The following is a 121,896-nucleotide window of genomic DNA, read 5'->3' on the forward strand; positions in this document are numbered from 1 at the left end:
GCACTAAGTGGCAACAGAAAATTATAAAACTCCAAAAAAGGAATAAAAGAATTTCACGGCTCATTAGCCATTGATTTTTGTCAGTGCAGACTCCAATCTTTTGTCATCGCCGAAGTGCAACATCAGTGTGAGAACATGAGTGAGAAAGTACTCGAGGTTAAAGACACAGAGGGGCTGCAGCACAGCCAGCAGAGAGAGAGGAGACACCTAACAGCATGCAAAAAAAAAATATATCCACGGAGCAATTAGCAACACTTAAACTTCTGCATATTGTTGTCATGACAACACTAGGACAATGTCGGTCATGGTTCAAGTGGTTACAAGACAACAGAAGGCGATGATAGAGAAAATAGAAAAAGGAGACGAGGAGTCGCAGAGGATGTCAGGAGCTGGGAGGAGAGGAGACAGATGGAGCCGAGAGAGAGAGAGAGAGAGAGGAGTCATCGGATTTGTTTGGAGGAAATGTGTTTTGAATTTATTGTAAAATTGCAGAAAATTCATGTTGGTGGCATAGCAGCAGTACAAAATAACATGTCACTGAGTGGGTAAAATTAGGCAGAGCTATAGGTTATGAGCGATGGTTAATTATAAATACACTTATAAATAATTTAGAGAAATTATACATTCGCTCAGTAATTATTTTAGCATGGCGTACAGCATACTAAAGCGGGGGATCTATAGTGAGAGTCCAGTGTACGGGGAGAACTGGAATACTGCACAGACTGACTGAAGCTCTGTCCGGTTTTGAATACCGCTGATGAAAGCAGAAAGTTGCATAAACTTCTCAAGTAAGTCATAAGAGTTACAGAGCATTATGCATAAGTCCTGAGGCTGTAAAATGGCACAGTGAGCAAATGCAGGGGTAATATAAGGTTGTGCACACAGTGTAAAGCTTTGTAAAGAGATTGTGCAATTACTGCCTCAATAGTGCGGAACAGCAGGGAAGCACTGCTACAGGGGGGGTGGACACAATAATATGAATACCCGTTCAGTCTAATGTATAATGCAACAGTACAACAGCTGTGCAGCAAATGCTAATACTGCAAGCCTGTAATATTCAGGTTCGGTCGAGACGGTGTCACAGAGGTGCTGGTGACTCACACATATTGGTTTGTTATATTCTAATATCTGTGTTAAATTATAAACTTCCACACCAAGAACCTGTTCGGCAAACCTTTATAGATTCAAGCAGGAGTGTGGTTTGAGTCATGTATATTAGATTAATGGAATAAATTCATTGCCTTTAAGGTCTGGTTAAAAAAAAGCAGAAAGCAGACGTGGGACCAAGTCGCTGTTTTTAAAGTCACAAGTAAGTCTCAAGTCTTTGCACTCAAGTCCCAAGACCTAAACTTTGAGTTTCGCCAAATGTGATGCCATAACAACAGAGTAATAATATATTAAATTTATGCAAACCATGAATGCTTTTTAAAAAATTCTATTTATTAGTTAAAACAAGTTAAAAAGAAGAAGGGACACTGTCTTCACTTGCTCAATAAAGATACTTTAATATATACAATGTTTTGGTCAATGACTTTCTTCAGGTATATGCTGACAAATGGAAATAAATTTCTTTACAAAAGGCAGGGTTCACACTGACCAATTATCACAAACATTTTATTAGTGGCATCAGGCTACACCTTGTGGCTCAGAGTATAATTCACAGGGCCTCATTTGACCTCAATCAGATAAACAAGTTCGTTAAAACAAGTGTGACTGAACTTAATCATAAAAAAGTAGTGCTGACATTGTACTTTCATAGCATATAGCACTACTAACCAGTACCACAACAGTATGGATTTTGTTGTATTTAACTTATCTCATATTGGAACAATGTCTATAACTTTCTCTTCCCAAATTTTTAAGACGTTTGTCACACGTTTTATGTTTTTTTGTCTAAATGAGAGAGGGAGAAACATAACAGATGCATAAACAGTTTCATTCACCCACAGGGTTGTGCTTTTTCTGTCATCTCAAGGCCCTATGATGTATTGCCTTTGCAATAGACCAAATTGGCCAAAAGTCTGTCAGTCATTTGTGCACGATGAGGCCGCAGTATGATGCCACCATTGCTAAAAACTTGCTCCGCTGGAGCACTGAATGCAGGCACGGCCAAGACCCTGACGGCCAATCAGAACAGTGAAGGAAAAGCCTTCATGTTCATTGCCCAGAACAAAAGGGCGTTTTGTCCTTTGGATATGTAAAGGTAGTGACTCAGCTGTAGTGCTGGAGTGGTCCCAACATCCTTCATCTGACTCTTATGGTATGCGGCAAACAGCCCTTCCCCTGGTCCAAAGTCCTCTCAACAAGAGGCACAGGTTGCTCAGTCTCTGCAGCATTTTGCAGGATCAGTGCTGACAAAACATGTAAAAAAAAAACCCAACAAAAATTACATTAAACTCAATAATATTTACCTTTAACATTTACCTCATGATTAACTAGCACATGGTGGTCCACCCACATCAGAGAAACAGGTGGATCCAAGGCAGCTGCTTTGAGGTAGACTGGATCTGAAAAGGGTTTCAGTGATTCCATCTTACATCCTGGTTGTTTTCACAATGACAAAGATTCCAAGAAATCTTTGGTTCAGGAGACTTCTGACCAGGCTGCTCAAGAAACAAGGTGGTGATTCACGGACAGGACAGAGGGAACAACAGAACTGATTGTGAGTATCTTCTCCCCGTGTCAAATCTGTTGCTTCTCCAAACAGCTTCAAGATGTCCACCAACTCCTTTAACAGATTCCACTCCCGTGCTGTGAATGACAAGTCCGTGTGCCCAACCTTTTCTAGAACGTGACGGAGCTTTAGAAGATCACATTGAAGAACTGCCCTCACTCGCTGCAGTGTTGAGTTCTATCTTGTGTTGACAGCAGCAGGGATGCCTCTTTGTTCCCCAAATTTAGCATCAAAAACATCTTTGAACATCGCGCTCGTGTGCAGCAATGAGCTGAGTTTGGATAACTTTGAAAGAGATGGAGTTGTCACTTTCGTTTCTTTCGGTCTCCCGTCGACAGCTGGAGAGTGAACGCAAAATCCTGGTGTTTGCTGATCTTCCAGGGTTAGGTCATGCCAGAACTCTGGGTCATCAAAATGATCTTCGTCACATACTTGTTCAATGGGGAAGCACACCGTGAATGCTGTCTACATGTCCCTTATAGTCAAATTTATCTTTAATGTTGTACTCATCACATGTGGCTTCAAATTACTCACAGATTCTTTCGGCTGTGTGTAAGCCTTTGAAGCAGCCACAGGCTAAGAGATTGGACTTTAGCTGTATATTTTCTGCATCTCTCTCTATACGTTGCACAGTGACACCAAGGAGCCCCTTCATCTTTTGGTCAGACCGAATGTCCACGGTGACGAACAGGGTCTGTGTTGCTCAACTGAGTTTCCAATTTTGAAAGTATCTCTGCAGCGACGTTCTCTGCTTTTGATGTCAATGTTCTGTGACACACTCGGCTGTAACTTACTGTCAACTACTGTCAGAAAGTGCAGAAAACTCTACTGCCCTACACGGGCGTCCATGAACTGTGAGACTGAAGGCTGTTGTGGTTAATTTGTGATGCTTTTGTTCATTTGGTATTCTTCAGATCTGTAAGTGGTAAGCATATTAAATAGATGTCAAAAAATGCTTCATAGCCCTACACGAACTGCAGATTTATTACTCATATTCTTAATTTGATTATGAATTTGTAATTATCAACCTTGTATCTATAGTTACAGTAACATTGAGTTTATTGTCATGTTAATGACATGACAATAACAAGCTAACATTAGACATTTCTGATTGTTTATTGATTTTATAAGACAAGATTATGACTACCTACTGCCTAGCCAGCCATGTATCAATCTTGTATCCACTGACTGTGTCTAGTGCTCAGACTCAAAAGACTGGATCGCATACACAGAAATAAGGTGAAAATCATTAATTTTCAATGAAGGAAGTAACGTTACGTTACCTTGTGAATTCAATACAGTAACATTAGCAGATTGCAGTGTGTGCCCATCTAATTTAGAAGCTGATTTGTCATCTTGTTTCAACATCAAAATAGGAGTTGAGGAGGGAACCTGCAACACTCGTCTGTTTAAACAAATCATTGCTGTACAATGGCTGAAACAGCCTGTGGTACTTAAAAGCTAGGGGAGACGCTGTGGTGGACGCAAGGGATTGCTGTGTATGCAAACTGTGAGTTTCCAGCCTTATTGATTTAATTAGCTAGCTAGTAAAGTTACTTATCTGTTCAGGTAACGTTAGCTAAGCATTGGCTTGCTAGCTATATTAATATTAGCCTCGACTTACTGTTCTTGGTGCAACGTTAAATCCAAATAAAGTTGGAAGTCTCCATCTGTAATTTTCAACCCACTTGTTTTGCATACTTCAATTACTTCAATCAGTTTTCGGGTGACCACTGCATAGTTTTTGTACGCAAACGACATTATCTTTGGTATAATTTTTTTCAAACTGGCACTCAGTGGATGCTGTTGGATGCTGTTGGACTGGTTCAAACAAGGTGGATCTGAGTAATTAAGTGTCAGCTTGCTGGGAATGAATTAACATTAACATTAGTTTATTACGGAAATGAAGGGAAATTAATTGATTTGTGGCACACTTTTTAAATAACATACTTCCTCATCTTTGGGTTTTGGGAAAGGTATCAAGTATTTTCAAATCAAAAGGCTCAAGTCTAAGTGAAGTCAGGAAAGTCTAAGTTGAGTTGTAAGTTTTTTTTATTTTGACAAGTCAATCTGAAGTCATCAAATTTTGAATCTAGTCTGACTTGAGTCCAGGTCATGTGACTCGAGTCCACACCTCTGGCAGAAACTAAATGTTGACATGTTCTTTACATATTCTTTTATACTTGGTTTGCTATATGTAGCTACAAATCATGATGTAAATGACATAGACCTGAAACGATTAATCGATTAGTTGATCAACAGAAAATTAATTGGCAACTATTTCAGTAACCGAATAATTGTTCAGTCATCTTTTTCTTTTTTTTTTTTGCAAATATGCCATGTATTTGCTGGTCTCAACTGGATATATTTTGGTTTATATTTGGTTTTCTGACATTTTATAAACTAAACAATAAATCTGTTAATTGAGAAAATAATCACCAGATTAATTGATAATGAAAATAATCGTTAGTTGCAGCCCTAAAATTACAGTAAACATACTAAAAGAAACATGCCTGAGTAGATATTATGTATGTTTTGTCTTCTGTCATCCCGACACTGAAACAAAATCTTTGAAATAAGTTGACCTTGGAGATAGTAGTTTGACAAAAACCTCACCACAGTCTACATCAGGAGAGTTTTTCAACGTGACAACCCCCAAAACAATGAAAAAATGCCATAATGTTGACAGAGCGGAGGAGTGAACTGGCCCACTGTGTGTGGAGCAGATGACCATAAAAAGAAATCTGTCACAAGCCGTGGTTTACCTCATTATTTGACACTTTGGCCATGTTTGATATGAACATCTGACATTGTAACATTATATATATATATATATATATGACTGAAAATAAGGAAAAGCATAATAGGTGCCCTTCAAGAAGTATATATAGTAGATGGCCACCTCTAAAGGATGCTGCACACACATAATCCTCAAAGTAAAGGTCAAAATGGTACATAGAAAACACAAATCACCAGTCACAAGATAGTATTACAAAAGAGACCAATAATTTAATACCTGAGTCTATATTAAAAACAGATAACACAGAGCAAAAACTACAAAACTGGAGTTAAAGTGCAATTTACATTTTTAAAAAAATGAAATTTATACTTAATACTGTCTGAAAATGACCATTTGAAAAGTTAATGCAATATTACGTACGCATCATATTACGTAACAAAAGGGAGTCGGTCTCCTCGGCTCTGCCTCAGCTCAGTGTGCAGTAGTCGGTGGTAGTGAGTCTGAACAGTTGTGATATAGCGAGTCGGTCTTATTTCAGTAGTTTTATATTGCTTTTCAACATTTATCATCATGGTAAATTATTGTGGTTGTGCAGGTTGCACAATCTGATGAGTCATCTGAAGAGGAGCCATCAAAATAGCCACTGATGTCAAGTAAGACTTCTTTTTAATTTTAGATTATGTGTATCACCAAACTGTGTCATAGTCGGAAATAATAAGTGTTTTTTTCTTTTTTCAGTGCTGCTGATTGTGTGCCAAAGCCAGCTGATGTCCTTGTTTACCATTTGTCCTTCCTGTTGTGGGGAAACCCGGGGAAACGTGGAGCAGCAGGATGGAGGAGGGAGGGAACACGGAGGGAATTTATATAAAAATAAATCAGCTAAGAGGATATTTGTAAATTCTACTGATAGAAAAATAAAGTTGTATCATAACCTGTACGTTATTTTTTATTGATTTATTTGTTTTATTAATTTATATACTTTATTATTTTATGATATAGTTTATTTATGACTGTTAAGAGTTCTCTCAGGTCTGTGCAATATGTGTGTTTATGGGCGTTATTGGCAGAACCAGCCAATGCTGCACCGAAACACGACTGCCTGCAACTTCTTACTGAGTGGGGCCATCCGCTTTTACGGTTGCATGGCCACCCAGACCATAAGGATGCTGAATCTGTTTGGACTTAAGCGCATCAGTGCCGGCACCTTCTTCCGCATTAAACACCTGTATACAATCCCTACCGTTGTGCAGGTCTGGCAGAGTGAGCAGGTAAGAGAACTGAATGAGATGGGGTTGAGCTAATCCTCTCATGACTGCAGGTAGTACACTTCAACTTGTATCACTGATATAGAAAAGAGATCAAAACAATATTTGCATATATAGTATAATTTAATGTGTCAGTTTTTGTGCTTTAACATCTGAATTGAACTGTTTTTGACATTCATAGGTCAGACTCTCCTCGCCTTTGTGCCAAATATGACACCTACTCTTTGATCGAGGACAGAATTAACAAGGTTTCGGATCTCAACGTGTCCAGATATGTTAACGTTTTCAGACACACATATCAGTTGTCTGATGTAACACAGATAGTGATATGACCGGATGTTTCTAACGGAGCTCAAAGGTGTCGAGCAACACATGCAAGTGTCGGCCGTCATGACAGACAGAAATCGGCAGGTAAAGACAATCTTGGCACTGACAATATTTACGGCTAAAAGTAAATTTACTTATAATTTAATGTGTTGTGTTGCACACTTTAGGTTGCCAAGTGGGTGTGGGAGGAGTTGTGTCCAGAAGGAACAAGCTATTTCTTTGACCTCTGGCATATTGATAAAAATTCTTTAGAATTACATTTTCTTTCTTAACAATTTGTGTTTCTTTTCTGAGACAGGTCTAAAGAAAGCTTTGGATGCTGCTGCAAAGGAGAAACAGTGTGAGGACCTGAAGCTGTGGAGGCCAGCTGTTACCAACCACCTCTACTGGACTGCAGCTTCCACTCCTAATGGAGATCCAGATGTGATGGAGGTCAATTGGCAAAGCAAGGTCAACCATGTTCAGGACATTCATGAACACGGCACTCCTGTGTTTACCCGCTGTGCACATTCACCTCTGGAGGGAGAAGCAAGGATCAAAGAGCGGCTGGAACCTGGAACAACATACTGTGTACAGTGTGTGGCTGAAAATGTTTAGAGGTTCAATCTTCGGTGTGCTTGTTGGTGTTTGGTTTATTTTGGTCCTATCAATATATAACCCAGAATGTGCTAAAACACACCAAAATTTGTACTTAAATGAGTTAAATTCTCCAGCTCCATCATGTATGAATCATCATGTTTTATATCTGGTATTTCAGCCCAACAGCCTTCTTCAAGATAAAGAGTCAAAATGCATGAAAAAAGCTGTTATACAAATCACACCTGATAGTGATCATATAATCAGGCCTTGTCAGTCTATGTAATAAAAGCATATATAGACAGTTCTATTAACAAAATATGTGTTTATGCAGGATCAACTGTAGCAATTAAACCTGGAGAGTGTAGCTACTAGCATTACAGCTACAGCTCTTCCACTACACTACAGCTCCAGATGTTCAGCAGTCGTCCCAACAGCATCAGATCTTTTCAGTGGAGGCATTTCACTCCCTCTTCCTGCACTTTGCACCAAAGCCCACTGGGTTCTCCTTCCTTGGGATGTACAACAGGTAAATATTATGTGATGGTGAAAGAATGAGTATGATGGCTTAAACAAATGTAGTCTAACACAGCAGCCAAAACCTCAATGATAAAAATCGGACAGACAAAACATAAGAAACATCACTCAGTGTTACACATTACAACTCAACAGAATCAAATACTACACTCAAAAATGACCATAATGTTGAATCATCGCCTTTCAAAACAGTTTGAACAAAAAACATTATAATCTTTGTGAAGAATTTATTGCATGGCTGTTGTATTAGACTGCTTTAATTTTAGCTTGGTGTACCTAATAAACTGGGAACTAAGCATTTATTGAATTTATTATTAATAAATAATAAAATTTATTTGTACAGCACCTTTTATACATAAAATGCAGCTCAAAGTGCTTTACAGGAGGAAAATAAAATCAAAGACAGGTATTAAAAGAAGACATGAGGGGCAATTCAAATTCAAAATTCAATTCAAATAAAAAAGCAATAAAACAAAACAATTTTTAAAAAAAGAATAAAAAATGTTTAAAAGTTATAAAATAAGTATCAAATAAAAACAGTGATGTTAAAAAATAATTAAAAGCAAGATCATAAAAACAGATCTTCAGCTGTTTCTTAAATCTATCAATAGAAGTTGCTTGTTAAATTTGTGGTGGGAGTATGTTCCAAACTTTTGTTGCATAAACACAGACGGCTGCTTCATCAAACTTTTTATAGTTAATTTTTGAAATATTTAGCAAGTCTGCACTACACGACCTAAGGGGACAGTTTGGAACATACTCACATAAGCAATCAGAAATGTATGAAGGTGCTGAACCATTAAGAGCCATAAAAACAAGTAAAAGAATTTTAAAATCTATCCCCAGTGACAAAGGCAGCCAGTGTAACGATGCTAAAACTGGAGTAATGTGATCTCTTTTGCTGGTTCTTGTTAAAACTCTGGCTGCTGAATTTTGTAGGAGCTGCAGCCTATCAATGTTTTGTTTTTCTCAGTAATCTAGAATAAAGTGCATTACAGTCTAACTCTAACTAGGTGATAAAAGGGAATCTTTGTAACATTGTTTATGTGTGAATTAAAATCTAACTCAGAATCAACAATAACACCCAGGTTCTTTACTTCCAACTTGTTCTGTGGTGCCAGACTTACACATTTGCTAAAAATCTTTTGTCTCTGTTCATCTGTACCAATTATGAGTATTTCTGTTTTGCCTTCATTTAATTTAAGGAAATTGTTGCTCATTCACTGTTCCATGCTGGAGAGGCAATTTATAACGGGATTCAGTGCATCAGAGTCATCTGGCGCTACAGATAAATACAACTGAGTGTCATCAGCATAACAATGATAATTCACACCATGATAACCAATCATTTTACCAAGTGGTAGCATATATAAACAAAATAATAAAGAACCAAGAGTTGAACCCTGCGGAATACCAAAAAGGCTATCGTGTTTTCCAGAGACATGGTCGCCGAGGCAGTGAGGTATGTGTTAAACCAATTTAGAGCTGTACCTTTTAGACCAATCCATTGTTCAAGTCTGTCTAGATGAATCTTGTGATCTACTATGTTGAATGCTGCAGTTATGTCAAGAAGTATCAGAATAGATACATTTTTCTTATCTGCTTCACTCATCATTGGTCCTTTTTACCAATGCTGTTTTTGGTACCCTTCTAAAGCCAGACTGAAATTGATCATGAATGTTATTGCCAAGTAGGAACTCATCCAACCGTTAAAACACTGACTTTTCCAGTATTTTACTTAGGAAAAGCAGGTTGGAAATGGGTCTGTAGTTACTCAGCACAGAAGAGTCAAGGTTGTTTTTTTTTAAAGTAGGGGCTTTACTAGAGCTGTTTTAAGTGCATCTGGGAAAATGCCTGTCTCTAGAGAGTAATTAGTTATGTCTAATAGATCGGGAATATTTGAATGTTCTGTCCCGTCATGGCTGTCTATGACTAATGGCACTTTTTAGTTACAGGGTGGCAGCATTGCGTCAACAGTACACAAGAAAATTAGGTTTTGCAAATTTTCTATAAGTTGTCTTTACATCTGGGATTGTTCACATATGTACAACTTGTGACTGTGCATCCTTTTTCTACAGCTTCTCTTCTCCCTGCATTTCAACAGTAATGGCAGCAGAGAAGTTGCTCAAACCATGGTGATGATGGTGAGGTGTGTTATACGGTTTGCTACCCAAGGGTCCAGAAAGGTGGCTGAGTAGTCCGTCCTATCAAGGAGAAGCCATCATACAGCAGTTTAGCCGTTTCAGTCAGTCCCTATATAATATTTAGGCAAAATGCTATAACACCCTGGTGTCAGTAGCCAACAGTGCTATTTGTACCCAGGGTGGAATGGCCAATGTGGCTATTTACACCAATAAAAGTCCTGAGTTTAAGTGACAAGTAAAGTAAGTGGAAACATTTCATTTTTCCAGGCTTTCTATTTCTATTCTGGTTTTAAAACAGAGCTTCTAACAAACGGAGAGATCATTTACCACACTAAACACATAATGATGATTTTAGCTGCAATTTAATTGTGCAAAGTTAATTTTCTCCGCGGAGTGACAGCTGAGAGTGTGGATGATTTTACACTCTGATTCCATCACTGCAGCTCAGAATAACATGAGACAACTGTGTGATGATAACTGGAAATAAAAACGAAAGACTGTTTTATTAGAAAAATAATCCACACGCTGTTAATTGGCTCCCATTATTATAAATGCAAAATTTCAGTCAGATAGACCTCATCAGTCATTTACACTCTTTGCTTCTGTAGCAGAAACAGTTTGGCATTACTTTTTTTATGTGCATGACATTCAGAATGGTTTCTTCATCATCCAACTAAATAAAGAAAAATACTCTCTATACTTAAGTCATATATAATAATACCTACATGTCTTTTAGCCTACTTTTGTCAAAAAATGATCTTAAACTACTGCTATTGTTTTTAAAGCACTGAATGGTTTAGGGCCAAAATACATTTCTGATCTGTTGCTACATTACGAACCATCCAGACCTCTCAGGTCTGTTTTCTGTCTCTACATCTTCTTATTCTGTTGTATGATTACATGCTCATCTACATTTCACTTCGTTGAATGTCTTTTTGCTGTCCCTAAAACAGATTTTTTCCACAGGTACTTGGTTTCACCGTTTCATCTCATATCATATTCAGTACTTCATTCATGGTTCAGATGATGTCCCTCGTAATTAACAACCCAGTTTCTTTCACATACCTGCGCTCCTAGCTGGCAAACCCAGAGTTAAGTGAGCTGGTTGATAGCCAGCTTCATAGTGCTGGTTATCTGGACGGCCAGCGTTAGGCTCAGTGAAGCCAGCTAACAAAAAGATATGCTGGATATGTTGAACTTGCTTCGTAGTACAGGCTCTAAGTGTCCGTAGCCAACAATACTATTAGATACTATATGTGGATGTGTATATGTACTGTATGTATATTTGGTAACACTTTATAATAATGACCAGTAGTAACTCATTTATAAGACAATAGTTAATGATGAGCTAATCATGAACAAATCATTCATATACCTTTGTAAATGACTAATTAATATTATGTTGACATCACAAATATCTTGTAAGTCATCTATAAATGATTAGTTAATTATGAAATATTCATGAATAAATCATTAGTTTGTGGGTCTGTAGGGGTGGAATAAGGTGAACCTATGCACGTTGTGACCTGACGGTGTAGCTCCTCATGCAGGTGAACAGGGGCTGTGTTAGCTCTAGACCATCCCCAACTACTTTCTTTCTATCATCCTCATCACTTCTAAATGACATGTTAATTTACAACTAAATCATTTATAAGTCATTTACAAGTGCTTTTGCATCCCCCTAATCTAAAGTGTAAACAAGTAAGCTGAGTAAAGCCTAAGTGACACTTCAGTCACTTTAATCAACCAAAATTGCATGTAGTGTTTCATCATACTGATATAGCTTTAACTTTGACTTTCCTGGCTAACTTCACAATACTAACACACTAATACACTGTAATGTGGGGTGCTACCATGGATGTATAAAAAGAACTGGACTTTTCCCATGATTGTGTGCAGGACAAACACTTTCTGGGCCCGTTGGACCCGCCTGTTGCAATTCTACAGTTTGTCCACTACGTCAAATTGTCTTCAAAGCCCAGTGTTGTTCCTACGGGGCTTGGGTGCTACCCATAGACTGTAAAAAAATATGGACGTAGTGACTGTTACATCACCCATTAGTTAGTGGACTGCTGTTTTGAAGCTTTGAGTTTGACCATCGCCATCAGTCAGTCCATGAGTCAACTTTAATGTCACTGAATGTGATCTAAACATTTGTTTCCCTGCCCCAGCATGTACATCGGCCCTCATGGAGTCTCTAAGAGTGGGATACTTCCACTACACCTGCCCCCCTTTTCGAGATCCTGCTTGTATCTTACACAGCATTTAACACAAGACATTAGTGTGAAACCAGCACAGATGTTTGAGTGACTAATTTTTTGTTTTGTTTTTTAAGTTTTCTCAATGTTGCATAAGAGTCTTTTTTTTTTTACTATTTACCTTTGCTTATTATATATATAAAATACACGTCTCATGATATTCCGTGTGTATTTTCATGTAGAGCCAGATGCAAATTAAAATGTTTTCTATAAATAAAATATCTAATTGAGGATTGATTCAGCTTTAGTTGGAAGTATGCTTTCTAGTTTGAAATGGGTCAATTGGTATAGTTTTCTTTTGATCATATACTGTACATTTAGTACATCCACATACATGTTTTAAAAAGTTCCAATCTTGTGTTTTGAGTTTTGGTTTTAACTCTTAGTTTGTTTGTGGTACAGAATGAGCTTTATTGTCTTAACTGCAATTCATGAATGTAAGAATACATAAATAGTATATTTATATAGGACATGTTTGTTATTAGCCTTAGGCCTCTGCTGCTTCTAGGCCTAACCATTAATGCAGATCTGTTTGATATATATATCTGATCTAAACTTCATAAAAAGTATTTTTACACAGTAAAAAACTTTGTGATTAATTTTTATTGCCACCCAATTAAGGCCATTCAAATCCTTTGCAAATTCCTCCTTCTTCTGGAAACTGTCTTCTGATGGCAGACACAACACATGCAGGTAGCTAAGGGTTTCCTAATGTGCCGGCCCAGCGGACAACCTGCCTGTAAGCTGTGTAGAGGCATTGCCTGGGGATAGGAACACAATATCAATATTGATACTTATTATTAACATCATCAAGAAGTGTGGAGGTAGTGATGGTCTAAATATGGGCAACTTGTAACAGACAAACAGCAAAATATTTATGTTTTAATATTATCTCCAATTTGATATTTATCCACATATAAATACTGTACTATGTACTGTTATTCTATTTTAAAAAAAGATCAAGTATATGATTTAAAATCAATGCCTTCTAGGTTTAGAAACCTGCTGAACACTCAGCATCAATATGTACTTTATTATCTTGGTCCACAAGGCTTTTATTCTAATTGTACAGAAAATCAGACAATTGAAGGAACTCCACAGAGTAATAGATTATTTCTGCCCTACACATACTCATGTCTGCTGGCCTGGAGAGGGCCATGCTTCTGCCTGAAGTTCATGTAGGCTATCTGTTGCACAAAGGGATTCAGACAGCATGCTTCAAAGCGTGGGTGCAGTGTCAGGCACGGTGTATCAGGTCTGTAGGAGAGATTTTCCATCAGGGCCCAGAAGGCATCAACATCCCTGCAGCACATATTCTCTATAGCTGAGGCCATGGGCTGGTATTTCCTACACAAGCACCTATCAAACAAAATGTTTATCAGAAAACTGTTTACCTCTCTGCCCCCTCTCTCTCTCCCTCTCTCAATATGCCTCGCTCTCCCTCTCCTATGTTACACAATGTGAGATATGACTGATACAAGCTGATACCAGCGCATTAGTTCCTGTTATGGGTAAGTATTGATACTCCTGCCAGGATTAGACGACCAATCTAGTTTTGTTATAGCCTGATACATGATAGCAAACTTTATAATGTTGTGAGGTGAACACGGTGTTAGATATCGTTAGCTTATGTCCATAGCTATATATGTGTATGCAGTATATCTATAAGCTATAAGCTGGTCACTCACTAAGACAGCTGACCAGTTCTCCACTGGTTCTCCTCACACCACAACTTCAAATTTCTCTCCTCTGACTATTATTCCTTCTAACCCTGGTCTGTTCCTGGTCTCTTGGACGCCTAGCAGGCTCATAATTACAAGGCTGTGGTCTGACATATGCGTATGAATAAACATTTACAACCTCTTCAGTGTCAAAACGCGTTGAGATCCAATCATTTCTTATTGTTCTCCCTTCTGTTATGTCACTTCCAGTTTGGCTTTTTTAGATGCAGAAGTTAAAGTCTCCCACAAAAACGACTCCAGAAGTCACTGTAGTGTATATCCAATTATATTTTAAATTTTAAATTGCTTTGGAATGAAAATGACCCTTTAATGAGAGCATTAAGTTGACATGTCTGTCTGTTATAAAACCACAAGGCCACGTGTTTGAGATTCTGATCAGCAACGTTCACGTTTTCCATCTCCTGCAGCTCTAACTGTTGCTCAGCTCCACCTTCACCTGTTTTGGTAAATCTTCTTCTCCTCGCAGTAATAAAACTGCACAACTAGTCGAGTGGAGCCGCCACCTCACCCGAGTCATTACTGCAGCCATTTTATTCATTTTATTCATTGAGTTGTCATACAATATGTTCATGCTCGAGTGCGACTGCTTTACCCTGTGGGCCACTGTAGGTGAACTGTGGGAGCCTCGGTTTATGGCTGAGGTGATTCTTTCCTAGGTGGTCAGGGCGAAGGGTAAATGAAACAGTTTCCGTTAGCCAGGGCTTCAGCCTGCTCTGAACGCTTCGTTTACAAAGTGTACCTCTATTTCCCCATCAAACTGACGTCAGATTGTTCGTGCATGCTCACAAGTGGCTGTCCGTTGGTAGCCTTTGTTGCTAAGGTTGTTCCAAGGGTTGTTCGTGTTGTCCACTCGCATATTTCGGATTTGATTCAGGCTTGAACATGTACGGATGTATTTGAGATGTTGACATTTTTGAGTACAGAAGGAGCACAGGAGGTGAAATCCTACTACTACTGTTTGTTCACAGAGCTGATGGAAGTCTGCTGAAACCATAGGACTGTAAAGAAATATGGACATAGTCTCTGTGACGTCAGCCATTGGTTTGTGAACTGTCATTTTGAAGCCTCGAGTTTTGCGATTTGACCATCGCCATCTTGGATTTGACTGTCGCCATGTTTGATTTTTGGAGCCAGAAGTGACCATATTTGGATGAGAGGGTTGAGCTGACCATAGCACTAGCTGCTAGCTTGGTTAGCATTGTGCATTTACAATCTGTGGTTAACTGCAATAATGCTAATGCTAAAGTGTGTGAGTGAAAAACAGGCCTAAAACCATTAAAACAAAATGTACTTACCGGAAAAACGGAATATCCGACTCCTTAGAGGGTCTTTTATCACAACCAAAGCTGAACAAGACTTCTTATAGGAGACGAAAATGTTACGCTTAACTTCCATGAACTGAAAACACACTGTGAAGTAGCAGCAGCTATGCCTATACTCTAAGGTTACGCCATGGTTACATTATGTAATCAACGTTGTTGTCGTGGAAGCGACTTGTCAATCACAACGTAGCCACACCCTAAAGCATACTCTGCTTTATCATCTATTTTACTCTAAATGGGACCATAATTTACAAAATGAACACCATGCTGTATAGAAGAAGACTTGAAACTAGCGATTGAGACCATAAACTCACCAGGAAAGTGTTCTCATAGACTTCCAGACAATTGGACTTCTTTTTGCAACCAGTGGAGTCGGCCCCTGATGGCTATGAGAAAGAATGCAGGTTTACAGCACTTCCGCATTGGCTTCACTTTTCAGGCCGGGAGCTATCTTCTTGGCTGAGACGCAGCTTAGCCTGGCCAATCAGAACAGAGTGGGCTCACTGGGAGGCGGACCTTAAAGAGACAGGAGCTAAAACAGCCTGTTTCAGACAGAGGCTGAACTGAGGGGCTGAATAAAGGACCAGTAGAAGATAAACTTTTTTTAACTGTAAATCATGCAAAGATATTCTAGTAGAGCCCCAGAATATAAATATAGACCTTGAAATGTGCATGATAAGTCCTCTTTAAACATCAATAAATATGAATTTGCAATACTCAAAAAAACCTAATCAAGGAGAAAAGGTTCATAATGTCCTCCATAATACCTGACATAATCTTAAAGTAAAAGAAAATAAGTTTAAACAAATCTATGCAGTATATATTTTTGGAAAAATGTTCTCATATAACATACAATTGTACTATTTTGTATTCTACCCACGCACCATCTACACCCTTGTAGAAGACCCAGATCCCACTGAAAATCAGATTGAAGACACTCATTTAATTAATATCCTTGATTTTGTATAACACAATTAACAGTGTGAGTGTGAGGCTGTCAGCCAGTTGTATGGGAGGAATGAATGAGTCCAGATTCTGTGGAGGTGTGCTGCACTCCGGCGTTGGATGCAGGGCGGTTTGAGGAGGGTGACAGAAAAGAACAGCACATTCCCTCAGCTCTCCTCGCTATAGTTCCTACTCAAAGCAAAACAATGTTTCTTTCACTCTTCAATTGGCTGCTATTACCAACCTCCTGACAATGAAAACTCTGGCTGCCTGCTACAATAAATCACTCCCTGTTTGTGTTATGGGATGCCTGCGCTTGCGGGAGATAAATTCAGAAATGTACTGTAGACGCACTCGTAGAGTCAACACAAAGTCTGACTTCAATGAAAACACAACTTATTAAATGTGCAAATACAGGAGAGTGGAGTAACTACAGAGGGTTATTTAAGGACAAGTTGATGTTTGTGATTCAAATTAGAGCTGCACTGTTAATTAGAGCATAAATTATGATTTTATGTTTCCATGATTAATGTGATGCAATTTAGGATTTTTTTTAAAGTGTTTCTCGTGTTTTTTTTAACTGCCCTGAAAGTAACTTTGTGGTATATCAAGCACATTAATTGTTCACTCCATTTCCTCCCTCACCAGTTGTTGAAAACCAAAAGCCAAGTCAGAATATATAGCAACATCAAGTCAATAACAAAGTCTATGTACTATAATCTATACATAGAAAAAACATTAAGATTTATGGTCTTTAACATGTGTTTTTTAAGCAGGTTGGATTAACTTTTTTCCTCCCATCTCTCCTCCGAAAAGTCACAGGCAACTTCATCTGATTGAGATGTTACTGCTGCTCTCGGTTTGATAACTGTACCAAGAGTCCAAACTAGATATAAAGAAGTTACAGTGGTGTACAACACAGGAACAGTCTTCCAGAAAATACAAGACATGACTGATTCATGAAGTCTTTACTATCCAATTTACGCTTAATGCCTGCAACTTCTCAATCCATCATTTAGTTTATAGTCTGAAATGTTCACAGTTTCCCGGAGCAGAAATCATGTCCTCAGATTGCTTGTTTTGTTCAACCAACAGTCCAAAACTTTAACATATTCAATTAACGGTGATATGAAACAGCAAAAAGCAGCAAATCCTGCCAGAAGCAGAGAATGTTTGACATTTTACTCGACAAATGACTAAAACATTGAATCAATTAACAAAATTGTTGCAGATTAATTTTATGTCAGTCAACCAATCAATTAATTATTTTAGCTCAATTACACTTGGACCTTCAGACCAAATCTGTCTGATATCAGGAAAATTACACCAAGAATTGTCAGTTTTAATGCTTTTGACTTCCTAAATAACGTCTATCTTTTCAACCATCATATCAGTTCTAGTTATGTTATGTTTTTCTTTGTTTTATTTGAGTTTTGGATGTTTGGTTGGATAAAACAATCCAATTATCTGCGTGTGCTTCAGGAAACATGGAGACATAACAATTTAGCTAACATATATTTATTTAGGAAATCTCACTGAGATCAAAATCTTTCAAGAGAGACCAGAGAACAGGTTACATGTAGGCAACGCAGTATCACATTCACATCACCATCACAAAACAAGTAACACGCACCCCCAAGGACACGTGATTTAACGGAGAAAATAACCGGCAGATTAATCGATCGTGGAAATCATTGTTAGTAGCATCCCTTATGAACAGTATGTTGCAGAAAAACTACTTTTACATTTTCAGTCTACTCCAGAATTAATCAATTTTTGGCCAACTGGGTGAAGAAAAACTTTAAAAAACAATCTGACAGACACACACGCCTGAAATATCGAGTTTTTAAGTTATTATTGTTGACATTTCAGCAAACAACTGTGTATTTACATGTGCAGCAGATACAGAGCAACATCATCATGCCATTGGATTCATGTTTGTGTGTCCACCTGATGAATTTAAGTCTGTTATTAACTCTCCTTTTAGTCAGCATTTTTTCTCCACTTTCTTCACCAGCTAGTTTCTAACTTTGTCTGTCTGCTGTTTGATGCTGGGCAGGTAGAGTAGAGAGAGTTTATGAGAGCTAGTTTGAAGAAAACAGTGAGTAAATGTGCCGTAAAACCAAAACAATGAGCTCAAAGAGGCTGAAAAGTTCCATAAAGCTGCAGATCCTCACTCCGAGTGCTCCCGTTCACATCATACAGTCGTCGGATTCAACAATAATCTATAAAATATTGATTCCCGGAGCTTGAATTTCCACTCAACATGTGTTGATACAATATCTGCCATCACTTGACCTCCCGTCGGCCGATTCTTGGAAAATGATCACTGTCCTTGCCGCTGAAGGTGTGTGACAGTGTGTATCTGTCTAAAGTGGACGGCGGCCTTTGTCCCTCAGCACTCAGACTTCCTGATTGCTGTTATTTAGTCATCCATGGCACCCGCTCGCTGCAATTTACAAGACGCAAAAGGCTGTATGTGTGTGTGTGTGTGTGTGTGTGTATGTGTGTGTGAAGAGAAGAAGAAGAAGGAAAAAAAAGGAGAAGAAGAAGAGTGAGGGGAAGGAGAGGAGAAGAGTGTGGCAATTTGGAGTAAGCACAAGCGCATGTTTCCAAATGTGTGTGTGTGTGTGTGTGTGTGTGTGTGTAGACAGTTCAAGTAGCAATTTGGAGTACGCAAGTGTGTGCGTGCCCGTGTGTGTGTGTGTGTGTGTGTGTTTGTGTGTGTCGACAGCTCCAGCAGCTTTTCGAGTGGCTACTTTGATGTCTGACCCACTTTGGCTGTTGCTGAGTATAAAGCTATTTATTTAGTTTGGAGTGTGTGTGTGTGTGTGTGTGTGTGTGTGTGTGTGTGTGTGAAGCTATTTATCTGGCAGTGGACTGGGAGAGTTTTGCTGTGTGTGCTGTTGGACCCGCTGCTGGTGGAGACAGCAGAACATCTCACGCTCCGTCTCCTCCTCCTCCTCCTCCTCATCTTTCACTTTCCTCCTTCCATCCTCACCATTTTCTTCTTTCTCCAGCACCTTCTCCTCCTCCTCTTCCTCCTCCTCCTCCTCCTCCCCTACACTTAATATAATGTGTTCTCCTCTTCATGCCTCATAGTACTCCGTCCTTCCATCTTCCGCATGCCATTAACTCTCTCTGATATAGTGGTTAGTTGTGGCTCTCAGCTCTGATTGGCTGAATCGTGTTAGGAGCTGTTGCAAAGTACCACATAAATCTTTTCTCTCTCTCTCTCTCTCTTCCTGCCACACTTCACCACAAGGTTGGTTGTAACCAGAAATAAACACAGCACACTCCGGTTTAGAAGTGCTGTCATTGAAAGAAATGACAAGTACACAGGTTCCATTCAAAATAATCCAAGGCTTACTTGGACCAAAAAGAGCTAAAACTGTCCAGATTTCTATCCGCAGGATAATAACAAGCACTTTTAATTTAGTTTTAGTTCTACACTGGTCTCCTTATTAAATAATAACATCAGTGAAATCTCTACAAAGAAAACGGAACGTAACTTTTTCTTGTTTTACTGTTTTTTTTAACTGACTATCCAGAAGTGTTGACCGCAGATTAAATACCTGGAACTCCCCACAAGCAGTAACACATGTCATTACTTTTTTTCAGTAATTTGTAGTGTAAGGGATTATAATTTGATTATAAATTATTATTATATTACAGTCACCCAGTGCACTAACGCTCTTTTACACTTGAGAGTTGGTGTGTTTGCTGTTTTATCTGGATTAATAGAGGGTTGATATCAGTGCGGTCTCTGTGATCAGCTGACAGACGGCTCCAGAAGAGGAGAAACGGGGCTTGTTGTCTTCTTCACATGTGTGTTCTTAGCTTGCTGAGCTATTCAAGAGTCACCTGATGATAGTTGAGCTCAGAATCGGAGGATGTGTGAATCGTGCAGCTGAGGTCGGGACTTTCTGGAGTGTTGCTTGCAGTTAATGAGGCTACGCTGCTAACGCTAGCTGTTGGATGATCAGTAAATCATTCCAAACTGTATCCCACCTGCTTGTTAAACCACATCACTTACAACAAAAACATTACTTTTATAGCCCTTTTTTTTGTTGTGCAGAAGTTGCATCTCCCTCTCTCTTGTCTCCCTGTGACAATAGACTATGGGACTGCAGACTGATCAGGGCAAGATTTGGACTACTGTGCTGCTGTGGCTGGCGTGTGGGGAAGGTGGCGTCGCCTTTGCATGAGAGAAGTCACAAGGAACTCTCCTCCGTTTTTTCTAGGTTGTCCTCCTCCTCTAATACTTTCTCTTCAACTCACAGTCTCCTTTTTCATCTTGGGAGAACAGATCCACCAAATCACTCCTTCCACTCCACAAAATCAATAAAATAGGCACTCAGGTACTTTTTATAGTCCTATGAAAGCTGCCCTCCACTACAAGGAAGACTATGTCGGGCAATCACTATGTTGGTTGCCTGGGGATTAATGGGTTTGATTTGTTACTTTGGATAGGCTTGTTTGCAGGTGCAGATACACAACTAGCTGTTGCAATATCTCGGGAACACAGGCAGATCATGTGACAGTGTCAAGATCCTCTTTGAGCTCGGACTCAAAGGTCTGCCTGTTCTTTTCTGTTGGCCTGCGTCCACGTCATGTGACTGTCAAATTTCTGTCTGTGAAAAAAAATACAAACAACTGCCGTTCCTTTTATTCTCAATGGAAAATGCAATTCGGCATTAAAATGCATTTTGATAGCATTTCTAGTTAGAAATGTGCATTTTATTTTCATTATCTCAGTTCAGTGAATGTATATGATGCTTAGTTTTTTCAGGCTTTCTATCGTTGCTATGGTGGTTGCTACAGTCGCAGCTATCGCTGAAACCATGTAGTTGCATGTCGTTTGAATCATTGTCTTTGCATTGTGTAGTTATCTGAGCTGTTATCTTATTTATGCTGTTTTATGTAACTGATGATGTTCTTTCATTAAAAAAATGTAGATTTTAGAGCCTCAGGGATGAATTCAACTTGAAATGCAGAATTTGAAGCTTTGTGATTGGCTGGATGGAGGACCCGCAGCCCTGAAGTATTTTCCTCAGTGTCCTTGTATTACGGTTTCCTTTTTTTCCAGACAAAAACTTAACAGTCACATGACGTGGACGCAGAGAAGAACAGGCCAAAAAAAACGTAGGCGTCTCACAATTTTAGAGCCGTTATTGTGAAACTAATACATTTTGTTCTGTTGACCAAAGTAGCTATTACACATTTAGATGTGAGACTGTGTTGCAACAAATCCCATGAAAACACCAAAACTGACAGTTTGTTAGTCTGTCTCTTAACACCCTGCTCTGTGGCACTCAGCCCCAACCGTCGGTTCCTACTGAAGATGTAAATATTTGAAAACAACTCACAGATATAACACACATCATTTTATTTCTTTATAATAAGGCTCATAAATTTCCTGGGCATTATAGTTTTTATCAAACGTCACTCAAACATGAGTAAATAGTGTGTTTAATTGGGACTATTTTCAGCTGCGGATTAATACACATTTCGTGCTCTAGTGAGTGTTTCCGGCAGCAGGACAGCGTATGTGGGACTGACTCAAAATAAACTATATCTGTCATGTTCATGGTAATGAAGGAACATGTCAGCCAGTGGACCCAGAAATAAGATCTATCAGGCTTCGACCACACAGACGACACTTGTCAGGAGGATCGTTTCACTGTTGGTTTCTCTTTTCCTGAAAAATATAGAATATCACCAGTCTTGCCCTTTATAGTCTGTCATCGAGGAGAACAGTTTTCACTTGGTTACAGTATATTAGTGCAGGTTTCCTTGTTTCAGGATTTCTTTAATACAACATATTGTCTCTGTTGAACTGAACAAATGTATAAAATCAATCAATGTTTATTGGAAATAGAGGAAAGAATCCTACCAGACTAACTTAAAATTGTATCATACAAAAATGTTTAAAATGGCAAATAATATCAAATATTTTCTTAATTGGCAATCAGATGTTTTTTTCTGCTTTATCAATGTGTAATCAGAAACTTTACCAACCAGCCAGTGCAAATAAAACTGTTAATCTAATGATGTCATAGAAGCAGCAGCATAAACAACAAGACTGTTAACTTTGTTTGACATTTGACAAAAGAATCTCACCACAGCGTCCATTTAGTTGCTGTTCTGGAGCTTTCAGTCGTATCACATAAATGTCATCATTCTCCATTTTCTTCTTCTTCTTCTTCTTTTTTTTTCATGGTGACATTTACATTTCTCTTGTTCTTATTCTACTGTCTGTATATTTGGCAACATTTCTTATTGTCTGTTTGTGGACATAAATCATGTAGGTTTGCAACTGATTATCATTTTTATTATTGATTCATCTCTATCAGTTTTGTTTTCTAATCACTTCATATATAAAATGTCAGGAAATAGTGAAAATCACATTTCCCCAGAACTGAAGTTGTCTTCAAATAGCTTGTTTTGTCCGACTAAAACCAAAAGATTTTCAGTTTACTGTCATATAAAACAGAGAAAAGCAGCAAGTGACTTATCAATTATGAGAATAGTCGCTTGCTAGTTTAATTTTCTGTCAATCATCTAATCAATCACATTAAATCTCTCCATCACAAAAAGGATTAGACTGCAACAGCTTGAGTCAGACACAATATGCTCATTTATTTGGAACAATACGCGTCGAACTGACATGTCAAACATCCTGAGTTACAGTTAGACACCTAAATTCTTGGTTGAGGAGGAGGAAGAGACTGACTTTATGGATTCATATGAGTTTAACCTTTGATTTAAAATGAAAACTTCCCTGACAGTGGAAACCTTCTTGGCATGTGTTGGGATTTAAGGTCACTGGAGTTGGAGGTAAATAGACACTTTGATCCACCAGCTCAGCCTCCACACTCTGACTTTGCTCTTTGCAATTTCACTGCCAGACCTCTGACTTTATGTACTCACTGTGCTTCATGTAAGCTTTTCATGTCGGGCGAAACATATTTCTCTCATTTTTCATGCATTCAGTACCATGCTGCAGTTGGAGACTGTCCTTCCAAGCGAAAAAAAAAAGACTGTAGTTGTTTCAGCAAGTAACCCAAAATGACATATGTTCACGTTCCAAGACAAAGTGTGATTTAAGTGTCAGTATTATGATGGAAGCAGAGGAAATAGGATGATGTTAGAGTGACAAAGTCTCTGCACATGGAGGAGGTTTTCTGCCAGTTTGTCCCAGTGTCCACCCACAGAACAGCAACAAATCATCTTTTTCCCCAAAGATACGTCTGTATAACTTTCAACAGGACACCTCGGACCACAAACAAGGTTAATTATTATTCCTAGAAAAGTGATTTTAAAGTGTGCAGCGTCATCCCGATGTAATATCTATGGGAAGAGTAGGATGCAGCAAGCAGGAACAACACAAATGCACATGTGCAGTGGACTGCACGATGCAGAAGCAAACCTGAGAGCTAGAAAACGTCAACAAAACATCAGATTTTAATACTGTTCAGTTCCCGTTTCTAACTGCAAGTCAACGTTGCAATTGTCTCCTAACATTAACCACGTAGTTATTATTGTAACCATGACGACAAAGATCCCCAACTTCACCGAAGTAGTAATTTTAATCTAATGTTTTCCTAAACTTAAAGTACTTGAATCCAAACCATGATCCTTTCCTAAACCTAACAAAGCGTTTTTTGTGCCTAAACATAATCAGACCTTAAAGCAGCTATAATCAATATTTTATAATAACAAAATATGAAATGACAGTGTGTAAAGTGAGAGGCGTCACTCGTAGTGAAGAACCTACAGAGAATTATCAGCAACTCTGCAGCTCCGCTGGGCTTTACGGAGCTTTATAGTGAGTTTCAGCTCATTGTTTATCTGTCCGGCAGCAACTTTACTGTTTTGGTTCACTCTCAGTGCTCTCATAGCGTCGTTTTCTGCCACAGGAAGAAGTTGTTTTTCGACAAAAACCTTTAAAAAGCCACTGTTCACTACCTGCTCAGCACCAAACGGCAAACAGACACAGTTAGCTGTAGACTAGCTGGTGAACATAGTGGAGCATTTAGCAGCTAAAGAGACAGATATTTCCCTCAGGAGTTGGTAGAGAGAGTGAATATTGGACTTTACCAGGTGGACTGAAATCTCACTGGCCACCCCAGATCTAATAGGTCACTGGTCAACTTCATTAACACAATAAGGCGGGACAAACGCTGGTCAATCAATGAGCCAGTTTGTCATTTCCTCCTACTATAGTAACAGTATGACTGAAGCTGTGAGAGCTGATCTCTGGTCAGCAGACTTTTGATCATGAGTCAGAAAAAAAGCAGGTCTCAAAATCAAAAGTACGTGCTGGCCATCAGGACGCCGGTCACAGTGACTGCAAGCTGCACTAACGTCATGATGATATGAATAATATGCTGACAGCTGTTTTAAATGTGTTTTGCACAGGTGAGAAAAGTATAACGGGACTGTTATGGTGACAAAACTGATCTGGACACTGGTCTGGGGTCGCATACAATGTGAATTTGAATGTACAAGTGAGGCCAGGATGTGTGTATGTGCTGGAAGCATTAGTGTTTCCCACTAGTGATTAGCGTTAGCGATTAGCATATGTAATTCACAGTCTAATGTGTGTTAATAGATAGCATTAGTGGCCATTTTGAAAGCCTTTGAAATGTTTAGTTCATGTACACCCACCACAGTTGTTCAATTTTGTTTAAAAGCATTTTACTGTGTCATGAAGTTAATATTATTTTTGTTTAGAGTGTTTAAGTGTGAGATTATTGCTAGAATACAGTAAACAGTTAACCAGCCAAGTTAAACCTGCGAGTCTGTAGAGATGTAGGCTGGAAAGCGAGTTCATTGAATTTGCCAGACATTGTTAGACGGTCGAGGTCATTCAGTAAAGGTGTGACGTTAAACTGAGTAAGAGACATCTATGTATGTGTTTCCGTATTGTGTAGAAAATGTTCAGGTGCACTTTACACACGTAGGTATTTGTAGCATTGTGTTTAAAGTTCATGAAGTCCATTGAGAAGTTTAAAGCAGGATTGTAAGCTAAAGCTATTAGTTCACAGTTCAGAGATAGTAGAGCTGATGCAAGCCGAGTTAACGCCACAGCGATGTGAATAACATTGCTGACTAATGTTTTAAATATGTTTTGCACCAGTTTGGACCCAGAGCTTCATCCTGAACCTTTAACATATACAGTATTTACTTTACTACAGGGGAACTGTTCCTGACCAAGTCAACTCAAGTTTTATTTATCACATACACATTAACCCCCTCCCCACCGCCCACCCCTCCATTGTGCAAATAAATACATACATACAAGAATAGATACTTAATTAATTAAATAGACATGTTTAAATATCAGCTGCTTCCTATAAACTACAATAGGTGGAATGGAAAATGTAATCTACATGAAATAGAAAAGTGAATAGAAAGGTAGCTGCATGTTAGAGCTGTTCTGGGTTGTAATATTAGTTTTAGTTGTTGTGGTTCGTCAGCATGACACCTTTAGTTTAATGCTGTATTATTGAATGTAAAAACGAGTACAAACATTAATGGATGCTTTTGGAATTCAGTTATGACTCATCTGTGCATAGGTTGAAGCAATGCAATGCATTAAACATCTATATTTAAACATATTAATCACCTGCTGTTCATTAAGGTTCGCTATAGGCCACCTCCCACACACACACACTAGCTCTGTGTCCCATCTTGGCCACCCCGGTCAAAATGTCCTGGATACGCCGCCGACAGAAACACGACTCTAAATGAATGATAACGTTGCTCCGTAACTGCTGGATGTGTAAATAAGCAACAGTTTGCTAACAAGTTCGACGTAACTTAAAAGCCGATGTCAGTCTGTGATAACATGCGGCCAGTTAATGCAGGTTTAATCATTGCGTGTATACATCATAAATGCATTTATATTTTAACAGTGATGTGTAACAGTTTTTGAAAGGGCGTCAGATCAGAAAACGCTTGTATGTGTTGTTCATGGACCGACGACGCACTGTGTCGTTTAATTTGGAGGACTTATGGTGCAGTTCTTCACCTCAATCTGTCGCTGCTCTTACATTAGTTAACAGGAGGGATTAGAAAAAAACTTCACACTTATATGCATAAATGAAAATACTGCAGCTTTTAAGTTTGATCATTTATTATACTGCAGTCCCTTTTATGACACTGGCGTTACCACTATTTTATCAAAGCAATAAAAGAAGCAATAAGCTACTTGACAGCTTGCTTTACTCTGATCTTAAATCAGCTAGCAGGATTTTAAAAAGACAAAGACTTTTCTTCTTCAACCACTGTGGCCTCTCGTGGCTTATTCTTTAATTTTCTGCTCCTCCGGTCTCCCCTCTCCTTCTTCCTCCCCCACCCCTCCCCTACATCTCCTCTCCTGCTCTCCTCTTCGGCTCTATGTTTTGATGTAATTGAGGAGGAGGTGGTGCGCAGTTCTCCCCCTCAGCCAAGAGTCCAGAGACCGAAACCTCTAATCAGTGATGTCAACAGCCGACACTTTGCAGCGCTGCGCCACAGACGGTGAAAAGAAGACCCGACTTTGTGGATTCATGTAATGATTGTTTGAGCTTCTGACATCCAGATCACATTCATTTCAGCAAAGCAACAAAAGGCAGGAAGCCGTGAAATATAGCTCTATACCGACACTGGTCTTAATACATCCACAGTCCCCCCCTTTTTTCACTGTTAATGTGATGCTGCTTGAAGCAATGCAAAAGCTCGAGAGGCTGAGCTGGAGATGTGAATACTCACACCATCTCTTGGTTGTTATTTCTTTAACAAAACAAGGCTGAAGCAAATGCTCCATAAATGAAACCCCCCCCCCCCCCCCTCTTTCTTTCTTTCTTATCCGTCCGTAATAAGTGAACGCGGTGAATCTTCTTTTGGCGCATTAACATTTAAATTAACATTTATGCGGTCACAGGTGTGCATTTATTGGGTATTTAACAACGGCTCCAACTCAGCCAATCAGAGCCGGGGACAAGGAGTATCCGTTTTATAAGTCATCATTAACATTGCGGAGCTGCACAGATGTCACACTCGCTGATGTTTCTAGGGAGCAACTAGCCGCGTTCACAAATCTATTCCTGACTATCCTGACATCTCATCTCAATTATTTTTTCTTACACTTAAAGGACAGATGCATTTTCACCACAACTGCAGGCTCAGAATCACCTCCCCAATCTTTTCTTATTTTCTTTTTTTTTTTTTTTTTCTCTCTCTTTGTGGCTCGTCTGAAGGGGGGAAAAGCTGATGAATGAACAGCACTTAAATGAGAGACAGAGCTCAGCACTGTCATCTGTAAAGCTTTAGCTCAGATGTCACAGTTCAATCACTATGGATTACGGCTTTAAGAGGGGCTGACTGCCAAAATAGCCTCTGTGTGGATTTGTGTGTTTGTGTGTGTGTGTATCTCTAAATTTTATATATATATAAACAGAGAAGGTTTTCCTTCAATGTGGCGCCTTAATAGTTAAACCGATGGACCGTTAAGTAATTTTTAAGGCTGAAAAGAAATAACAAAATATGTTGTTTATATATACACAGATTAAAATGTATCATGCTTCATAGGTCAGGTATTTATTCTCCTGTTCAGATCAGCTGCATCAAGGAGATTTGAGCACATTAGTTAAAGTCCCCGCATCGCCCGAGAAGCTGAATTGAAGGCAGAAGCGTGTCTTTACCGAACACGTTGCTGTGAGTGTTGGCTGACCGCTGAGTCGAGTATGGAAAATCATTTTTATATGTGACCACCAGACAGAGAGGGAGAGTCTGAAAGGTTTGGGAGCCTGAAAAAAAAGAAAGAAAAAAAAAAAATACACACACACAGTGAAAGTGAAGATTTTCTGGCTTTTTTAGAAATGTAAAGCTGTTAAGACGGACGAAAGCTGCTTATTGTTTTCAGAATTGGTTGTTTTCACAGTTAATCTATTAATAATTCATAATTTGATTATATTTTGGTCTGGTTTATGTGGTTTTAGTGGCAGAAAATAATGAGTTTGCAATTGTTTTGTCCGACCAAAAGTCCAAAAACCAACAACATTCAGTTTACAATGAAGTAAAGCAAAGAAAACCAGCAAATACTCACATCGGAGAAGCTTTAAACAGAGAATTTTGGCATTTTTGCTTAAAAGTAACTTAATTCATTTTCCGTTGGTGAACTAATCAAAAAGCTATTGTTGGACTGAGGTCTTTGCTGAACTTGTTTCTTTTCTTTTGTTTGGGTTACTGAAATTATTTTTTACCAGGTATTCAGACCAAAAATGGTATTGCATTAAAAACATTAGTGCAGAAGTGCTGCAGGAGGTCCAGTTTGAGTAATAAATACAAAGATTTCAAAGTTTATCTAAACTCTGCAGAGGTTTCTGATGGTACAACTATGCTATTTTCATTATAAAGTAATCTACTGGGCATGTGCACTTACTGAAAATTACTATATTTTGGCTAACATGGTGCATCTTTTTGCCAGATCCTCATAAAAGTGAATGAAGGAGCTGTGTTTTCTCATCGAGTGCCTAAACACGGCCTTACTAACCATCCAAATTAGTAATTTCATGAATCATTACACTGATAGGTGTCATTACATTCCAGTCGGTCTCATATCAGGAAAAAATACTTCTCTGGGAGAATCAGGTGTTGTGCCATTAATCATTATGCTTGTTTACATCTGACAGTCATATGAACAGATGCAGGATTATTTCATTAGTGCAAATATCAAATACTGAAAGACTGTCTGTCATCCGATCAGCATCCATACCGTAAAACCTAAAGATGACAACTGATTTTCTCACGAAGGAAACTAAAGATTTTGTATTTTTACAGTCTTGGTATGTATTTATTTTTGTAGATACTTGCCTTGTTGGACTAACAGTGTTGCTGTATCACCAGATGCCAGCAACAAAAGTCAGCATAACTACAAAAACCAGGATCTGGGATGTTAAAGGAAAAAAAAACAACAATCTTTTTAAAAGGATGCTGTTAAAATAACAACATCCAGGTTTCACAGCTCCTTCATCTGCCAGTTTGTACAAACTAAATTGTCAGTGTGGCTGCAGTTTACTAAAAGTGACGGCGACAGCGTACAGTGCAGCGTTTGTGACAAGAAAATCACTTCCAGCACTTAAGAGCCACAACAGTAACTGAGCGACTTTGACTGCAAGATGAAGGCAGCGTGTTTGTTTCTTAAAACCATATTATAAAGTACTCAGGAAACATCAAGACCTGTCAACCTACCTGTGATGTAATTTAACAGTATGACAATCAGTATTATGGGGGAAAACCTTTCAGACCGATTGTCCGACTTGAAGCTTCACTGAACCAACATGCTGCTCTCCGTTCTGGGCGAGTTCATGCACTTCAGTTCCTGAACCGTAATCACTCCACTGCTGCTTCCTCTGCTGCTGGCCGGCGTGATCGCCACCTGTGCTGACAGCGCTGGCAGCCGCTCAGAAACCGCAGCCAGGAAGTGCATCAGCATTTCATCGCTGAAGTATGATTAAAACACACGCTTTTTACTTCAGTTTCATGGTGTGACAGTCTGTGATATCTTTCATTTCATGGCTGTGAGAAGCCGGCAAATACAATAAAGCAAAGATGTTACAGCTAAAACACGAGTGTGGACGTGGTTCTAGATGTTTAAGCTTGAGGGAGTTGAGTTTTAACAGTTGTAGAAACATCTGGGATGTGATTGAAGTGTGTTGCTACAAGTGTGGCTGTCTTTTTTTATTGTCAAATTGTGTTTAAACAAATCATTTGCTCCTGTTATTCTAAAAATACTTTAAAAGTGTTTCACAAAGAAGACATGAGGCTCTTTTTTTAGGCATTAAACAGTCGCAAGAAAATCAGCACTGTTGAAAATTTTGGGTCTAATGCAACTTGTATTTTAAGGCGCTCCTGTTCAAGAAATAGGTGCAATAACAAAAGGGGCTGCACCTGATTTATCACTGCAGACTGACCACTGCAGCAGAGTAAACTGAAATTGAATGTCTGGGAAAAGCAGCTGTAACGTCTGCGGCTGTTTTATCGGACAGACAAAAAAGAAAGAGAGAGACTATAACCAAATCAAAACTGTGAGTGAGAGAGAAATGCAAAAAAAAACCCCAAAAAGATGCATTACAAAGTGAAGTGATTATTTGTCATCTGTTTACAGAAATAATCGAGTAAAATTAGTTTTACCAAAAAATCAAACGTCATTCAATCACTGATGTTTTTGTTGAGCTGACATCAACTGTTATTTCTTCACATACAGTATAACGTTCCTCTTCCAGAATCAATATATGCTTGCATTTCCAAAAGTGTCTTCTTTTCAAGCAATATTTAAAGTTCAGCAGCAGAAAGTGCTTCCTTTGAACTCTCACTTACTTTCCAGATATGAGAAACACACAACAAAGCAGCCCAGCATCAGATCTTAGGGCTGTTTAGTCTTGTTGAATTTTCTCCTTTGGTACGATTCATTTGGGCAGATCTGAACACAGTAAATGTACGCAGGTGCGGTTCAAAACAGCCGTACTGAGACCCTTTGAGGAAGTGGTCCCGGTCTGGGCAGATATTAACTCTAGAGTGGTTCATTTGTGGTGGGAACGTGATCCAACCTCGATGTAAACAAACTATAGAGGTACTCTGCAAGTTTGAGCTAAATGGCTCCCGTAACTGGGTGCTGTTTCTCACAATGCTACAATCTTACAATTTCATTTGGTAGACGCTAGTCTGGAGAGAACAAGGTAAGTATGAGCCATGAAACTAAGTTCAGGTCTGAGAGGACGAAGGTGGAGCATAGAGGTAATGAACAGAGTGCATAGAAGCAGGTAATAGTTTTTTTGTTGTTGTTGTTTTATTTATAAGTCCATCAGGGTAGTACAGGGGTGTTCATGAAAGAGCTGAGGGTCATTAGCTTTTTCTTAAAGATTAAGAGGGACTTTGCAGATCGAACAGAGTTTGGCAACTCGTTCCATCACCATCGAACTACAACAGAGAAGAGTCTGGCTAGCGACGTCGGGCCCTGATGTGGTGGTGGCACCAGGTGCCTTTCATTGGCAGAGCGTAGCGATGCAGGAGGGAACGTAGACCTGGATGAGGAGTTCAGGTTGGCGGGAGTCGTTTTAGTTGCTGTTTTGTAAGCGAACGTCAAGGTGTTGAAGCCGGTGGAGGGACATGAACAGCGAAGTGATGTGCTGTTTTGGTCTGGTTGAAGATCAGACGTGCCGCCGCGTTCTGGATCATCTGCAGAGGTTTGAACATGTGGAAGCCCTGCCAGTAAGGAGTTGCAGTAGTTAATGCGTGATATTATGAGAGCCTGTGTGAGAAGTTGTGTTGCACGCTCAGACAGGAAGAGTCTGATCTTCCTGATGTTGTACAGAACAAATCGACACGACCGAGCAATCAAGGCCTCATGAGTCAGTCAATGCCAGATAGCGTAGCATAAGCTATCTGACATTGTAGCCTAGCATAGTTCCCTAAAGCTGTCGCAACTTTGGCTGACTATTGTAATGTTAACTAGCTAATGTTAGTGTTATGCTAAGCAGTGTGTGACCTAGGTCTTTATCATATCATAATATTATTAAAATGTAAGGGTTCCCTTGATAAATGTGTGAAAAGGCTGTAGAATAGATTACATTTGTAGCTCTACTGTGCTAAAATGTATGCCAGCTTATATATTAGGCTGGTACAGAGAAAAAAATAGATTTCATTTCCAACAACAGGCAACAAAGTTGTCCTATGTTTATTTTCAGGTATGTGGTAACTATTACAATATATATGATGATATGGATTATTGTTATTACTATCTGTTGGGTAACGTAGGTCTACATGTAGCCTTCTCCAGAACTTTCTCCACCTACAGTGTGTTCAAACTGCTTGGTGCTGCTGTCCAGTAATCATGCACATGATCACCTGTGTGCATTCGAGAAAGGAAACAAGCACACCCTTGATTTAATCGCCCTGTCATATACACAGATCTATTACTCCTCTCTGGACATTAATATAAAACAAACAGGTGATCTCTTAACTGTGTAAACACCTCATGGAATAGTCATCATCAATATTTGGATACTTGAAATCTGTATGAACTGAATAGTAAGTTAGTATCCAAACAGCTCCATGCATTAATTGAATAAACAACTATTTGGTATTGTTTAAACTGTACAGCTTTTTGCACATCTTTCTCAGGGAATTACAACAATTCTGGATCTGAATTTATAATCTATGTCAATACTCCACCCAATTAATTGTAATCATCTCTCACTCGCTCCTTATGTCATCGTCTAGTCAAGCCAGGTTGTTGAGGGATCAGTGGAGAAAGACAGGAAGGAACAAGAAGCTGTAGACTACTTGAGCCTGCCTGACAATTACTTGTACGTGTACTTGAGTATGAATATTGTGTACTCCACAGCCACCTCTAATCACCAGGGAGTCAGACAAGAGCAAACAGTACCACAAGGATGGTGTACTGGTGGGCGTTGTCAGACCAATTGTTGGGGGCCGGTCTGCCAGGGAACCAAACGTCAAGTTTACCAACTCATCCACTGATTTGGACCAGAGCGAACTAACTATAGGTTAGAAAATGCCCTTCTTTAGAAGCACTAACTGCAGCTGGTTCATTTACATCTTTAGTAAATACCTCGCTAAATTCAGAAATTGCCGTCTGTCTTTAATTTTATTCCATTCCTGTATCCTCTTAGGATGTCTCACCATCTCATCATCCTTTTCTCTAAAAAAAAAAAAACCCAAAAAAACATCAAATTACTGAAGAAAAACACCCTCTCACGCCTACCTGGTTTGTTTCAGACACATTTCCTCAGTCGAACGGTTTTAGTCGATCACGACCAAATCAAGATCCTCGTAGTGATTCCTCTTTTTGACCGCAGCTCAATGTCAAATCAATTGTACCCCCCGAAACTCTGAATTTGAATGCGAGGCAGACTTTGTGTAATTGGGGTTTAGGCTTCTTGTGGGGAAGAAAATAGGTGGTCAGGGTAGCTCAAAAACACTCGGTTATTGAGCACAGGAGCTGCTCAAGGCTGCTTTCTCTCTCTCTCTCTCTCTCCCCTCTCTGCTGTATTTTCTTCACACAATCGTTTGTGTATCCCAGGATTAGTCTGTAAAATTGTTTAAGCTCACAGAAGATGCCACAGTTGTTGGGCTGATTATAGATGATGAATCACTTTACATAGCGAGCGAGGAAAGCACCGTGGAGAGGTATTCAGTCGGAAATAACCTTTTGTTTCACCTAAACAGGGGCAGCAACAAAAAGGAAGAAAAAAAAAAAAACACTGACTCCAGGCGAGAAGTGAGACGCAATCAGTCATCATAAATGAGCAGAAAAGTGGAAAGGCTAAAAAACTTTTTAGTTCTTCAGCACTAAAACATTGTCAGCTTTGAAATCGGAGAACGATGTTGACAGCGTGGTGAAAAAGGCCCATCAGAGATTCCACTGACTCAGACGACTACAAGATGTTTGATGCGTCTCTGGCAGCCGTGACCCATTTCTGCACAAGTAGCAGGAGCGATCAAAAATGTTAGAACAAATGTTATTGCTTTCTGTTGCTTCCCTGCGGTTTTCGGGCTCTTTGAATCTCGACTTCCTGCGAGAGGAAATGTTCGCCCGTCCTGCACAGCCATTACCAACCATCCATAGTGTGTCGGTGCAACCGCACACAGGAAGACTGATGCCTCAAGGATCCACCATATATCCCTGAAGTTAATGTAATGATACCACAACAGTTTTTACAAGCAAAATTCCTGCATTTACAGTTTTATTTGGTAAAAGTGTGCAAATATTAGCAGTTACATGTAAATCTCCAAAGCTGGAAAAGGTCTAAGAACCAGCAAAAGAGGAATTACATGCTCCTTTACTAGCTTAGAAGATAGTAGATAATGTCTAACAGTCATTCTGTCTTTAATTTTATTCTCACCGTGCGATGCTGCCACCAAATCCTTCACTTGAGAGGAATTACATCAACTTCAGAGAAGCAAGTTGGAGCTCTTAAAATGCAGTATCACTGTGATTTTAACAGGTCAGTGATGATATTCAAAAATCACTTAATATGTCTGATTTTGTGTCTGCGTTTGTTATTTCTCGGTTGTTGCAGCAAAGAAAAAGGGACAGAAATGATGAGAGAAGATGCTGAACTGAACGCGCTGAATCGCTCCGGTAGCCGACACTCGTTGAGAATTGGTGATCTTAACACTAAATCCACAATTATTACGTGTAGGCACAAAACAGAAGCAGACCATGAGCCATGATGCATAAAAACAACCTGAACATGACCATCAATCAGGTGAGGAAATTAATAGGACTTTAATTTGATGTTATGTATCACTTATGTAACTTATTGCAGTAATAGAGGTGTTAATGGTTATATTTATCATACCATAAAGACGCTTCAGAACTTGCCTTTTCCCTCAGTATCAAAGTAATCCAGCGATAGTCATCTGTACGTCCATGGATATAGCTGATTCGGGATACTTTTAATGGCATCAATTTGCCAAAATGTAAAAATGTAAACAAATATAAGCTAAAAACAGGGCTCAAACCAGCTGACATTATGACAGCCCATTTGATGAGCTTTTTATGGGGTCTCGCTCCCTTGATGGATTTATGTTTCATCATACTGGTTTCCAGTTGGTTGGTGTTAGCACGTTTCCATCTACCAGACTGGAAAACATTATCTTTGTTGTGGAGGGAAAAAGCTCAGAGATCCACTTTAATATATAAGGACATCACTCTGGATAGGATTTAAATTACAGGAGGACCACAGAGTTTGTCAAAAAAAAAAACAACAGTAGGTGATTCCAGCAGTAATTATTACTGGGGAGGGGTAATAATTACTGGATTAGAATCACTGACCACAGCACATAATGTTAAAATCACTCCACCTCCCCTGGAGGAATAAATCCTGTCTGAATGAGGTTTAAGTTTTCCCAAAACATAGTTTAGTGAGCTCAGAGTTAATTCTAAAGCTCGCTGCCGCTGGTGATGTTGACCATGCTCACACACACACACACACACACACACACACACACACACACACAGAAAATAAGCAGCTTTGCAGTATAAATGGTAGAGCGGGTCGTCCGCTAATCACAGGGTCGGCTGTTTCCGGCTCCTCCTGTCCACATGTCTCAGTGTCCTTGGGAAAGACACTGAACTCCAAATTGCTCCTGATGTTGAGACCAGCACCTCGCATGTATATCGCCGCCATCGGCGTGCGAGCGGGAATGAGAGGCAAATTGTAAAGCGCTTTGGATAAGAGCGCTATATAAATGCAGTCTATTTACAGAAATGCCTTGGCATTATATACAAATATACATTTAAATAAGATGTTTGACACAAATTTCACATTTGACTGTCATCCAGAACTCACTGATTGACCAGAAATGAGTATTTCCTGTTTCTCTGGAGCTGCAGCATGACATCTACAAACCATTAAAATAATTACATGGCAGGTAGTGTTGCTGCATTCACATGCAAATGTGGTTTTATAGGTGAAACAAAACAATCTTTTTATCTAGTTCTTAACAAATGTGTCTATTTTTTCTCTCCTTTTCTTAAATATATTGCACATTAATATAATTTCACTCTATATCAGAATTTGTCTTCCTTCGTCGTCTCAGATTTTTGGGATTTTTGAACTTAAAAACTAGCAATATTCTTCAGATATTTCTCCTCCTGTCTACCCTGGAGCTCCTCTGCTACATAAATCATTTCATAGTTATTTTTGTAAGGAAATATCATCAATCTTTTAACGTATTTTGTTTCTCGTTAAGCCCGGGGAGAGTGACGGCAGCCACAATGGCTCATTAACGGACGTGTTTCTGAAGACCTTTTGTCTCTCTGGCCCTGATGAAGTACACAATAAGCCACTTCTGAGGTTTTTTTTTTTTTCTTAACACGTTGTTGAGTAATTTCTGCGGTTTGAAGCAAAGGAAAGCAAAACCATAATGCACCGCCGCCGATGCACCGAGGAGGACTATTAACTCGTTCACCGTAAAGTGCTTGCCTGAGTCGAGACATCCATCAACCTTTCCGGGAGAGAGCGTATATGAAGAAAAATAAAAAATAAAATAAAAATCACAAAGACCATAAGAAGCTTGAGTTCAGGGCACAAAGATCACACAGACACTTTTTTTGAAACTAATTCCACACAGTCAAGTTTTAATGTCAGAAGGTTTTTTTTTTTTTGTTGGTTTTTAAAGGTCACCGAAGCAAATTACTGAGAGCCATTGATTCGGTTATGAAGTGAACTTGACTTGTCACACTCACTGAGTCTGTTACTTAATTAGCCTAAACACACACACACACACACACACACACACACACACACTTATATTTATACTGATAGAAATAACGAACACATGTAAAACACACTCACACAGCCCCAGGTGTTGAACATGTTGAGTTTTGACGCTATTTTAGTCATTGAACATGATGGGCCCAGCTGTCTGTGGGCCTTCTGGAGACACACACACACACACACACATTTACAAATAACACACACAAGGTCTCAGTCCCAAAGCATCTGATCAGCCCGGGGAGTAGCGTCTGAGCTCTCTTGTATCTTTTTTTTTGTCCAGGTTTAAAATCCCCTTTTTCAGTCTGAAAAGTGACTAAAATATTCTCTGAATAAGCTCTGAACTCTTTTTTTGTCTTTGGCTTTATTATTTTACACACAGGGGAAATTACAGGAATGTGGCGGTAAGAGGTATCGATTCACAGATTTGTCTGCTCATAATGGAGGAGGGTTTTTTTTTTATTATGAAAGTCATTTTCAAGTGATTCTTTTCTTCTCTTTAAAAAGAAAAAAAAAACACTGACAACAAGACACTTTGATATCAAGTCTACTGATTTATTTCCATTTTCAGAGTAATTTGTTTTTCTCAATGGATTTACTAGATCTATTATATTAGCAGGGATAATATCTGTGGCTATGAGTGCTGAAATTAGATCACAAATATTAGTTTACCAGGATCTCAAGACATTTCTGTATAGAGCAGATGCTGACAAAACTGGGAGAAAACTGTGGCCTATGAAACCAATTAATTGATTACCAGAACATACGTATGTACAACAGCTTAACAAGAAGACAAATTAAGTGGGTTCATTTCCTAAATAGCATCGGAGTTACATGATACAAAACCTGTGCCTCATTCAACTGAGGTTTCTCTACAAAAATACATCTAATAATAGCTTCTTTTTTTTCTTCTTCTTCTTCTTCTCTAATTTACACAGATTTATCACAAGTGCTCGTAATAAATAAAACCTACGCTCGTATAGAACATATGGTTTCAAACCCCTCGTGGTCCGGAGCTACAGGGAGAGAAACATGTTGCCGTATGTGTCGTCACATCAGCTAAATATGATTCAGGTGTGTTCTAGCGCTCCGGCTGAACCGGAGCTGTAGAAGAAAAAGTAGTAGAAGAGAAGTCTCACATCATCTCTGTTCATAAACTCTTCCAAGGAAGCAAAAGCTGCAAGTATGTCACCATGGGCGTCATAGTGTCACCATGGCGACATGCCCAACATACTGGAGATCATCTGGTTTGGAATCAGCAGCTATTTACTGAAGACCTCTGGGAAAGCTAGCAGAGCTGGCAGGAGTGCGACTAGAAACTGTAACGATTGAGCAGTGTGTGTCCGGGCTTCAGGGATCAGTGCAAACCAAACCAAACCAAAATATTTGACAGCGAACGCTCACAAAAGCTGCTTCTTACAGTCTAATTTTTTATGCATTTTTTTTTTTTTTATTATTCATCTTTGTTTGTTTGTCATCGCTGCTGAGACCAGAATAATCTATAGTAGCTGAGACGGATAAGCGCTGCCAGTTATGCCCCGAAGCCATCGCAGCCAGATGTTCAACTTCAGAGGAATGTGAGAAAGCGTCTGAGTAAACAATGTGTTACTAAGTGTGGGAGTTACCCGGTGATACTCCCGCTATACACACCTCTGAAAGTGCGGAGTTGTCAGGAGTGGCTCTCCGGAGCTACGAAGGTGCAGCACAGTCACGTTCTGCTAATTGTGAGGTATTTCTGCTGCACTTGATGACACAAAGCGCTACTGAAAAGAGAACATTTGACAAAGAACAAAGAAGAAGGAGCTGATCCGCGCTTATTCACACCGTGGCTTTGACCTAACCCTTAGCTTTAAAAGGAAAAATCCACCCTGAGGGTCTGTTCAGATAGAAAAGTGCCGCGAGGAAGGAAACGCTTTGAACTTCCTGCATTTAAGTGGATGAATGCACGACTGCATTTGTGTGGGAAAATCACCTGTCAAACTGCAACAAGAAGCCATTGAGTGACTACATTTTTAATATATATATATAAAAAAAAAAGATTGTTTTCTGATTACCTGACAATCAAAACCCTCACATCCTCTCAGATTTCATCACAACTCATCATCCGCCTCCGTCGGGGGACACGGTCCCGTTACATGACATCACTTTCCATTTGTTTTGGATGAGTCACTGAATGTAAAGTTATCTGCCGTGCCGGGATATTTTTAGCACAGCTGCGATGGAGTAAGGATGGCAGAAAATCAACAGTCTAAAACGTCAAGAGTAAAGGTCAGGGCGTCGGTGTCAGAGCCTCAAAATCAAAGAGCAAAGGCTTATTTCTAAACTTAACATTTTGCACTGACTCTCAGCAGCCAAACAGGGATAAATACACTGCATCAGAGGCTGAGATACTACTTAATACTCTTTATGACAGCATCAGTACACATGTGTGGAGCAATAAGATCCAAGTCCATACTACAAACTCATAGTACACAGTATACGCTACGGTAATTTTCAGTAATTTGCTGTTTTTTTCAGTCGGTATACAAAAAAATCAATTTAGTAGAAAACGACACGAGATTTAGCCCATTGAACATCAATCAAACTGCCACTTTAAAATGTCAATGTCAATTAAACCTCACAAGTAGAAATCAAAATGTTCCTCCAAAGATTTTATACTCATTTTTTCTTATTTTGTGAGGCGTTCCTGGAGCAGTTTTGCCATTGAAATAGATTTTTTCCAGCTGGGAGCAGCTACTCGATTTCCTTTTGTGAGGCGCATTGTGGGACAATAGTGTCCATCAATGACACCCGGAAACCAAGCAGATGTAGTCTGACGTCTTTGTGTATCTCTGTGATACACTCAAAATATGCTTAGAATGAGTATGTGGTATGGACCGGGACACAGCTACACTTTGGATGCAGAAAGGGCTTCTCTTTTAAAGTTATGCTCATCGCTACAGAGAGCTTTCTTTCATTTAAATTCTCATTGAGGGCGTTTTTCTACATTCTAAGCTAAATGGATATTTATTGATGCACTGGGAAAGTAAAATCCAAACACTTCATAATTTTAACACACTGTAGAGACAATAACAAGTCTTTTGTTTGCATTCAGCTAACTACAGCTCCCTCGAGAGAGAGAGTCTGTAGCTGCTGCTGCATTCAGTCAGTGTGTAGCGTTTATACTAGCAATGGTGAGGCCAGTAGTTAGCCTTGTACTGTTAGTCCGTCCATCCATCACTGAGTGTGTTGACGTGTTAACGAGTATAACCTCTATCCAGGTTTTCTACCTGGATAGAGGTTAGAACAGGAATAATGTGTCGTGTTAAACATTATCCAGTTTTCTGATCACTCTGCCATGTGTACAGATTCATTATCAATTCATGTTACTTAATAGGTTGTCAGTAAAACAAGAAATATGACGGTAAATGATCTCATCATGTAATGAGATGAAAGGAAATGTCTGACTTCATATATACAGGAAAATAACTAAGTTTCTCCATGTAAAGGACAAATTTTGGGCTGTCTGAGCAGAAAGTTGACGATCGTAAAAGAAGTTGGGTGAAATCATTGGTCGTCAATCCAAAGCCTAAATCGCTCTGTGAGCCTCGGCTACCGACCGGAGCCTCGGCTACCGAAGTCATTCAATAAATGTCTGATATTTAGGACCGAAGTCTCACAGCATGATTGCTGCTATGACTCACGTCTACAGACAAATCAATCAGAATATGACATGAAATGACACAGAATACACTGTCCGGCGTGACATTTCATAAGTGCAGTCTTTGAATAAAGTTTAGGGGGCAAAACACACTCCTTAGTTTCTTAGTCTTTTTTTTTTGTGTGTGTGTGAATGTGTGTGTGTGTGCTTGATTTTTGGTTGTTGTATTTCTGTATTTTTAAACTTTAAAATGATTTTTATCATGTTGATAAATTGCTTTCACTCTGATATTTGGCACCTTGAACTGCCATTGTGTATGAAAGGTGCTTCACAAATCAAACTGACCTGACTTGACTTAATACATCCGTTTCTACTCGACTGCTTGTAATTACGGTCTCTGCAACTGGATGTGAACGCAGCTCTCATATTCTGTTATCAATATTTGTTTTGTTTTTGTTAAAATGATGATGTGTTTGAATTTTACTATTTATTTATTTCAATGTTTCAATGGATATCCCAGAAACATGCACTTCCTGACAGAGGCTATCTCTCAATAACAAGTTCTCATCTGTTTTGAAAGTCATTCTGGGAAATGTAGGAAATCACCAAGTAAAATATAATGAGGAAGTCCTGCATTTATGATCACAGACTGAAGATATCTGAGAGTCTACAAGGGTGGATTTGTCCTTTAAAGTCACAAAAAACCATAGTTTGAAATTCCCAACATGCCTTGCAAGCAAATCATCGGTTTAAAATGCAAAACAGGAGCAACGAATGATTTCTGCCAAGGGAAACGAGCCCAGCTGTGTATCCCCGCCATGATCCCGCTGGCTGCACACCTGAGGCTCATTTTGAGCAGGATTGCGACTGATGAAGATAATTCATTCAAAGCCATAATTTTTTCAGATGTGTGAATCAGTGCTTGGAGTGTTTGGACGGGGGGGGGGGTGGAGGGGAGGGGGGTGATGAGGTTGCCGGAGGTTGGCTTTAAGAAAGATTGGTTTTGTTTTTCTACTTTGTCTTCCTGAAACTGTTATCCCTCGCGTTTCGTCCTCGCCGTCGAATATGCGGGTAATGACACGTAAAAGCTGCTTTCGCCCACCCTGACAACTCTCTCTCTCTCTTTGGAAAATGTGAAGATGAGTCTATTTCTTTGCTTCATTCTAAAATAAATTTTCTAAAACAACACCTGTAAGGGCAAAACTGCAGGATGGGGCGGGGGATACAGAGACGGGTGGTGACTCTGCACTGGGTGAAATGGCGTTGCTAAGGGATACGGACCGGGTGCATCCAGGAGAGGGATGTGGGACGAAGCGTAGAAAGAGGGAGGGAGATGAGGGGGAGGAGGAGGAGGAGGTGGCGGCGGCGGTGGTGGAGGAGCGGGAGGTGGATTAAGAGCGAGAGGGGAGAGATGGGGGGAGAAAGAAGGGAGGAGGTGAGGGTAAGAGGGGACGGGGAGGTGAGACGGAGGCGGGAGGAGGGAGAGGTGGTGCTGGATGATGGTGTGATGGAAGGAGAAAGAAGAGGAGGAGGAGAGGGACGGCGGGAGGAGGAGAGGAGCGTGCAGGGGGATGCATTGTGGAGGGAGAGCGTGGGGGAAACAAGGCCTCTTTTCCGGGTAGAGATGCTCAAAATCTATCTCTCTCTCCTTCCTCCTCTCCCTCTCCTCCTTCTCTCTCTCTTTTCTCCTCACCCACTCCTTCTCCCACTCCTCTCGCTTCTCTTTCACCCTCTTCCTCTCCATCTGTCTCTCCTCCTCCTCCTGTCGCTCTTTCTCCGTATCTCTTTCCTCCTCCTTTTGCTCAGCTCGCATCAGCGGAGCGACGTCCGCTCCGTTTCTGCAGCTATAGTTATCAACAACATTACCACAGCGATCACAATCAGTGAGATGATTACTGTTAAAGTGATTACACCGAACACTGTCAATATCGTCACCGCCATTCCTGTCCGTCTGATCAATACCGCTGCAGGATTTGTAATCAATCGCTGAATCAGAGAGGCGGCTTTTGTGTCGAGTGTGACACTCGGGTTTGGTTTTATCATCCTCACTTTGGTTGTCTGTGTGGTTATAACCGTAATTGTGATTACACGTGTCATTTGTTTTACAGTTACAGCCGCCGCTGCACTTGTTTGTGATGTTACAGGCTGCCGTTTTCTCACAAAAAGCGGTTGTTTTGTCAGTGTTGTCAGCGTGCTTGTTTTTACATTGACAGTGATCAGCATGCGTGTCATTGATGCTACAAGTGAATGAGTCCACAGGTGAATCAGTGGTGTCACTGATAGGTTTATCACTCCTGTTAGCTGAGTAAAGTTTGTCCGTGTGACCGGGAGTCTGATCCCGGCCTTTGTAGCAAGGATCGTCATTAGTGTTGCTGATTGCAGCCGTGCAGACGCCGGATTCATCATGTTTATCGTCTCTTTTGCCGTTTTCACTCCGCTCGCTGTAGCTGCTGCTAGGTGTGTTACAGGTGTGACAGTCACTGACAGATTTCTCAGTCCGGCACTTCCTCTTTTCCTCGGCTCCGGAGCTGAGGCAGTCATTAGCGTTGCCGCCTTCGCTGTCATCACAGCGGCAACAGTTATTGAGTTTGTCAGAGGTGTTACAGCTAAATGTTTCCTCCCGGCTATTAGCGTCATGACACAGACAGTGTTTCATCCGGTGAAGTGAAAGGCAGTTAGTGTTGTCATCCTTTGGATTGCACTCTGCTATGTTGTCCAAAAGAGTCTCAGTCTTGTCGCTGTGGGGTTTAGGTGCCTCCATGTTTCTCTCCTGCGTACAACACGCTTCATCTGCGCCAAGGTCAGCAGAGATCAACTCGACACGAGCCCTCTGCTGTCTCTGTGCACAAGCCCTCCTCGTTTGTCTCCTTCCCCGTTTCCGTTTCTTCCTCGGTGTCACCCCGGCCTCCGGCGATTCCCTTTTCCTCTTGCCGGCTGTTACTGCTCTCTTTGACATCACTTCCTTTGAAATTGCATCGCCGGGGAGGGTCATGTCTGCGCAGGCCGATCTAATTCGCGGTTCTGTTTCTGTCTGTTGTGCAGAGCAGCGTGGGGCCGGGCCTAAAACGGGATTGCTGTGTCCTGCAGGTATTGTTTGTCTTTGACTACACGCTGTTTCACTAAAGGAAGCAGGGACAAGGCTAATCGCTGAATCACATGCTGTTTCCCTGTGAGGTGAAGGAACAAGACAAATTTCTGTCTCACGTGCTGCGTCTCGACAGGGAAAAGAAACGCCGCTAATCGTCAGGTTACACACGTTTTCCTTAGCATCCTGAGCAGCTCTTATCTCTGTCTTCCTCAGATTCCTTTGCTCCTCATCTCTCTGCCCTTCCTCTTCCCCTGTTTGTGTATTTTTGTGTATCTCTGCCGTCTCTCTGCCATTCTGAGCGGGGTCGGGCATAATTGCAGGACAGCATGGCGTCTCTATAACAGACCCAGGGACGGGGCTAATCACTGAGTTACATGCTGCACCCCTGCAGAGGAGCTTTCTGAGCCCCTGGCCCCACCCGGAGGCTGATTGCTGGGATTGATGCTGGCTGGCCTCCCTTTTCACCTGCAGACACAGCTGGTTACACCGATTACACCGATTCACAGGAAGATTACTTAATAGCTCTCGTCTCTTCACGTCATTTCTACCTGCCCTCTCTCGTTCCGTCTGATCTCCTCTTATCCTTCTCTCTTCTGCCCTCATCCTCTTTTCTCTGCCTCCTACCAGCCGATGCTCTGCGAGATTACTTAATAGCGCTTTTTCCCTCCTCTCCTCTTTTTCCGTGCCCTCTCTTTTCAACCCCTGCTCCGCTCTCCCTTCAAACATCTGATTCATAGAAAGACCACTTATCATCCTTCTCCCTCTTTCCGAATCCTTTCTGTCTGTCTCTTCTCCTCGTTTCCTCCTCGCCCTCTTCCTCATTCCTCTCCTCACCCCTCCCCGTCTCTTCCTCCTCCTCCTCCTCCTCTTCCCTGGTTTTTGAAGGCCTAGCGCAAGGTGGCATTCTGCAGTAACGGGAACGAATTTTAAAGCACTTTCATCACGGCAGCCAGAGCGATCCGGAACTGCGTCGCTGCCGCTACAATGGGCTACAGGTTCCATAGGATTTCCTGCCTGTCCTCCTTCATCCTCCTCTTCCCTTTCATCTATCTTCACCTCCCTTCCTCCCTCCATATCTTCCTGCCTCTGTTGGCAGTTGGGTTGTTTGATCACAGATGGCTTTATTCTCTCCCTCCCTTCCTCCAGCCCTCCCTTCTTTTCATCACCCCCTTCCTTGGCCCGGTTATGTGCTCTGAAGTCATACAGTAGAGGGTTGACGCTGTAGGAGATGGATGGTGAAGTTTTGGTGTAACTGACCATCTCCGACGGCCAGAGAAGAACCCTGCTGCCGTCTCGGCTCAGGACACGACAAAACGGTTCTTTGGGACGACCTGGAGGCAAAGAATTTGAATCTTTAGCCCAGTTTGATGAAGAGGACTTCAAGTCTTTGGCCTGAGGCTGAACCGAAGACTCTTTGGGCTCATTTAAAACACCAGGAATTGATTTTTGGAGCTCATTTGTAGCGGGACAAAGCAGTTCTCCGGTAGGGTCTAACTCTGTCTGATTGTCCAAATTTAAATCCAGATCTCGGGCCACAACTTCACTGACACTGTCAGAAATCTGTCCCGGTATCCCACTGTTTAAATAAAGATGAGCTCCAGTCCTACTTTCATTGCCGACTACTTGGGCTCCAGTGCTGTTGTCATTACATAAGGAGATCTGGGCTCCGTTCCCACTGATAACAGAGTCCTCAACCCTGATCACATTGCGATTACATAAAGAAAGCTGGGCTGCAGTCCCAGAGAGGCCTCCAGTTCCCCTCTCGGTAGACATACTGGCTGCAGCCTCGGAGTGCTGGATTGCAGTTTTACCATCCACACCGCACTGGTTTCCAGTGTCCCAGTGATCCACACTTACAACATCAGCATCTGCAGATACTGGAGATTTGAGCTGCTGATCTGTGATTTTGTCCCCCTGATCTTTCACAGCCGTCACACCTTCGTGCTTCCCCGACAAGCCCGAGCCCCGTCCGGCTTGGATGAAGACCGCAGCCGATTGGTGGAGAAGCACGCAGCTCCTCTTGGGCAGCGAGAAGGAAACGGGACGGACTCTGCCGGGGACGGACTGGGCGTCTGAAGCTCCACACATTGCTCTGTTCTCACTGGTGGTAGTGGTTTTCTTGAAAATAGAGCCATTAGCGGTGGTGTTGGTGGCAGTTATTGGGATGTTTTTGGGTGTAAAGGTGTTGCTTAAATAATTATGAGCCCAAGGGATCTTGTTAAAGTGTCTGGTTTTGGTAGAAGTGTTGATATCTGTGTTATCAGCGTTCGTGCTCATGATGTTGTTGGACGTAACAGCGGCGGCGGCGGCGGCAGTCAGGTCGTTGTAGTCCAGTTGGGTCTTGTTGAGGATGCAGGTTCCAGCAGCAGCAGCAGCAGCAGCAGCAGTATCAGCGTTGCTGTTGGAGTCTAACTGGTTGTATTCCCACTGTGTGTTATTCAGGAGTCTGGTTTCCAGTGCAGGGTCCAGAGGAAGGAAAGGCTGGATCAGCGGGGTTTGAGTCTCTAGATGGAGGGGAGAGAGAGGAGAGCAGAAAAGATTATAGCAGCTGGCACCGGTTTCATTTACATGTAAAACATAACAGAATTATCTGCCTAGCCTGGCAATAAAGAACAGAGTAGGATGGTACAGATGTAGAAGAATAGCATTAATTTTTATATAGTAAGCTCCTTATGCATTTATTCAGCATTTTGGCTTCTCTCCTGTGTTCTTTTGTGGCTTTCAACACATCTGAATGTGATTTATGGGTGTAGGATGGACTTAAGAAAAACATAAGCAGAGTGATGAATGTGTGGCTCACTCAAAAGGGGGGAAAAAAAATTAAGATTAAGGTTTTTTATTCCAACATGTAATATCCATTTTTTGCATATCCATTTTGGAAGCAAAACGTGCTGCCAGACATTCATCTGTCTGTGCGTCAGTGTGGCAGATGATTCAGACAATTCTTGAGTGGTGGAGGTCTTAAGATGACTTATAACTTTAAAAGAAATCCATAATGTGCCTTCCTCTCAAACCAGAAACCCCTTTCATTAAATATTGGGAGTTTTTTTTTTTTTTTTTGAAGGGAAGCCCTCAAATGAATTATTACTCTTCCAACACTAAATGTGAAATACATTTAGCACTCGGAGAAAGTCGACTTTAAATGGAGTTGTTGAACTTTTCCATCGGTCTCAACTTTAAAATGAGAAAATAAAACTTTACTGAGTACATATTCACAGAGGAGACAGGGTGACAATTGATTGTCTCTTTGAAACACCAGGAATGATGCTGCTAAATTTCAGATTATTCTTTCTTTTCTTTTTTTTCTTTTTTTTTTTTTTTTTAATTAAAATTTATCTTTCACCCTAAAATCCACTTGAGATAGAGCTGATATCACCTCCTGAATCAGAACAAATTCAAGCCGAATGACAAATTTAAGTGGAAAATATTATCCCAAAGCCATTCTTATACAGCTGCATATTCACAGACAGGCTTTTATATACTGTACATCTTTATTAGGTACACCTCGCTAAAAGTAAAGCGGTGTAATACAATGACTCTGCAGTAAATCCTCCCTTTATGAAGGTTATATTATTCCTTTTTACTCAAGACATTTATTGTTTATTGTTATGAGGATCCCCTTTAGCTTCTACTGACGCAGTTGCTGGTCTTCCAGGGGTCCGACATGATCTATTGTATACATTAACAATTATTAAAGGACAAAAGTTACCAGAGTAATATACAATTAAAAGACTGAACCACACACTCAATGCAAAAAAACACTGATATATAACCGAAAAGAGATTACATTACACCATTAGTATAAATCTGACTCGCAGTTTGAAACTTTTTGGATTAGAAACGTGGTTTTCATCTTCAGTCTGTCTTCACTGATATAAATGAGACAGAAAAAGTATTGACTGTAAATCTTGGGTGGGTGTACCGAATAAACTGGCAACTGTAATGTTATTTGGCATATATTGAAAAGTAATATATCACTAAAAGGATACAATCATTAGTGCAATTATTCGTAGAAGTAATAGGAGTGGTAGTTGTAGTATTTGCAGTGCTGCCACTGAAATAATTAAAGTACAGAAGTAAAAGTGGAGTTTGTGCAGTTTCCTCTCAGAGAAAGTGGCAAAGCTAAATTAATCTGTGTATTTTCATTAAATGGGGTTTGTGCTTGAAACTTGGTGACATATTGACTATGTGTCTCCACACTAACCGGGCGAGGAGTTAACACAGCGGTAAAACAAGCCGAAATTTCCTAACAATTTTGGAAAGCATTTACTGAGAAGAAAAAATTTAATTTGGTACTAATTATAGGTTGAATGGAAATGACCCTGAAAGATTAGCTGTGCTAAAATATCCATTCATAATTATACGCTTACCAGTAGACAAAATCACATTTTGCATGTCCACCTGACTAAAAGGCTCCTTCTCTAATTGTAATTATTATTATTATTATTAAATTATTATAATGAACTTTATTTATAAAGAAAGTTACAAAGTGCTTTACATGGAAGAGCTCAAATAAAACAATTCAGCACAGTAAAATTAAATAAAATCCACCCACTAAATGTACAGAGAATTGGTAAAATACCCGTTAATTAAGGTACAAAGGGTGAAATAATCATATAGAACAGATAAAACATATTGGAACTAAAGGTAGTAAAAAAGATATGTTATAAGAAGTGATTTAAAAGATGTTACTGACTCTACAAGCGTCTGATCTTCAGGCTGGGAGTGCCAATTACAGTAATTGGAAGTGGACCAACTGAATCCCTATTGATTCCCAATTAAATGACCATACATAGTAATTAGTAGTTGGTAACTAAATGGGAAATTATTAGGAAGTTACAGACCTATAAAAGAAAGCATTACCACCATGTATTTGTTCTGTTCCCTCCACTCCTGCCTCATGATTGACTACAAACCTCATGCTGCACCTCTTTTGTGAAGCACTTTGGCAGAGCAGCGTTATATAATACTGGAGTTACTGTAGTGTGTTGCAGCTAAAATGATAGCTTCTTCTATTTTGGACTCTCGATTCCCTAAAGGTCAGCACCGTCAACACGGTTTGTTATTGGTCAACAGCAGGACCTTGAGTCTCAAAGTTCACCAAAGTTTAAAACTCTGATTTATGACATAAAATTCAGTTTGTGGCGATTCCATTAAAACAAATCGATTCCGCTGCTGATGTAAATGTTTGTCCGATCGAGCCCTTAAAGCAGTTTTAATTGCCCGGGACTTGTTCCTGTTTTGATATGGCTTCCTCCCCTAAACCACAACGTCTCATCTGTGTGTGCGTTTTGCATCTCATGTACATAGATGTTCAGAGCGGCCTGAGTCTGCTGTCGATCAGGATATTTCAGCATCACTGCAGCAGACCACGCTCTGTTTAATCCCCGAATATCAAGAGTGATATCCTCGTCACCAAAACCAAACACATGCTCATAAAGTATTTAAGCGGCGCAGTACACGCCTTTTAAGAAGATAAGAGTTCTTACTTGCTCCCAGTGTGCTGCTTGTACGGATGTCGGCCCAGTTCTGCATGAAGTCTGGTCTGGTTTGACTGGCTGGGTCGACCGCCACGGTGGTGGACCTGAACATGGGACCGGAACCAGGAGCACTGAGGAGAGAAAGGAAGAGAGGATGAAATGAAGGGAATTAAGGAGGAGAGGATGAAAGAGAAGAGATGAAAAGAAGGACAAAAGAAGAAGGATTGAGAGGAAAAGGGAGCAGAGGAGGAAACAAGGGGGAACAGAGGACAAAAGAAAATAGATTAAGAGGAAGAGAAGAAGAAACAAATGAAGAGGGGGAGGAGGGAGTGAAAGGAGAGGAATGAAGGAGGAGAGGACAAAAAGGAAACATGAAAAGAGGAAGAGAGGAGAGTGGGAAGATGAGGGAACAAATGAAGAGGGGAGGAGAGGACAAAAGCATGAAAGGAATGATTGAGGAGAAAAGAGGAGAAAAGACAGTGAGAGGAGGAAATGAGGAGGAGAGTATGAAAGAAATGTAAAGAACAAAAGGAGAGGAGAGGGAAAATAAGAGGCAGAGCAGTAAGGAGGAATGAGGAGATGAACAAATGAAAAGAGAGGAGAAAAGAAGAAGAGGAAACAAAGATGGGAGGAGAGGATGAAAGGAGAGGAAGAAAGGAGCGAAAGGGGAGAGGAGAGGAGACAAGGGAGCAGCGGTGAGGAGGGCGAGAGGAGCTGAAATCCAGCTGAAAATCAATTTGGTCATGCTTTCCTCTCTCTCTCTGCCTTTTTGCCAGGAGCCAAACTGCATTGTTGCAAATCTAAAAAAATGGCAGTGACAGCCGATACCGATACACGACTTTCCATGCAGTGAGTGGGTTCAGCCGCTCGACGCGATTGGTCAGAGACACTTTATCGCCATGCTGATAATCCCCTTTAAGCACAGCAAGGAGCAATTTATTGGTTGCTGTGCCAACGCTCGCTGTAACCAGGGAGCTAGTTAGTGATCTGTCTTTTCTTTTTTTTTTTAGTTTTTTTTCATCTTGAACAATAACTGTGAAACAAACATGTCAGTCAGGACATGAGGTGTTTTTTTTTTTTAAAAAATAATAAAATCCTACATTTAAATTCTAACCTTCATGGATGGATATTTTAAAAAAAAGTCGTGAATGTTCTCATCTTGTCTCCAGGGACTATTTTCTGGCGGAGACCTACGTTTCTTTTTTTTTTTGCGTGGGCATCTTCATCAGGTTATGACTCGCAGCTCTGAGCTCAAATTGTGCATTCATGTGCTATATTTTGAGAAACCAAATTCTCTGTTTGGTAGCTCGCCAGATGAACTCTCATCATAACATGTTTTCAGCAAGAAGCAGCCAAAAAAACCACATCATCTGTTTCTAGACCTCAGTGTTTGTTTATCATTTGTATTACAGGGTGTTTTTTTTTGTTTTTTTTTTAATTTTATTCATTTATTTATTCATTTATTTTAAAGACAAACGGCACGTGAGTTCAACGCTATTTGGCAGCCCACTTGAAAGTCCCAGATGTCGACGCCTCCCACCAGCACATGAACACACAAGAGCGATATGTAGATTTTTCGGCACCATTAACACACAGCTGTAAAATAACTTTCACAAACATTAACACAGCAGGGCGTTCACTGTAATGGATCACCCGTCTCAAGCATGTTAATATTTTCTGCACAGAACACACTGTAATTAGACGGAGAGAGGACATGAAACAGCTAAAAAAAAAAAGCGTCTGTCTGTCTGTTTTGAATAAATAGACCCTTTTTCACAGCAGACATTCTTGACATGTCACAGTAGGAAAAGCTCAGGTGTAAATAAAATTAATGATGGCTAAATTCCATTTAGCTGCTTCAGTTTCAGGGGTCCTGCTGTCGTGCACGCTGGCTCGCTGTCGCACTGTCATGGCAACGGAGCCATTGTTAACGCCGTTAGTAACACCTGCGCTTCTCCTGCGATGATGACGGGTCGAAAAGTGTAAACACACACGAGGGGTGAGAGTGACGAACTTAGTCTGGGCGTTCGGAAAATCTGTGACATCAGTGAAGCTTTTAGTGAAACCTTTGAGATGTTATGAGAAGTTTGAGTAGATTAGGACACATGGCGGAAGAGATGTGAGGATCAGCACTAGATGCATTTTCATCCCATCTGTTTTTATTGTGAGGTAAGTTTAAGTAAGTTTTTTACATTTAGATGAGGAAGAAAAGTTGGTGTAAAATAAAATAATGTGACAAGTGCGATGGAAAAAGACTTAGTGAATAAATTATGACATGAAACCTGTGATTTAAACGTCCGCTGAAGAGACGAAAAAATAACACCTGCTTCTCCTGCGATGGTTTAATAGCCCCCAACTGGCAAATTAAGCAGCCACCAGCTGTTTATCTTCAACTCCAAATATTTGTCCAACAGCAGTTTCTGCATTTTCTGGATATTCGTTTAAACATTTAAATGGAAACCTGTAGCTACTGGTATCACACTCAGGGGTTCCTTGTAATCAGCCGCTGGTACGACACACCTTGGAGGTTGAGTTGTGTCACGTCAAGACAACCCTGAAAGGGTGACGGTTTGATTTGTTATTTTAAGATGTGTGACAATTAGGGAAATTTGCTGTCCACTCTTTTCCACATACAATGAAACCTAAATTGACAACATCAAGAGAAGAATGGGGTGAGCAGTGAATGTAAGTCCAATATTCACTCTTTTTTAGCTCTGTTTTCGGTCTCTACCACCTCCTGAGGGGTTTTATTCGTATTTATTTATTATTCTACCTGCTACACACAGACTTGGTTCCTTCCAGCTATAAGCGCTAACGTGTTAGCAGCGGAGCTCGTAGAGCCGCTTGGCTGCTGCTGTGGAAGTCGTGTTGAATCAGTGCAAACTGCAGGTTTGTTAATTACTTACTATAAACACACAAGTAATTAACATTAGTGTTAGCTTGTTGTCCTTTGCTATTAAATTGTTGGGGTTTTTTGGACAAAACAAATTTGCAGCACTGAAATGCGTCCTAAATAAACAGGGATGGACGTAAGAAGAGTCAAGAGCTAAATAATGTCAGTAAAAACAGCAGCTACATGTTTGTGAGCTTTCTTTACTTAAATAATTAACAGTGCCGGCTCGCTAGGCAGCTAACATTACCCCTGAGTTTAAAGCCTGTTCACTAACATTGTCTTGTTCAATATTGCATTTAAATGTAATATAGTGTTAATAAGAGTCAGTCAATTATAACTCTATAGTTACTGATAGGGAGGTGGTTTGATCAGAAACATAGTAGCCAAAGCAGGTAAATACTGGTAACAGTTTGGTTTAGTGTGAATATTAACATGTGCATTATGCCGCCTCAAAAAAAGCTGACTGCATGACGCCCCTGAGGACAGATATAATAGACAACAAATAAATATTAAATTACTGCGTAGAAGTGTGTTTTCCTCACCACTCTCCTGTCCTCCTCTCCTCATGTTGATGGAGTCTCCTCAGCGCTCTCTCCTCTCTCTTCTCCTCCCTGCGTCTCCTCTGCCTCCTGCAGGCCAGCGCTCTGTAAAACTCCCTCTGTTTCAGCTCCTTCAGGCGCTTCAGGAGGAGGACAAGCACGGTTATATTTTCATTCTTAAAAGTTAGTAGAAACAGTCAGGAAGAATTAGGAGGTCAAGAGAGAAGAAAAAACTGTAATATTATGTGTTTAAATTGATCATATAGCATTTAGTTTCTGTGTATAGTATGTGTGTGGGAGTTTATCTGTTCGCTCTGCAATTCTTTATCTGCTCTGTGTGTAAGTATAAAGTTGTGTGTGTATGTGTGTGTGTGTGTGTGTGTGTGTCCTTACTAAGCCAACCAGTGTCAGCTTTAGTAGAGTCCAGACCAGCTTAATTCACTTACTGAGCTCTGTCTGCGAGCTGTCTGCAAGCCGGAGATACTGATACTGTGTGTGTGTGTGTGTGTGTGTGTGTGTGTGTGTGCGTGCGTGTTTGTGTCTGAGTGTGTGTCACAAATAATAATAATAATAATAATATAGCGGTGGGTTCATATCGCAGACAGACAGATGACAACAGACAGACAGACAGCGAGGCCGGCAGAGAAACCGACAAATAGATAAACAGACCGAAATAGACAGACAGATAAAACACAGAGGCAGGAGGACAAAAAAGATACAAACACACAGAGGGACAAAGAGGCGGGCAGGAAGACAGATGCTGTATATTTTTTTGTAAGTCAAACCCGCCTCAGGAATTCTTAGAAGATACATACAGTATGACGGCCGGACAAAATGACAGGAAAACCTCACAGTAGACGACAACAAACCTCTCTGCAAAGCAACATCATAACAGTAGATTTACCTACTTTAAAGTTATAAGATGTGATTATTTGTACGTAGAACAAAAATAACATTGTTGACAATTAGATGAATACAAGATGTATGAAGGGATGTTTGGATTGATATGCAGCTTTGGTTAGAAATTAAACAATGAAATATGTTGTTTGACATCGTGACTCAAGAGCGGCTTCTAGGAGCGTTTTCTAATCATCACTGTTAAAAAGTAATGATGTTTTATGATGATGACAACACTGTGGTTAGGATCTGATTAGATGTAGGTTCAAAAGAAACGTGGTTAAAGTTATTTCGTCCTTAAAGTTAGGCAACCTTCATCGTCATGGCTACAATAATAACCAGGGGGTTAAGGTTGGGGGACGATGGTGCATTTGGAAACAGGAAGCGAATAGTCTCCTGTTATAAACATGGACGTATTAAGGAGAACCGCGTTCAAATATGGCGCCCAGTCAATTCTATGAAAGTTGCTTAATCTTGCATTTTTCTGGCCGAGCCGGCTAACATCCTGTTGGCTCCTTTTTCACTTGAATGGCGATAAAATAATTTAATCATGTGGCTCTTTTAGACTTTCCAAATGTTATCGGACCAAATGGATCAGAATCTGTTAATCAGACGAGTCGTTTCGCTCAGAAACATTCATTCACAGTTTGACAACAGCTGCTTTTCTGATTATTATGTGCAGGGAAAATGCTCTCTCAGTGTGCATCACGTCTCCGACCAGGAAGTTGTAATTACACAGTTTGTTCAGAAGTTTAAGAAAGTGAAACTTTGATTGATTTCTGGAGGCGGATGTCATGATGAGGATCATATAACTGAAATGAAGCAGTTTCATGAACATGCGTCATTCTGTCGTTATTTCTGTATAAGATCTGCTGTATGTAACCATGAAAAAAACATACAAATGAAAAAGGAAAAGAGAAGCTAAAAATATACCAGCGGGGAAGTGACATTTCAGCCAGAAGAGATGAAGATACTATATGAGAAGAGGGAAAGGAGGATGATATAAACTGGCAGATCAATTATTGAATTTATGTGTGTGTGTGTTGATTTAGTTTCACTCTCTAATTTAAACATCATTATCATCATCATCACTCAATTTACATCAAATGCCACTTAACAAAGAACATCAGTGTTCATGAACGAAGTAGAGACTAAAAAACAATGAACTTCAATCAAACATGTAGTTTCTGGTTCTTCCTGCAAGTTCTGGAGTTTCTTAAGATGCTCGAGGAGTCAAGAAAGATGAGACCTCCAGCGACACTTGTAGTATGAAGAACAACTTTATTAGTTGACCGACGCGTTTCGACTTGCGGCTTTCATCAGGGTCATCATAAAACACCTTACAAACACCATTTAAATAAAGTACGTTCGGCATGAAGAAAGGTAAAAAATTATATAAAGACAATCAATCATATAGATCCAGACACATATCAGCCAATGGGGCATCTACAAAGATGGGTTGGATATATGGTCATGTGGCTTCAGGCCAATCATTGTCCAAGATTAACAGAGGCGAGGGGCGTGTCCAAGAGGGGATATGGGTGATGCCATATTTGGTCCATCAACTAGAAAGGTGCAACTAGAGGGAGGTACTTGGGTTTTTTGTTCATGCAAAAATGTGCCTATTAGATATGGCATACATTTAGAAACGCTTTGCTCAAGGAGTCATTCATTAATCTACGATCATTTCTAAGAGCGTCTTCAGTTACGTTCAGTTATGTTATGCGGAAGTTGTAATTACACAGTTTGGCCACTATATCAAATTGTCCTCAGAGCCCGACACTCTTCCTCAGGGTTTGGTGACTAATGTTGAGTTAATGCTTCAGTCCACTCCACCTGCTCCTCTGAGTCTGGAAATATGTCGACATTTATATAAAATACGTCATCTGACCTTCACCGCTGCTCCAGGTCGTAATTACTACAGCTGCTAGATGGCATCTGTCACTCAAACGTAACTATGTGTCATTTTTGAACAGCTGAAATTACGACCTATTGTGTGGTTTTTCCTGGAAAGACAGACTCTATAGATTATATCACACATAATTAACCAGCTAACTGATAACTGACCTCTCAGTTTGGTGATGACAAGATCATATCACATGTTTTTCTGGTTCAATACCATACAAACGAGCATTCTGATCGGTATGGATTATTTTCTGATAACTACAACTCCATCACCACTCAGAATAACACTCATACAGTAACTGAAACCCGCTGATTTCAGTTCCTATTAGCTTACAGATTCTTACAGATTTGTTGGAGTAATAAAGTTAAATTTATTACAAGGTTGACAAAGATAAAAAATAAAAAAAAGTCTCCAGTGTATTCCCCCAAACACTGACTGACTAAACATTATTTATGTTTAGCTGAGAAGACGTATAAGCGAGGTAATCCACTCTGATCCATGTAGATATAAAAAGGATAATAACGCATGAGGCAGAAGAAATCCCTTAAATTCTAGAGACTATATTTTCAGCATAAGGAACTGCTTCAACAGCACAGATTTCCTCTTTTCTTTTTTTTTTTTCTGTTAAGACACTGCATATTTCAAATCTGAAATATCATCCAGTGTCTCATTTAAGAAGGTAATTCTCCTTTACTGATGCTGTTATAAGTGAAAATGTCAGCGGCTAATCCCATTAAATGAGCATTATCTGAGCTGATATAATGTACTGAAATTGCAGGTAATTGCGGTTCACTGGGGTGATGAAGTTAGTTGACATTGCTGATACCAAATGGACGACCCAGCTCAATCTGAGAGCAGTCTGTAAGCTATGTAACAAAAATACACAACATCGCAAAGTTTAAATGTTATAAAAGACACAAATAAATGTTTTATACTCGGTATTCAGTATGAAAATGATGCTTAATGTGCAGTAAACAGTCTTTATGATTCATGTTACTGGGTGGAAAGAAACTTGGTTTAAGAAAGTGAACTTTGATTGATTTCTGGAGGCAGATGTTACGCTGAAGATCATATTAAAAGTGAAATGAAGCAGTTTCATGAACATGCGTCATTCTGTCATTATTTCTGTATAAGATCTGCTGTATGTAAGCGTGAGAAAAACATACAAATGAAAAAGGAAAAGAGAAGATATGGAAGCTAAAAATATACCAGCAGGGAAGTGACATTTCTGCCAGAAGAGATGAAGATATTATACGAGAAGAGGGAAAGGAGGATGATATAAACTGGCAGATCAATTATTGAATTTATTTGTTGATTTAGTTTAGTTTAGTTTCATTCGATTTACATCAAATGCCACTTAACAAAGAACATCAGTGTTCATGAACAAAGTAGAGACTTAGAAAATGTACAAAAACAATGAGAACTTCAATCAAACATGTAGTTTCTGGTTCTTCCTGCAAGTTCTGGAGCTTCTTACGATGATCAAGGAGTCACTCATTAATCTACGATCATTTCTAAGAGCGTTTTGCGTTACGATGCTTTTGGGAAACACCTTTTAAGCCTAATAAAGTGTGTAAGATGGAATTTACCATCATCTTAGCCTTAATATACGTCTTGGACACGAGGTCAGGGTCAATTTCTCAAGAGGAGGAGAAGAAGAGCTTCTCCAGTCACAGTAATTAAACACTGTAGCAGTGTTTCACTTGTAGACTGTATATCAGGGTGGACATAGAGAGGTGTGACATCATTCATCGGTTTGGATCGAAGCTGGTCGGCGTCATGTTTTCCGTTTGGAGCCAGGACCTTTTAAATAAGGAGTTTCACGCTCTGGAAACTCGTCCTGCTACCTCGGACCAAAACGAACATTTGGGCTAACGTTAGCTGCTTTAGCTAAATTGTGCTAACAGGGCAGGTATCAAGTAACATTAAAACTTACTGAAATATTGTGACAATAGTTTGACTCGGTGGTGAGCCAGCTGTCAATCACAGCTGTCAATCAACACTCACATGGCAGACGTCAAAATGACCAACAGGACGCTTATTTAGAGATTGAGACCAAAATGACTTGTTGAAAAAAAAGACTGACTTCTTAGTATTTCTAGAGAGACGTTGACGCTTCCACATCGGCTTCAGCCTCAAGTTGTCATAGTTGCCGCTTGCTTTCACTACTCCAACATACACACAGAGAGCTGTAGATATGTGGACAGTTTATACTTAAACAGATAAGATTTGACATAAAACTGTCACTACGTGGTTAAAGTGTCAGATAGGAGGGCACAGTTCATCTCATATTGATGTAAACCTTTAATATAGCAGCACTTTCACCTCATACTCATTGTTTCCTGTCAGCAGAGCAAACTCTACCTGTCACCTCTCTACTACTTGTGGCTCTAACTGTTTAAACTATATATTCAATTAGAATAACATACAGCCTCTTTAAGCAGATAAACTGCATACGGTTGTTTTTCTCAGTCTGTCTCGTTGCATCCGTCACGCCGGCGAATCAAGCGCCGTGTGACGTCGCCTCTCAGCGAACGGCTTCCATTTCCAAAAGAAGATGGGAGCATGACTGACCGTGAACTGAAAGACGGGCAGCTTAGCGACAGTGCGTGTGTGTATGTGTGTGTGCGTGTGTGTGTGTGTGCAGCTGCGTTTCCTTCAAGAGTTACAGTCTTAAACAATATACCCTAAATGCTCCACATCCTCAAGTAAACCTAATAACTCTGACACACAGCTAACTGTGAAAAATATTATGCCTCTTTCATCGCTCGCAAGTGAACAAATGATAATTGCAGTAAATACATTCCTCCCAGCGCCTATAATTTTCTAAACACCCAAACAGCTGCAAGTTCTCAGTCGCCTTCCTCCACGTCCCAACATGGAGAAATAAACTGGTTTTAAATTAGACTGAAAACGACAAGACAAGAAGAAATATCACAGAAAAGTGACAAGTCCCTCCATTTTTTAAGTTATCACTTTGCATTATTGATAAACTGAGTGCTATTATGTAATCAGTGGCATATATACTATTGATTTTACCCTAGAATGACGCCCTAGATAACTGTCATCATTAATGGGTTGTTGTTTTTTTTTGCTTTATTGAAAGCATTGTAATGAAGATGCCCTAGTTGGGTTTTTTTAATCCTCATAACAATTAGCGCTCATAATTGATACAATTAGACTTCTTCAGTCAGTTATAAGATATACAAATTAATTACAGCTTTGTTGCAGCAAATAATAACAAAATATCGAGCGAGACATCGTACAAGATAGATTATTTCATGTTTTTTTTCATTTCATTAAGAAAAAGCTTCTCCTTCAAATAATAATGGGAGTAGTTGATATGGATAAAAACACTGCTGCAGTCTAATACAACAACCTTCAAATTATTATGTTCAGTTGTTGATTTATTTTGTGGTTATTTTGGAGGCTGTATTGGGTGATTGAATCAATGACCTGATTGATTATAATATTGCACAAATAACTTTTAAAGTGTGTAAAAATGTGTTGCAATCAAATATGTTAAACATGTTTGTAAAAAAAAAGGCAGCAAATGTCAACTTAAGGAATATTTAAGTTTAAATTAATTTCAGTCATTTCAATAAAAGTGGATCTTCGGTGGCCCTGAGGTGCAAAACAACATTTTACAAAAATGTTTTGATTGGGTAGAAGTTCTTTCTTCTCAATAGTGTCAATATACAAATTTTAAACCGAGTTTACAAGGATAGAAGAAGAGACTGAAAAATACTGGGATATTTGAACAAAGAGTATTAATATGATGTTATTGTCGATATGCTTTCAACATATCACAGTGTCAAAATGTCCCTTTGGACCCTAAACGCATGTTTTAAAAGTGGGATTTAAATGTGTTTTCTGAAGCGTTTTGCACAGGGCCTTCAGGGCCACCGTAGCGAACGTCAGGAACAATCTTGAGAACCTAAAAATGTATAGTACAATAAGGAAATCTTGAAAATTGTTTTAAATTAATGTGATACACAAATATACATTATATATTACATACATACATTATAAATCACTTCTTGTGATATGATGTTTTATTACAGTTTACAGTGTGTATCAGTGTGTGAGTGAACATGTGTTTATGTGCGCGTACATATGTATATGTATAATTACTTGTTTAGTTATTGTCTGAATTCTGTAGCTTCAAATAATAAAACTTTTGTGTGTGGTAAGGTGGTCGACACCATTTCGGTCAATGCTATAATCTTTTTTTTTTTCTTTTTTTTGCATTTGTTCATCAAGTTGAAGCTGTTTAAACACTTTAGTGTATTATTGTCTTCAGTTTTACATAAAATCATGTATAAGTATATACGTATGTTTGCAGAATGTGTATATGTACTGTGTCTGTTAATTAATTATTATTTTACTTCTTTCATAATTTGTTTGCCTTGTTTTTATAACTTAACTACCAAAATAAATAAATCAATAAATCAATGTTCCTAATATTTAGTCTAACTTAACTCATATATGTCAATAGGATAGACAAAATAAAAGAAGTCAACAGATTATGATATATGACATTATGCATGTGAAGTTATTGATATATCATTACAGAAAATCAATGGAAAATCAATTGAGAAACCCATAAAATAACCAATATTGCCCTAATCCAGTATCCACAATGATCACCCTAACATATTATGATGGTCTGGAAGAATCTGGTTCAACCATTTAATGAATGTATTCATAAAAAATCTGTTTTTCTGAGTGGGTGTTAACATATCAGTGATAAAAATCAATCAGCAGAAGTGCTACAATTCATGTGTTTGTGTGATTTTGTCGACCACAGTGTGTGTTGTGTTGTGTTGTGAAACAGAAACCGGAGCGGGGAGAGCTCTGAGGTGGAACAAATCCATGACCTTGGTCAGGAGGGTTTAAGGTGTTGTGTGTGGCAGGATAAAGCAGACCTCTGGGTGCCTCGTTAAGGAGCTCTGACTCACCTGCTTGTGGTGGTGGTCGTAGGAGTTGATGTGGTTGTCGTACTGTTGATGTCTCACGTACTGCTTATCGCACAGCTCGCAGTAGAAACTGGAGTCTCCTTCCTCCTGCACACACAGAGAGAGAGAGAGAGAGACAGATTGATAGAAAGGAAGAAAGAAAAAGAAGTTAAAGTCTCATTAAGTCATCTCACTTCTTGTATTGTGTGTCTTTGTGGTGAGTCATCGCACCAGTAACACGATATATAAGTCTTCCTTTTCAGATTATAATGAGTTTTAATGGGAAAAAAATACCCAGATTTGATTTGTTTTAACCCTGATCTTATGTTGATAAGTCTTTCTGCTGCATAAAGGAACTGATCAGCATAGTATCCAGCGGTCCTCAGGTAATAGAAAGTGAAGAGTTATTGTGAGAAACTATTGATTAGGTTCCAGAACTCACCTAATTAAGTTGAAAAAGAAAGAAAACAACGGGGGAAGTTGCTTCGCCAGTTGTATTTCTTTCGCAAATGTTCTCATATTTTTGTTTCAAATAAAACCAAGAACAGTGAGCTCTGAGGATTTTGAGCACCGACGGTTTGATTGACAGCTGTCTCAGTCAATTATATTCAGCCGAAGCTTCGTTCTCTTTGACTAAATCTGTATTTCTTGCCAAAACGTCTCTTCAGAAACAAACAGAAACAAACAGATTTTTTATCTCTGTATAAGTCTCTGTCATTGTTTTAAAGTGGAAGCAAGTAATTAAGTACATTTACTCAACTACTACTGTACTGAAGTACAACTTTCAGGTACTTGAACATTTCCACTTTATGCTTCTTTATACTCAAGTATTACATATCAGAAGGAAATATTGTAATATTGTAACAGCTGTTGCTAGATTTAACTTTACATTTTACACACAAATACATGATTAACCTGTGAAACATGATGCATTACTATAGATTAAAGATTAGATTAGATATATGGAGGTTGGAGTTATGTAAAGCTACAGTATGTATGCAGGGTTTCACGTTTAGGCACCATCTACTAGTAAAAGGTTTTTTTGGGGACATCTGAGATGAAAGCTGACAGTCGTGAAAGAAACGGTGTCCTAGATTTCACTGTGAGACGTCCACCGACGACCGATGTGGAGCTTCGGCGACCAAAAGAAAGCCTGAGGCGAAATTCTGACAATGTGACTGCTGCTACAACCCACGACGACAGAGAAACCAATCAGAATATGACAAGTAACAACACCGAGTCAACTGGGCGGCGTGACATTTGCGTAAATGCGGTTATGGAATAAAGTTCAGAGGGGAAAAAATACATTTGATCTCCTTAATATGTCGGTGGCGCACAAAAACAAAATGACATCAGAGCTGCAGGTGGATGACGCACTTCTGCTTTACGTCATAGCGCTACAATTCATCACACAGTCTGACAGCTTCACACTGATAATCTGACACAGATTGAGACCAAGACTCGTCTCACACAATGTGACATAAACAATAAACTTACACAATCATTGTCACACAGTTTAAATGCACTTTTAGAAGGATTCAGTTGTAAATTGTCCTGCAATAAAACTGAACAGAAGAGCCACAGAAATCCTCCTAAATAATAGTTTTTTTATCCTGAAGTTCAAGATAAAAGATTGTTATCTCGTGCACAATTTAACACTTTGAAACTGACTATTTTGCATAATTATTACTTTTATTTTTGATATTTTAAGTACATTTTTCTGATGATACTTATAACGTATAGAGCTGCAACGATTATTAATCGATCACTCGGCCGACAGAAAATTAATCAGAAGCTATTTTGATAATGGAATAATCGTTTTAGTCATTTTTTTAAGCAAAAATGCCAAATATTTGCAGGTTTCAGCTTCTCAGATGTGATGATTTGATGTTTTTTTGTCACACATGATAATTTTTTAGAGGTTTTGGACTGTTGATCAAACAAAACAAGACATATGAAGACATCACCTTTGACTATGGGAAATTATAACATGTATTCTTCACTATTTCTAACAAAAGAATGACTCGATAATAGAAAACAATCATTAGTTGCAGCCTTGCTTATGTATAAATGCATGTTCACACTGCGGTTTTTCTATTTTTACTTCAGTAAAGCAGCTGAATACTTCTCTCATCACTGATATTACTTTTCCACATGACAGCAGTGTTAATTTTTTGCTACATATCACCCATGAGAGAAAACTGGGAATATACCGCACCGTACCTTTCATGTTACGTTTGCATATTTATAAACTATGACTCTGTTCGTCATAAAAAAAACAAAATGTGTGTGGCCAGAGCCGGCGCAGGTCGTAAAATGTGTTTATGTGTTTATGGGGAACATATATTCATCATACTGGAGCTTTTCATTCGTTACCTGTCATATGGAGAGTGTGTGTGTGTGTGTGTGTGTGTGTGTGTGTGTGTGTGTATTTGTGTGTGTGTGCATGCTCATAGAGTTTGTCATGTGGAGTGATGCTGTCTCTATTGCTTCCGATGGCTAATGGGCCCTTCAATCACAGCTATTGATCAGCAATCTGAGTGTCTGAGTGAGCGCAAACACACACACACACACACACACACACACACACATACATATATCTGCAAAACCCACATACATCCATAGCTTTTAATACAGCAGTGGGTCTTAAGCTCACACAGACATTCACAGATTTTCACAGAACTTTTAGGCCTCTACACACACACACACACACACACACACACACAGATAGAGAGAGAGACAGACACACACACACACACACACACACCATCTCCATTAATGGAAGATTGATTTATCTTTAAAAGTAGGGAACATTCAATCTGTGACACGACCTTCAGTGGAGGTCTGGATGCTGTGTGAGTGTCTCTGCGTGTGTGTCACAGTTTGTATAAGTTGGAAATTTCCAACTTTTTTTGTCTCTAAAAAAAAAAAAAACGCAGTGGAAAAGCTTCCTGGGGAGGGAGGATGGGAGAGGACCAGAAAGACAAGAAAAGACAAACAGCCAGCGAGCCAGACTGAAAATGTGACAGAGGACAGATGGAGACAAACAGAAAGACAGTGACAAAAGCAGAAGGGGAAACACAGACAACCTTGTTTAATGCCCCCCCCCCCCCCAAACAGCCGCCATCCTCCGCCATTACCACCAGGGATCTCCTCCTCCTTCAGTCAGCATTAGCTCATCAGACAAGTGATCGCTGCAGCTACCGTAATTCCATTAAGTAACGAATTTATGCTACATTATTCTATTACAGAACGAAACATTACATTTGCATTATTTAATCAAAGACGGCATTGGTTTGCATTATGTCATTAAAGATGTCGTTGGGTTGCATTAGCCCGCTGAAGATGGGTTTGGATGTCCATTAAACATGGCTTGCTGGATAGCTTGGAAATTGCTCCTCAGTAAAGTCAAATTAAAACACATTACAGTTTAGAAGCTTTTGGTACACTGTGTCGCAACCAAATAAAGGATGTATTGTCTTGTTGCCATGTGAACATCTCATAGCTTTATAGCTTTTTGTTTTGTTTTGTTGTTTTTTTTTTTTTGCACTGCAGCTGAGGGAGAGTTTTGTTGAAGAGTTAAGGAAATAGCCCAACCCATAGTGGGAATGAATTTTTCAAAACCCACAGGATAAACTCTCAGATGAATAGTGGTCAGGCAAAAAAAAAAAACAACAAAAAAAAAACAGACTATATCTTGCAAGCTCAGTTTTTTAAAACTAGATTTTAGCCTGAAAAATATGCTGAGAGGCAACTGAAGCAGATCAACCTGCTCAAACACATTAACAAACTATTCATGAGAGTTTTGATTTTTTTTCTTTCTTCAAACTCCTGAACCTTGACGTTAAGATTATATTATGGATGATTCTGGCAAAAAAAAAAAAAACATGTATTTTGTATGTAATCAACAATAACAGATTTATTTAGTATAAACGCAATCATTCACCGGATGCATCTTCTGAAATTTGAGTATTTCCTGCTTTTCTCCTTTTTTTTTTATTGTCATCAAATGGAAATCTTCGGGCTTTGGATTGCTGGTTGGACGGAGTGAGTAATCTGGAGACGGCTCAGAGAAGCTGTGATGAGCATTTTTCACAATTTTGTGACATTTGTGCTGCTGGAGCTGCAACGATTTTTTACACAAACATAAAATACATCAATAGTACTCACACAAAGATATAACATAACTTACATCACAAACACAAATAACAGACATACCACATATACACATATATACACATATATATACACACATACATGTCAAGTACTAGGGGCAACATTTAGTTCATGAATCAATTAGCTGATCAATAGAAAATTGATCGCCAAGTATTTTGACAGTCGAATAAACGTTTTAGTATTTTTCTTTGAGCAAAAATGCTGAATGTTTCCAGCTTATCAAATGTGATATTACATGATAATAAACTGAATATCTTTGGGGTTTTTAGACAGTTGGACGGACAAAACAAAGACATTTGAAGACAATTAACCAATTAATGGAGAACATATAGATCAATAGCAGCTCTGTTATACATTAAAACATAGAAGAAATGTCTCTATTCTCCAGAACAAAGTTATCAATATCATGAGTTGATGCTCTGAAGAAGCTTTATACCAAAAACATGTCAGCAGATTTATCAGCCTGTTGACTGTGAATAAACACATGAGGCCATTCATTTACTGTTCTCTTATTACGGAGCGCCGTTTCCTCTTATGAAATAATTGGTGAGAACTTTGACGATGTCATTAGATCAGCTTTCATATATTTTTAGCTTGAAAATCAGAAAGATGTGTCAGTAAGAAGAGAACGATTCATCTCATCGTCTCTCATCTGATCAAAACAAACCTTTTTTAGCCTCGCTAGACTAGAAGAAGGTGAGCTGTCTATTGAAACGCTTCAATCTGGTTTAATTGTAACAAAACTCGCACGTTTCTCAGAGCTTTAATAAAATCATTTTTTGGCTGTTTTGGTAGAAGAAATCCATAACAAATTTTCACAGAGACACATCCCTGACATACCATCGGCTTATAAAATGCTAATGTGTTAGGAAACAGTTACACATCCAGCTGACACACAGCAACATGAGAACCCCAAATTATGTTTCTGATTAATTTAATTATTCACTCTCCTTTGAGTTCTGGTTTGATCTCATCTAAAAAAAAAAAAACCCAAAAAAACAACAAAACCAAACAAACATCTGACTCTTTAGAAGCTCGATGTTCCACTTTCCTCACCAGTGGCTTGTTTATGTCGTGTCTGTCGTTTGATGCTAGACAGTTAGCGTGAGCGCTCTGGCTTGTCTGATTTTTTTGTTTACTGGAAACGGCTGCTGCAGTCTTTGTTCAAGCGGGAAACCAAAACAGCGAACCAAAAGAGGCTAAAACCTGCTCGGAGCTGCAGAGTCGGGGTGCTGACTGTTAACACCCAATTAGATGCATTTTGACTTTTTTACTTGAGGAAGAAGACAAAAAAAAAAAAAAAAAAGGGAGGGAGGAAAAAAAAAAGCATCAAATAATCTACATCTTAGGATGCCTCGCTCGAGTCAATATCTCGAAATGTATTACTTTTGCTGAAACAAAGCTGTCGGCTGTAACTAATTTGATTTTCGATGTCTTCTAACTGGCTTGATAAGTCTGAAGTGTGAAGACGTGTGAAGTGAATCTCTCTCTCTCTCTCTCTCTCTCTCTCTTTCTCTCTGCAGCTTTCTTTCCAGCCTCGCTTGCTCGCAGAGCAGCTCCTGTAAATGACTCTCTTACTGACAGATCTCTTCTCCTCTGCCTCCCTCAGGGTTATGTTCTTTCTCCAAGCTTGTAGTTTCTTAACACTAATGACTAACCACAGCCAGTATGTAGATAGACATTTTTATCAAGTTTTTTTTTGGGGGGGGGGTCAAGTTAGGTCATTTTTTAAAATATTTTTGCAGTAGAAACAGCCTTTATGTTGATCGTTTGGAGCCCCTGCGATGAGGCGGATTCATCAGTTGCTTTAAAAACTAAGGACAAGGTCTCAACCTGCTTTGAGAACCTACTGTGATAAAAGGCGAGAAAATTGAATTGGTGGGCAAAATATCTGAGGAAAAAAAAAACACAACAAATCTGTTGGAAGATGCAACAGCAGTTTGTGTCTTCTGCAGGAAATGATCAAATTAAACGTCGTTTCACTGGAGTTTCATTAAATACTTTTTGAAACCTTTTGAATCGTAGCTTGGCTCCGCAGCCTTTAGCAATAAGAACAGATTAGTGAGCTCGGTGAAAAGTAGCCAGGAAGGTTACAGGCGTGCAAGCGGGGGGAAAAAAACAACTGACTCAACCCTGAGAAACATATGGCGAGGAAAGCTGATGCCGCTCCTGCTTTGTCCCGGTCAGCCCCACCGAGGGCGGTGTGTGAGCCCTCTGGGTAACATCTCAGAGTGCCAAAAAATTCAAGAGTAAAAGAATAAGGGATTACTTTATCCCCACTGCACTTTAACTGCTTAATTTGCAGACAAGATGATGCTGCTTTCAATCTGTGCAAGGGCGTCATATTTTCCATTGATAATCAACATTTTATAGGACTATATGAAGCTTTTTTTGGTCTGTGTATGTCATGCCGCAGTGTGTTTTATTGTGCGGTTTATTCAGTTTTATTATTGTATGTTTTTCATCATAAATCCTGTTGAGAAACAAACAAAAAAAAAAAAAAAACCCTTCTGGGACAATAAAGGTTTAAATTAAAAGGGAAACGAAGTGAAATGAAATGAGAGAGAGAGAGAGAGAGAGAGAGAGAGAGTGTGTGTGTGTGTTTGGTGGCCAACACCCTCCATACAATCAGAATGAGTGCATTCATCTAATTGAAAGGAAAAGAAAACAAGTAGTTGACCAAATGCAGCACTCAGCCTACATATAAGGAATATATTATATTATGTTATATTATATTATATTATATTATATTATATTATATTATATTATATTATATTATATTATATTATATTATATTAGTGGGCTGTTCTGGTCTTCTAGAGGCAAACAGGAGTTTATTAATTCGTTGTGAAGACATCCAGGCTTCCATATTAGCAGCAAACAAAGCAACAAACCAACTGTGATGTTGAGAAACTCTCACAGACTCGACGGTGTAACAAACAGTACAGTAGCTTTCTGTGCTTACAGTAGATGTAAAAATCACTCCCTTCATTTTCTGTGTGGGGGTTGAATTGATGAGCACTTTGCAGGGTCTGTTAATTGGGCGAATAAGTTGCCTCTTGTTCGTTTATTAGAAATTGGATGTGGGTCAAGATCATAGGGGGGCCCCCTTTTCTGCTTACAGTTGAACAGTTGTTGTGTTTTTTTTAAAAGGGAGGCAAGAAGATTTACAAAGGAAGAAAGTAACGGAGCAACTGCATCACTAATGTACAGGAAAATGTTTGGTAATTAATTCATTTTAGAATATATTTTAGAAAGGAAAGCCTTGTTTGAAAGGGATGCACTTCCAGTTTTTTTATGGCATCTTGATCTTGTTCCTATAGACTAACGCTGCAACTAACCATTACTTTCATTATCGATTAATCTGCCGATTATTTTCCATACTAATCGATTAGTTGCGCTTTGTTTTGGTAATGTTAGAAAACAATGAGGAATGCCTGTTATAATTTCCCAGTCAAAGGTCAAAGGTGACGTCTTCATATGTTCAAAACCCAAATAAAACCAGATTACTGTCATGTTTGACGACAAAAAGCACTAAATCATCACATCTGAGAAGCTGAAAGCGACAAATATTTGGCATTTTTGCTTAAAAAAATACTAAAATAGTTGAACTATTCAATTAATTGGCTAATTGTTGCAGCTCTACTATAGACTCCACAGTATAAACCTGGTATTTGAGTGTCTGTATCCACGGTTACCTTGATGACCAAACATATAAAAAGGATTCCAGATTTATTATTTCAAGTATGTGATTCATTAGAGATGTATTCAAACTATTTTCCCATTAATTATAGCTGAAAATAAGCTACAATTCTTGTGATAGTTAAAAAAAAAAAGGTCATTAGGTCATTACTAACAAGACAAACTAAATCACTGTGTGAACAAGCACAGCAAAAGAAAACCAAACAACTTTATTTCTGCATTTATTCAGCAGTTTAGCATGAAATTCTCACGTTCTCTGTATCACTATAGTTTAGCTGAGTTTACTTCCACTATCCTCCTTTTTCACGTCAGCTGATGGTGAAAGAAACTACAAGGGGGCGAGTTTGGCCGCTTTTCATGTGTTTGTCTCTCGGGAGCGTATTGCTGCTCACTCAGCTGTTGGAGTTGCTGCATTTTCGGTTAGCCAAAACAACTTCCCAGTTTGTACACGCAGGGGACCTTATGGATTACTTCACATTTTTTTTTTTGAGCGTGTTGTCAGAGTCGAATCACACTGGTAGAGCTCGAGTTCTGCACTGAGGGACTGCAGCAAAAAGAGCGGCAGAGGCTGCACTAGCTGGGACTATAAAGGCCGAGCTGACTGCATGCGTCTGTGCTGCAGTGAAGCTTTCTCTGGACTCTGGACTGTTTTTGTTGTTGGATTCTGATGCTGACAGCAGCTCTAAAGGAGTGTCTGTGACAGCAGGGGGGGGGGGTTGAAATGTTCCTAAAAGGTGAACTGAAAGAAAATGCAATATAGATAGAAGTAAGAGAGCTTTTATTGGCTTTAAATAACTGTTTCTGTGAGCTGACCGAGCATTAACTTGATGATTTGCAGGCGTCAAGGTTAAAAAGTCAAATTTGATTGCAAAGGTTGAATAAATCCACAGTATTTCAACAACCATTTATCACTGTAAAGCAGGTTCTAACTACACATTGAAATATAATCTAAATTATGTGACCTGAATGTTTAAACATTGTTAGTTTAATCCAGTCTTCACCAAAACACAGAGACGTCTTTTGACTTGCAAATCACAGTACGCCACATATACTACAGTACATGTGTCCTATTGTACTTGCTAATAGTAGCCACATAGCAGAGCTAATATGGGACAATTCACTGTTTCACCTGCTTTTTCCCATCCACACTAAAGGTAGCCATTATTTGGTTGTTTTATCATATATATTATCATGTAAAACAGTGATTTTTATAATTATTATTTGTATATTTGACAGGTAGCAGAAACCTTGTCTGACTGCTGAAAGTATTTCTGCCAAACAGCCAAGTTTGCCTTTAATACCTTGTTCTCATCATATTCTACAGACTTTAAGGAAAAGCAGCCGAGTGAGAAAAACTACTTACATCAGCTTTCTAGTTGGAATAACAGCACAAGTAGGAGATAAGGAGAATTTCGGATTTGATAGAAACTTGTATGTCTCACTTGGCACAAGAGGAAGAACTACAGTAGTGTCACCATCACTGGCAATGTAAATAAAATTCAATATATATTCAATAGCTATATATGTGTGTGTGTGTGTGTGTGTGTGTGTGTGTGTGTGTGTGTGTGTGTGTGTATGTACATTGCAAAGAAGAAGCAGGAGCTCTTTGATGGTTATGCAGCGCTGACTTTTCCTTAACCTGACATTTTGGTAACAGCATCCTTTAGAGCTTAAAAGACAAAACTAAATCACATCATATGTATTTGAAGCTGGAAGTTCAACCTAAAGTAACCTGTTCAGTATATATGTGGGGTTGAAGGATACAAGATCCTGTGTTTGCTATATAATGTATAAAATTCTGTAAGATTTTATGCATTTATGCACTTTTTAAACTGACTTATCTGCACATCTTGGTAACTTCATATATATATATATATATATGATGTGATGTGAGCTGACTAACTTACACAGTTTGTTTATATCTGGTTTACCTTGTTAATGGCCCACTAAAAAAAATGTAACTGGGCAAAATAGCTACTTCAGTCTAGTCTACAAAAACACAAAGCCTGAGCACAGAGTCCACTCGCTGGAGGTTTACAGGCACATCATGTGGACGACATTGACAGATGATGTTTTCTCAGATTTCTAGACATTTAGGCGTCTAAGTCAATAGTGAAACCTCAAGCTCAAGCTCAAGCTACAGTACAAGCAATCAAGCGATGGGAACCGCCATCTTGGAATGATATATGAAGGCTCCCATCATGTTCTTCCCATCCTGTCAACATGGCGTGAGTGCAGTATATGGATCTGACATGCACAACGTAAGAGTACATGTTGGCCCAGTGGGACAAGATCTCTGAAGAGTAGAGAAGCAGTTTCAGCCGGTATACTATACAGGTTCCAGCACAAAGAAGACATCCATATTTAAGCATGATGACAATGACTAAAAGATGTAAAAACCTGCACAGCTGGTGTCAAGAAATGAAACCATTCGTGTAATTTTCATGACAACAGAAAATCGCACTCCGACGACCGGCTTATTCATGTTTTTTGATCTATTACGTAATTTGTCCCACAATGAGCCGATGTCCATCATCACAGATGTCAGAAATAACACCGGTTAAAAGATGTATGAAAAAGAAGTCAAGAGTCAGAGAGCAGAGCGAGCGCGTTTTACTTGATTTTAATCCACATGACTGTGAGACACCACGCTGGATGCCAAGTCTCAAACACTGGGGAAGATGTTGCGTGTAGATGTGTGCTGGAGCCTAAAGACCTGAGAGATCAAACATATGGCGGTGCGTCTGGCTTTATATCTGTAATGCAGGATGTTTTGCATATTTTACAAGTTGTGTTGTGTAAAGAGGGTGAGGATGAGTAACAGCGTTTTATATAATCCAGATGATGTATTTTGAGTTTAATTCGTCGCCAAGGGGCTCGAACGTCGCAACATTAAGGACGAACAGCCAAATATGCTAAAGCTGCTTTTGCAAATCAATTATTTCCCCTTGATGAGTCAAACTTTGCAGCCTTTTCGTTCTGTTTTCCTGCAATGTTTTGGATGTTTGTTGGTCCTCTGGTTCAATCCGGTGTTTCGTCCCTTCAGTGTCTGGTTAATTGGCGCACGTTAACCTTATTATCCTGATGGGACATTACCTAATTTAGAACTTTGATTGACCTCTGTCAGGAACCAGGTAATTGCTACAGCATCAACAGGTCTCTGGTGTAACTGTGTCCTGTAATGAACAACAATTTCCCCCTAAGCAATATCCTGGTTATCTGCAGGTGGAAAGACTTCCAGACATCACGGTTAAAAATAGTCTCAGTTTGTTGGAAAAGCGACATTTTTTTAAAGATGTGACTACATACAACCGTTGTTTCAATTCATATATTTTAAGGTGGATTATGTCATAATTAGATATTGAAATATGGTCATTTAAATGCTGTTGAAACAACCATCTGCAGCTTGATATATTGTGATATTTGTTAGAGTCGATCAAGTAAATAATTCTGCGTATAGACCCAGTTTCACCGGGTAATCCATCAACGGCCGTGAGATCAGCTTTACTTATTTATTGGTGATTATTTAAATTACACTTTTACAAATTGGAGGTTGAAGAGCACATTTTCGGTTTGATGAATAATTCTGACAAATGGCTTCAAGTTACTTAAAGTTAATCAGCCCTGTTAACTGTATTTTTCAAGAGTCCCAGTAGTGCCGAGTTGTACAAACCAGCATCTTCTGTGTTATTGGATTGTCTGGATTTGTTTGTGAGCTGACTGGATCCTTTTTTTTTTTTTTAACTCAACCGCCATCTAATTATCCCTTTAAGAGCTTATTATTGTTATATTTCTCCAAAACTCTGGCCCAATGAGGCTCATTACCTGCAGCGGCTAACTGATTGTGAGCAGGTCTCGATGACTCAGGAATCGTCTAGACTAACTTCTCTCAGACTTGCTGTTAGCGCTAAAAATGTTTTCTTAAATAGTCTTAATCGCTTAGAACTGGTGCTTAAAATGTGTTGTCCGACCACAAATCAGTTGTACCAAACAGCTTCACTCAAAGGTGAAGTGGAAAGCCGAGCGTCACAGAGGGAAGGGGGACGACATCGTTTAAATACGGAGGTGATGGCGGTCATGGTGCTGCACTCGTTTGTTCACATGAAAAGTGTCATAAATTGTTGCATCAGGAATGCAAAAGGAGAGCTAGAGAGAGAAGTTAAACCCCCTGACTCCTTTTTTTTCACCCTTGCAGAACTGGCCAGTCACTGTGTGAAGTGTAAATGTCGGCTTGTCTGTTTGGGAAAGTTATAGACAGAAAATGTCGGAAAGGTGCAGGGGGGGTTGGGAGGGGGTTTAATGGGCATGTCTGAAGGAGAATACAGTCACCTTTAGTCCAAAAACTCAGGAGTCCTAAAGTTAGGACTGATACGCCTCTCATTTTTATGAGTTTCTTCCTACTCTGCCTTTTAGGAGCTACTTTCAGCCTCAGGATGTTTTGCGAATATGGATCCAACAAACCAGGATCTTCTTGGAGTTGAGGTGATAGCGTCTTCATCACTAATGCTGGTTGCTGTGTCAGATAGTAAGTGAATGAGTGTTTTTATACGACCTCCTGAGTTTTTAGTAAGTGTTTATCTTGTCATTAACTCTGTGACTTGAATGTAACACTAATACATGAGAGGCACAAACCGAGGTTACTTTTACAACAGCTTGTACGTTAGCAGCTTCTCACTTGACTTTTGCTAATCTGCCAGGCACTTACAGTCCAGACAGTAAGTAAGGACTATATCTCCCACACAGATCTCTTTCTTTATTAGTGTAAACCTACTCAAATTAAAGTTGAGACTTGGCATTTTAATGTAATATCCATTATTTTATTTCAAAACCAAATGTGCTGACTCAGAGACCGGAACAACAAAAGATGGTAACAGTCCAAATACTTACTGTCTGGACTGTATATTTCACTTCTTGCACCTGCAAGTCTTGTGTCTCTTGTATCAGATGGAACGTAAAACTTGAGAGCCAAAGCGTTTATTCTCAAAGGCTTCTTCTTGATCTACTGTTGCTTGGATTGTACCTCATTTGTAAGTTGCTAAAAGAGTCTGCCAATTGAATAAATGTAAAAATGTACTTTACCAGTGTAAAAGTCATGCTTTGACTCAGCACACTGTTGAGCCAGCCCGCCCTCACAAGAAAAACGACAGTATAGGTCTAAAATTCAAGCTGGCAAAAACAACCTATAGTTACGTTTACGCCATCTTGTCGCCGTAGTAATTATGATGACGTCGTTATGAGGTGACTTGATGATTTTGCCTCATTAAGAGGAGGCGGGTTGGGCAAAAAGTGGACCTTGCTGCAGGAGACAGCTGTTCACTTCCTGTTTCCAACTGCAAGTCTGGACATTTTTTTTTAAGAAACCATAATGTTGTGGTGTTTACTGTTGCCATGACGACGAAGGTTCCATGTTTCAAGTGATCTGACCCACCTAACCAAGTGGTTTTTTTGTGCCTAAACCTAACCAGACCTCAACCACAGCCTTATCAGTTTGTAACAGTTTTGTTATTGTGGTCTTATGGGTCGTTCTGGAGTTCATTACTACAGCTGCTAAATGGCGTAACTATAGTTTGTTAGTTGCCGGCTGTTTTTTTTGACTCATCCTGTCGTTTAATTATGAGGATGTGCTGAAGCAGTTCAGAGATGCTCTAAATCTTATTTATTTACCATCAGATAGCAAATGAGCAACAGCAGTGTTCAGTTTTTTTTTCAGCCTCATGTTTTAATTTGGTGAATTTGCTTGTGAGATTTCTTGCAGAGATTTCTTGCAGAAACATCCTTTTCTCTTTGGTTGGTCAGCTGTGCAGCAGCCAGTGAATTTACAAATTTCTCGCAGCCAATTTGATCTCATGCCTGCCAAAAATTATTTTTTTGGATCACAAAAGTCGGATCGAACACAGGTGGGCTACCTTCCAGAGCGGCTAGTAGACCTGACAGACTTCAAAGCCAAAGTCAAAATGAGCACACACACACACATATACACACACACACACACACACACACATACACACACACATACACACACACTGATGTATGTGCACAGCCTACCACCCACACACACACACACACACACACACACTCACTCACTCACACACACAGAAACTCTCTCTGTGTCTTGATAGCGAATATTTCATGGCTCATTTGTCTGAGTGAACAACAGAAACCAGAGATACAGAGAGATAAAAACTAATGATAGAGACAGGAAGAGGGAGGATGAATAATAGAAAGAAAAGATGAGAGGGAGTGCGAATAATAAAAAAGAGAAGATGAGACAGTGGAGGGAGAATGGGTGTTGAAGTAATGATGCAGGAATAACATACTCCTTATTGTCTCTGCGTCTTCCTCTTTGTCTCCTATCTTTGTCTTGTCTTTCTGCCTCTTCTTTTTCGCCTCCTCTCCACATCTCTCCGTCTCTCTCTTGTCTATCTATCTCTCATCTTTCAAGTCATTTCATCATCAGCCACGCTGCGGAGACAAGACCGAGTCAAAAAATCACTCCGAGACTCTGAAACCCGAAACCGCAAAGGACCTCTTTGTGGCTCACATCTGATCTTCTCAACTATCTTAAAAACCCAGAGTCTGATTCTTAACTGCAGGACTTTTACTATTAACATGCGACTCATATCCAGGTAGACTGGAATTACCACCACGTTCCTGTAATCTGTTACACCTGCCATTTAATAATGAATGTTAATATATCACTGCAAAATGCACATAGGTGCCCCCCCTCCCCAAACCCCCCTCCCGCCAGGCACCTTTCTCTCACAGCTGATTTAAAATGGCTGCGATTCAAACGTCGACTCGCCATCTCCAGGGAGGTCCTTAGGCTGCACGTTACGTTTCATTAACTTTAAAACAAGTCTTAATTAACACCCCACAGGTATCAGCTGCTTCTCTTTATCAGAAAGCTTCTATTTAAATAGTGTGTGTGTGTGTGTGTGTGTGTGTGTGTGTGTGTGTTTTACACCAGTCTGAATTATTTGATCGCAACCAAAAAAAAAAAAAAAATGCAAAAGAATAAGAAAATGTGGCGGAACGAGCGAGGTTCATTTGAAAAGGAAATGAGGAACAAGTTGCTTTGATAGGAATGTGACATCCCTGAATCATGGCTCCTTTCTTCTCTGTCTGACCATCCCCTTTCCTCCTCCTCCTTCCTCCTCCTCCTCCTCCTCCTCCTCCTCCTCCTCAGCTCACTCATTATGTGCTGTTTTAATTAGCCCGTCTGATATGGCAACCGGACTTCAGAGAGACAGCAAGAGAGAGGAAGAAGATAGAGAGATAGAGAGACAGCGAAAGGAAAGGAGGGGAAGAAAAAATAGAGAGATAAAGGAAGAAGTGAAGAGGGGTTTTTGAAGTCTACAGTGTACTTTGTGGGTTAATTACACAAGCTTTCCCTCCTACTTCTCTCTTTCACTTTTTTTTTTTTCTTTTGTGAAAGAAAGGAGATGTGATGTGAAGACAGAGGGGAGTTGGACTGGAATTTTTTTTTTTTTGCAATGAAATAAATAACCTAAGCAGATGAATAATGATGTTATATGGCATACTGTCTGTTGTAATAGTCTGAAATAACCATCATTTACATGAAAATTTCATTAAATTTGTACTTATGTTGCTTACTTTATCATTTTTCGACTTATGTTAATTACTTTATTCAAGTTAGTAAAGTGACCGAGAAGCTTAATATTCTGTAGATTCAAGTTTAATTTAGTATCCGGCGTCGTTTCAGCGGTTTCGCCAAACTAACGAGAATATAAATGTACTTTTTGTGTCAGAAATTAGAGCTGAAACAATCAGAAGGTTAATCAGTCAATTGAAAGTTAAAGTTTTGGTGATTTTAAGTCATTTTGCAAGCAAAATACCAAACATTCTCTGAATTTTGGTCATTTTCTATGTCAGTAAAGTGAATATTTTGGTGGTTTTTGACTGTCAATCAGGTAAAATAAAAGTAAAAGTCAACTTTCACTCTGAGAAACGTGTTTTATTGGCCAAATGATTAATCAAGAGAATAATCTACAGATTAGTTGATAATAAAACTGATCGTTAGCTGCAGCCTTAATAAAAACAGTCAGTTTTTTTTAATCATGTAAATTTGCTGCTGTTGATTTTGTTCAGTGAATATTTGCATCAACCCTCAGAGACCGTATTGGTTAAACTCCATTGTGTATGTGTTGTCGTGTCTCAGCGTGCTGATAACAGCCAGACTGCTAAATTGTGTTCAATGCCAGCTGCTTTTTAATGGTGATTTCTGTTCTCAGTGTGAACTCTTTTTATATATAGAAGGCACGATCATCCATCCATGTCATGAAGCTCAAATAATGAAAACAAAAGCAACACTTGGTCATTTTGATGCTCGGTTACTCGCGTCTGGATAATATGTTTATATTTCAACTCTTTTTTTTTTTTTTCGCTGATGCACGTGTCAAGAATCGAACATTATAAAAATTCACTGCCAATTGTGTTTTTAACAACGATGGTGAATATGAGGAGTCTGCTGTTTGCTTGACCATTTATTTTATGATTTCCCAGCTTTCTACCCTCTAGCTGTGCTTCTTTTCCCCGTAGTCGTCCCCAGAGCACCTAAAAGGAATTGATCCCTTCTCACTTGTGAACAGTACATCACTGGTTCCCAACATTTTTTGGCTCGTGACTCTTATTTTACTTTGCCGGCGAAGTCTGGCTCATTTTCAGTTGATCGATAAGCATCGCTCCTGTCGGATAAACTAATAAAATAATAAACCAAACTTAAAGTGAAGCTTATTGTCTCATATATAAGAGCTTCAAGCACTTTCAACAAATGAGTTAAGGTCCACTTTTCATGTTGTTTAATTGAAATAGATTTTAGAGGCCTGAAGAGATAAAAAGCAGTCAGTCTTTCACAATAAAACGCTGAGAGACACTAAAAACATTAGAGAAAAAAGATAGAAATATATTTTGTGTAGCAGATTTTTTTTCCTTATTGTATTTCCAATCGTGTTGATTATTTCGAGATTCCTTTTATTTATCTGATGATGTTTGTCGTTAGGTTGGAAAAGGGGTAACTACTAGTATAATAAGGGCAAACCACAGTCTTACTCCTGAACTACTTAACGAGATGCAGCCGTTTTAACGTTATCAGTTACTTGACTTGTGTGTTTTCTCTCTTTACTTTGTATATTTTTTATTGTTATTTTGTTGTTTGTCTGCTGACTGCGAAGCAAATATCTTGTATGTGTGTGAACCTGCTCGGCAATAAAACAAATTCTGATTTTGATTCTATGATCAGTTAGTTATTTTTAATTAGTTAAGTAGTTAAAATAAGTTGAAATAACTGGAATAACTGTTGTTCTTGGTAATTAACATGTCAACTAATGTAAAGATTATGATGTGCTCTTTTATGGTAAGTCATCTCTCCTGTCATAGTAGAATTTTTATGAATCGGCTTGACTGATAAAACTCCGATCTATTCAACATTCCCTTTTATCCTCACGTCACATTATTAACAATAAAACGTTTGACAGCACCCCTCCTTTTTGAGCGTACCGGCCCTTTAAAAAAAATCCCACCAAAATCTGCGACAGCGAGATGAAAATGAGACGGGCATATTGACATTAATATTGCATCACTTTCAAGAGTGTTTGCCATGTTGTTTGAACACGACCCACATTCAAGCCAAACAGTCTAATCTTATGAATAAACATTGTTCAAATTAGACAACATGCACGCACACGCACAAACACGCAGACACACTGTACATTCGTCCTGAGTGTTTACAGAAAAAAAGTCTTCATCGCTAAGGCTGCAGGACTCATCTCTCACGGTTATGGCGGTTACTTCATGTACGACTGAGGCTTTATTGCTTCTGCGGATGAAAGAAGGAGGCAATTGCGTTTGTGTTTTTCAATGGAGAGAAAAGGCTGAGCATCACCTTTCCATCTCTAAATAAACAAGAAATGAAGCCGCCTCAAAAAAAACGAGCCGGCGGGCCCCGCTGCAACACTGTGAACCTCCACTTTGCAGTCGCTATTAAAGGCTTTTTATCCTGCAGACTTCACAACCTGGAAATCACACTGAAGCCCATTTGATTTGAAGACGTAGATTAAAACGCATTTGAGAGGCGGCTTTGATGAAAAATGTCGGTGTCTCGGAAAAAAAAAAAAAAAACCTGTCGGGTGAGGACCTTGGCACGCCGCAGAAACACCAGCGCCGAGTGAATGTACCATTCATGTGCATTGGAGTAAATGTGTGTGTGTGTGTGTGTGTGTGTGTGTGTGTGACGGAGAGTGTGAGTGAGTGTGTGATATAGCAGGGAGGGCCAGATGGAGACAAATGGATGATCTTTCAAGACAACAGCCCTCCAATTAACACGGAGGCACACTCACAAATCACTCTCACACACTTATACAAAGCAAATAGACACACACACACACACACACACAGTAGTGCATTAACATGTACGCACAATCAAGTCTGACAGGAATGATCCTCACAGACTCACATGTAGGGTAAAATTTTTACATTTTTGACATCTATATACAGAGTCTGTGTTTTAATATTTTCACTTTCATACACAGTAAATGTATGTAAATGTATCCGGCTTTAAGATCAGTTACAGTAACGTGCAGGTGTGAATGCAAATGAAGACTCAGGAAGAAACAAATAAGATCTTAATGTGTTTGTTTTGTTATTTTTGCATTCTTGGTTTAGATCATGAAGAGGAGGAGGGGGCGGGGGGGGGGGGGGGGGGGGGGGGGGGGGGGGGGAAGAAAAGTGTGTGGTTTGAGTGGGCTAGGCTGGGAACTTTATGACATGGGTTGCATTTGGAAATTAATTTCAAGCCTGCACAGAATCAGCTATAAATTATGCTCAGTGATTTACATTCAGCAGCTCGTTCATCTCAGTCACCCACGTGAATTCAATTTAAGTTGAAATATTACGAATGCAGTTGATATAGTTCCTCATGGGGCCTTGGTGCAAAAAAAAAAAAGCATAACATAGACAAAGCAATCAACACATGACTGCATATAAGATGATTTCATAATAAAGTATTGAAAAAGCTTTAAAAAAGAACAATATTCACTCCTTCGACTCTGGTTTTCCATGTTCTGTCAGTTGTTCCCAATGCAACTCAAATCTTTAACATGAAATGATAACATAGCAGCTCTTAGTTTGCGTGTCAGTAACCCTCCCAGACTTGATGTTGCGATGTTTTATACTGCTGCATTTGGTTTAGTTATCACAGAATTGAAATGTACGAATAAGCAGTTAGAAAGTTTGACAGTGAACGTTTGACAATAACAAACCATTTTAGTGATGTTCTGTCTGATTTGTCTAAAGCTGGAGACAAACCTGAAGACTAGCTAGACTAGAGACGACACACTGAACAACTGGAGTTCTTGCCCGTAAATCGCCAGTTATCGCATTTTCTTGCACAAAAAAAAAACACGGATGGCAACAACCTGCTTGGACTGTTTATATGCAGTGCAAATGCAGAGAGAATTGGAGGTGAGTGAAACTAAATTCAGGGTCTGATCGGTTGTGTACGTCTGTGATTTGTAGTCTTGCGGTACCAGACAATCGGAGATCTCCGCCTACCGAAGTCTGGGGATTTCTAAATGCACGGTAGTTGCTTGAACTGTGTTGAGAATGGCGGCTAACAAACTTCGCCAGTTACATTTTGTCAAGGACACGCCTTACTGGAAATGATGCTCTCCTCTCCCATTCTCCTCTGTAGTGAACTGCATGTCTCTGCCCCAATATGAAGGGCCGCCCTAAAGACTTTAAGCGAAGTGTTCACAGACTGACCTGTGAGATTAAAATATTTACATATCTCACACTAAACACTTTAATCTGCCGACTGTCAACACCGCCCTACCCAGACCGGAACAGACCTGCTCCACCCAAATCATATGCAGAATTAGCTCATCAGTCATCATGTGTGTCCTCGCCTTTTAGGGAAAAATCAGCATTACATTTCCACTAAAACATATTGTGGAAATGCAGAAATAGTTGCACACTGTATGAAATAGAGTTAAAGTAAAGACATACAGAAATTAAGACAGACAACATTCAAAAAAAGCTTAACGTGCCACCGTATGGCATCTTAATTGCGCCTTCTTATATCTTCCACCACTATAGTTTGAGCAATAAACTGCCCAACATGTCAGGATTCTGCTGCGGTGTTATGGATTCTTTGGAGCCTGCAGCGTGACCGGGAGTAACGATTTTGGATCCTGGCTTCAAGCGCAGGATCTGGACAGGTTAGTGCTGCTTGTAGTTACACGGCCCGTCTTTAACCTCCCACCACCTCACCCTATATCTCACCCCTCCTCACCGTTGCCTCCTCCTCCTCCTCCTGCATCCGCTGCCTCCTCCCCAGGCGGGCGTGCAGGCAGGCGGGCAAGCAGGCAGAGCCGACGTCCGGCTGAACCGCTCGAGCAAAGATAGCGTGACCAGGAAGAGGCTTAGTCTCACTTACTACCCCTGCCCTTTCCTCATACATTTAATAAAGTAACTTTTTATTGAACCTGAACTTTCCCTCGCTGCATCCTGCAAGCTGAGTTTACCTCCAGCGATGCCGCAACACACTTATACGTGTAGGCAACACACACACACACACACACACACACTTACACACACATATATTCTCAGGGCAGATACACCAATCAGCCTACAACTCTGTATCACACTCAGACACACATCCATGGGCTTAGTTAGGATTAGACCACACTCACACACACACACACACACATAAACACACACTCTGCAGATATCCATCCACACACGCACACACACACACAAACAGATGCTGTCTTTATACACACATCCTTTGTCATACTGTGTCTCTTTCTTGCACACTCACACACACACACTCACACACATACAGGCGCAGTGTTTCTCATTATCATGCATAGTGGTAGTGGTTGCATTGATTTCCACTCTGTCTTAAACTTAGCCCACACAGAACGTGTGTGTGTGTGTGTGTGTGTGTGTGTGTGTGTGTGTGTGTGGTCAGCTTGGCACAGCTTCTCCAGGCTGAGTGAAGATTATGGCTCAGAGATTTTTCACTTCTCTTTTTTTTTTTTTTTTTTTTTACTCCTTCCCTCCCTCCCTCTCGCTCTCACTCTTTCCCTCTATTATCCCGCGCTCACTCTTACTCTCCCTCTCTCTCCTCCTGTCTCTTTATTGCTGTTCACTCCATCAATCTCTGTCTTTCCTCTTGGAAGGAAGGAAAAAAAAAAAAAAAGTGCCGCTAAGGAATTTCTAAGAGGCAGCTGGAGGGAATGTGGAGGAAGAGATAGAAATAAAGAGATAGACGGAGATAGAGATGAATAGATGGAGAGGTGAGGGAGGAGCAAAGACAGCAGAACAGATAGGAGGAGGGATGGAGGGAGACAAGGGGATAAAAGAGAGAACAAGCAGGTGGGTAAATAATGAAGACACGGAGGGAAGGAAGGATCAACTGAAGAGATTTCGCCCTGAAATTATTTTGCTGATCGTGAAGCGGCGGAAAAAAAAATCCATCGGAAAGGATTGAATACCGAAGCTGTGACAAGCACATCGTATATGTGACGCCTGAGGAAGCGGACGTCAAATATACAATGTGCTTCTTCCTCCACGCTCACATGTGCACAGAGGTTGCTCAGCCGAGATCTCCCAGGCATAATAGCTATATTATGGGATGTCTTAACCGCCGGCATTGCTCCATTCTAATTAACTACCTCACAGCGTATATCTGGCTCCTCAGACATTTAGTTAATGGTTTGCAGCAAGGCATGAGCAATCCAATACTGCAATTAGAAAGGTTTACTAACTTCCTAGCAGGAGATACCTGCAACATAATTACTTAGAGCCTAAACCCATAATGGCAAGACCCGTTTTTTTCTTTTTTCTTTTTTCATCACAGATTTAGGAATGAATTTCAGAGTAGAATAAATACGGTTAATCCGAGAAGTCACTGTCAGCTGAGCCGACTCCAGCTGTAAAATTTAAGCTTCATATTGAAGCAGTTGAATAGTAAATAATAAATGTAATATTGACAGTAAGGTATTTTTTTGCATTCACATATTGTGTTGCAGCAACTCAATACTGTTTCTATCAGCAGACTCAAGCTAAGAAGAATAATAAACTATAGTTGTATAGCATGTATTGTATATAGAGTGCTTTACATGGAAACATGTTAAAAATATTAATGTAACATATGTAATAAAACCAACTTGATAATAAAAATGAATAAATAAAATAAAATAAAAAATAAAGTTAAAGAATAGAATATATTGAATGCATAAAATACAATAAAATACAACATTTTAAAAGAATTGCAGCAGTGTATTAGTGTGAAGCAGAGTGCAAAAAAAGAATTTCAAGCCTATATAAGGACAGTCATTGTTAGCTGAAGGCTAAAGTGAAAAGTTTTTAGCTTTCTTTTTAAAATATTTAGCGAGCTGACTTCCCTCATATCTATCAGTAGTGTGTTCCATAGTTTTGACTGCATCCCTAATTTTCTTTAAGCTGTTGTTTGAAGGCAAATAGTGAACGAGGGAGTTAGCGATGTAGCTCGGTCCTAGCCTGTTAAGGGTTTTGTATGTAAGGAGGAGGACCTTAAAGTCAGTTCTAAATGTTACAGGAAGCAGAGCAGCTAAAACTGGACTAATGTGTGCTCTCCTCCTGGTTCTGGTTAATAGCTGAGCTGCAGAGTCTCTCAGTGGGTTTTTTTGGGGGAGGCCAGTAAAAAGTGCATTACAGTAATCAATTTGGCTTGAAATGAAGGCTTGAATCAGTTTTTCAGCATCTTTTTGATTTATGAATGGTTGTACTTTGGCTATGTTTCTAAGGTGGAAAAAATGATGTTTTCCTCACCTTATTAATGTGGGACCTGAAGCTCAGATTTGAATCTAAGATAACACCAAGACTTGTAACCACAGATTTAATCCTGAGAGTTAATTTCCCCAGATTATTAAACAGCGTTTCTCTTTTTGTTCAGGGGATTTCAGTTGTCCTCATTTAACTTAAAGATATTATTGCTCATCCATTTATTTATTGCTAGAAGACAGGTAGTAATGGAGTTTATAGCTGCAGCATCATTTGGTTCAGCAGAGATGTACAGATGTGTGTCATCTGCGTAACTATGGAAACATACATCGTGCTCTCTGATGATGTCACCAAGTGGCAGCAGATACAGTGAGAATAATAACGGACCAAGGCAGCTCTCTTGTGGAACCCCAGACACATGATCTCCAAGACTGACGTATATTTCTCCCTTTGATGTATGTTTTGATCCAGTTTAACACAATCAGAAAGACCAACCCACTTTTCCAGACAATTGATTAGGATATCATGGTCAGTCGTATCAAACACTGTGCTTAGGTCTAAGAGGATAAGAACTGAGACCTTGTTGTCATCATAGTTTGGTCTGAGGTTGCTGATTATTTTAGTAAGAGCAGTTAGTTTCAGTGCTGTGGTTTGTTCTAAAGCCTGACTGAAATTCCTCCAGGATATTATTTTCTTTAAGAGAGGAATTTATTTGCACTGAAACTATCTTTTCAAGTATCTTACTAACTGAAGGTTGGATATCGGCCATCTAGGTTGTGTCTCTCTACTAGGAGTTTAACAGCTGTTTTGAAGACATCTGAGAAGATTCCTGTTTGAAGAGACGTATTTATAATCATCAGGACATGACTTGAAACACTGTTGACCACTCACTTAAACAATGCGGTAGGTACAAGGGTCAATACATGAGGTGGAGGAGTTACACTCAGTGACAGTCTTGCAAAGCTCGGTTGGTGTAATACAGCCAAATTTTCCCATGGTTTCATCATTTTTACAGGATTCGCTGAGATCATCGGTGTTACATCAGCAGCGATACTGGATCTAATTGAGGTTATTTTGTTATTGAAGAACAATATGAGTTCATCATATTTTGATGCAGAAAACAGCAGGGATGGTTGGGGCAGTGTTGGGTAACTGGTCAATAGTGGAGAATAATAAGTTCCCAGCATTCTCTGTAGTAATGTTGGATTGAATACTGACACTGTGAGAAAAGAGAAACAGAAAATACTAGTTAAACCCCTTTAATCAATGTTTTTGATATTAACTTTGCATCTGAAATGTTTACACAGCCCCTTGTAGTGTCAAAATCACAGAAAATGATCTACAGTCAGAGCTTTCAGGGATTTGTAGCTTCTTTTAGCACATTGTTTTGGTTTTGCAGCACATTTTAATTACAGTTTAGTAGCAGTGATCGTATCTACAGAAGCACATTGTATTATTATTATAGCTTAGTATCTCATAATTACAAGACCAGGATCTCATGATAACAGTGTTACACTGTAGTCTGTGTCCTGATTAGGAGGAAAAAGCTTTATTGCCTCTGCAAACGTTTATATCAGACTTTATTGCATGATCTATTTTGATAGTTGTTGCCAAATGGTTCCATGGTATTTAGACTGGGTTACGAACTTTGATAGCTTGGATTCATTACTGAAAGATAACTTTACATGACGCATCTCTTACGAGCTGCTTCTGAACAATAGAGCGACTTCAAGCAGATCAGTAAGTGAACAATCCCAAAGACCATAATTATGAGATAATTAGATCTTTCCTTGTAATAATGAGATCTTTTCTCATAGTGATGACATACTATGTAATGGTGAATGCAATACACTTATGTATTAACCACATTTTCATCCAAAAAAAAAGTTGTAATGGAGCCATTGTTTGCTAGCTCAGCACCAAACAGCAGACAGACAAAGTTTGTGACTGGAAAACAAATTGGAACATTTGGCAGCTAAACAGATATTTTAAATGGAGAGTGAATATTGTACCATCATTCATCAGGTGGACACAAACACTCCAAATGAATGATAATGTTTCTCCATGTCTGTCATGTAAAATAGCAGTTGCTTGCTAATATGTTATCAGTGTGCAAATCACACATAAACCTGCTACGAGACATGACTCCCCAAAAAAATATTAAAATGAAATTTTATAAAACAAAACATTTAAATTCTGTTTTTCTTTATTACATGTAGAAATGGAACATTTCAAGCCTAAACTGGCTCTTCATCAGGTACAGAGGTATCAAACTGAGGTGTTTGTTATTGAATAAATCTCAGTCTCTCCCATGAGTGCGGCTACTACTGCAGGATTATTGCACATCTCTGAGCTAAACTCAGTAAGATGTGAGTAGTACAGTAGTGTTCAATTTGGATTTGAAACGTTGTTGTTTGTCTAAATGTAATAAAGAAAAAAACATATTTAAAGGGACCACACTACAATGTTGTGACTCCTTGCTAATATGTTAGCTTTAACATCTTTATAAGTCAGCGTTACGGTTGTGGCAGCTGCTTAAAGATGTGAAACTGTCTCTAAATGAGATCCTGAATGAATTACAAAAATTAGATTTTCATGAAACTTTAAAAAAAAAAAAAAAAGGTAAGTTCATTCATTGGAGCACAATTCAAAAACAGAAGCATTGTTGAAAAGCTTTACAAAGAACCGATCATGAATCTATTTATGAAATGTGATGATCAGCAACGTCTGAACTTCCCTTGTTTCCTTTGCAGGTTAAAAAAAAAAGAAAAGAAAAATAACTACATACCCTTGGGCTTGTGAAAAACTCATGGCAGTCAATCTGAGAACAACAATGTTTTTCTAAGTTACATAAAGGTTGACATTTGAGAGGAATGTGTGTTTTTCCACTGACAGTATGTTGCTTTTTATGATAACGGTGTTTGTTTTGTCAATTTCATACAGCCAGGTCTATGTAACTGCACAAACAATTTCATGATTACAACCAATAGATAATTAAGATAAGTAATCACTCGTTTAATTACTTTCCTGTGAGTTAAAACGGGGCTAAATAAGGTGAATGTTTAAATATCAAGGTTACAAATAACTATGGTTTCAACAGCATTTCAATGGAGAACAAGACCTAACAACACATTCAAATATAGCTATTGAACTGTAACATGGACATCTGAAACACTCATTTTTCAAACAAAATTATACTGGTTTTAAATAATAAGTCTGATGATATTTTGTGTTTGTCTTTTTGTCCACAAACACCAGCAATGAATTGTATGTGTATCAAAGCCTGATATATCTTGTTCTTCTGTGCTGTAGACCTCCATTGTTGTCCAAAGACTACTAAAAACACATCAATGAGCCACTCTGTTCCACTGTGTGACATGTTCCTTCATCACCATGAACAAACACACTGTAGTTTATTTGAACTCAACCACACAAACACACACACACCTTCCTGCTGCCAGAAATACTGACTAGAGTACCAAATGTGGATTCATCCACCGCTGAAAATAGACCTATAATAGTTTACGTTTGTTTCAGTAATGTTTATTAAAAACTACCTTTTATAAAAATGTAACTGTATATTTATGACCAGTTTTTACAGGAATAGTTAAACATCTTAGGAAATATGGTTATTTGCTTTCCAAAAGTAAGCATAAAAAATGACCTTCCATAAATCAGAAGAAAACATCTGGCCTTGCTCTCTCCAGAAAGATGTTGGAAGGCAGATTTTTTGAACGTTGGAGAGAGCTGAGCTAACTTTTCCCTCTGATTTCAATCTTTATGCTAAGCTAAGCTAAGCTAAGCTAATCACCTCCTAGCTCCATCTTCTAACATATGGCACAACCATGTGATTGATATTGACCCTCTCATCTAACTCGTGGAGAGAAAATGAATGAGCGTACTGTACCTCACAACATGTAAACTACCTAACAGGGTAGGAAAGTATCAAGAGACTTACTGGCATTGTTGTTTTTGGTCTTTGTGTCGTGGGATTGAACACACAGTGAGGTGCAGACCAGTGTGAGCATCAATTCAAGTCTATCAAAATTAAAACATGTGATGTAATTCTACTGTATTACAACACGCTTTATAATCAGGGTGGTGTCAGAAGCAGCTTTAGTTTCTCTTATATACAATTAATTGATTCATCTTTGATCAACAAATCACTATCAATACCATATATACAAAACATCATCAACTCCCTCTTCAAAATTAAACTATAGCAAATATTGTTCTATATTTATTTGATTATTGTTATATTTATATGTTGAATTCATGTGCTTTGTGTTTGTATTCTGTGTTAAACTGCTGCACAAACAAGTGCCCCTTGGGGACAAATAATACAATATTGACTGATTGATTGATTGAGATCAGATTTAGAAACAGAAGTGGCCTCAGACAACAGCCTGATGAAGGTGAGCTAGCTGAAGATGTTTGATGAACAAAGCACGGTGTACTGGAGAAGAGTTGTGCAACATGTTTTAATTTTGATGGACTTTTTAAGGGATCTAACGTTTAGAAAAACACCGGCCTTCATCTTTTAACCTACACCTCTAGCTATAACTGCTTTGCACTGCAGATTTCATCACCTTCTGCACATTTTCAGGTCTATATTTATATTCTGGGGCTCTACTGGAATATCTCTGCATGATTTTCAGTTTAAATTTTTAGCCCTTTATGCAGACCCTCAGTTCAGCCTCTGTCTGAAACAGGCCGTTTTCGCTCCTGTCTCTTTAAGGCCCGCCTCCTGATGAGCCCACTCTGTTCTGATTGGTCAGCTTCTGAAAGTTGCCCCTCAACTCTGGAAGTTACATAAACATCAGTAGTAGTAGAACTTCTCTTCTTTTTCTCGTTCTACTCAAAATGGAAACGTCTTTCGAGCTCCCCGGTAGCCGAATGGTTACTGCACATACCACAAAACCGCAAAATCTCTGGTTCCAGCCTTTGTTGCATGTCATATCCATCTCGTAGACTTTATTTCCTGTCTGACTCTTCTCTAATCACCGTCAATTAAAGGCAAAAATACCAACAAAAAAAAAAATCTTAAAGAAAGGAAACTTCTCAAATACATCTGTGCAAGTTCAAGCCCGAATCCAATCTCAAATATGCAAAAACACAATGTGAACAACCTTAGCGATGACCTTTGCAACGAAGACTTAAGAACAGACGGCCGATTGTGGGCATGTGTGAATGATCTGAGGTCATCATGAGGGGTAAGTAGAGTTAACTTGAATGAAGCATTTAGAAGCATTGAGAGCAGGTTGAAGCCCTGGCTTTTAACTTGCGGAGAGCATTTTTTTTTATGTACTTTCACCTCAAGACATCCAACATTATAACAGTATAAAAATAACAGAAAATGTATGTCCTCCTAACACATCACTGGTTTTACATAAGCTGCTTATTGGCTCACACATCAAATCTCCAGGTTGCTCTCTTGTCCTTTCCTCTGTTGTACTTTGCATGTGGTTGCCACCTACAAAAGGAAATTATACTTTCTGAGTACAAGAGAGTTGAACTGACAAATGCAAAGTACAACCTTGCAGCGCCCTACCTCGATCCCTCTTGTCTTCCTGTCTGTATCAGCCATAACTCATTTTTTTCCCTCTCACCTAAACCCTATACATCTCTTTTTATTCTCTCGCCCTCTATCACTCATTTCCCCTCCTCTATATCTTCTTCCATCGTCTCCCTTTGCCCCTCATCCTTCTCTTTCCCCTTTCTTTCTCCCGTCTTCTCATCCGTCTCCCGCCTCGCCACTCTCCTCTCTACTCCCATTTCTCTGCCGTCTTCATATCTATCTCTCTCTCTGTCAGGGGTAGAGGAGGCAGAGTATCATTTAGAGAAGATAGCTTTCGCAGACATGCCGATGCACGCACACACACAGACACACACACACACACACAAGTTAGCTTGGCTATTCATTGTCTCCCAGTGTGTCTGTTTGGTGGGCAGCTGCTAAACTAGATGTTATAAAGTGCAACTGGTGCTCTGTTTGGGGAGAGAGCTCGAGAAGAGAGAGTAATGGAAAGAGAGAGAGAGGTGGAAGGTAGAGAAAGAGGAGGGGAGAGAAAGGGGGAAAAGAGGAGGAGGGAGACGAGGTGGGGGAGATGGAAACAGGAATGAAACACAGGAAAAAGCGAGGCGGGGGGAAAAGCAATCCTGTTGGCGCTGATAGATTTCTGGGAGAACAATGTTATCTCTGTTTCTCTCTCCACACACACACACACACACAAACACAAACACACACCTTGTAATAGAGAGCGCTAACAAATCTTTGTGGAGAAGTACATGTATCCGCAGCCTTTATTTTACAACCATGAAACGCTCCAAAGGAGGCGCAGTAGACTCACAAAGAAGTCGAAACCGGCCCAAAATAGAAACATGGTCGAACTCGTCGCCGCATACAAATCCGTTTGTGTGTGTATTTGTGTGTGTGTGTGCGTACTCGCTGTGACTTCTTAGTGTTTATTTACAATCCACACTGCATGGGGGCATGTGGTGAGGAAAGAGGTAGACCGAGGGAAGCCGGAAATAGTGGTGACAAAAATCGGGAGACAGGTGATATTCAATCTGCGGTGGCAGAGTGACAAAGATAGCTGAGAAAATATTTAGAAAGGATCTGAGTGGTAAAAGTGACCACAAGATGGTTTATATTACAAACAGTACAGTGACTCATTGGTTAAAGGAATACTCCACTAAAAGCTTTTGTCAAATTTGTCACCCTGGGGGCTTGAAATGAATCTTTGAAAAGTTTGTAGCTTCTTGTGCAGCTGCTGTGATTCATAACAATGGATTTTAACAATTGAGACATTAATACATTCATAGAAACTTCTCTAACTACTCAATATTCTGCAAACAGTCATTGTTTTACATAAACATTATTAAATATGCTACTTACGACAAAGCTTCAGAGCAATGAGGAGGCGACAGCATGACATGGATGCAGTGTATTTAACTATGTTGTAGAAAAATTATAAGTTTTCAACATACTGAATAGTGTTGCCAGGTGTACGATGATTATTATTTTACAATGTATGATCAATAATTCTACAAACCCCTAAATGTGGGATAATTTTGACGTCATAGTTTCAGTTTTTCTGCCATAATACTGAAATGTTACGGAGCTGATTTTGGGTATCCAGACCGAATAATAACATATTATGCAACAGTCACCATGGATCTTCCATAAATGATCCTATCAAATCTATTTCTTGAGAAATGCATGAGAAATTCTCATTCTTTACTTTAAATGGAAACTTCTCAGATACATCCATACATCCATGTTGGAGCCAAAATCCTAAATATGAGAGTTGACAATGTGAGCAATCCATCAACCAACTTCAGCAACAATCTTTGCAACAAAGGCTACCAACGGAGGGCTGTTTGTGGACATGCACGAACAATCTGATGTCAACACGAGGAGGAAGTTGAGGTAACATTGCAAACAGAGCATTCAGGCAGGCTGAAGCCTTCTTATGTTCACCTCAAGTTTTACAATTTCGACCATGTTTAACACAGGCATCCAACATCATAACAGTAAAAAATCACAAAAAAGCCTGATATGTCCCCTTTTAAACCATTCTGCATAAGCAGATTAACCACAGTGAGCATCTTTAACCAAGATTCTGTCATCTGCAAACATTATATATTATGTGTAATAAACAGAGGCATGTGGTCCCCTCCTGCATTTCCTATTGTGAAATACATGTTTTAATGAACGTTGTTTTTGTTACTGTTGTGTTGTGTGAGTGTATATATTTCAGTTGTTACTCTCACATAAATCACAAATAATTACAGAAACGATGTAAAGCGATGACTAATGAAAAAGCCTAGAGTCTTTGTCTTTGTGCTTTTCTTCACTCGACGGCGGTATGTATGTGTGTAATACGTTCAGCTTTTCCTGGTGGCCCCTGATTGGTTGACACTGCACACCAAAAATAACTGGATCTGGGACAGAAAATTTTACTCCCAAGAAGTGTTGCCAGATTGGGCGATTTTCTGGCTAATTGATGCTTCTTTATCAGATAACATTTATCCCCTGAAGGCAGGCAAAACGTACACGGATCCTTGTGATACTGTGGTGATACTTGCAAAGTGAAAGCAGTTGCTAAGTAGCCACCAAAAGATACTTTTAAACATTTAGAAACCGCTATGCTAGCCACTAGCATAGCGTAGCAGCTGGGTCTCTGCTACATTGTAGAGTGCATGCTCACGGCCAAAATAAACAGAGCTACCAAGAACCGTAGCCAGACATAGTGGAAAAGTGACTCCACGCCACTAGTAATGAAGGGTGGCCTGTTGTTGGAGTCAACTTGGTGAACCCATGGATGTATTATCAGATATTCAGATGTTGAGATAATCTTTAGGATTGATACTTTCTGGATTTACAGTCTATATATGATGATTTTCCTTGAAATAGAACTTCCAACTCTGATATAAACAGTGGAGAGATGGATTTGTTTTGAGAAATTTCTATGGATGTTGCGACTCTGGACTCTCCGCTGGAAACCACGGCATCGGTAACTGCTGTGAATCCAAGCTGTCTACAGCTGCTGTCAAAGTTACAAACCTTTCAGAGCCACCTTTCAAGAGTACATGTGGTGAATATTTAATAGTCAAAGGAGAGAATTTCAGTGGAGTACTGCTTGAAGATTGTCACCTCACAGCAAGAATGTCCTGGGTTTAAACCTGTATCCTTTCCTGTTTTTGAACTCTGCCTGAAATAGATTGTCCTACCAAGAAAAACAATAAGATCAGTCATTCTAGTGAGTGCCTCCCCCCTCAAGAAAAACGTGTTTATGTTTAAGTGAGCAAAGATGGAAATCAGTATAAAGCGACAAAATCCCTGCAGGGAGGAGGTCGTAATGGAAAGATGGGTCAAGAAAATGTTGCACAAGAGACATCAAGAGACAACCATCAGTCAATATAGGTTTTTTTTTGTTTAAATCATGACTGTAATCATCTCTTAACCTGAAGCATACTGTTATTATTGTAACTGTGACGATGAAGGTCCCTTTACATAAACAATGTAGTATTAATTAGTTGATTAATTAGTGTTAAGTAGTATTAGTATTTTAACCCAAACCATGATCTTTCCCTAAACTTAACCAATTTGTTTTTGTGCCTAACTCTAACATGGCCGTTTTACAAAATAACGTCCTGCTGATAGGGGCATCAGATCTGAAAACACTTCGTATTTGATCGTTTAATTTGGAGGATTTCTTGGCCCAAAAAACCAGAGTGTCCAAATATGTGCAGTTCAGGTGAACATGGAAGCTCTAAATTGTTCATTTAGTGTGAAGGTGTTTGCATGCTGTTTGTGTTGCTACTCTGTGACAGAGCCGAGGAAGGTGAACCAAGAAGTCAAACTGACCTGAAAAAGAAACACAGTCGAACTTGGACACTGCATACAAATGTGCGTATACTCTCAGGTCTTATTATTCATTTATTTGCACTCCTTTCTTCTCCGGAGCACCTGGTGATTAAAGAGGCAACTTGACTCATTGCAGGACAAAAGACAAAACTAGACATCTGGATCAAAACTGGACTAAATTTGGTTGAGAAGAGGATGTATTTTTATGCTTTTAGCTTACACATAACTGTTGTTTCAAGAACTTTTGAATGACTATATTTCAATATGAAGCAGCTCCTAACTACACGTTGAAATATAGTCATTTTATCACTGTTGACACAATAGTTTTTAAGGGAGAATGTATCAAGCACATTTCCAGGAATATTTATAATCTGGGGCTCTACTGAAATATCTTTGCTTTACAGTTAATAAACTCCTTATTTATCTTATACTAGCTCTTTATGCAGTTCAGCTTCTGTCTCTAACAGGCAGTTTTACTTCCTGTCTCTTTAAGACCCTCCTCCCGATGAGCTCACTCTGTTCTGATTGGTTAGCTCAGCCAAAGCAGCTCGGGAGGCTATGTAAACAAACAGTAGTAGCACGATTTCATTTCTTTTTAAACTTCTCAAATTACATCTGTACATTTTCGAGACTGAATCCGATCGGGAGTATGAGAGTGGACAACGCCAACAGCCCGTAAAGCAACCTTAGCGGCAGAACGGATGGCCGTTTGTGGTCGTGTGTGAACAATTAGACAACATCACAAGCAGGAAGTAGAGGTAACTTTGCAAACAAAGTGTTCAGAGCAGATTGAAGCCCTGGGTTTTGACTCGCAGGGTGCATTTCACATATATTCACCTCAAGTTTTCGACCTTTGACAATGTTAGTTTGACATAGACATCTAACATTATAACAGTATATAAATAACAGGAAAAACACCAAAAGGATGTTATGTCCCCTTTAAGCGACCTAGACGTCTAAAGAAAACCTCGTCTCAACCATATTTAGCCCAGTTTTAACCTTGATGTCTAGACATCTTTTGACCTGCAAATCACCAAAACCAATATCAGTGACAAAACTGAGTCAACGAGCTGCGGTGAAGTAGCGACAGAGGCAGCTGAGAGATTTAGAGGGGTTTAAGACAGCATCTGATCTGCAGAGTCGACCGCGAGGCAATGAACCAGAAGGCAGGAAATGGAGATGCTTTCCCCAACACAACCAATCATGTGGCATTTTACACTTATCACAGACGGTCACAAAGTGGCGGCTGGTGTGTGAAACATTCGACGAGTTCAGCCAGAGAGCGTGTACGCACTTGGAAGTACAAAACCAATGTGGCGCTTCGTGTTTTTTTTTTTTTTTTTTTTTTTTTAATAAATGTGCCCTTTTGTCTGTGTGAACCTGTCAAAATTAGATTAGTTTTCCACAGCAAGAATGGCCTTTACACATATAATAACACACACTAAGAAACACATAGACAGCTGGGCACACATTCACACACACACGCACACTTAAAAGGACAGACAGTCTCACACACACACACACACACACACACACACACACACACACACCCAGGGATAGACTCAGCTTCCTTGTGTGAGGCCAATTCATTTTGCCACAAGTAGTCCCAGATTGGATCTGGTCAGAGTCCCATTACGGCTCACCTTGGCTGACCTTAAACTGCCACACCCAACCCCCCAACACACACACACACACACACACACACACACACACACACACACATAGATGAACACACACTTACATATGCACACATACACTCAGACAAATTCACTCTCAAAACTATATTAAGGCACACACACACACACACACACACACACAGGCACAGGTAGCCTCACCAAGACACAGGTCAGGTCATCAAGAATGTATGCAGACACCCCTCCCCCCCCTCCCCCCGACTCCCACACACACACACACATACACACAGACAGACACACACAGAGTGTTATTGATTGTTTGTAACGTTATCTAGATGGGATCATTTCTATTGATTTAGAAAGAGGGGTCACTCTGATCAATGCTATCTGCTCGTCTGCTGTGTCATTAGAGCAGAGACTGAGTGCCAAAATATCGGACTATCTTTCTTCCTCTTAGAAAGGCCACTAAGCAGGAGAAGGAATTACTTGTTTGATCTCAGGTATCAACAGCGGCCCCGACACTGCCGACGTGCCCCGAAGCAAGGGCATCTATATGTCATCTGTTCTTTTACGCTGTGTCCGGTCCGCTCAGAGGACTTGTACTGAACGCTAGCTAACAGCCGCTAAACAAAGATAACAGGGGTAGGGGTTCACGAGGCTAACCTTGTGTCTGTTTATGGTCACTGAGAGCTGAAACCCTGTAGAAACAGTATGATCAGGCCTCAGATGTGATGGGGAAAGCTCTAGAAACATTCAATTTATTCAGTTTGTTCCACTTTTTTTGGCTTTATCTTTGAAAAGAAAATGAGAAATGGTAAGCCTGTATAAAAAAAAGCACGTGGAATTCACAGATTTCACATGTTAAATATTAAAATTCATATTTGAAATGTCAGATTGTGAATTTTACTATTTAAAGTACCTGAAAAACTACAAGAAATCTCCATTATTCACATGAACAAAAGAGAAACATTGTAGTTTTCTATTACATTAAGCAAATCCACTCAATATTTGAGCTGTAATGTCATTTCACGTCGTAATAACCGTAATAACATTACATTTTATTTATCCAGCGCTTTTAAAGAAACTCAAAAGATACTTTACACTTACATAAACGAATTGGCAAAAAGAAATTACACACAACAATAACAACAACAACAGAGCAGCAGGAAAGACACAGCGTTAATACTCTCATTTAATGTTATTGGAACAAGAGCTGAGCATTAGATAACAGCGGTTTTAAAAAAAACAAATTTATTGCAGTTGCAGTGATTGTAGCTATTGTACTGGAAGTGTCCTAAACATTAGTATCATATTATCCTCATAATTTTAATGTGTACAGTCATAAATGTAGGAAATTATGAAAATTAGACCATTTTCATTCAGCTACGGAGCTTTTAACACACAAACAACTTGAGAAATCTTAATTTGAACATTATTTCAATCATGTGTCACCACCACAGAGGGCGAAAATGTTTCTACATTTTTTATGTTACGGTTTTACGTTTAATTTAAATTTAGTTGAAAATACATAGCGTGACAGATCATCATTATTTGAAAAAGGGAAAACTGTATGAATTGCTTTGCTTTAGATGTGGTTTTAGGGTTAAAGCTAGAATTAGGTTTATGTTTATGGGGTTAAGCATAACAGTCCTCACAAGTATAGATGTACAAATGCATATGTGTGTGTGTGTGTGTGTGTGTGTGTGTGTGTGTGTGCGTCCCGTGGGCTGTTATGACCAGATGTGTCCTTTTGCCCGTCATTTTTTGCATCGCTGCTTCTTAAAGTTCATCAGGCACACACACAATCACCTTCTGACACAAATAAAACACACACACACCAACCCGCTCTCATAGAAATGACATTCATATTCAACTAAACTGCAACAGTAAATATGTTTTTGCTAGAAACAAAACGCCGTCTGAATCGTGTTTTCTCTCGACACAATGAGAAAATGTTGTTAATTTGACGACATTTGCAAAAAACGTTGATAGTGAACGCATCAGTGAAAGAGGCTGCCCTCCCAAGAAAACTGGTCGTAATGTCAGTCGCCCAAAAAACGACATATAGTTTCGTTTGAGTAACAGACGCCATCTAGTGGCCGTAGTTATAACGTAACTACAATCGTCCCCGAACCTAAACCCTGTGGTGATGATTGTAGCCATGACGATGAAGGTCACCTAACTAACTTTAGGTAAATACTAACTCTAACCTGCGTCACATTTTTCTTTAACCTAAACATGATCATTTTATCCCAAACCACCTTTTCCTAAACCTGATCAGACTTTAACCACAGCATTATCACATCATCAATCATCATCATCGATCATCATTAGAAAACGCTCCTATGTGTCATGCTGGGGTTCACATGGTCGTTTAATTTAGAGGACCTGTTGAAGTGGTTTTTTTTCCACCAAAATATCAGATCATGCAGTAAAATATCTGCTAGTAGAAGCTACAGCTATATTAAACTTGTTATGGTTATGTTTGGGCACCAGCAGCACTTGGTTGAGGGACTCTCTGGTGTCAGAGTCCTGCGTCTTGTACGCTTGCCATCCAACCCCGAACCTCCTCCTTTCAACTTCATAAATACATAAATGTAACACTTAATTTGTCACCTGTGAACATAATCCAAGCAGCAATTACATTTGTCAACGCAACGTAATTAAGAAAACAATTTAGCTGCATATAAATGTAATTTCTAGGAGACAGATTATTATACAGTGTAAACCGCTTACAGTGATCAACCGCTTATATGGATCAAAAAGGACAGACTACACAAATGCTGTTTAAATAATTCACTTATAGTAATCAAGTAGTCTGCTTGCAATGTTCATTTTGGGTCTTTTCATCCATAGTAACATATGGGGGGAAAAAAAGTTAAAACTACAGTAACTCTATTCTTTTTTTACTTTACTCCCATGAGAAGCGGCTGCGGCGTCATTATTGCTTCACAGTGATCCAGCTGTTTCCAGCTGGTGAACCGAGGCTGCTGCTGCTGCTGCTGCTGCTGCCGAGGCACACTGAAATCATGACGGGAAAAAGAAAGTCATTTTCTCTCAATGAAAAGCGTCGTCTCCTTGAAGCTCGCGACAATAACGAGATGCAGCAGCGAAATAACAAGCGTTTGAAACAGCTGTATTGTCAATAAAACTCAGTAAATAGCGAAGCTGCCCTTTTCATTACTTTATATTCATGTAATAAATATACAAATCTCCATTAGCTGGTAATCTGCATGAGAAATAAAGAAAAAGAAAAAAAAAATTCAGTTATAATAATCATTCGCTTATAGTGATCAATTTGACCCGGACAGACGTGATCGCTATAAGCGCTTCCCACTGTAATAAATTCATAAAACTGTTGAAAGCTAGTTGTAAAAAAGTGTCCCAGGATGTTTAGACGGAGACATCCAGAGACATCTTATGACTGAAACACTAAAAACAATAAAATAGTCATGAGGAACTTTATCAACAAGCTTATGAAAAGTCATTTATTCAGGTTACGTCTTCCGAAGCAATCAAAGGCTGTCTTTAATCTCCAAATAGCAATCAGAAACAACCGCAGTCATTTCAGCTTGATTACTGTTTTCTACAAACTTTGTTTTACTGTGACGGGAGGCGACGTCGCTCCCTGACCTCCAGGTGTCTTTAGTCTGAAACGTTCCCTCGAGTATCTGCAAGAAAATGTTTTTTTGGATTTATCTCATCTTCCTGTGGCTGTGAGGACACGAGGTTCACACAATGACAAGAGTGAATACTCTCTCTGTTCACGTACACAGCCTCGCTCTATCTCTCCCTCTATCACACACACACACACACACACACACACACACAGTGCAGTCGCCTCTAGTCAAGCGTGTCTTATTGGCCTTCTGTTTGACTTCCTATTCGGCTCAGTGTGTGTGTGTGTGTGTGTGTGTGTGAGTGTGTGTGAGTGTGAGGGTGTATATGAGAGATCCAGATGGAGATGGGTTTATAATCACGGGACAGTTGTTGTTTTTATTATTATTTTATCGTTTTTTTTACTGCTCACTAAACTGAGAATGAAGAGCGGAGAGGAGAAGGAGGAGGAGGAGGAGGAGGAGGAGGAGGAGAGGAAACAAGGTGTGATAAGAGGAGCAACAAACAAAGGAAATGGGGAGGAGAGGAGAACAAAAAAGTGATTTGTAGGATCAAAAAAAAAACAAGCAAAGACGAGAGGTTGCCTGTGTGTTGTTGAGAAGGAGAGGAGACAAAAATGTATAGAGAAGTATAAAAGAAGGGAGGAGTATATGAAGAAAGGAGGAGGAGAGAAGTCTGATTGCAAATGTCTTTTTGACAAGAGAGGAAGAGAAGAAGAAGAGCAAATGATAAGTAAAGATGAGAGAAACGACAAGAAGACGAGTAGAAAGCAAAGTTGCAAAGGTCTCGAAGTGGAAAGAGGAGAGATAACGGAGCACTGGAGAGGAAGAAGAGAAGTAAAGGATAAGGATATGTAAAAACATAGAAAAGGAGGAGAAGAGAAATGACAGGAAGATAAAAAAAAGATGAGTAGGTTGGCTGGAAAAGGTCTTGTAGGACAAAAGAGGTGAAATAAAGGGAAAGGGGAGAGAAAAAGACGACAAATAAGGAGGATGCATAGAAAGCGAGGTTGCAAATGTTTTATTAAAAGGAGAGGGAGTAAAAGATAACAAAAGGTTACAAAAGAAGAACGGAAGAGGAGAGCAGATTAGAGAGGAAAGAAACAAAGGTTGCATATCTTATATCTGGAAAATGTCAGGAGCAATAAATGAGGAAGAAAGGGGACAACAGAAGAACAGAGAAATGACGGAGGGATGAAAAGACAGATATAAAGCATAAGATGCCAATGTCTTGTTGTGAGGAAGAGACAAGAGGAGGAGAGGAGATAATAGTGAAGGAAGAAATAAAAGTAAGGAGAGATATGAGAAGAGGACAAAAAGGAAAAGAATATCAGTTCTGGTTGAATAAAATGAGACAAAGAAAACAAGAGGAGAGGAGATAAAGTACACAAAGTGGGAGAGGAAACAGATAAGTAAAAGAAGAGGAAGAGGGGCAGAGGAGAGCAGGGTCGCAAAAGGAGAAGTGGGGAAGACGAGGGGCAAATGAGGCGAAAATAAGAAAAGGGGAAAGAGGAAAACAAGTGGAGCAACAAATATGGAAGAATGTGGAAACGAGAGGAGAGAAGACGTGATGGAGGGAGGAAAAAAACGAGCAGGAAGTAAGGTTGACCTACTGAGAGGAAGAGGAGGAAAGAGAGGAGGAGAGCAAAGGGAGGATCCAAGATAGAAAAGAAGGCGAGAAAAGGAGGGAAAAGAGAGGAGAGGAAACAGGAGACGAGAGCAGCAACAAACACAGAAAGAGAGGAGAGCGGAGAAATGAGGAAAGAGTTGTAAAAGTCTTGAGGAGACGAGAGGAAAACAAGGAGAGGAGAAAACAGGATGAAAACGAGATAAACGGAGGAAATGAGCAAGAAGGTTGCCAATGACGTGCTGAGAGGAGCAAAATAAGCCTAAACGATGAACACGGGAGGAGAGGAGACGATGCACAAAAACACAAACAGCAGAGAGGTTGTTGAAAGGAGCGAGTGAGAGGAGACGGGAGGAGGAGTAGAAAAGATGAAAGGAGGAAGAAAAGACCTTCAAACTTCTCGTAGCAACAAAACTTTTATCAGTCTCTTTCTTACTTTTCTCCATCTGCTTCCATTTCCTCTCTCTCTCTCTCTCTCTTTCTCTCCATCTCTGACTCCTTATCTCCATCTCTCTCTCTCTCTCTCTCTCTCTCTCTCTCTCTCCCCGTCCCTCCCACCACATTCGCAGGGTTCATCCAAGTCGCGTTGACGCCCACTCACCTCCAACATGCTACCTCAGTTTCCATGGTAATCGAGTAGCGACCGTGCTACATAAATATATACTTTAACATTCAGCACTCCACAACTCATTAAGAACATCTCTGGATGAAAAATTAATCTCTCAGGGTGTTGCTCCTCTTAAAGGGCCGACGCTGCTTAGCTTAAGGAGTTTGTATTTTTAATTCCTGGCATCTAAGAGAGAGTGTTTGTGAGCGTGAAGCCGGAGAGCACTGACAGCACATAAACCTGTGAGGTCGTCAGGATGTAAACTCGGGAGCTGCTCCGCGGAGCGTGACATGATGGTAAATATGACCCAGGGGGGATTTTATGGATACAAGAGAACATTTTCTAGTTCACGACTCATGAGACAGTCAGAACAAAGCTCGTTTAGGTATAAAAGCTCAAACATTGTGTTCACGAAATCACTCTTCCATTCAGCTGTCTGTGAAGTGTGCCTAACGTGCGCTATATTAACCCTTTTGAGAGTTTACAGTTGTTTACAGGCTAAAAAGACGAGTCATTTCCAGTCTTCTTCTGTGTGTGAAAGCAGTAAAAAGCAGTGTTTGAATTACAGGGGAGCTGGGGGGGGGGGGGGGGGGGGGGGGGGGTAGCACGCCCAAAAGACTCCTGAGCTCCTCTGGATGCGTCTCATAAATAAGATTTAGCATTTCTAATGCTGCAATAAATGATATAAAAAATTAAATCAATTTTTAAAAATTAACCCAACAGTTGGACTAAGATCATCCCCTAACCTTAACCCTGTGGTTATCATTGTTGCCATGACAACAAAGGCCACCTAACTTTAAGGAAGTAGTAACTTTAACCCACACCACATGTCATTTTAACCCAAACTATGATCTTTCCTTAAACCTAACCAAGTGGTTTTTGTGCCTAAACCCAACTGTAAATATATATATATATATATAACATTGTTATATTTTAACAGTGATGTGTAACGGTTTTGGAAACTACAGACTAATGATGATGTACTGCAGATTACTGCCGATAAACCAGATTAGAAGTCACATGGTCAAACAACTTGTTGGAGAGGAAGGAGAAAAAACCCACAGTAAATAAAATAATACATTAAAAAAAAATAAAGTAAAAGCAGATGAAGTTCTAAATGTTTTCAAAGTGTAGTTATAATAACTAACTGTGTATGTACTGTTTTTGTTTTGAGGAGATTTTAGAGTTTAGTAGAATATGTAAAATGATGAAGGTTGTTTTCAAAAAATTACATCTGTGAATGAAAAATGTTCCTATTGTAATCATTACATTTATTATAAAATCAATCGTAGGGTCTTTGCATTTAAAATATGTCATAACGTCTTTAATATAAAGTTTAAAATTGTCTTTATGTTGGAAATGACGACTAAAGTCTGACCCAAGTTTGGCAGTAAAGTTACAATTGAAGAAGTGATGAGTGAGTAAAAGTACAGTTTAATATCAACATCAGCAGAATGTGAAACATTAACATTTGTGTATTATACTGTATGTTAAATGTATTTCTCTTATTGGATACACAGAATTAATCAAGGTTTATTCCCAGTTATTCAATCATTATTCTCTCATTGTTCTTCATTTTTAAAAGTCCTTTCTGATGTAAACAGAAGTGAAATGATGGTTTCTGCTGTGTTGTGTTTGTTGTAGTTGAGCTGTGATGACACATGCCTGATCCTCCCCCCCCCCCCCCCCCCCCCTCCACTGATCTAGTACCACCACCTGAGGGGCGCCAAAATATATCTCCAGGAACTGGTCTTCAAAGCCAGCGAGGGACAGCAAAAGCAGAACCCGGGACAGTCGGTACAAGTTCAGCTTTGGGTCAGTAAGTTCCTGTAGTGGAAAAAGGCCTAATAGATAGTTTCATTGATTTTTCTGAAAAGCTGAAAGTGTTCCTGGAGTTTACTGTCTGTGTTTTAAGCTAAATGGATTATCTACTGTTGTTCTGGGTAGTAAAATTTAAAACAAAGTTGTTTTAACACAGATAAAGCAACGGTTATCTTGTGAGCATTCAACAACAACATATGTCGTGTGTCTGTGAGCCTTTCTGGCTCGTCGTCAAAGCAGTAACAGTAGCTGCGCCCGCGTGTGCACACAGTCTCCGGTTTCAGGCGGAGCGTGAGGATTTCATTGAGATAAAATCAAAGCCACGAGGATTTCATGAAGTAGAGGCGTGTGGATTTTTCATTTTGTGTTCTTCCAAAGGTAGAGATTGCCATTACAGTCGGAGCAGCTGATAACAGCAACAGCTCGGGAAGTCTTTTCTTTTTAGTGATTTGCAGGTGAACAGACGTATAAATGTAAAAAAAAATCTTTACAAGTGAACAGAGGCTTCTTTACTTGGATTAAAAGTCTATTTAACTTCTCAGTGTCTTGTTATTTTGACATATCTGAATATTTGTTGTGTCAATGTACAAATGAGCTCAAAAATACATAAAAAACACATTGAAGGAAACACTTATTGGACTAGAGTGTTTCCTCCAATGTGTTTTTTATGTATTTTTAGCTGATTTTATAGTTATTATTGAGTCTATCACTATTAACAGGTCATTTTTATATACTGAAAAACTCTACAGCTCCAAAACACAGTGGGCCAATATACAGTTTGGCATTTTAACTTTTAACTACAAATTCATTCCTTTAATATATGAAATAACTGTATTGAAGGAATCTGCATCAGATATAAAATCACAGAAACTGTTTTGGATGTCTGAAGCATGAAAGAAGAAGCTGACGTGTAAATTTGAACACATGAAGACAGAAACGCTGTTTCATCCTGACGAGGATTTGACAGTATTTAGGAGATATTTTAGCTTTGATGGACTCGAGCTTTGAAACTTCATGATGTCCCACAAGAAGAAGGAAAAAAAACAACTTGTTGGTTTAGCAAAGTAGTCATAAATTCAAACAGGCAGGCGTGTGCATAAATACACACACACTGCTGTGTCATGCAAACACACAAGAAAATGCGTGTGTGAGTGCACGCAAAACAAACACACACACACACACACACACACGTTCTCTAACTCTCCTTTGGAAACAGATGGCTCCACAGTCATAGCTGATGTTTCACACATCAATGAAGCACACCATGTACTCACAACTACTGAAAATACACACACACACACACACACACACACAGAGGCAGTGACTGATACACACACACACACACACAAACACACGCATGCACACTTAGTCACTTAGTCACACACATGCACAAATGCGCACACATGCACAGAGTGTCCTCATCGGTGTTAATTTATGGAGTGAGAGCCATGTTGTTGGCGAGTTAGCTCAAAACCTCATAACACACACACACGCACAGACACACACAAACACACACACGCACGCACATACGCAGGCAGTAGCGTAGTATTGTCATGGGTGTTGTTATGCCTGATGTCTTTTACTGCAGGAGTTGGAGGGCTTTTTAGTCTGAAGCTCTAAAAAACAAAAACACTTCCTCGAGAGCGACTGTGCACTTCACACATCGAGCGCAGGAAGCCTCCAAAACAAATAAATTGTTCGAAAAAATATAACCGCTGAGTGAAAATTGAATGCTCAGAAGGAATTTGGTGTCAACTTTCTGTGCCAAGTAGGGTGTAGAAAATCAGCGTTATTTAACTTACTGGAATCGATGTTTCTATAGCAACACAACTCTGGCCTGGCTGATATTGGGGAAAGGTGTGAAAAATTCCCTGACAGCTGGTGGGCCATCATGAATTAATGTCACTGCAGAGTCGCTGTGAACTACCTGATTTACAAAAAAAAAAAAAAACACATATATACACAGTAAAAACACAAGCTTACACACACACACACACACACACACACACAGAGGCAGGATGAAGAGAGGACGACTAGGACGCGCATACACTTGTTGAATGATTTTAAATGTTTTTCGAATAAATTAAGACTCTGGACCACCGAGTGTGGATATGAGACGAGCTGTGATGACAGCCTGAATAGTAACACAGAGAGACACAGGCAAGGTGCCCAAATATCTTTGGCACATTCGAGCAATTAAAGTACAGAAAAACATTTGATTCAGGGTGTTAGAATGATTTGTTTTCTTCCAGAGAGGAGAGAAGATGGTGATATCAGCATGCAGCGAGAGAGATGTGTTTGCACTCTGCAGAAGAAGAAGGGGAAAAAAAACACAAAAAAAAACGCTCACCTGTCAAACAACAAAGAACATTTCAGCATTTCAGAAAATAATAAGTCTCAAATGCGGTTCATATGAAGATTACACTGCGATAACAAGAAAGGATTATGTTACAGTGGTTTGAATTGGATGTAACTTTTCCTTGTTGGTTATCCAAACAAATCACACTCAAAAAAATAGGCTATAAAGCAGCATCTTTATCTTTATCATGTGCAGTGTTTCTTGAGGTAAATGAGAAAATGCAGATATCTTGCATATAATTTCATATTCCTATTATATCTCTATAGGAACTTGTCTGATATGATTTCTAACATCGCTATAATGTTTTAAAATATTCATAAAACAACCCAGAGGCTACTGAGCATGTGCGGGAACTGTTTACTGTTTAACTTCTTGACTTAAGTTCTTTGATAAATTTACATTGTAGTATAAAGTCAAGAGGTTATGATACGTAGCACAACAAGCTAGCGAAGCCCGCACATGCTCAGTAGTGTCTGCTGCACACAGAACTACTCTCTGGAGACTGAAAATGTGATCGCTGTTTCTAAACAAATAACGCTGCCCGAACTCTTCAGGGCGAAGATAAATGGCTCATCGACGTGTTTTTAACTGGTTCGGATGACAATGGAGGTCTACAGCACAGAGGAATACTTGTAAATAGATTAGCTAATTAGCTTTATTAGCTTATTAGCTTTATCCTTTAAGATTTGTCCATTTTTGGTGACGTTACATTTACAGACAATTATGTCTTAAGTGAGTCAAAATGAGTTAATTCAACCAAATACTTGATCTAGATGGCATCAAACACTGGGAGTACGTTCCTCGCAGTGTTTTCAGTGCTACAGTCCGAGTGTGAGTTAATGTTTTTCACACCAGTCAGCGTTTAAACTGCATTACTATGCAATGATAATGCTACACTGAGAACCATTAATGCAGACTTGATGTTCACTGTGATGAATTACGCAACTCAAGCAAGTTTCAAGAGCCTGGTTATTGATTTTAACACCATCCATAAAGGAGCAAATCGTAATAATAATAATTAAAACCCTCTTCCATTTGTATGATTTGTAGTTAAGGAGATAAAACTCGCAAACGCGCTGATGAGGTCGTCTGAGTTGACTGAATCAAACGGTTTATTTTAGGGAGAGATTTTGGTCATGATTGAGATAAAAAAAAAAAAAAAGAGTGAGAGAGAGAGACATCTTTGCAAAAACATGGAACTGAACTTGAGTCATTACAGTTAAAAGGAAACTGCAGACACTCATCCATCCCACTGATCCTCACACTCACACACACACTCACTCTTCACTATGTTGGCTTCAAAATCTGCTGCCTATTTCAGCTCGTGTGTCTCTCTCATACGATCCTTTTGTGCTGCGCAAACATATATATCTCTCATTTTTTCCTTCCCCGTGCACAGGGCATGTTATTTCAAATTTTAAGACGTGATCGTTTCATGCAATTTCATCAGACCTGCCCGCACTAAAGAACTTGGGAGATAAAATTAGCTCCGGTATATGAGGATCCAAGGTGATTGGTGATAGTCATGTGTGGTTGTTCGCCAATTAAATCTCTTGATATAGCGTTTCTATTCCTGGATTAGGTGACGAACAAAGTTGAACGCGTGCCTTTGAGATGCCTCCTCGTTTTTCTTGTGTGAGTAATTAAAGAATATTTATTTATGGGATTGTGTTAGCACTGCAAACTTATGTTTTCCAAGTTTGATACTGTTTAGTAAGTCTGCAGCTGACTCGCATCGGCGCTGTGATTGTCTCATTAGTTTGTCATCTATTTAATGAAGCGCAATAATTGACGTGTTAGAAGAGGAGTTAAGTTAATGTCAGTTGTTTTTCCTTTGACAGGCTTTAATGAGAAATGTGGGTTTCACTATTAAGTGTGTCAGAACAAAGTTTGGAAAGAGGCCCCTGTCTGGGAGGAGGATATGTCAAAAACAGAGAGGAAATTTGATATCGTCTTCAAAAGAAAAGCGACAGCATCAATTATTTAAGCAAATGCCCAAAGCGGCTGCAGGACTCTTGTCCGTCAGAAGCAAAGGAGGAAGTAGTGAGACGTTTTAAAGCCACACATCATTTCCTGTCAATTACTCAGGAAGGTAATATCAGTCCAATAACAATAAAACATAATATATGAAGAGATACATTCAGTGCAAAACATAAATAGTATGATGTTTGATGTCATCAGAATGGATTATACCTTTAATTTAGAGAAATATGTTTAAGATTTAGCTTCTAGATTTGGTTGATTGGATTTGAGATTTTACATTAGTTTTCATTTCAGATTCAGTTTGCACCTAACGATTACTTAAATTATTGATTAATCTGTTGTTTATTTTCTTGATGAATCAATTAGTTGTATAAAATGTCAGAAAATATTCACATTTGAGAAGCTGGAATCAGAGAATTTGTACATTTCTTCTTAAAAAAATGACTCAAAATGATTAATTGATAATCAAAATAGGTGGCGTTTAATTGTCTGTCAATTAACTGACTAATTATTCCAAGCAGCACTATTGTTCTGCATCCACGTTGGGAAAGTCCAACATGACACACACACACACAACATCTCCTGCATCCCTTCGCTATTTTAATCAAACATACAATAAACAAACTTTTATGGCTGCAGTGTGTTTCATTGTTGCTGCAGGCTCCATCGGTTGCCTTCAACTTAATTACAGGCTAACTCAGACGCATTGTTGATTTACTGTAGGCCAGTCATTCACAAAGACTTATAGCCCTATCATTTCACTAAGACGTGTCATCATAATGTGTGATTTATGATGGTTGTTAAAAGTATTGACATAAGTAAAAGTGAAATATGATCTGACAGTGATATCAGACGCGGCAAAGTGGAACAAAGACAAGCTGCTGTGCAAACTCTATTAAAGCCATCGCTGTGTTGTTTTAAATGTATTTCTAATGATAAATACATAAAGAACATGAAGAGAAAACATGAAACAACCCGTTTATGAAGCTAAAACATAACAAGAACCCTGTTTTAAAGAGGTTAAAGTTTGTATTTAGGGCTAATTTTAAGTAATCAAGCTAAAATCAAAATAAGTAGATGTAATTTTACTTCTACAGAGAGGAGCAGCAAGTGCTTCACGCCTAATGAGTCTACTGTAGCAATGTCCTTAACCTCCTGACGTCTCATCTGATGTCTCTCTTTGAAGCCCGAAGGAATATTCAGTGCGTCCCTGACAGGACTCGCTGTAATTACTGTATGTTTGCCTGTAATGTTGCAGTGAGAATGAAGAAGAATGAAGTACAAGCAGGAATTTAGATTATGAGAAAGAAAAAAAAAAAGTAAAGAAGCGTCTGACTCATCTTGATCGGCTTGTATCTTCCCACACAGCCTCGGGTCTGCTCAAGTTATTTCTCTGAACTCATTTTCATACGGATTTTTAATAAAAATGCACTTAGGTTTTTAATTTGTCACCAAGTTGTATTTTTAACACATCAAACTCTAATCCAACTGCACTTAATAGGATTAGTCTTCTGACTTCCAGAAATGCAAAATAACTTCAGGAATCTTTTTTATTTTTTATTTTTAACATCTCATTAAAATGTGTTGCTTTTGATTTGAAGATTAGGTTCAAATCTATCACTGAAGCTGTGTGTGTGTGTGTGTGTGTGTGTGTGTGTGTGTGTGTGTGAACATGTGGCTGCTGCTTTTATAGAGCATAAGTGCCGTGTCAGATTAAGGATAACTGTCCGTGGTGAATAGTCTAAACCATCAACCCTCCTGACTTCTCACTGACCTCAAACGTCAGATAGTTTAAAGGCAGAAAACAAGAACGTGGCACGAGTGCAGACAACGGAGAGCCGGTGCAGCTCTCTTAGCGTTAAGAGGGTGACCCTCTCCAGCCTCCCCCGCCCCCGCCCCCCCCCATCTGCATCTTCCTGCCTCCAATACGGTCAATTAACCTAATGGAAGTGGCAATTAATTAACTTGGCAAACACAGTGATTAAGGAGCTGACAATCAACTGAGTGGGAGTGGTTTAAGTAAGGCTGATTTAAAGGTAATGACTTCCTGGCATAAAATTAAAAACACACACACACACATGCTCACTCTGGATTAGCCTGGGTTTATTTCAAGCAAACGTACAAATACTTAAAGCCTTGAGTCTAAAGATCTCTCTGACTCCCACAGTCTGGATGTAAACCACATAAACTTTTCAACATAAAGCACCTCAGATTTTCACATCAAACTCAGGAGCTTTTAAAAAAAAAAACAAACAAACCTAGTCATCTGGCCTTACCGTGTTTCTTTGGCCGTTGGTTCCTATTGGTCCTCTGAACACCCCCTTGATGCTCCTCAGCTGTCCATCACGCAGGTGGGTGGAACTGATCACAATGTAGTAGCACGCCATTGGATATAGTTAGCTTTCATATGCTTAAATATCTATCTATCTATTTATCTATCTGGACTTTCAAAAAAAAAAAAAGTCTTTTCCTTCCTTAACTCTGTCCTCCTCTTCTCATTTCATCTCCCCGTCTCTCTGTGTCATGAAGTAGAGGAGGGACAGAAGAAATCTTAAAAAAGGAAAAAAAAAAGAAAAGGAGGAGTGCAGTTTCCCCCTCGCTGCTCTGATTTATTCCCTCTCTTCTCTAAGTTTTTTGCCGGTGACTCTTTGACTCTCCCTCTCCTCATTCCTCCCCTCGGCTTCTGTCTCTTTTTAAATATTTCACTCTCTGCTCCTCCTTTTCTCTCCACTCTTCACTCTGCCTTTATCCTCCTGTCTTTCTCTAAATGTTTTTTTTATTCCTCTCTCTCTCTCTCTCTCTCTCTCTTTTTTTTTTTTGTCTAAACGTGCCTCCCCTCCCGCGGATGCCTCCTGCAGGAAGTGCCTGTCTCCCTTTAAATATTTCTCTTTAGGTCTTTTCTCTCCAGATGTTTTGCTCCCATCTTTCATTCATCAATATTTCCTTGTCATTGACTCCACCTCTCTCTCTCTCTCTCTCTCTCTCTCTCTCTGTCTCTCTCTGAGTCTAAATTTCGTCCCGAAATCTCAGCCGCTCATTGATCAGTCTTGCAGTTCCTCTAACTATCTCCAGTCCGCTGCCTCCCTCTCTCCACTTCACAATCTCTCTAACCCCCCTTTTGTTTTCCCTCCCTCTTTGTCTCTGTATCTCTCTAAGTGGAGGGGAGGGATACTTTTTTCCCTCCTCTTACTATCTCCCCATCTCCTGTCTCTGTCTTTGTTGCTCTCCTCGTCTCTTTTTGCTCTCTGCCTCCTTGTTAGTGTGGAGAAGAAGAAGTACTCAGTCTTCTCCTCCCTCTCCCTCTCCCTCTCTCTCTCTCTCTCTCTCTCGCTCTGTCAGAGCAGGCGTGCAGCTTCCTCTCAGATGCTCCTCTCCTCTGCTGCGCTGCATGTGTTCGCTCTCCTCCCTCCCTCTATCTGCCTCTCTCTTGCTGATCTCTTGCTCTGTGGCCAGCAGAGTGGTTTGCTCCTCAGTTACCCGCGGTTACCATCTGCCCTTTTAACGCATGGAGTGCTGACGCTTGCTCTCTCCTCCCTCCCCCATCCCTCCCTCTCTCTCTCTCTCTCTCTCTCTCTCTCTCTCTCTCTCTCTCTCTCTCCCTCCCTCCGTCCCTCTCTGCCTCTCCTCTTGCTGTCTTTCTTCTCTCTTTAATCATCTCCTTCTCTCTTTCTCTCAAGCCAAAGGAGACAAGCTCCACCTACTGGTAGGCAGGAAACATGCAGAGAGGAAAGACTGAGGACTGGAGGTGGAAACAGAGTGAAACAGCAGGAGATGCCTTTTAATTCCATGCATGGTGCCTGTAATCAAACCTACAGTTTCAGGATCTGATAAACTAATTATTCCTATCATGGAAAAGCATGATTGAGGTATACATTAAGACAAATTAATTAATAAATAAATGGTTAGTCATAGATGTATGAGATAGTAAGTCAAATCTTTGATTTATTATCTCATAATCGGTGAGTATTTCTACTCTTATCATCATAACTTGTCATGTTTTTTTTTCTTTTCTTAGTGAAAATGGGTTTCTACATCACCTTTAAAAGACCGTCTCATTTAAAAAGTGATAATTTGTTGAAATGACTAAAATGTCCTGTGCTTATGTTTACAATGAAGCATGACTTTGACTTTTCTGTCCTCTACAAGCTGTCAACATGTTAAAACTACAAATACTATATTATTATAACCTCGACCACCAGCTCCTGATCAGAAAACACTCATATGAATCATTTTTGTAACAGTGATTTGGTTTTTTGGGAATCAACAGACAATCTGATCTCGCATCAGATCAGAAATATTTTGTCCTTTACTTCAGTAGACTGATGATTAAAACTACAAATGCAGACCAAAGCTTTGTTCAAAATACATAAGATAAAATCCTGAATATCTAAACTAAATAACTAATAAGTGAATAAAATGATAATCAGAAAAGAAACAAGAATGTTTTTGTATTGGTTATGTTAAAGGATACAATTTTCTATATATTTCTTATCAATGAATCAATGAATCTCAGATGCAGAGCCAAACCAAGAATGAACTTACAAGTTCTGTGTGTGTAAGCCTGATATATCTTATTCCTCTGTACCGTTGTTGTCCAAAAACTATTAAAACCACGTCAGTGAGTCACACTGTTGCACTGGGTGACGTGTTCCTTCTCCTCAAAGATTACAGTCACGTTAGTTTGTTTAGAAACGGCTCCAAAGACTAATAACGGCCATCACGTTTTCAGTCTCCGGAGAGTAGTTCTGTGTAAGGCAGACGCCACTGAGCATTCACAAGAACGCTCTGTTTCTAAACAAGCTACCATGACTGTAATCTTAATGGCAAAGACACATGTCACCCAGTGCAACAGTGTGGCTCCCTGACCTGTTCTTAGTAGTTATAGTATATAGTGTAGTATATAGAAAAGCCATATACTTTAATATTTTACTTTTACAATCTTATTGGATATGTAGATGCAGCGACATCACTACACATGACTTTCAAACCGATGCAGGGTCTGGAGAGATGAGATCTGGCGCACGTGGTCATTAGTAAGAGCTTTTAAGAAGCTGCAGCATCTAATGTTTCAGCATCAGAGTAAAACTTTACAACCACATCCATCTGGATAAGCAAACTAAATAGTCACAGACAGGTTGCCAAACAAATCCCCATTTAACCTAAAAAAAACCTAAGCTTTTAAAACTGAAAAGAAAAGTTAAATGTCCACTACAAGCATGCATAGGATTAGAAAACTGTATGTGCAATTACCATAAATACAGTGGGTTAATGTTAAAAGCTAATGGATGTTTACGACTGGTAGTTTAGGGAATCATTTTGCAAGTGGTTTGAAAAATATGTTAAAATTTAGGCGGTTATATTCACTGCCTGTATAATTATGTGACCGCCCATGTGGTGAGTAAAATGTTGTCATAACTGGTAAGATTAATGGCCTGCTAGTCGAGAGGAAAGAATTTCTACTGGTGGTTCTGGTCACAATCTCAATGCAAGAAGTGAAAGAGACCAGATTAGTAATTTAGCAGATGATCTAAAGGGTTTAAAAGTGGACTAGAAGCAGAGGAGGTCAGAGATGTAAAACACTATGCAATGCTTAATAGACAAGAAACAGAACCTTTCCATTTCAATTTCCCAGTTTCTCCGGGAGGACAGTTGATGGGAGATACTGTGTCTCTGCTTGGTGGCAGTAAGAAGCCGAGCAGGCAGGCGAGCGAGACGGAGCTGACTCATGCAAAGAATCACAAAAATCAAGACGGTAAGAAATAAAGGCATGTAAATCAGTCTCCAGATGCGTAAAAACAAGAGAAAATAGTTTGGGTAAGTTTTCAGCTCAAAAGCTAAAATGGATCACTCTTTTAATCCGTTAGAAATTACTGTGTAGCACTTTTGTCATGTTTAAGACGGACAGAAAACTACAAGATAACAAATTTCCCCATAAATCCCAAAAAAAGTTAGGAAAAGTAGAAAATAGGAAAATGTTTCTGTGCCTCGTATTTAAAAGACTCAGGACTACTGTGTATCTTAATGGTGTGTTTGCAGGCTTTAAAGACTTTCTCTATTTCAAAGTTCCCCACTTGCTCACTTGAACATTTCCCAAGAGTCAAACTGAACTCCATTTTAGAGCGATCTACAAAGAAATAAGGGCCTCATGCGCCATATTATGGATATTATTGTTTTGCTGACTAAAATTTAAGCAAACTGGGAAAAACAACTCATGAAAAGCAATACAGATGAATTATGGATTTGTTCCTTTTATGGAATTAATTAAAGCACCTCATGTGCTCGCCCCAGTTTAATGAAATTTGGGTTCCATCTTATTGGTATGGGTATGGTATATACCTACTACAGCTCTGCAGAGGATTATGTGATCGGCTGAGTGCACTACAGGTCCCCCCCCCCCCCCCCCCCCACCTCCCTGCAGAGCCTATACAACAGCAGGGGCGTAAGCGGAGCTAGGAAGATAGTAATGGACCCCCATCAAATGGACTGAGAGACTGTTTCTTCCCATCATGGCTATCAGAGCCATGAACAATAAACTCCATCCATCTATTTTCTTTACCTCTTATCCTCTGGAGGGTTGCAGAGGAGCTGGAGCCAATCTCAGCTGATATCGAGCGAGAGGCGGTTTTACACCCTGGACAGTTCGCCAGTCAATCACAGGATTAACATATAGTGTAGACACACAACTATTCACACCTACAGGCAATTGAGAGTCATCAATTAACCAAACCTGCATGTTTTTGGTCTATGAGAGGGAGCTGGAATACCCGGAGAGATGCAAACTCCACACAGGAGGGTTGGAACCCAGAAGCCTCTCGCTGCGAGGCGTCAGCGCTAACTGCTGCACTACCCTGCCGCCCACAATGAACTCTTGAAGGACGATATGCTCAAACACTTTCACCTATGTCCCTCATGTAAAACCAGAAACCACACTGTGATATGAACATGTATTTTTTTTGCACTAATGCCATTTTCTGTTGCCATCTTTATCTGCATTGTTCACTTTATAACCATGTTTTATTCTCTACCATTTTGCTCTTATCAATAGCTGTTTATTTTGTATATTTAAATACTGTTTTCAGCTTATCTACTGTTTACTTTACAACCATGTTTACACTTTTGTTCTCTATCAATAGTTTTATATTTTTATTGTCATATAGTTGGCTCTTCCATTCACAGATATAATTCCATTCACAGATATAATAGCGTAGCTTTTATAGCTTTTTGTACTTCTGTTGTGCACTCCCTGGGAGTCTGACACAACAACATTTCACTATACGTACTTGTATGCATATGTGACAAATAAAAGACCTTGAATCTTATTGAATCCTCAACATTCAGACTTACTGAATTACTTTGAAATTGACGTTTGTGTTCATATGACCATTTTATGGTTTAACGACAACCTCTATAGTTGAGGTCCGGTTAAGTTTAAGCAGCTGAAACTACTTGGTTCTGGTTAAAGGGATGAACTATTGCATATGTGAATGAAGTAGTATAAAGGCTTTCTTGTCTCCAGAGTTAGTAATAACAATCAGTCGTAAGTCATTTATAAGGCATCAGTTTATGATGAACTAATCATGAACAAAACATTCATATACCTTTGTAAATTCTTAATTAATACCATGTCGACATCACAATATTGTTGTAAGTCATCTATAAATGATTAGCAAATTATTAAATATTCATGAACAAATCATTAGCAGATGATTAATTAATGATTTGTTGATATATTATGAATCACTTGTAAACCATTCATCCATATGTGTCAGCTCTATACCATCCCCAGGCCTGCAGAAGCAGTTATAAACACTACAGTATTGCTACCAATGGGCCATATGCAACACTGACTACTTTCATCAGTGTTATAAATTACGTGTTAATGTATGAATTAATCATTTATAAGTTATTTGCATGTGCTTTTGCATCCCCCTAATCTAAAGTGTAAACAATTCATCATACAGAAATGTTTAATCTGTCACTTTCAGATTACGCCTACCTGTAATAAAGGCTTAATCATGTACACAAAACACTGTAAACACTTAGTTTGGTATTTTTTGTTGGTTGAGTGAACTTCTTGGTATTCATGGTTATCCAGGGAGGGTTGAATCGAGTACAACTGGACTTCTTGGTTGAAGATACTTGAAGACATTTCACCTCTCATCTAAGAGGCTTCTTCAGTTCTAAATGACTGCTGAGGAGTCCCAGCGAGGACAGATGGTTTGAACGAGGAGTGAAGGAGGCCATCTACGTCAAAGTAGAGAAATCGTCTCTCAACAGGAGGAAGAGGAGGAGCAGGAGGAGGAGGTCTACAACACCACTTACAATGCTGTCCCCTCATCCCTTCCCAGGAGACTTAACAACCATCACATCTGGCCTCATGTGACAACTCTGACTGTCATTTACACTTGGCCTCGTTTGACTCCAGCGACTCTTAATGACTGTCATTACAACAGCCAGGAGCACTAACGAACCAAATGGTATCGATGACCTTGATAACGACCCCAGAGGTTAAATACCTGGGACTCTTCAGCAGTCAGTTAGAGCTGAAGTTGCCCTCGATTCAACCCTCCTTGGATTCTTGGTATTTTGAGATTGACAAACTCAGTAATAAACTTTAAGATTTGAAACTGAAAGGTGAAAAAGAGAAAAATTAGTTCAACCAACTTTATTAAAGTCAACACATGAATTACATCAGACTTGATTAAACTGAGTTTAGAGAATTTCAATAAAAACTGAGTTGCATCAACTGTAATAGTCAATATTTAACATTTTTACCAGCGTTTCTTTTTTTAGATATGATGTCAAATCTACAAACATTGTTTAAACTTTAACATAGAAACCAACAGATAATATAAATCAAAACGAAGGTCAACAGTTTCTGACACATTATGATGAACAGACCTGATGTTCCCCTTCATAAAAAATATAGTTTGACTCTGCAATGAGTTTAGTTGCCAGTAATCAGCTTCCAGAAGGACAGACAGACAATTTTAAAGTGCTGCTAAATGTCTCATTTATAAAGAAAGTCAAACCAGGAACTTCAAAAAGCTCAACACACAAAAATATACGAAGAACGTGTCTCTGTGTTTGCTCCCACAAAATATAACAAGAGTAAGGTAATAACAATAATGAAATAAACATTTAAAATCTATTTACAGAATGGAATAATCATGGTTTTTGAAATGGGATATAAAACAAGAAATTAAATATTGACTGTGCAGAGGAAATATGGTCTGTGCTGTGAACCAATAAATGATGACAAGTGCAAAAATTAAATGTGACATGAGCAATAAATAATTAAATCATGTAGCAGTGGGGGTTGAATGCAATGCACAATGTTAAGTCCAGTTTGATGAAATACATGAAAGTGACCGGTGCAAGGATTAAACGAGGGATGTGAAATATAAAGTACAGTTTGACAACAGAACAGTTCAGTTATTTAGTCGGGTGACAACATCTGGAAAGAAGCTGTTCCTGCATCTGCTGGTGGAGGACTGGAGGTGTTCCCTCTAAAAACACACAAATAGACCACGATTATTATAACAATACACTGTCACAATTTATAATGAAAGCATAAATATACAGTTCAAGAGACTGGCGGTGAAATTTAGATGATGCAAATCATCTTTCTTGCCAGAGAAAAATATATAAAGCTTTATCTGTGAAAGTAAAAACAGAAAAACAACATCCAGAACAAGCTTATCTGAGCATTGTCGTTCAATATACTCTGTAAAAGTGCCTTAAACATTTTATTTTAATCTTATTTTTTAATAATTTTATAGTTTATTTTTTTAACTTTTATCCTCACATTGGTGTTTTTATTTAATAACTTAATTGTTCTTGCTACAATATTCTCTTTTTTAAAAAAATTCTGTAAAACACTTTGAATTGCCCTGGTATGAAATGTATGTATGTATTTTATAAATAAAGTTTCCTGACTTTAAACACACACACTGGCAGTTCACGCTGAAGCTGCAGCAGGTGGGCGCCATGTTGCTCCGTCTCACAGGGCCTCAGTAGAGTTTCCTGGTCCTCGCTTTATAAACAGTAAGTTACAAACGTTTCTCTCCTCAATTACTTAAATCAACCAAAATCTCATGTATTATTTCATCATAATGATGTAGCTTTAACATTAGTTTGCTCTTAGCTAAGTTAACAAAACTAACACGCATCAATACACTGTAATATGGGGTGATACCACATTGAGAGCTATTTTACTGTTGCTAACATGCTAACGTGCTAACATGCTAACGCGCTAAACGCGAAAATAACAAATTGGTACAGTTTTAAAAATGCACACATGCATTTACCTTCTGCAAACTGAGTTATTGGACTCAATTGTTTCCTAAACCTTGATTTTGTAACACCTGTTACAAAAGTAAATGTATTTATTAAACTTTTGCTATTCATGTGCAAAGCTTTTTGTAGACTATTAAGTTGGAAAACGATCTACAGGATGTTCGTATATAATTCTTATAATCATTTTGAATGGCTCACAAGTGATTCAGAATATATAACAAATCATTAATTAATCATCTAACCTACTATGATATGATTTGAATATTTTTAATAATTAACTAACCATTTATAGATTACTTACAACATAGGCATATCTGTGATATGTTAACATAGAATTAGGCTAATTAATCATTTACAAGGTATATTAGGCCTAATGTTTGATTCATGAGTAGGTAATTAACTAATGTCTTATAAATAAGTTACTACTGATTATTATTATAAAGTGTTACCAAATTACCATTTTTCTGCACAATTTAAAGTTCAACTAATCAGTATCTTTAATACTATATTATACTCTAATACTTCCAGAGTCAAGTACAGTCTACCAAAGACCACTACCATCCTTTACACACAAGTACAGTCTACTACAGACAACTGCAGTACTAACAGACATCCACTGCTTTACTTCTGGACAGCATCTTTGTCAGAGCCATGAACAGAAGAGACAACCCGAGTCCAAATCACAAGCTGGAAGGCCTCTCTGCCATGACTGCAGCCATCTGCGACATTTGCTTGCAGAGGGGAACACTCAGAGATCTCAAGATATGTCTCCAAAGGAAGGAAGATTTCTGGAAGGAGCAGTGCATCTTGATGACAGCAGGATGGGAGGCAGAGAAAGTAGCTGCCTCCGAGCTGCAACAGGAGACGCTCCAGGTGAAGCTGCACATTCAGGATGAATGGCAGAAAAAGGTGAAGAAGCTGGAGGAGCAGCTCAGCCATCGAGATGCTGTAATCCTGACGCTCAGGAAGGAGAAGACGGATCTCACAGAGAGGCTGACCTCCAACCAGCTAAGCAGGGAAAGACAGTGAACTTCTCCAGACCAACTGCAACCATCTGGAGAAGTTCAAAAAGGAGCTTGCTGAGAGAGAAGAGAGCTGGAAGGCCAGAGTCAAACTAATAGAGGAGGAGATGAAGAAACTCCAGGAACTCTGTCTGAAGGAGAACGGGGATCTCTCTCTGAGAGGCTGAAGGAGACCTCCAATGAGCTGAGGAGCAAAGAGACCGAACTTCTCCAGAGCCAGAAAACTTGGCGGACCAAGTACGACGCTCTGGAGGAGAAACTCACTGAGGAGCTGGCAGAGAGAGAAGAGAGGCGGGAGGCCAGACTCACACAAACGGAGGAGGAGAAGAAGACTCTGGAGGATCTCTGTTTGAAGAAGAAGAAGAAGGAGATGAGATGTTTCTGGAACACCGAAACTAGACTGGGTGAAGCCAGACAGACAGGTGGAGGGATGCTGGTTGTTCGGCGCAGGCCAGACAGCAGTAGCTCCCTCTTCCTTCCTTCCTTCCCCCTTCACCTCTCCACCCTCCCTCCATCTCCCTCTCTCTCTATCCTCCCCTCCTTTTTCCTTACCCCCACCCTACCTTCCCTAACCTCCTTCCTTCCCTCTTCAGGGCGACACTTTGGCTCAGTGATCAGTACTGCAACCTCTCAGAAACACCTCCACCTGCCTGGCTGCTTGTTTCTGTGTGGAGTTTGCACGTTCTCCTCATGTCTGTGTGGGTTTTCTCCCCTGTGCTCTGGTTTCCTCCCACAAGGCTGATTGGAAACTCTAAATTGCCCCCGAATTGAACACAAATACCTGATTAAAATTCAAATAAAAATAAATAAAGTGTTGCCTCTCTCAGTAAAGATATATCTGTATGACTTCATACTGTGAATAGAAAGTAGAAGCTCTGTTATCAGATATTATGTTTCTAGGTTATGTTTCAAACAAGATTAAAGCTCCATTCAGACAGGATGAACATCACAGGAGGAGGTGGGGGATGAAATATTCTCTGTGCTCCTCCTTTAATTAAAATCATGGTTCCTGGCAGCATTTTAACCACTGGGAAGGATCTGGTCCGTAATAGACACGGACGTTCAGCAGGACAAAAAGTCAAAAGCCATGAATATCAATACACGTTCATGTTTCAGACATAAACACGTAATGATATCAGTCAGTGTGACCTTCTGCCCTCGTTATGGGTGTAGCTGCACAGCTCTGCGGCGAGATAAACACGCTTCCAGTAAAGGTTGAAGACAGCAGGTTGAGGTTTTTTACTGGATGCAAGTGTGAAAACTTTATTGGACAACAAATTAAATGATGGTGATTACAAATCAGAACGAGATACTATAAACAACATTCAGGTCCAAAATTAGTACAATAAAGAAACTGGATTCACAAAAGTATAAGTTAGCTGTTAAATGAGTTCTCTCACTCATACTGGGAAGTATTATCTGTAAAGATGAAGTCCTGATAGGAGGCAGCGACATGTATATATACACACAGCATGGGTGCAGAGCAAACAAGAAGTGCTAATAGCTTATTCAGAATACTTTCAGTGGTGTAAATTTGACAAATATCAGCTAAAAATGGAGCTCAAAGACAATACCGATACGGACCTGTAGCTGACATTAAAACAGCCCATTTCATTAGCTTTTATGATGTCTTGCTCTACTCTCATTGATCAGGAGAGCAAGGCCTATTGATTCCCAAATAGGCCTATATGTTGGATTAAAAAGACAGGTTTCCAACATTTCACTCAAATTTCAAGTCACTGAGGTAAAACCTGCCGGTGGTGATGAACCTGTTGTTAAGCGTAAAGATACGACACTGAATTATTCAGCGTATCTGAATTCACAGTGTTTGTAAAAGAACAAAACATCACATCTCTTCACAGTCTTCTTCACAAATAAGTCATTTGAATCTCATTTCTGGTTTTTATCATCTTCTTTTTTATCACTTTGCTTCTGTGTTTTATCACTGTGGGAATAAACTGTAGTGCTTGTAACAGTTGCTAAAGACTTCTAACAACTAACAGATAACACAGACTGAGACGATGTGATAAAATATGTACCTGGAACGGGATGAACATGGAAAAAAATTACTGATTATATATTAAAGCAGATATGATCAAAGTATGCAGAAAAGTGAAATAAAAGAGTGATTTAAATTATTGGTATCCACAACTTTACACTGATCTCAAACAAGAAGAAAATCACAAATGAATGCTATTTCTATAATTCTCTGTAGGCCTCTTAGCTTGATACTGAAAGTAAAAGACACAAGGAGCAGGACGGGGGCTTACTGCCACGGAAAAGAAAGAAAAGCTGAGGGGGTGCAGGGGTCCTGATGCTACACACCACATGTGAAAAAAACCCAAACAACAAAAACACACAATAGAAGTAAAACCAATCGATATACAGACAATGACTGCAGAGTAGAGACATAGAGACAAAACAGCAGTTGCACCGGGAAGTTGGAGAGGGCCACCCACTGTGGTGCACAGCCTGGCCTACAAGTACCTGCAAAGTGCACAAAGACACTAAAATTACCAATTGGGAACTACACCTGAATTAAAAGTAATGCAAACTTGCATATTCATACCAGAGAGCGGAGGCGTAGCTTCCAAAACAGCAGGAGGGTGAGAGCCGCAAAGCCGTGGCTCAATTACTATCGACAGCAGACCAGAGACAAAAAAAAACAACAAAATGAAGCTGCGTTACAAGAGGGCTCGAAGCAGGGCAATATTATTCTGCATCTGCAGCCAGTAGACACTGCAAAGCAAGGGAGCGGAGGCAGATATAACGCCAATGGCACATGCTATGAACGTGCAGCACAGGAAAACTGTAAAAATGCACACCTTACAATGGCTGCGGACACACAGCACAGAAACCAGGGACCAGGAAGAGGTAGGAAACATCCATTCGAGTAATTAGGGCGCCAATGAATCACTGAATCCAGCCTGGTGACAATTTAAGGGACCGGAAGAAAAAAACCTAATCTGCCACAATCACTATGCTTGTTGAGAAGAAAACTCAACAGGTTATTGTTAGGATAGATAACTAATTAGCTGCTCAGCTGCAGCACATTAAACAACATGTAAACATACCATACCTATCCTAACAGGTTACCGTTAGGATAGATAACTAATTAGCTGCTCAGCTGTAGCACATTAAACAACATGTAAACATACCTGATAATGTCACTTCGGCCCCGTTAGATGCTGGTCTGGTCGTTGCTCTTCAAAATCCCTGTTAGGGACACACTGTCTGTCCATCACTTGTAGCTACAGCTGTGTGTTTAGTTTACTTTGTCTCCATTCTGTACAATGTAGCACCGGCAGCCTGCCAGCTAGTGTTAATCAAACACAGACACCAACACGACCCCCGAGCCGGCTGATATTTCCCCCAAAGACAAGTTTTCTTCATTCTAATGATAAAAAACTATAAACAATACATGTTGACATTATTTTTGACTGCAAAGATACTTGTTAGGAGGATCAATTCATTGTTGGTTTTGGTCTTTTCATAGAAGAAGAAAAATATTGAATATCATCTAACTTATCCTTTAAACAACAAGAGTTATTTTGCAGTCCTTCAGTACTTTGCCTAACAGTCTAATCTGCAGCTGCATCTCGTTAAGTAAAAGTGCACTTAACGACCTTTCTCATGAACTACAACCTGTAACGCTTCACTGCACAGACTCTGCTGCTGCTTCTCTACTAATTCACAACTTTCTGTAACTTTAGGTTTTTCTAACAAGAGCATGTTTTTTTTTTCTGTATCATTGTATAATCCAGCTAGATGAGATACACAGTAGGTGTATTTTCATCTTGTCCCCGGTTAGTAAAATCGTGGTCCTGCATTTCTGAATCCTTATCTGGAGCACCTACTATAAGAAACTGAAGCCCAGTACTGAGATTGGATGCTTTTTGGTGTCCCAGTTCAGTTTTCATTCAGTAATAAACAAAAAAAAACCAAATCCCTGGTTGTGTTTCTCAGTGAATGACTCTGAATTACTACATTTGCATCAGCGTTGGCTCGTAGAAGGATTTTCCTCAACAGGAAATTGTAAAGACCCCCCAGAGTCTCTCTCTCTGGTTTAGTGACCGAATATTGTTGTTGAGCTTTGAGAAAATGAAGTACACAATAAGAGGCTTATCTGATAAATTTCCTTCTACTTTTAAGTCCCATGATCCAATACTGCAATAAGCTTAAAACCTTCCCATCGGCACCACTAGATTAATTTTACACACAAATACAGATCTAAACTTTTTACTCCCTGTTCAGTTCTTCTTGTGGTGTTTACATATTTATATACTGTGTGTTTGTATCTGTTGATTGTGTTTGCGTAAATGTGTACATTTATATTTTTCCCTTGTATCCCGTTATATAGAGTTTTATAGTGTGAATGTATTATACATATTTATCCGTTTGTTTTTTTTTTCAGTGCAATTGCAAGATAATGAAGGGTTTGCTGGTGGATTATAACTCCTGTTTGGGGGTTGGGGAGATAAGAAGAGAATAATTCAAATATGCCGTATAATAATATTGTGTGTTAAATGAATGCCTGGTTTTATTTAATAATATATCACACACACACACACACACACGCACACACACCCATGGGAAAAAGAAAATAACAGAACTGGCGCCAGTGTGGGGCAATTCATTTTCACTATCTGCACATTAAGGTGGAA

General features: G+C 39.4%; 1 protein-coding gene and 6 long non-coding RNA genes across 10 annotated transcripts; 4 read left to right on the plus strand and 3 right to left on the minus strand.

Annotated features, from left to right (window-relative positions):
• Positions 1 to 5,505: 5,505 nt before the first annotated feature.
• LOC122997425 lies at positions 5,506 to 6,351 on the plus strand. The gene is made up of 2 exons (XR_006407209.1): positions 5,506 to 6,067; positions 6,153 to 6,351. It is a non-coding gene; the product is annotated as an uncharacterized LOC122997425 (long non-coding RNA).
• Positions 6,352 to 13,113: 6,762 nt separating this feature from the next.
• Positions 13,114 to 30,204, minus strand: LOC122997424. 4 transcript variants are annotated; one of them, XR_006407208.1, is made up of 4 exons: positions 29,773 to 30,202; positions 28,224 to 28,328; positions 13,653 to 13,880; positions 13,114 to 13,282 (listed from the first exon to the last, which is right to left on the minus strand). It is a non-coding gene; the product is annotated as an uncharacterized LOC122997424 (long non-coding RNA). The 4 variants fall into 4 exon arrangements; XR_006407206.1 differs by having other exon boundaries at positions 13,192 to 13,282; positions 28,224 to 29,468; positions 29,773 to 30,204; XR_006407207.1 differs by lacking the exons at positions 28,224 to 28,328; positions 29,773 to 30,202 and adding an exon at positions 15,559 to 15,803 and having other exon boundaries at positions 13,119 to 13,282.
• A 1,458-nt stretch (positions 30,205 to 31,662) lies between these two features.
• Positions 31,663 to 109,471, minus strand: LOC122997369. The gene is made up of 6 exons (XM_044373455.1): positions 108,188 to 109,471; positions 60,232 to 60,336; positions 52,471 to 52,607; positions 49,045 to 49,166; positions 42,161 to 46,059; positions 31,663 to 31,785 (listed from the first exon to the last, which is right to left on the minus strand). Exons 1-6 carry the CDS (start codon positions 108,296 to 108,298, stop codon positions 31,663 to 31,665), a joined length of 4,497 nt encoding a protein of 1,498 aa, XP_044229390.1. The 5' UTR covers positions 108,299 to 109,471.
• On the plus strand, positions 70,624 to 77,292 carry LOC122997184. Its single transcript, XR_006407170.1, has 3 exons — positions 70,624 to 70,844; positions 72,520 to 72,631; positions 75,293 to 77,292. It is a non-coding gene; the product is annotated as an uncharacterized LOC122997184 (long non-coding RNA).
• Positions 99,361 to 102,107, plus strand: LOC122997182. Its single transcript, XR_006407168.1, has 2 exons — positions 99,361 to 100,044; positions 101,393 to 102,107. It is a non-coding gene; the product is annotated as an uncharacterized LOC122997182 (long non-coding RNA).
• A 57-nt stretch (positions 109,472 to 109,528) lies between the features above and the next one.
• On the plus strand, positions 109,529 to 113,230 carry LOC122997183. The gene is made up of 3 exons (XR_006407169.1): positions 109,529 to 109,777; positions 111,544 to 111,663; positions 112,257 to 113,230. It is a non-coding gene; the product is annotated as an uncharacterized LOC122997183 (long non-coding RNA).
• Positions 113,231 to 119,630: 6,400 nt separating this feature from the next.
• Positions 119,631 to 120,295, minus strand: LOC122997135. The gene is made up of 3 exons (XR_006407153.1): positions 120,058 to 120,295; positions 119,802 to 119,867; positions 119,631 to 119,719 (listed from the first exon to the last, which is right to left on the minus strand). It is a non-coding gene; the product is annotated as an uncharacterized LOC122997135 (long non-coding RNA).
• Positions 120,296 to 121,896: the final 1,601 nt, after the last annotated feature.

This window comes from Thunnus albacares, chromosome 14 (genome assembly GCF_914725855.1).
Source record: "Thunnus albacares chromosome 14, fThuAlb1.1, whole genome shotgun sequence".
In the NCBI taxonomy this organism is placed as follows: Eukaryota; Metazoa; Chordata; class Actinopteri; order Scombriformes; family Scombridae; genus Thunnus; species Thunnus albacares.

What these genes read in the sequence shown, in the direction of transcription:
- LOC122997369 (XM_044373455.1), bottom strand. Translation starts at nt 108,298, where the DNA reads ATGGCGTGCTACTACATTGTGATCAGTTCCACCCACCTGCGTGATGGA. An exon ending in CCAACGGCCAAAGAAACACG is followed by an intron (nt 60,337 to 108,187) that starts GTAAGGCCAGAT and finishes CTGTGTGTGCAG; the next exon opens with GAGGAAGGAGACTCCAGTTT. An exon ending in AAGCAGCACACTGGGAGCAA is followed by an intron (nt 46,060 to 49,044) that starts GTAAGAACTCTT and finishes CCCTCCATCTAG; the next exon opens with AGACTCAAACCCCGCTGATC.